General features: G+C 39.1%; 7 protein-coding genes, 4 non-coding genes and 2 pseudogenes across 25 annotated transcripts; 4 read left to right on the top strand and 9 right to left on the bottom strand.

Moving 5' to 3' along the window:
- Positions 1-17,772: 17,772 nt before the first annotated feature.
- On the bottom strand, positions 17,773-27,588 carry LOC103712948 (PITH domain protein (DUF1000)). Of its 6 annotated transcripts, none has more exons than XR_015972666.1 (11): positions 27,397-27,585; positions 26,220-26,300; positions 25,902-25,951; positions 22,632-22,709; positions 21,901-21,958; positions 21,776-21,825; positions 20,467-20,575; positions 20,319-20,380; positions 19,291-19,343; positions 18,071-19,186; positions 17,773-17,983 (listed from the first exon to the last, which is right to left on the bottom strand). XR_015972666.1 is itself a non-coding variant. In XM_008799666.6 (11 exons), the coding sequence occupies exons 1-9, from the start codon at positions 27,478-27,480 to the stop codon at positions 19,301-19,303; spliced, it is 618 nt and encodes a 205-aa protein (XP_008797888.1). In that variant the 5' UTR covers positions 27,481-27,587; the 3' UTR covers positions 17,773-17,983; positions 18,071-18,102; positions 19,291-19,300. The 6 variants fall into 6 exon arrangements, 5 of the variants coding, with proteins under 5 accessions (XP_008797888.1, XP_038981233.1, XP_026662686.1 ...); XM_008799666.6 differs by having other exon boundaries at positions 18,071-18,102; positions 25,902-25,954; positions 27,397-27,587; XM_039125305.2 differs by having other exon boundaries at positions 18,071-18,102.
- A 5,769-nt stretch (positions 27,589-33,357) lies between these two features.
- On the top strand, positions 33,358-34,526 carry LOC103712969 (T-complex protein 1 subunit delta pseudogene; annotated as a pseudogene).
- Positions 34,527-35,369: 843 nt separating this feature from the next.
- LOC103712947 (Insulinase (Peptidase family M16) protein) lies at positions 35,370-54,839 on the bottom strand. 4 transcript variants are annotated; one of them, XM_008799664.4, is made up of 21 exons: positions 54,367-54,839; positions 52,057-52,298; positions 51,840-51,965; positions 51,004-51,141; positions 50,716-50,853; positions 50,264-50,521; positions 50,014-50,151; positions 48,799-48,868; positions 48,020-48,233; positions 47,105-47,210; positions 44,275-44,508; positions 42,410-42,574; positions 42,173-42,322; positions 42,002-42,093; positions 41,486-41,567; positions 41,320-41,403; positions 41,101-41,217; positions 40,872-40,982; positions 40,703-40,783; positions 37,336-37,530; positions 35,370-35,807 (listed from the first exon to the last, which is right to left on the bottom strand). In XM_008799664.4, the coding sequence occupies exons 1-21, from the start codon at positions 54,455-54,457 to the stop codon at positions 35,730-35,732; spliced, it is 2,910 nt and encodes a 969-aa protein (XP_008797886.3). In that variant the 5' UTR covers positions 54,458-54,839; the 3' UTR covers positions 35,370-35,729. The 4 variants fall into 4 exon arrangements, with proteins under 4 accessions (XP_008797886.3, XP_008797884.1, XP_088565937.1 ...); XM_008799662.4 differs by having other exon boundaries at positions 52,057-52,303; positions 54,367-54,834; XM_088709811.1 differs by lacking the exon at positions 41,320-41,403.
- A 3,754-nt stretch (positions 54,840-58,593) lies between these two features.
- Positions 58,594-62,128, bottom strand: LOC103712946 (putative pentatricopeptide repeat-containing protein At5g40405 pseudogene; annotated as a pseudogene). The gene is made up of 3 exons (XR_015972646.1): positions 59,752-62,128; positions 59,438-59,599; positions 58,594-59,093 (listed from the first exon to the last, which is right to left on the bottom strand). The product of XR_015972646.1 is annotated as a putative pentatricopeptide repeat-containing protein At5g40405 pseudogene (transcript).
- An 823-nt stretch (positions 62,129-62,951) lies between these two features.
- LOC103712945 (oxidoreductase/transition metal ion-binding protein (DUF3531)) lies at positions 62,952-67,200 on the top strand. Of its 3 annotated transcripts, none has more exons than XR_003386774.4 (7): positions 62,952-63,473; positions 63,551-63,636; positions 64,705-64,783; positions 64,855-64,914; positions 66,209-66,333; positions 66,480-66,613; positions 66,694-67,200. XR_003386774.4 is itself a non-coding variant. In XM_008799660.6 (7 exons), exons 1-7 carry the CDS (start codon positions 63,012-63,014, stop codon positions 66,794-66,796), a joined length of 987 nt encoding a protein of 328 aa, XP_008797882.2. In that variant the 5' UTR covers positions 62,953-63,011; the 3' UTR covers positions 66,797-67,200. The 3 variants fall into 3 exon arrangements, 1 of the variants encoding a protein (XP_008797882.2); XM_008799660.6 differs by having other exon boundaries at positions 62,953-63,473; positions 66,480-66,551; XR_016398056.1 differs by lacking the exon at positions 66,480-66,613 and having other exon boundaries at positions 62,953-63,473; positions 66,209-66,421.
- A 2,253-nt stretch (positions 67,201-69,453) lies between these two features.
- LOC103712944 (anoctamin-like protein) lies at positions 69,454-80,774 on the top strand. 2 transcript variants are annotated; one of them, XM_008799659.5, is made up of 15 exons: positions 69,454-70,429; positions 74,021-74,090; positions 74,189-74,304; positions 74,837-74,963; positions 75,040-75,140; positions 75,248-75,339; positions 75,444-75,548; positions 75,644-75,907; positions 78,625-78,757; positions 78,892-79,005; positions 79,081-79,151; positions 79,271-79,401; positions 79,534-79,616; positions 79,736-79,843; positions 80,225-80,774. In XM_008799659.5, the coding sequence occupies exons 1-15, from the start codon at positions 70,256-70,258 to the stop codon at positions 80,492-80,494; spliced, it is 1,959 nt and encodes a 652-aa protein (XP_008797881.2). In that variant the 5' UTR covers positions 69,454-70,255; the 3' UTR covers positions 80,495-80,774. The 2 variants fall into 2 exon arrangements, with proteins under 2 accessions (XP_008797881.2, XP_026662684.2); XM_026806883.3 differs by having other exon boundaries at positions 69,774-70,429; positions 74,021-74,098.
- Positions 80,775-83,995: 3,221 nt separating this feature from the next.
- Positions 83,996-106,958, bottom strand: LOC103712943 (RNA cytidine acetyltransferase 1-like). The gene is made up of 26 exons (XM_008799657.5): positions 106,647-106,958; positions 106,139-106,230; positions 104,890-105,061; positions 104,657-104,779; positions 103,409-103,582; positions 103,039-103,149; positions 102,789-102,922; positions 102,602-102,695; positions 101,969-102,067; positions 100,971-101,107; positions 100,684-100,781; positions 98,562-98,685; positions 98,399-98,486; positions 98,136-98,235; positions 97,950-98,002; positions 96,207-96,383; positions 96,083-96,120; positions 94,937-95,027; positions 89,558-89,737; positions 89,353-89,461; positions 89,196-89,265; positions 88,973-89,120; positions 86,884-87,012; positions 86,591-86,716; positions 84,454-84,519; positions 83,996-84,376 (listed from the first exon to the last, which is right to left on the bottom strand). The coding sequence occupies exons 1-26, from the start codon at positions 106,749-106,751 to the stop codon at positions 84,122-84,124; spliced, it is 3,093 nt and encodes a 1,030-aa protein (XP_008797879.3). The 5' UTR covers positions 106,752-106,958; the 3' UTR covers positions 83,996-84,121.
- Positions 106,959-115,917: 8,959 nt separating this feature from the next.
- Positions 115,918-122,602, top strand: LOC103712942 (ras-related protein RIC1). Of its 2 annotated transcripts, none has more exons than XM_008799656.5 (8): positions 115,918-116,238; positions 119,607-119,679; positions 121,010-121,057; positions 121,143-121,190; positions 121,274-121,345; positions 121,432-121,587; positions 121,745-121,848; positions 122,074-122,602. In XM_008799656.5, exons 1-8 carry the CDS (start codon positions 116,225-116,227, stop codon positions 122,165-122,167), a joined length of 609 nt encoding a protein of 202 aa, XP_008797878.1. In that variant the 5' UTR covers positions 115,918-116,224; the 3' UTR covers positions 122,168-122,602. The 2 variants fall into 2 exon arrangements, with proteins under 2 accessions (XP_008797878.1, XP_088565898.1); XM_088709772.1 differs by having other exon boundaries at positions 116,080-116,238; positions 119,607-119,715.
- Positions 122,603-123,677: 1,075 nt separating this feature from the next.
- On the bottom strand, positions 123,678-128,283 carry LOC103712940 (Ribosomal L28e protein family). 2 transcript variants are annotated; one of them, XM_008799655.4, is made up of 4 exons: positions 128,145-128,283; positions 127,424-127,576; positions 127,108-127,271; positions 123,678-124,073 (listed from the first exon to the last, which is right to left on the bottom strand). In XM_008799655.4, the coding sequence occupies exons 2-4, from the start codon at positions 127,569-127,571 to the stop codon at positions 123,939-123,941; spliced, it is 447 nt and encodes a 148-aa protein (XP_008797877.1). In that variant the 5' UTR covers positions 127,572-127,576; positions 128,145-128,283; the 3' UTR covers positions 123,678-123,938. The 2 variants fall into 2 exon arrangements, with proteins under 2 accessions (XP_008797877.1, XP_008797876.1); XM_008799654.5 differs by having other exon boundaries at positions 128,108-128,240.
- LOC113463093 (small nucleolar RNA R24) lies at positions 124,612-124,707 on the bottom strand. The gene has a single exon (XR_003386783.1). It is a non-coding gene; the product is annotated as a small nucleolar RNA R24 (small nucleolar RNA).
- Positions 124,977-125,069, bottom strand: LOC120110733 (small nucleolar RNA R24). Its single transcript, XR_005511866.1, has one exon. It is a non-coding gene; the product is annotated as a small nucleolar RNA R24 (small nucleolar RNA).
- On the bottom strand, positions 125,564-125,656 carry LOC113463092 (small nucleolar RNA R24). The gene has a single exon (XR_003386782.1). It is a non-coding gene; the product is annotated as a small nucleolar RNA R24 (small nucleolar RNA).
- On the bottom strand, positions 126,061-126,153 carry LOC113463091 (small nucleolar RNA R24). Its single transcript, XR_003386781.1, has one exon. It is a non-coding gene; the product is annotated as a small nucleolar RNA R24 (small nucleolar RNA).
- Positions 128,284-128,782: the final 499 nt, after the last annotated feature.

The raw sequence follows: 128,782 nt of genomic DNA, 5'->3' as shown, positions 1-128,782 counted from the left end.
GGGGTTTATTGTGTGGTGTCTGGGTATCATGGGGATTGAGGAGTAGGAGGGTATTTTGAGATATCTCGGGGTCTCGATCACAAGTCGACGGCTCCGCAGGGGGGAGTGCTCTTCTATGGAGCTGGACATTAGGCGAAGACTCGAGGGTTGGCAGGTGGGCGCTCTGTCTATGATGGGTAAAGTCACTCTGGTATGATTAGTTTTAAACTCGATCCCTATTTATTTGCTATCAAATATTTTGGTGCCCTTTGTAGCGTTGCGGTGCTTGAAGCGACTGTTCAGAAGCTTCATTTGAGAGCGGCGTGGGAACAGTAATGGCCTTTACCTGTTAGCCTAGGAGTCTATTTGTTTGTCGTCTAGCAGAAGGCGGTTGGGAGTCCATTCGATGATTGAGCGTCGGGAGATCCTTACGACCAAGCCGGCAGCCAGGTTTCTTTTGGAGCTAGAGAGTCTCTAAGGTTCTCTATTGAGGGCGAAGTATGGGGATCCGGCCGAGACTACTCCATCTGGAGGAAGATCTGCGCCTGCACCTTAGTGGTGATCCCGACGATCAGATGGGAGATCAGGAACGGTCGGGCTATTGATGTCCTGGAGGATAGGAGGCTATTTGAGGTGCTACTGCGAGGTTGGCTCGCTTTGATCGACCTTGGCTAGTTGGAGGACCGCAGAGTCTGTTTGCTTTGGGGGAGCGGAGGTGGGACGAGAACTTTGTCAAGTAGATGTTTGGGGAGCAGTTAGCTAAGTGGGTTCTGTTACTGTCGAATCCTATAGAGGAGGTCTGGAGGATGATTGGGAGGTTTGTGGTGAGAGCCCGGGACCTATCTGGGGTGGTCAGGAGGACTTCGGCTCGGCAAATTGCGGGGGGCTGGATGTGAAGGATGCGCATCCATCCCTATATGACCCAGTTTATTTGGAAGGTGGCATGGGGTTGTCTGCCTACCGGAGGTGTGCTAGCTCGGCGAGGAGTGAGGATCTCCTCGGTCTGTGCGGCTTGCTCGGTGGTGGACGAATCTATCTTTCATGTCCTCATTGAGCATCCGCGGACTGATCAGATTTAGAGGTGCGCCTCAGCCTACCCCGATCCGCAGCAGGGTGGACGTCGATTGAGAATTTTCTAGGCTTCCTGGAGGCTTCTTCACGGAAGCCCGACCTTGCGGAGAGGAGGACTTGTGTTGCCTATTTGGCCTACCACTGCTGGTTCGATAGGAATGCCCGGATCTTCAAAGATAGAGCGCACATCCAAGGATGGTGGCGGACAAAGCTCTATTGCATGTAGCGGAGGTTCTCGATTGGGATTGCTAGGAGAATCTGAAGCTCCCACTCTAGAGTCCCCACTCTCTGGCTTTTTCAAAGTAAACATTGACGGTAATTTTGGCGAGAGAGGGTTGGGTAGGTGTAGGATTTGTCATCAGATACCACGACGCCAGACTAATAGTGGTTGGGGGTTGGCGGATCTTCAACTCGTCTGTCGTCAGCGCCGAGCTCAAGGCCGCATGGGAGGGTATCACCTATGCAAGGCTCATACTGGGTGCTAATCGCATCTTCCTCGTGGGGGACTCGGCTACGGTGATCGAGTAGATTCGAAGTTGGTACAACGGCGGCTCACACCTTACGGGTATAGATGCAGCCAACAAAATTTGAAAACAACAAAGCAGCGTAAAGAATCCAGCACACTGTCATGCTCCCTCCAAACAAAACCTCTCGAGTGATGAGCCGCATAGGAAGCAACCCAATCAACTACACAATTAGCTTTCCTATAGACGTATAGTCTGGTAGGCACTACATTCCCGCAATAGTCTGCAAATGTCAAGTAGCAGCGGCCGGCCCACGCCTGTATGCCCTCGACCCCTAATCCAGTCGATCATTGTGGCTGAGTCGCCCTCGAGGATAATACGGTCTGCACCTAGTGTCCGTCAGGCGTAGGAGATGCTCTTCCAGGCGGCTCGGAGCTCAGCACATACCATTGAAGAATCAAAAATCCGCTGACCCTCGGCCGCCACAAGTCTAGAAGCATGATCTCTGATGACGAACCCCATGCCTCTGCCTTTCCCATCACCGGCTATACTGCCATCGCAATTCACCTTCAGAAAACTAGGGGGTGGGGGTACCCAGAATACGAAAACATATCTGGATGCTACAAGAGCAAGGGGAGGGCCCAGATGTCCTTGGCTAACCCAGTGAGTGAAATCTCTGCAGTGCTCAAGAACTCCTCCGCGTGCAGTAATGCTCTGACCACCACTGCCCTCGGGGGCGAGCTACTCCTCTCAAAGGCTTGGGCATTTCTGTCCAACCATGAGTGGTAGGCAGGTAGGCAACACGAGTTCCTCTCTCCTCCGATCCAGACTCTGACACCATGGCCTCCAGAAAGTATAGAAACTCCTCAATAGACGACCACCTCAGCCTCTGATAAAAAAGAGCCCCGAACACCTCCAAATCTGGCATGCTCGTAGGCACTCGACAAGCACATGATAGACAATCTCCTCCACCCCTGGACAAACTCCACACTGCAACTATCCTCACTCTCTACTGCGCCAGGACGCTCCTAGTGGGTAAGCAGCCTCAGGCTAACTTCCACAAGAACAATGCAACGTGGGGATGGACACCAAGTCTCCATATCCAGGTGCCGTCAATCTGCCGAAGCACCACTCCCCCCCTCATCCTCAATATGTCCCGAGAGCTCACTATTGTCCGCCCAGACAGGCTCCATACCCTTCTGTCCGCTGCCACCCCTACAGAGATCGGCAACGATAGGATCCGCTCAGCAAGCTGCTCACCAAACATCTGAAGGAAAAAATTCCTGAGTTGTCCGATAAATTGGACGCTAGGCATGAAAATCAGTTTTAAAATTTTTATTTATAATAATTATAAATATTTTAAACATAACAATTATATAAAATATACCTCGATCCCGCAGCGGAAGGGATCTGGATCTGAATCTGGATCTTCGAAAGTTGGTCCACGAGGCCTGGATTTGCAAGCCCTCTACTTCGCGCGCACGTCGAGCTTCGTAGGAAGGTAGGATGACTTTGATATTCGTGCAAAACACCTTTTGCAAAAGGGACCTTAGAAGAAAAGTTTCTTTTTCCTTTTCCCTTAACAGCAAATCACTGTTTCTTTTCCTTTCTCTCCCTTTTTTTACGGCATGCCTGAGAGCAGTGATGCTTGAGTTTGATCCCGATCACAGAGGAAGAGGGAATGCAGGAGAGAGCACCAGATCTGGGCCTGACTCCATACCACCAAAGAAAGAGAACTTCTTTCTCTCTCTTCTTCTTCTTCACTGAATCTACCTCTCTCTGTTTGATGTTTTCTTTCCAAGAAAAATTATCTCTTCTTCTTTCGAGAGGAAACGGTGGCCTACAAATAGGCCAACGCCGAGAGGAGTTAATAGGCGTAAATGGCCGAGCGTTATTGAATTCATTCATTATCTAGTATAAATGAATTTGATAACGATTGTTTCAAAAACAACCGTGGAAAAAACAGCGATTAATGCCAATTACTATCGGATTTCAAAAATCAAACTGAACCGGAATGTTGACGGTTCAAAACCGCACATTCCGGTCTAGTCGGCCGTTTGGCCGGAGGCCGGTCGGCTGCGCAATCGTCGGTCCAAAGGGCCGCAGACGCGTGAAATAAAGCTTCTCTGTTTCATGCATCCCAGGTAAAGGTCGCGGCTCACAGGAAAAGCATTAATGGTCCATAAGGGGGGAGTGGTCCACGGGTCCATGGATAATAACAACGGTCAGTAGCCAATTTAAATGGGAAAAGTCAGCTTCTGATTCAAATGGGTCAGCCCATTTGATCATAAGCTAGCCTATTTGGTTCTAAACCAAATTGACAACCCATTTGAATGAATTTTTTTTGAACCGAAAAAATTCCACACCAGTCCGACTCATGGGAAATTCAATTGGGTCTAGTTTTGGCTCGATCCAAGTCCGACTTAGATCAGAACAAATACGAAATTAAATTTCAATTAAATCGTGATCGAGCCCAATTACACTAATTGAGACTCAATCAAACCCAATCTCAACAATTGAGTCCTGATCAAGTTCAATTACATTAATTGAAACTTGATTGACCCGGAATACAGACTTAATTAGTTGTTCATCCATGAAATTTAGCATGTACCTTATGCTCAGTGCTAGCTGAACATAGACAGAACCAAATTCCAAATGACCCATAATTTAATTCTTAATCAAATTGGGTCAAGACCTTCCTACATAGCTTGACTAATGTGCGTGACTCCGATAGATTCGATCACTAAGCCGGTAGAACATGGACTACTCCATGTACTAATCGAGGTGACCATCTAGCAATGATACCCGACGTCCGGATAGGTCGAATATGCAAAGCAACATTCAAGAACCTAGACATATGGTTATTGCATAATTCATTCCTATGACCATCGATGCTCAGTATGACCTCAAAGTGGACTGTCGAACTCTAAGTCCGGCCATCCATAGTGTATTTCAATCAATCAAATCAAGTGACCTAGCACTTGGTTTACCCTAGCCAAGGTTTTACTGAACTGAAATACAGCGAGACATCAACTCCTAAAATTTGGAGCAGTCAATCCCATCTTGACTCATACACAGACTTCGCGAGTACTTGACTGCACCCAGTATCCTTCCGATCCCTGAATTAGAAATTCAGGTCGTTTAGTGCTTAAGTACAGTGAGTTGCTTGCAAGTCACCATGACAGTCTCAAGTCTAAGGGGTACTTATGCCCATACGCTTTGCGAGCTACCTTCCGACAGTGGAGTGCTACGCAGGTGAGTCACTGTTCAGTGACGATGTATTCCTACATCTCACCTGTATGCCATATAGTGTCTCCACACTCCTTGATTTAAGAGGACAACCAACTAAATAGCACACAACGACCTATACTTGACATAGCTATCGTCCAATTGGCAGCTCATCATTTGGTCGCGAACTGGTTTAAGGACTAAATGATAAAACCTCTTTTATCCACTAAATTAGTCCTAAGGACTTCATCACAATACACAGGAGTTCAATTTGAAGATGTAACACTAGTGATAAATAGAAAAATGACAGAATAAATTTTTATTCATTTTAATAAAACATATACATACACCAATTTCTTACAATTAAAAAATAGGCTTTGGGACATAATTCCCAACAACTTCCACTTGGACTAAAGCCAATTTGTACAGTATCTTATACCCATCTTCGATTTGAGATAATCGAACTTCTTTACAGAAAGAGTTTTAGTGAATGGGTTAGCTAGGTTTTTCTTTCCATCGATCTTCTGAAGATCGACGTCACCTCGTTTCACGATCTTTCGTACAAAGTGGTAGCGACGCAGAATGTGCTTGGTCCTGTGTTGAGACTTTGGCTCCTTCGCTTGTATAATGGCTCCAATGTTGTCACAATACAAAAGAACTGGACCGTTGATTGAGGGAGTAACACTAAGTTGATTTACAAATTTCTTGATCCAAACAGCTTCCTTTGCCGCATCTGATGCAGCAACATACTCTGCTTCTCATATGGAATCGGCTACTGAATGCTGTTTGGAACTTTTCCAGCAGACTGCTCCTCCATTCAGGGTAAACACAAATCCTGACATACTCTTACTGTCATCATGGTCTAACTGAAAGCTAGAATCTGTAAACCCCTCAAGTTTTAAGTCAGATTCTCCATAGATTAACCATTGGTCCTTAGTATTTCTCAAATACTTAAGGATAGTTTTCACCACCTTCCAATGGTTCTCATACGGATCAGACTGATACGTACTCGCTACTGCTAGTGAGTAAGCAACATCCGGTCTAGTATATGTCATGGCATACATGATGGATTCCACCGCTGAAGCATATGGAATTCTACTCATACTCTCTCTCTCTTCGGAAGTTGTTGGACAATCTTTCTTAGAGAGAGAAATTTCTTGGCCTATCAAAAGATAGCCCTTCTTGGAATTCTCCATGTTGAACCGCTTCAACATAGTATCGATGTACGTGGATTGGGATAATCCAAGCAACCTCTTAGATCTATCTCTATAGATCTTCATCCCTAGGATATAGGATGTTTCTCCCAAACCCTTTATGGAGAACTGTGATGACAGCCAGAGTTTCACATTTTGTAATGCATGGATGTTATTCCCAATTAGGAGAATGTCATCCACATACAAGACAAGGAATGTAATCACAGAACCGTTAGCCCACTTGGAGACACAAGGTTCTTCTTCGTTCTTAACGAAGCCAAACGTTTTGATAGTTTTATCGAAACGTATGTTCCAACTTCGAGAAGCTTGCTTAAGTCTATAAATGGACTTTTGTAGCTTGCATACTTTGGACTCGTCTGTGGAGTGAAACCCTCAGGTTGTATCATATACACCTCTTCTTCCAGCTCTCCATTTAGAAAAGCTGTTTTCACATCCATTTGCCAGATTTCATAATCCATATATGCTGCTATAGTAAGCATGATCTGAATAAATTTTAGCATTGCCACAGGAAAAAAAGTCTCGTCATAGTCGATACCATAACGTTGACGATACCTCTTGGCAACCAGACGGACTTTATAGGTCTCCACTTTTCCGTCTGCGCCTCTCTTTCTTTTGAAGATCCATTTGCACCCTATGGGTTTTATCCCTTCGGATGGATCAACTAGTGTCCATACACTATTGATTTCCATGGACTCCATTTCGAATCTCATAGCTTTAAGCCAAAACTCAGAGTCTGACCTCTGCATAGCATCCATATAGGTGATCGGATCCTCATTGTTCTCATCGAGCTCAATGAGATCTGCGTCTTGGACTAAGAAACCGTAGTATCTGTCCACTTGACGTGGTACTCTACCAGATCGCCTTAATAGTGCCTGTACACTGGGCTCCTGGTTTGATCTAATCAAATCCGGTTTGGTGGGTTCATAGATTATGTTAAATTTCCTACCCGCTGAACTTCATTAAGTTCAACCTTAGAGGCAACAATTCCTTCACCAAGGAATTCCTTTTCCAAAAAGGTTGTCTTTAGTCCCATAAACACCTTTTGTTCGTTAGGAAGGTAGAAGTAATAACCCCTAGTCTCCTTAGGGTACCCTACAAAATAACACTTATCAGACCTAGGACCAAGTTTGTCAGTTTGAGAACGTTTAACATAAGCCGGACATCCCCAAACCCTAAGGTATGAAAGTGTCGGCTTACGCCCAGTCCGTATCTCATATAGAGTCTTCTCAACAGACTTACTTGAAATCTTATTTAGTATTATACACGCAGACTCTAAAGCATAACCCCAAAAAGATAGAGGCAGACTAGTAAACCCCATCATGGATCGAACCATGTCTAACAGAGTTCGATTCCTTCTTTCAGATACACCATTGTGCTGAGGTGTTCCTAGAGGGGTCCATTGTGAGAGAATCCCATTCTCCTCTAGATAAGTCAAGAAATCACCGGAAAGATATTCTCCTCCTCGGTCTGACCGAAGGATCTTAATACTCTTTTCAGTCTATTTTTTTACTTCATTACGAAATCATTTGAACATTTCAAATGATTCTGACTTATGCTTCATTAGATAGACATACCCATACCTGGATAGGTCATCTGTGAAGGTTATGAAGTAGGCATAACCATCTCTGGCACTTACGTTCATAGGTCCACATACATCAGTATATATGAGGCCGAGAACATCGCTGGCTCGTTCACCCTTTCCAAAAAAAGTTGACTTGGTCATCTTACCAAGAAGACAGGATTCACAGGTTGGCAATGATTCACAATCATTGATTTCTAAAATGCTCTGTTGGGCTAACCTGTTTATCCTGTTTTTGTTTATGTGACCTAGCCGGCAATACCACATATAGGTTTCATTGATATTATCTAACTTAGGGCGTTTATTAGAGGTGTACATTACATTCACAGGCAGTGATAGAGTATAAATGCTATGTTTCAATTGTCCACGAAAAATTTTAATACCATTCAAAATGATATCACAAAAATTTTCTTTTATTAATAAACAATAACCATTTTTGGCCAAAAGGCCTATAGAGATGACATTCATAAAAAATGTTGGACAATAATGACAATCATCTAATATGACTACTCTAGATTCAAAAACAAGCTCAATGACTCCTAAAGCTAGGATTGGAATTGATCTTTCATCTCCAACGTTCAGGAATCTTTCGTCATGCTTGAATCTTCTACTAACTTGAAGTTCCTGCAACGAATTGCAAATATTAATCGGACTTCCGGTATCCAATACCCAAGTGGTAGAATCATAAATTAAAAAATTACAAGGTGTTATCATATAATTACCTTGTGCAGCAACTGTTTGCTGCTTTTTCTTCTTAGGCCTGTTTGGATCAAGGGACGCTATGTAAGCCGAACAATTCCGCTTCCAATGATCATGCTTCTTACAAAAGAAGCACTCTGCCTTGCTCTTGTCGGCTTTCTGCTTCTTAGTCTGGCTAGGCTTAGAGACCCTAGCACGAGCTTTCTGCACCTTTTTCTTCCTTCCTTTCTTAAAGGAAGAAAGTCCTGCAGAAGTCTCACCTACCACATTCACCGACTCCTTTTTGAGTTGGTGATCCTTCTTATAGGTCTGCAGTAAACCTAGCAAACCATGATAGGATACTTCAGGTTTAGTCATTCTATAATGACTAAGGAAGGTCAGGTAGGACTTGGGAAGTGAGTTCAAAATGGCGTCCTTGCCCAATTGCTCGTGCAAAGGAAAGCCAAGTTTACTCAGGCGATCAATTTGTTCGACCATGTACAATACATGATCGGTAACCGATGCCCCTTCCCTCATGCGGGCATTGAATATAGCGCAAGAGCTCTTATGTCATTCAACATTATCAGGTGTGCCGAAAGACTCCTTCAACATTTAAAGGATTTCCACTAGCTGCTTCCTCGAATTTACGACTAAACTCGTCATTCATCGAGGCCCTCATGATGCAGCGCACTGTAGTGCGATCGTTAAGCCACTTCTGATAAGCGTCTCTGATTGCACATGGTGCATTGGCTGTAGGTTCCTCAGGTGCAGGATCCGATATCACATACAGGATCTGCTCATGCTTTAACACTATTTTCAACTTTCGATACTAGCTATCGAAGTTAGGTCCATTAAGCTTATCGTTGTCTAATAGTGTTCGGAGGGACAATAAGTTAGCCATATCTGAAAAATAAAGAAAAAATCCAACTAATCAGTATATGATTTATTTAATCCTAAAGACTTAGACTTTAGTCTACAGTTTTCTCCCACTATTTTAATCGAATTAATAGCCTCTACCTTTAATTCGAGGAATTATTTTAATTCCCTAGTGAGTACTAGAATCCGCATAGACTGCATACGGGCCCGAGGAAGGCTCGGCCAACCCATGTGCATCTAAGAGTAGGTACATTACTAATTGTTTCTCTAAACAATTTCTAGTAATCAATTTTGCCCCAGGTGGTAATCAGTAGGCGGAGGCCTCCACTAAAAATCCTGGTTAGGTCCAACCATTAATGAACTAACTCAATGACACTACTTAATGTATGATCAGGCCCAAGGAAGGCTCGGCCAACCTAATCACAATTAGATAACTCAAAAAGCTATCATATAATGAAGGATAATTCCAATATTCAGAGGAACACCAGACGGAAGCGTCCTGCATGTTCAACTGTAATATTGGACCCATTATCATTTACCTTAATGGGAGGCTATGATCTAGTTATCTATATAATTTTATCATTTTAAGGACTTAATAATTTAGAGGATTTTAATTGATATGTGACACTGACCGATAATTCTAAATCCTCCCACTGACTTCACCAAGTCATACAGAGGACTAGCTCTTATTGGTCTATTAGACACCTAAATCAGTCACACTGATTTTTCTTAATAGCATGGGTGAGTGCCAAGTCTCAAGGTACCTTAATCAAAACTTGATCGACCAAATTGACCAGGTAAGAGAGATCATGGGAGGGTTACGCCATTAAGCTCTTTCCTAGACACCAACTATGTTGGCCAGGTAAGAGGTAGCCCCAATTAAAAACCATGATCAAATGCCGACTTACCTTAGACACCAATTGCTTTATCAAGTTGATTTAAGTTATCCTTGGAAACTCGGGCTCGACCACTGAGCCACAATCAGATCCAATTGAAATGTTTGGATATGATAAACTACAACTATTAAATTTGATCATTTTAGAAACCTTGATTTAGTCTAGTTCAACTATTGATTAAATCATGTTTCTTAAGTTAGTCCATTTCAATTTGATTTCATGATTAGGTCTAACCTAGTCAACTAATCTGATTGTGCTAACCCATGCCCCAAATCTCATGATCAAATTTAAACTTTAATTCGAATTTCAAATTTTGAATTTTAAATCTTTATTTGAAATTCAAATTTTAAATTTTAAATTTAACTTTTAATTCTTAATTAAATGTATTATGATCATGGATTCAAGGTGTCAATTTATTCCAAATATAAACATTTTATATTTAAATTTTTGTGGTCTTAATAAATTTAAAACTGAAATTTCATAAACATCAATTATGTATAATTTCACAAAAAATAAACTATTTATTTTATGATACAAATTAATCTCAATCTTGTGTTAGGACAACCTTTTCACTATAAGGGGTTAACCTTATAGCAGGACAATCTTATAATTCAGCACAAGATTAATATTTTATGATTAAATCTAGATCTAATCTAAATTTAAAAAATTAAATCATGCATAATTCTAAATGTTATAGGCCAATCCCATCGGCCAACCTGGTAACTCGAAAATTTTTCCTTCAACTGGTATCAGAGCCAAGCATGAAAATCAGTTTTAAAATTTTTATTTATAACAATTATAAATATTTTAAACATAACAATTATATAAAATATACCTCGATCCCGCAGCGGAAGGGGTCTAGATCTGAATCTAGATCTTTGAAAGTTGCTCCACGAGGCCTGGATCTGCAGGCCCTCTACTTCGCGCGCACGTCGAGCTTCATAGGAAGGTAGGATGACTTTGATATTCGTGCAAAACACCTTTTGCAAAAGGGACCCTAGAAGAAAAGAAATTCTTTTTTCTTTAGGAAGGTAGGATGACTTTGATATTCGTGCAAAACACCTTTTGCAAAAGGGACCCTAGAAGAAAAGAAATTCTTTTTTCTTTTCTTCTCTTTCTTTTTCCTTTTTCCTTAACAGCAAATCACTGTTTCTTTTCCTTTCTCTCCCGTTTCTTCACGGCACGCCCGAGAGCAGTGACGCTTGAGTTTGATCCCGATCACAGAGGAAGAGGGAATGCAGGAGAGAGCACCGGATCTGGGCCTGGCTTCGTACCACCAAAGAAACAGAACTTCTTCCTCTCTCTTCTTCTTCTTCACTGAATCTACCTCTCTCTGTCTGATGTTTTCTTCCCAAGAAAAATTCTCTCTTCTTCTTTCGAGAGGAAACGGTGGCCTACAAATAGGCCAATGCTGAGAGGAGTTAAGAGGCGTAAATGACCGAGAGTTATTGAGTCCATTCATTATCTAATATGAATGAATTTGATAACGATTGTATCAAAAACAACCATGGAAAAAACAGCGATTAATGCCAATTACTGTCGGATTTCAAAAATCAAACTGAACCGGAATGTTGGCGGTTCAAAACCACACATTCCGGTCCAGTCGGCCGTGCAATAGCCGGTCCAAAGGGCCGCGGATGCGTGAAACAGAGCTTCTCTGTTTCATGCATCCAAGGTGAGAGTCGTGGCTCATTTGATCCATTAATGGTCCATAGGGGGGGAGTGGTCCACGGGTCCATGGGTAATAACAACGGTCAGTAGCCAATTTAAATGGGAAAAGTCAGCTTCTGATTCAAATGGGTCAGCCCATTTGATCATAAGCTAGCCTATTTGGTTCTAAACCAAATTGACAGCCCATTTGAATGAATTTTTTTGACCCGAAAAAATTCCACACGAGTCCGACTCATGGGAGATTCAATTGGGTCTAGTTTCGGCTCGATCCAAGTCCGACTTAGATCAAAACAAATATGAAATTAAATCCCAATTAAATCGTGATCGAGCCCAATTACACTAATTAAGACTCAATCAAACCCAATCTCAACAATTGAGTCCTGATCAAGTTCAATTATATTAATTGAAACTTGATTGCCCTGGAATACAGACTTAATTAGTTGTTCATCCATGAAATTTAGCATGTACCTCATGCTCAGTGCTAGCTGAACATAGACAGAACCAAATTCCAAATGACCCATAATTTAATTCTTAATCAAATTGGGTCAAGACCTTCCTACTTAGCTTGACTAATGTGCGTGACTCCGATAGATTCGATCACTAAGTCGGTAGGACATGGACTATTCCATGTACTAATCGAGGTGACCATCTAGCAATGATACCCGACGTCCGGATAGGTCGAATATGCAAAGCAACATTCAAGAACCTAGACATATGATTATTGCATAATTCATTCCTATGACCATCGATGCTCAGGATGACCTCAAAGTGGACTGTCGAACTCTGAGTCCGGCCATCCATAGTGTATTTCAATCAATCAAATCAAGTGACCTAGCACTTGGTTTACCCTAGCCAAGGTTTTACTGAACTGAAATACAGCGAGACATCAACTCCTAAAATTTGGAGCAGTCAATCCCATCTTGACTCATACACAGACTTCGCGAGTACTTGACTGCACCCAGTATCCTTCCGATCCCTGAATTAGAAATTCAGGTCGTCCAGTGCTTAAGTACAGTGAGTTATTTGCAAGTCACCGTAACAGTCTCAGGTCTAAGGGGTACTTATGCTCATACGCTTTGCGAGCTAACTCCCAACAGTGGAGTGCTACGCAGGTGAGTCACTGTTCATGACGATGTACTCCTACATCTCACTTGTATGCCATACTTGACACACTAAATGGCACACAACGGTCTATACTTGACATAGCTATCGTCCAATTGATAGCTCATCATTTGGTCACGAACTAGTTTAAGGACTAAATGATAAAACCTCCTTTATCCACTAAATTAGTTCTAAGGACTTCATCACAATACACAGGAGCTCAATTTGAAGATATAACACTTGTGATGAATAGAAAAATGACAGAATAAATTTTTATTCATTTTAATAAAATATATACATACACCAATTTCTTACAATTAAAAAATTGGTTTTGGGACACAATTTCCAACAACATCTGCCTGACAAGATTTGCATCCCATCTCCTCTCCCCTCGGGCAAACAAATCACTAATTGTTTAACCTTTCAACTATCTATGGTCGGTCAGTGTGGGCCAGTCCTGCAATGAGCCCTCCGGTAGCTACCTATCCTCCAGAATGCTAATGGTCCGACCATCCCCAATCTTCCATCTGATCGCCGGAAGCACCTCCAGGGCACGAGCACATATCTCTCTCCAAATAAAAGAAGACCCTCGACCAGCTCGAAAATCTGTCGAGGTGGTGGGGTCTCCATACTTCGCCCTCAGTAGAGAGATCTAGAGACTCTCCGACTCGAAAAGAAATCTGACTGCCAGCCTAGTAGCCAGTGTCTCCCTGCGCTCCAGTAGAGAGTGGACTCCCAACCCACCCCGATTGGTAGACTGACAAATAACCTCCCATGCCAGTAGGTAGACACCCCCTCTTTCCCCCCGCCGCCCCCAGATGAAACCCCTGAACATCCTCTCCAGGTCACGGAGCAAAGCAACAGGTACCAATGTATTAGATAGTAAGTAAACAGAGATGGAACTCAAGACTGACCTCATAAGAGTGACTCTACCCATCATCGACAGGGCACTCACCTGCCAACTCTCTAATCTGCGTCTGATGCTCGCCTCCATGGATATGCACTCCCCCTTCCATAGACGCCGGCTTGTAATCCGGACCCCAAGGTATCTAAGTGTCCCCTCCTGCTCGCCAATCCCCATACTGCTCATGATGGAGGCCTTCATCCTCGGGTCGGTCCTCGAACTAAACAGATAGCTGACTTAGACAAGTTGACCATTTGACCTGAGCTCCACAGTACCTCTCCAGTATCCTGCTGAAAGCCTGTGCTGATCTCCGTTTCGCATGGGCCAATAACAAACAATCATCCGCAAAAAGCAAGGGTGAAATGTGGGCCACATCTGTCACCGTCCTATAGGCCTCTACCTCTTGTACTGCTGTTACATGGCGAAGTGCCCGTGACAGATAATCTGATCAGATGATGAACAGAAGCGGTGAAGGGGGCAACCCTGCCTCAGGCCCCGATGACTCGAAGAATCGCAATGGGGATCCATTTATCAAAAGTGCAAAGGATGAGAAAATAATGCAGCCTTGAATCCACCTAATCCACTATGAGTGAAATCCAAACACCTCCAAGGACCTCCTCACAAAGTTCGATCGCATCTTATTATATGCCCGCTCCATGTCCAGTTTGACCCCCATCAAACTCCTACATCGAGGCACTCTCTGCAGGTCAGTCACAAACTCATGTGCAATGAGGACGTTATCAGAGATCGAATGTCCCCCAACAAATGCTCCCTGCTCAGGGCAAATGATCCTGGGCAGGATGCCTCTCAATCTCTAGACCAAAATCTTCGCCACCACTTTATGCAGGGTGGTACACAGACTGATAGGTCGGAAATGGCTCGGCTCCATAGGATTCTATCTCTTTGGGATCAAGGCAATGAAGGTCTGTCTCCACTCCTCGGGCATCGACGCCGATACAAAGAACTGCTGGATAACCGCTAACACCTCCTGTCTAACAATATGCCAGTACCTCCTAAAGAAGACTGGAGGAAACCCATCCGAGCTCGGGGCTTTGTCCTCACCCAGGGATCAGAGGGCTTCCTGAATCTCTATATCCGACACTGGTCTAATCAAGGCATCATTTTCTTCCTCGAAGACTTGCTCCTCTGGATCCGGCCCACATACACCACTGACGCTGCCCGCTGACTCGGTCCACCTGGCACGAAAAAACTGCTCTAGGGTCCTCCTCACAACCTCCATGTTCTCCAACACCTGTCCACTACTCTCCCAAATCCTATGAATTCGGTTTTGTTGCCTCCTGATGATGGTCGACTGGTGGAAGAATCTCGTGTTACGATCTCCCTCTCTGATCCACTAAACTCTCGACTTCTGCCTCCAGAACACCTCTTGCTTCCTAAGTAGAGAGTGGTGCACAGTCAGTAGCCCCCTAAGCTCCCCTGGTCATCCTCTGATAGTCCTCCACCACTGTCCTCTCAGGCCTGTAAGCTGGTGATGGATGCTTCGACTTCCTCCACCCTCCTGAACAAGTTCTCCACTTCCTCCTTATTCCATCCGACCAATCATCGTCTGGTCAACTCTAACTTCTGGGTCACCCTGTACATCACATTTTCACGAACTGGCGATAGCTAAGCCTCCCTCATTACGTCCCATGACCTCGAGTAGGACAGCCATACCTTCTCAAAACGAAATAGACTATGAGCTTGAACTGAGTGTGAGGTACTCACTAGTACGGAGCTATGATCCGAAATTATCCTGGGCAAGTGGCGCACCCAGTAGTTCAAAATCTTCGAATCCACCCGGTCGATGCGAAGACTCGATCTATTCGCTTCCAAACTCGTGCATGTCCCAGCCGGTTGTTACACCAAATGAACCTCGGACCAGTGAAACCAAGATCAGCTAGCCCATTGGATAAAATAAAATTCTGAAATTTTCTGATCTCGATTTTGTTGGAGAAGGCCTTGCCTCCCCTCTTCTCCTCTAGACCATCAATGTAATTGAAGTCCCTCACTATCAACACCGGATGCCCTAATTGGATGAGGTTAGTGGCCTCCTCCCACAACACTCTTCTCTCCCTGTACTCTATGCTAGTATAAACTGCCAATAAGACCTAGGTGGCCTACCATCCTCTGATATCACTAAAACCACCTACTGACTACACCCGTGAAACACATCAATATTACAAGACCCCCTCCTCCACAATACAATAATCCCACCAAACAACCCCTGTGACTCCACTGCATATGTCCCCCAAGAACGTAGGATAGCGCGCCTGGCCTGCTCTAGGCTAACCCCCGACAACCTCGTCTCAAACAAAACACAAATCTCAGGATCATGAAGGCTGATCAGCCTTCGGAAAGCCGGTTTGAAGGACGGTTTCCCTGCCCTCCGGCAGTTCCACAGTAGAACGTTCATTTAAGCAGCTGGATGGTGCTAGGCTGGGCCACATCCACCCTGTCCTGTGACTCCCCCCCCAACCTCCCTAGAGTTCCCTGCCTCCATCTGCCCCTGTCTCTCCATAACCTGTTTCATTTGCTTGACAACCTCCTCATGGGACGGCCCGCATGAGGGTTCTGCTGCATCAACTCCCAAAACAGTCCCAGTCTCCCGATGCAGGCACACCGGGTCCTCATGTGTCACATCCTTTCCATTTATCCCTCCGGTCACTTCCCACAGGTCGGCCGTTGAGATCCTCGTCGGGGCCACACCTCGACCAAGCGCCATGGAGGACGACAAGGCCCTCTCCGACAGTACCTCCACCCTCCCATGCATGAGCATGCCACTGTGACCACTTGTACCGCCTCGGGTCCGTCGCCGGTTGACTGGGAGCCACCCATGACCACCGGCGACAAGCTCCGACTTCGGAACCTCCGCCGGTCAGCCCCAGATTAGCTGCCACCATCCTCGGCACACTTGGCATAGAGGGAACCCGTGCCAAACAGGTCGTGCCACGCTCAGCCGACCCTCTATTCGACAGGCTATGCGCCCGTTTCAGTAAACCGGGCCCGCTCTCTGCGCCGATTGACAGGCCGGCCTCAGTGTTCGGTTGGGCCTTGGCCTAGCCCTGGTCCTTCGAGCCGGCAACCCTATTAGCCCCGTGGGTTCAAATTGGGCCTATAAGCACCGCCGCCCGATCGTTGCCGAAGCCGAACAGGATGGTGAGAAACCCCTCCAACATTGGCAGGACCACTTCGCTCTGTAGCTTGCCCCGGCTCCAGCTCCGGGGGAATCTGCCGACCCAGGCTTCTAGCAATCACTGCCGTGTACTCCCAAATACCTCTAGCTTGTGACACCCGCTCCGACGAGACCTACGCCACCCGAGGGTACCTCCATTGAAGCTCCTCCAGCTCCGCATCCGTGAACCGATGGAAGGAATCTTCCAACCGCCGCACAGTCCCTCCTGCCACATCCGACCACAACGGAGTGGTCTCGGCCTACCCTGGTGCAGGGTTAGAAGGCCGGCCACCACCGGAGCCCCCCGGCGCAGCCGTGCCAGGGGCCGCCATGGCCTCACACCAAGTGTTTGATGAAAGTATGGCTACCGCACAACTTTTGATGCAGTAAGGCGTTGCCAGTACGAAGGAGGTCGGCAATTGTCCGCTTTGCTTCTGGGGTACCAAACTTGTTTCCTCAACAATCTCCCCCCACCCCTCACTTGTTTCCTCACCTGTGGGCTTCATAGGTAGAGCAGGGATGGATGAAAAAAACCACAAAAAGAAAACCCCTCAACCTCACGCTAGCTGCTATTTCATGCTAGCATGAAAACAACCCTAGAGTCAAGAAAATTACTGCACTGGCCAAGCACGACTACCGATGGACAAATCTTGACCATCCATGTTGAAACGGATAGCAAGTAACTTTTTTCTTGGATAAAAAATAATTTTGCCCCTCGAAGCACCATAGAAAGTGCTGCGTTTCTATCACATATCCTTCATATTTACCTTCAACCTAGGCAATGATGTATTAACTACAGGAATTCTAATGATCATGTGATAACATAGACAAACTGTTGTGCTAGGATGGGAAGATCCAACTCTAAAATTCAACCAAATCAGCTCGTTAACCTCCAGGGCTACACAATGCGAAAAAGTGATCACAACCACCTGACATATCTGAGGGTCATGCACGGCATCATTTTGATCATGATTTAAATGGTCCAACACATACCTAACTCTCTTCAGAAAATGAAAAAGACGCGTTGAGAAACAGCAGCATGTCCAAAGCACGAAGTCTCTCCTACAGAAAAGCATGAAGTCTCTCCAGAGGTCTGATATAATACATAAATATCGCTTCACGCTAAAAACCTGCTTGAAAGCGGCAAAAGCTGATTTAAAAAAAAAACATTAGCAACGTCCTTCAACATTCCGCTCCAAATGGAGTTAATACATATTTTTGTATGGCAAGAAATAACCTCATGGAACTGATTGGTTTGTTTGTTTTGCCCTGCAAAGAAGGTCCAGTCCAGCAGCAACACCAATGTTAGATGCTTAGTGGCAAAATAAAAGTTCTTAAAAGCAGTATATTTATCATTCTACTAAATCTGAATTTGATGGTCCGATGAATGTATAACACCGCCTACAAGGATGATATGCTGTGGCAACATCAATAATTTTGTTCGATAACAATCTCCCCATAGAAATCAAGTTGTTCCTCAAAACACACCAATATTCTATTTAACAGCAACCCATTAGACGTGACACCAAAACCACAAACACTTGTTAACTCAAATTTACAGGTGAATTAATTTTGCTACATAAGCAGGTGAATTCTTGTGTTTCTGCCATTCCATGAAGAAATAACTATTAACCATAAGCTAGGGAAACAAGTGGATTCTGTAGAGATAGAACCCAGCCCAATAAAACCTAATTCAAGATCCTAATCTAGAGAATAGGTCAGTAAGGTCAGGGGTTCCCAAGGACCTGATCAAACCTTCACCCCTAATCATCATTGATGGCCTCCTGTATCTCTCTGTCAACTTTTCATCACCAGGTGATAAATTCTCTCCAAAGGAAAGTCGTTTTGAACCCACACTGTGATATAGATTGCAGACCTTGAATTAGGTGGAAGGAAGGGGCTTTTGCATAATGGCAAGCTAAACATGAAAGTAACATGAATTGAGATATATGACTCTGGAACTTGACAGTCATTTTAAGTTTCATCATAAAGAAGTAACGGGAAAGGGGGCTTCTTCGTAATGGCGAGCAAAACATGAAAGTACAACGAGTATATCCATGCATAACAATATCTGCATAACTCAAAACACCCAAAGAAAATATCTGGCAACAAGTCTATTATGCATAAAATGAATCATGAATGAATGAACCACACCAGAAATGCCATGTGACAAAATTGAATTCTGGGATAGCTTCCATATCTTTTTTGAGATTACGAGGGATTAGTGCCCATCTTCTAACCTATACCCACTGCACACCTTGAGGGCTGATGCCAACTGAAAGCAAACCCCCACCCCTTTGCCCAAGTGGCAAGGAGTCATACCACCCGAGCAAGCACCCGGTGGTTGGGACAGCTTCCATATCAACCATGAAACGAAAATATATGATAAAAAGTAAGAATACAGAATCAGACAGTATGTTTGTATGCCACATTAGAAAAAATATTCTACATGACTACCTGTTAATCTTCACTCCACATGTGAGAAACCACCACCACCATCAGCTTTAGTCCTGCACACATGAGAACGGACGCGCACAATAAATACTCACTTCTGCAATGAAATGAGCACGGTGAATTCTTAAAAAGTAATTTAAGAAATATCAAACACAAGCAAAAAAAATAATACTTCGATGAACTGCTACATCAAATGCCATTGTTTCATGGCAGCAAGACTGGCATTTTCCTGCAAAAGGTCTTTAATACCACACAAAAAAGGTAAACTAAATGAATGACTATGAATCATGCCCTCTCGCAAAAGGTAAACTAAATGAATGACTATGAATCCCCTACATAAAGGCTGTCTCCAATTGCCAGAAGAGCTTTCATTAACATTTACTTTGAACATGCACCAATGTATCTCACCTTTTGTTGCTTTACATTTGACCCTTATGCTTTCATTAAGGTGATATTTTATTCCTATAAACCTCATTTAAGCTAAACCTCAAAGAACTCTTCTGTGAAATGAACAAGTTACATGATTTTAATCCTCAAATTATGATTGCCACGATGCTCTTTCTTAAGTTCTCCATCCATGCTGCCCACACCACATTATTGGTCTAACTTTGCATATTCCAATCAATCAGAAGTTTCTTATTTCTCACATTAAAGGCATAGATAGACAATATATTAAGTTGCAGATGTCCAGTGTATTATGGCAACCTATGACCAGCAGTTGCTTGTACTTATGACCTCAAACTTGCAGAGTTCTAGATTGCTGTTGTCTCTGCAGTGCTCCTTGATATGATTGCAGAAGCAGAAACTCCATGCGTCACTATATGAACGGTAATTTTGACTTGTGAGGAGGCTTTGGTGGTACCTTGTTGCAACATTTCACTCCAAAGTGCATGTGCTATATACTAAACATATTGGTGTAATGAGCTGGCATAATCTTCCAAAAAATAGAGTAGGACTGTGAAATGCATATATATGGTGCAAGATGATTGAGCTTTTTAGTCATATGTTATGTGATGTGCAGCAAAACTTACTTATGGTCAGATGGGTTGGGCATAACTTCATAGACAATTGTTGCTACAACGTCCCTTTTCAACTGCAAATGAATTTCAAGAAACAGCATGAAATGTGACTCAGTTACAAGGCATTCAGCACTGAAAAGGCCTCAAGCTTTTCTGATACCTGAGTAGCTTCACCTCGTAAACCAATATAGTATATCTGAGTGGTATCCCCACCAAAATTTTCAGGAAAATGCAGAGTGAGACTGGCCACACTTTGAAATCTTGAATATCTAATTAAATTTATTGACATCAATTAGACAACAAAAAAAGACAAATACAAGCATGACAAAAAGATCTAAAATATAACCGTCAAGCCTTATGCCAACAAATTATATTCTAAAGTATGATACTCATAAAATTTATCATGAGAAGCACATGCATAGATATCTTGATACTTACAATAACACATATGGCTCTCAGGGCCTGCAACTACCCAACTTGATCAGTGGAGTCCCTCATATAACTAAACCCAACAGGACCCAGCTTGACAGAAACAAAGAATAATGTATATAAGGATAAAAATGTGTTAGAAGTGAGCTCTTTCTTTAGTTTAATGGGACCCATGTTAGCCCATGAAACTTGACCCAGACTACCAAGTTGCACCATAGCCATCTACTACATCTCTTTCATTTAAAGGACAATTAGTACATTTTATTCGCAACATCTCTCTAGACAAGTTAAAAAGGGCATCCTAGTGCATGAGGCTTCCGCTACTACTGGATCTAGGGAAGGTCAGATGTACTCAACCTTATCCCACGTGCGGGGAGATTGTTTTCATGTTTCAAACCATAAGATACCCTGATCATAATGAAGCAACCTTACTGCTATGCCAAGACCCATCTCTCTAGATGACTTATAAAACATAATTCAATTAACTGATCAAAGGTTAACCTATTGGTGCTCAAAGTGCAACATGATAAAACTGCAGTTTGATATAGCAAAAATGATTTGTTCATGTGATGTCAAATAAAGGACAAAAGATAATTTGATTTTTTCAGAACAGTGATAAAAAATGAAGCAATTTGATAGACAACCCACAAAAGCTTTAATGAAATTTTGAGCAGACAGTACCTTTCCTAGTATTACAATACACCTCCCAAAGTCTGTATACATTCCCATTCCTTGGAGATTTTTCCAACTCAACCTAACTTGCTCGAGTTGTAATTCTAGTTGTCTAATACATATTTCTCTTTTATTCAAAAGTACATCCTTAATTATTGAATACTTGTCATGATGAAAAGAAACTGAAGTTTATAATTAATAACTATGAGTAAAATAGCTGATCTTGAATTAGCAAGGTTACAAATAGACTAGGTTTAATTTTCTGGAGAATACTATTGATATGATGAAAAGGGAAAGAACAAATGGAACTTTTCTGTATATTTAACAGTGTGGTAGATATGAAAAAGAAATTATTCAGCATATGCCACCTTGTCTGGTATTCCAGGACTCCTTGCAAATTCTCTGCCAACTCCCATTCCTTGGAGAAACAAAGAAATATTTTAGATACTAAACATGGCAACGAATTCCACCGCAAAGTAAAATGATGTGTTACCTGAACAGGCTGCATATTTTGAGCATCAGAAAAGTCAATACCATCTCGATTAATAAACCTGTCGATAGGTTTGAGTATTTTCAGTAGGGTTATGAATTTTCCCAGTGATTGAGAGATGAAAAAAGGATGTACTGAACCTGGCATAAAAGATCTTCGGAGAATATTTATCTTGAAAAAGAAAGCAATAGAAAACATTATCATGTCATTCTTACATGACGTATTGAAGCCTAACATGCTACCGCACCTATTTACAATCGATTGAACTTACTAAAGATCAATCTTTGATGAAATGATCATAGCAAACTACTAGTGACCGAAGCGGGACGAGAGACCAGAGCAGAAGAGCTAATAGACCAGAGCGGACGAGAGGGGATAGCAGTAACCAGACCGGTGCTTTCCCGATTGCGATAGCTAATACGACGAGAAGGCTCTGACAACACAAGATTCTAACTGTTTGTGGAAAATTGTCATAATTTGACAGGGCATGGCAATAACAAACAGATCTAAATCCCAGCTATTTGCACACAAATTTGACAATATAAAAATGAATTTGACAAAATAAAACAAAGACATAGAAAGTTTGCAGCAACAAAGTCAATATCTGCGACAAATCAACCATCTAGAAGTCACATAACAATACATGTGCAAAGCAATGATAGTTTACTTGAAACGGATCAATTAGGAAGCAGCAAAAAAACAAGGAAAGCAACTATTGTACTGATGAATCTTACGCTCTCATCTTCGATGGGCTTGTTCCACCAGCACCACCAACAACAGATATGCTCTTTATCTTAACATCTGATGTAAACCTATAATTGCAACAGGAAATCAATTAATGAATAAAAATTATTCCAAGAGAACACTATTGAACTCAAAATTCAGAATTCACCATAATTATATAATGGGTCTCAATACACGTGCATGCATGTATTGCATATGAGAATAAGAATAGCAAATGGACCGTCAAAAAAAAATGTACATTGAAGTTAAAACATTTAAAACAAGAAATATGTCAAAAAAGCAGTGAAAGAAAACAGCTGAGAAGTTCATGAACATGAGGATCAAATTCAAAAGGAAATACATAGTTATATTGAGGGAATTAGATGTGAAACATTTATTTTCAACAGAAACGAGATCATCATTATCTGAGAAGCATGCTAACACATGCAATATGTTTTTGTGCATGTATTGAGTGCGTATGTGTGTGCATGTGAGAAGCTTTATTGACAGTTTGCAAGATACATTTCCAACCAAACATGAGCATGCAAACACGTGCTATATATTTTTGTGCAAGTATTCTGTTTGTTTGTGTATGCATGTATATGTAAGCTTATGTGTGTGTATGCAAGCGTGTAGGTTCATATATCATCCAAGCATTAGATTTGAGTTAACACAGAGGACTATAATCAACAAAATTCATTTGCTGGTTGTTATGGGCCTTTTGGACAACAAAATTATCAATTTTTCTCAAGATTCAAGTCTATCTTAACTTGGTTTTGTCCATCAGATTTGGACAATTTCTGGAGCATTCCCCCTTAGATGTCAAAGTTTCTTAACATGGCCTATTAATCTAGCTAACAGAATTACTCACACTTGGAGAGTAAAACACAATTCTAAAGTATGAGAACTATAGAATGAGAGCTAACGGTCTCAAAAGGTCTTTAAATCCAACATTCTAACCTCCAGAGAATGCCAGTCACCCACTTAGATAGCTGTAGATGAGATCAAAAATAGGAGACCGTGCTAGGAAAGAGAGAAGAAAGGTTGGAGAGCTTGCTGGAATTTTCTGCAGAGATTTCTCTGTTTTTGGTCTCTAATCTTGAATCTAATACAAATAAAAATTGCAAACAGGTTCATGCAGAGTTTAGGTTTGGCTATTAGCCGAACCTAAACTTTGACCTGTTTGTTTTAGGTGAGCTTATGAGGTTAAGTCTTTGGACCTTAATTAAGGCCTCGTGACTACTTGATTTGGACTTTGGGCTTATCTAGACTAAGGTGTTGGACCTGATACCTGTCACGCCTTGGACCCAGCATCTGAATCCAGGCACACGACATGGCCTAGCACATAATATTTTATTTGATTTAAGTAAATAATTAGCATATGTTCATTTATGTCACTTTGGATCTATTATAAGAATTATTTGAATAAGTTCTTGATCAAATAATTTTTTAAGAATTATTATTGCTTTGATATGATCTGTAGCCTTATATGCTTGTATGATCCGCCATACAAGTATGTGGTGTCTATTATGCTCCGGATTTAGGATGCGCTCTAGGTTCAGGGCATGATAGATTTAGTGGTATCAGAGCGGACTCGGCCCATAGCCTGTGGACTAGAGGACACTGCAGCACGGATTCATGGAGGCTGACCACAGGCCTATCGTGGTGCTTGTAATTAGATTTGAATGAATTTGAATCCTTAGTCTGACGAGGACGTTATAGCTTGAACATAGGAAGTATGTGAGAATCCGTGTGGACATATGTTTAGTTCCACATTGGTTATTCATCGAAAAGATTTTGGGTACTTATAGAGGACTAAGGAACCCAAAAAATACCTTCCGGGTAGCCTTTTTGGGTAAGATCCTGAGTTGTGACATACCTAAAAATACATCCTAGAACAGGTGATTATGCTCTCCAACCAGGTTAGGTGAGTATAGCTCCTTGAGCGAATCTTGAGGCAAAGCCTCTTAGTGCATATTTGACTCTAATTTGGCTTAATTCCTAAATTTTAGAACCTACTTGCATCAAAACCTTTCTGAAGATTTAGGCCCACCAATGGACTGCAGATTGAGAATGGTGCTTAAAGGGTGTCTGTTGTTTGCTCTCCAGGGATCCTGGATATGTGCACACCTGTGAATTGGGTTCAGCAGTATCCTGAAGACAGGTCTAACCTGTAAACCAATGCACGGTGAGGGCAGATTACCGTCTTAAAGAGAGAATGATTACCCATGCACTGCCAACCATATGTGCAGAATCTTTTAAGACTAACAAACTTTGTGCAGCCTGTTGGTGGTCCAGAGAAAGGTGGCATTGTGGGTTAATTACTAAAGCCTTCATGAGAAAACCACCTATTCTACTAAGATATACAACTATCAGAATGAACGCTAAACCCAGCAATGATAGAAGCAAGAGAAAAAGCCAGAAACAAGAAATGGTCATCACCCTAAGTCCACAATTTAAAAGTTTTTCGGCTGCAGTCCAAACAATGGTTGCAGACACCATGTTCAAGAATCTATCTAATTAGAAATCCATTTAATTTTTGCATGTGTCTGTTAATATATGCATTATGATTTCAATTCTGAGATATTAGATTGTAACCAGAGTTCAACAAAGATTGAAAGGTGTCAGCTTTTTTCCATGCAAGAACAAAGTAACGCATATGCCTAGACATGATAGGATGTCCGGGCCCTTTAGAGTAGTATATGGATTTTAAAATTATTCATATATTCTCACACATCAAAAGCCCTTGTAGCTGAGAATTGAACAAGGACTCTAAATCTTGTCATCTCCACGAGCTTATGCGGTCACTGCAATCATTATAAGAAGAGATTTATGTTGTGACAATCATGCTGAGCAACTCAAAACATATAGTAAATGTCACATCTTTAATGAGAACGAAGGCACTTTGGAATTGGCAAAAGCATCATACTTTCTTCTTTTTTGTGCCACTGCAAGCAGCCTGTGTTAAGACTAGTAAATAAATCAAATCGTTCAAAAATTGACTATTTTTCTTTTTTTTTTAATCTTAGTATCCCCTATAGCAAACACTTGATTAGGTTTCATCGATTCCCCAGAATAAAAGAATTAGACCGAAACCATAGATAATACTTTCGCAAATGACTGAATTTGGAAATGGTGGAAAAGACAGATAAACAGAGCATGAATCTATTGCAATTATGTCACAAAATTCACTGCAACAAAATTTGTTGCATTATAGACAAATAATGGACAGGAGGAGTTGAGATTCTCATCAGGATGTACAAGTGGCTTCAGCTACTTACGGGATAAAAACAAGTAACTCAGGGTCACCGTCATTGCTTTCCAAAAGGCCCTGCTACAGAAAAGAATAATTATAAGAGCTTAAAGGGAGAAAAAAAAAATCTGGATATCAGGAATGAATAGTTGCAAATATCATGATTGGAGAACTTTTCATTGCTGGACTAAAGTCATGATATGTCCTCGTTGGAACCATTCAAAAGGAATATTGCCACAAAGAAATCCTTTCTTCTAACAATTTGTAAGAAGGAATAATTGCAAAGTTTTTAACTATATTAGTTTGAACTACTTCAATAATGATAACAGCATATCCTAAGCAGTACCTCTGAAGTATCCACTCGATGTTCCCAAGGTTTAAAAACTGACTTTACACTTCCTGCAATTGATTCATTCAGAGCTGATACCTGGGAAGTAAGAAAAAGAAAGAAAACAATCAGCTCAAATTAGTATACTCAAAGGATACTCTATACATAGAAGAAAAAAGTAAAGGTAATGTCTTGGAAATCTATAGATAATGAATTCAAAAAAAGAAAAAGAAAGCTATCTTTGGATGATCAATCAAGTGGTCATCAAGTATATAACGACTCGTGCCTGCTATACATGATGTAGACTGCGTAGCAATGGAGTAAGCAGCTTGCCCATCAGGCACTCGCACATGTTCCCATGTATGTGAAAGGAGTTAGCACAGCTTATTTGTTCATAGATGTACACTACTTTAGTTTATTCTGAAAAATTCTCGAGAGGGAGAGAGAGAGAGGAGTAAGTTAGCGTCAACGGTGGAAATAGATTTGTGAATATTTTCTCTGGAAATGCACGGACACACACACACACACACACACACACACACACACACACACACACACAAGAATAGCAGCATCAAGATCCACCATTTGATGGTCATCTAATCAGTCTCGGGAGGCTCATCACCAATTTCATCACATTAACGCTTTATCAAGCTCGACTCCTTTCACAGGAAATCAAAGCCCTCCTTTAGACATCATAAGTCCTCACCAAAATCCCCCTTCTTTTATCTCATGTTCACAGCTCAATCACTAGAACGCCCACCACATGTACCGAATTGACCCGAGACAAACAACAATTTTCTTCGACCCTCTTGCGTTACAATATATCCCCAGTTGAAACTTGGACCAGAACCTATATATTAGATGAAAGAAACGAGAAGTCTAAATATGACAGCAGAAATCCTTAAGTTCTTGACTCTTTTAAAGCAGTATCTGCTGATCTTTCTTTCATTACGAGAAATCCAAACTAGAAAAATATTAGCCACCACTACGGATAAGCATCGAGAGATAGGTTAAGAAGGGGGAAAATATGGCCGGAAATAGAATCTGGATAATTCCGGTAAACCCAGAAGTAATTTGAAAGAGAACACTAAATGCAATGAAAGAACTCGGAGGTGATCTGGAAACACGGGAACTCAAATCTATTAAAGCCGATCAAGAAAAAGAGAAATCTAAAAGTTTGTAGATGTGAACATGCCTTAGAGAAATCTATGTGCTTATAGAGAGACCAATCCGCGGAGCAGTTGTGATCCTCGCAGCTGTGATCGTGCATGCACGCCATTCTCTCTTTGCTCGCTAAATGGCTATGATGATGAGAAGGGTGGAGAAGAAGACCCGAGAGAACGGTAAAGAAGGGAATGGGGTTCGCGATGATTCATCTACCGTTGTGGTGAGCCGCGGAGGAGAATAGGGAAAATGTTGCCAATAAATAAATAAATGATGCGGATCTTATATCTATTTTCTAATGATGCATTTGATTGACGATAATCAAAAATAAATTCTATATTAAATTACTATATTTGATTAAAAAATTAAATAAAAAAATAGTAAAATAAATAACGAATGCTATATATATATATATATATATATATATATATTAAAAATAAATATCACTACGGATGATATTTGTTTTCCCACATTAGGTTACCGAGTGAGTGAAGGTAATTTGAAGCTATCATTTAGTGATTAAAATATCCTCATTTATATTATATTAATAGTATATTAATTACATTATATAATTAATTATATTATTTTTCATATTAATATCTTGTTTAATCATATTTATAAATATTAATATATCAATATAATTATTAATAAATATTAATTATTAGTAAATATTTATAAATATTTATAAATTATCAATAAATCTAACATAGGATTTATCAATAATTAATATATTTATTTATATACTAAAATTTATTTATAATAAGAAATATATTTTCTAGTACATGCATAATTAATTTTAAAATATTTACTAACTTATTTAAATATATTTCAATATTCGAAATAGCGAATATCGACAACATTCATATAGGTGGGACATAAATGATGAATAAATAAACTAAAAAATATCATTATTTAAATTATTTATTTAAAGGTATTGTTGGAGATTTGGCAATATTTTTATATAAGATTACCTTCAACCAAGCATAGTAATTTTTTATCGATGTCATTTTTCTAAATAATTTTTCCACCAACCAAATATGATAAAATTTATTTTTTTATTTTTTTTTGATACAACGGTAGCTCCCACATGTCGAGCATGGGTGCAACCAATAGAATTAGTAAAAAGAAGATAACACAAATCGTAAGGTACTGCCACGTGATTGGCCTAAATAAAGCCTCCAGCATGGTGGGCTACGAATGATGCCATCCAGTCAGCCGTGCTTTCTGCCTCCCTATAAACATGTGTGACCCCCGAAAGTCCACACTCAGCTAAGAGCCTACGAATATCACATAGCAACATTCTGAAACCAGCATCGAGGCTGAGGATGATAATGTTATTTTGATGATTAACATAACCATTGAGGCCATATCAAATTAGAAATGCAAATTAACTCGATATATCATTAATAAATAACACACCTTCGATACATTCACGATACATTATGAATATACGGTCAAAACAACTCTCAAGAATTAATAACAAGATAAAATTTGTAATAGAGAATGGTAGAAAGATTAGAAATTCATTTTGACAAAGTTTCAAGTTAAGAATACCTAAAAGGGCAATTCTGTAATTTTACTATTAAGAATATGAAACATTATTGTGCCATGCATTCTATTTTACTTGAAATTATTTCTCTATGGATCCCTTATGCATGTCTAACTTTTATATGCAGAGAATTATAGCTAGGGTCGACCCCAAGAGGTTTGGAGCCGACCCTGATACGTTTAGCACGAAATGGCACGAAGTGGAACACTTGGCACGAAGCTTGAACTTGAGTCAAAAATACTTGGGATAGAGTTGAAGTCGACCCCAGGAGGAGTAGAGTCGATCCCCAAACATTTAGAGCATCTTGACACTCAAATGGTACATTTTGAGTCATTGGCACAGGTTTTGGGTCGGCCCCAAGAATGTTGGAGCCAACCCCAATGGAGCCGACCCCAGAAAAGTCAGAGCCGACCCCAAGCTTGCAATGCAGAAAATGTATTCCCTGAAAACACTGTAGCGGGGTCAACCCGAGAAAAGCTGGGGTCGACCCGAGACACTGTAGCTGCAATGCAAAAAAAACATACTCTCTGAATTTTCTGTCCGGGCCGACCCCAGAAGTATTGGGGTCGACCCCAACACTGTTGAGCCGACCCCAGAAGAGTAGGGGTCGACCCCAGTGAAGGTGGGGTCAACCCGAATAGAATTGTGGTCGACCCGAGCACGATTGACAGCATAATGTCTAGTTGTGCAGAAGTACTTTTTGGACTCCCAATGGCTATAAACGGATAGTTTCTTCAATCCAACGGTCAGGAAGGTCGATTTGGAGGTTGGAGAAGTATTTAAGAGGGAGTATTCATCAAAGGAAGCAACCTTTTGAAAATCATCAAGTCCATTCAAGAGAAAATCCTAGCAAGGCAAGCTTCATTCAATTGCTTCATTCAAGAGCCAAAAGAAAGTGGTTGAGCAGATTCCAAGAGATATTAAGAGCTCCACCAATCCTTGAAGAGTGAAGCAATCTTGACAAAAAAGAGAAGAGCCTTATTAAAGCGATAACTATATTCTAAACTCTTCTTTGTAGCTTATAATTGTTTTATTTGCTCATTTAGGAGCTTTAGATCCTTGTTCTTTATTCTTGTGGTAAGGTTTGTTGGTAAGTCCGTAAAACCAACATTGTAGGTTGTTGATAAGCCCGTAAAACCAACATTGTAGGTTGTTGGTAAGCCCGTAAAACCAACGTAGGTTGTTGGTAAGCCCGTAAAACCAATAGTTAGGTTTATTGGTGTCCCGGAAAACCAATTGTAAAGGTTTTAGATTGTGAGCCCGGAAAACAATCCTACTGTAATCCGAGGGGTTATAGTAAAATTTCCAAGGGAACGCTTGGGAAGTGGACGTAGGTGCCTTGGGGTGCACCGAACCACTATATATCGTTGTGTTTGTGTTGTGCTTGTTCTTATGCTTATTCTTGCATTATCTTTCATCTTTGCTCTAGTTTAATTCATTCAAATAATTTAAGAAAGCATCCACCGCACATAACTAAGAAAACTTTTAAAGCACCAAAAATTTAGAAAAACCCAATTCATCCCCTCTCTTGGGTTGTCACCTTGGGCAACAGGGGCCCTCACCTTGAATCTACTCGCCGCTGTGGCCGAATCACCCTTGAGGAGGATGCAGTCTGCCCCCAGCACCCGTCTCGCATAGGTGACTCTCTTTCATGCTTTTCTAAGCTCAGCACCGACAACAGAAGTATTGAATATCCTCCGGCTGCCAACCGCTATCAACCTGGCCTTGTGGCCTCTGATCTTGAAGTCCACGCCTCCAGTGCTCCCTTTTTCGCCCACACTACCATCGAAATTCATCTTTTGAAAACCAAGGGGTGGGAGCTCCCAGGAGACCATAACAGTCCTCGACGCTACAAGAGCAGAAGGGGAGCCCCGGTGTTTCCCGGCCATCTCAAAGGACGATTGTGTGACCGCGCAGGTGACCTCCGCCGCATAAAGAAGAGCCCGATTAGCTACCAACCTCGAGTGCATTATTCTATTCTCAAAGACCCGGGTATTCCTATCCAAGCAGTTGTGGTAAGCCAAGTAGGCAGCGCTGATCCCCGGACCCTCCAAACTCGACCTCTACAAAGAAGTCTCCAGAAAGAGGAGGAAATCATCTATCAACAACCACCCCTATCGGGGGGTTTGGGGGCCCGAGGCGCACCCCCAGATCTGGGTAGCCATCAGGCATCCAAGGATGACATGAAAGATGGACTCCTCCACCCTCGGGCAATCAGGGCACTCATGCGAAATATGCATCCCTCGTCGGGCTAGCATACCTCTGGTAGGCAAACAACCCCAAGCCACCTTTCAGATGACCAAGGTGACTTAGAGGTGAATGCGGAGCCTCTATATCTAACCCCCCACAATCTCTCACGCCGAAGGCCTCCTGACGACCCAGGCGAAATCTCGGGCCTTCACCTCTGGCCTCCTAGCCATGCTCCATACCCTCCTGTCCCGAACCACCTCAGCAAAATCAACAGAAATAAGACTTGCTCAGCAAGCCACTCCCTGAAGGCCTGTCGGACGAGATCCTCATCCCACGCTCACCCACTCGGGATAAACAAGTCGCAGACCCTATGCCCCTCCAGGCAACCAATATTGGCCAGGGTGGGCTAATCATGGAGTGGCACCTCAAGAGCCAACTATCCTCTAAGACATCAATAGCTCGGTCGTCCTCGATCTTCCATCTGATCTTCGGTAAGACCATCGAGGCACGGGCACAGATCTCCCTTCAGATAAAGGAACTGCGGTAGCTCGTGCGAAAGACAACCGGCGCGGTTGGATCCCCGTACTTGGCCCTCATCAAGGTGCCCCAGAGACATCCCGGCTCCAGAAGGAATCTAGCAACTAACCTGGTCACAAGGATCTCCCGTCGCTCGGTCAAAGAGTGGATGCCCAACCTTCCATTGCTAGTTGGCCGGCAGACCGTCTCCCAGACCAATAGGTGAACCCCACTCCTGCTCCATGTCACCCCCAAAGGAAACTCCTGAACTACCTCTCCATGCACCTCAGTGCAGCACTTAGCACCATCGTATGGGACTTCAGATAGATAGGGATTGAGCTCAGTACTGACCATACTAGAATGACTCGGCCTATCGTAGACAGAGCGCCCGCGTGCCAGCTCTCTATTCTACATCTAATACCCTGCTCCATGTGAATGCACTCCGCTCTGCAGAACCGTCTGCCAGTGATCGGAACCCCTAGACAACTCAGAATGCCCTCCTGCTCCCCAATCTCTAGAATACTAGTGATCGCCATCTTCACCTCTGGGTGGGTCAGGCTGAAACAGATAGCTAACTTCACCAGGTTGACCTGCTAGCCAAAAACCGCACAATACTCTCTCAAAATCCTTCGAATACCCTAAGACGACCGTCTAGTCGCTTGGATTAACAGTAGGCAATCATCGACAAAAAGTAGGTGCGAGACTTGAGTCAACTCCGGCGTCAATCTGTAGGCCTCCACTTTCTGGAGCGTTGTAGCACGGCGAAGCGTATGAGACAAGTAGTCAGTGCAGATGATAAACAAAAGCAGCGACAGGGGGCATTCCTGCCTCAGCCCAACCGAAGACCGAAAAAACTGAGGAGGATCCATTGACCAAGATGGCAAAGGACGGGGGGACTGGATGGCTGAATCTACCTAATCCACTGTGGGTGAAAACCAAAGGTGACTAGGGAGTGAATTACGAAATTCTACCTCATCCTGTCGTAGGCTCTCTCCATGCCAAACTTAACTCCCATCATACTCCGGCCCCTCGGAGCCCTTTGAAGGTCAAACATGAACTCCTGAGTAACTAGCACATTGTCGAAGTTAAATCGACCGCCCACAAAAGCCCCCTGCTTGGGCATATTAGTCTGAGAAGGATCCTTCTCATCCTCTGGACCAGAATTTTCGCCACTATCTTGTACAGGGTGGTGCACAAACTGAGCGGCCGAAAATGTCTAGGCTCTGTTAGATCTTGTCTCTTCGAAACCAGGGTGATGAAAGTCCTTTGCCATTCTTCAAGCATCATCCAAGACAAAAAGAGCTGCTGGATGGCTGACGTCACCTCCTGCCCAATGATCTGTCAGTATCTCCTGAAAAAAACTGGGGAAAACCAGTCCAGACTCGGAGCTCTGTCCTCCTCCAAAGACCATAGAGTGTCTCGAACCTCCGCCTCTGATATTGAGCTAGCCAAGGCTTATCTAGAGTACCCCCAACTAAAAGAACGTTTCATGTTTTGGCTTACATGAGCCGTCTAATGAATCGTTAAGATGCCCTCTCGAGGTCAGAATTATCATAAAAATGGAATCAAGAGTCCAGCATGCATGCGTTTTGGGTGGGGCAGGTGCAATTATAATTGAAACTCTGTAATCTCATAACCCCATTTGCCAGGGGGCGCATTTGGTAATAAGTCAAGAGGCAAGACCTAAATTTAGAGCCATATTTTTTTGCTGGCCAACGTAGCCAACCTGTGACTCTAATGGTGAAGGATGTGCAGGTCCAGCCTAAAGCAGTGTCACGATGTGTGCTCGAATACGAGGTATTAATTAAGCATTTGTATATCGCACAACTTTATCCGGCGGCCGGGAAGGAGAGAAGCGCCTTCCATCGACTTTTGCCAAACGGTCTCTCTCTCTCTTGGGCCAAGTAGCCATCGCCGGACTCCAGAGAAAAGAAATTATTAGTTGAACCAGGTCCTCCAGCTCAGCGGTGGTCCAGTCCAACTAGAAAGCAACATATATTGCTCTCCTTTTCTTCTGTGGTTTCTCTCGCCCGCTCATCGTGATCTCCTTCCTCCTCATGCTCTCCCATGGCGGCCGTCGTCACTGCATCCGCACCTCCTTGAAGATGGAGGGCTACGTCGACAACAAGCGGCACGACGACAACTGTTAGGCCAAAATCGTCGCCACCCACACAGTGGCGAACACCATGCGGACCAGGCTCGGCCCCGAGGGTATAGATAAGATGATCGCCTCCGCCTCCTGCAAGGTCATCACTAGCAGCAACGGCGCCACCATCCTCAACAAGATGGAGGTCCTCCAGCCTGCCGCCAAGATGCTCGTCGATGTCTCTCGCTCGCAGGATACCAACGCCGACGACGGCACCACCACTATCATCGTTCTCGCCGGGTTCCTCCGCCGCCGCTCCCTCTTCCTCCTCCCCGTCGACGTACACGCTACCATTGTCTCCACCGCCTCTCCGTCTGCGCCGTCAATGTCCTCCATGGCATGGCCCTCCCCATCGATCTCTCCGATCGTGACTCCCTCGTCATGTTCGCCGTCACCTCCCTATACTTCTCCCTCCTCGCCCTCCTCGTCGTCGACGCTGTCCTATCCATCATCAACCCCGCCCAGCCCGATCTCATTGACCACCGTGATGTCACCTACGGTGACACCGAGCTTGTCAAAGGGCTCATCTTTGATGAGAAGGTCAACCATGCTGCCGGAGGCCCGATTGGTGAGAAGAATGCCAGCTTCTTTCGATGGTTACCACGAGTCTAACTATGTGGGTTAAATAGAAATCTAACCTTTCAGCGTACGAGTTATGGACTCATAGGCCAAAGTTGCACAAAACATAGTTAATATATATGATCTCAGGCAGATGACACTCATCTTCCACATGGGCATCAGTCACCACCATTGCCGTAAGGATGCAGAGACTCAAGAAAAGCATTAAATCTAAAATTCAACGTCCAAACTATAACTTCCATTCAATGCAACGTTTGTGGGATGTTCAGATGCATGTTCTACGACCCTTCCTAGGCATGGGCTGAACAAATTGTTGCTTTCTTATGTGGATTCACGATACTATTTAAAAAGTTCATTTACCATGTATTGAAATTATTTAGGTTGTAGGACCTACAGCTTTGCGTCTCTCCCATTCCCTTTCTGAGGCTTCAAATAATGCTAGCCCCTTAACATCTCCAATGGCAGGGAACCTGTAGTTGCTCATCTTACTCCCAATTAATGCACAAGAAATACATTAAGGGCCCCCGTGGGGACAAATCCTGCCGGATCCGGCAGAACTCTATAAAAGGGGAGCCCAGAGAAGAAGAGACAGAACCGGACAGGGTCATCGTGAGGGTCACGGCCTCACGGGCCCAATCCCCCTGGGTCACCCCCTCAGGCGCAATGTCTTCTTCGCGCTCCCATTCCCACCAAACAAGCACCAATTATCTGAGAGGAAATACATGGAGTATACTCATCACAACCATTAGCATTTCTTGCAAAAATGAAAAATAAGGAAGAGCAATAATACAGAAATTTCACGTATTCACCTTAAAATGTGCAGATCGATCGCATTTAAGTTAGTAATCATGGAACAAGGGCATGCTATCATAAACAAGCCTTGGGGGTTCCATGCATCCTTTGGTTCAAGAGTACTTTCCATCTAACAAAATTATTAAGATAATGGAGCAAACCACCACACCTGATATCTGCAGGTAGAATTCATGGTTTATAGGAAAACAACATGTTCAGGCAGCCAAATCTCTTTTTCATAAATTTCTTTCATTAATCAGAGGTTAAAGTCTATAAAATGATGTATATCAGAGGTTAACTCCTTGGACTTGTCACCTGGCACCTATACCAGCCCTATAAAAAACACATTGCACAGTATGACTTGTGCATCTACAACAAATCATACAGACACAAAACCTTCGAACAAATGTGAATGGGAGACCAGCATATGAATCAGAGACCATTCCTCATTCCCTTGATAGGATCAGATCGCTGACCCAAACAGGACACCAGGGAAAATGGTCGAGTCAGTGGTCTTCCAGTTTCCAATCTTCGGTGAGATACAATTCATTTCAAAAATCCTCCTTATTGGATTTCTGTAAAGCAGAATCTCCTATGAGTTCAGGGTACTTCGCGAGTATCTCCACAAACTGACTGCTAAAACCACTGCACCTGCTGCACCGGCCAAAATCTGTGAAAAAAGCCAGATCAGATGCGTCCTTGCTTTCTGTAAAAGAAGATTCCAAGACATGAAAAGGTCCAAATAATTCCAGCAGTGACAAGATCCCATCAAAATTGAAGCCATGATAGCTAAGATGTTAAAATTTAAGCTCAAATTATGCGGTGTAATGCTTCAAGTTTTTCGAAACAATGACAAAATTTCTTTAAGATTCTTTCTTTCTATCACTAGTAGTTCACTTTGAGATGAGAAAGCAGCCCTCATTTTTTTTTATTTGTATTATCAGAATATCTTCAAAAACAAGACCAGATATGAGCACCTACCTATTGTGAGATTCATGGTTGAGGAACCAGTTGTGCTATAAGTACTAATATCTTCGGCCCCGTTTGTGGGAGCTTTTGAAAGGCCAAAAATTACTTTCTAGCCCTCCAAAAGCACTTTTGGATAAAAAAAGTGTTTGGTAAAAATTTCAGAAAGCTGTTTTAGCTTTTCCAGAAAGCTAAAAACAACTTTATGGAAGAAGTTCTATTTTGGAGCTTTCCGAAAAAGCTGTTTTGAGCTTTGTTAGAAAACTATTTTTTTAACCAAAATACACAATAAAATATAACAATTACATATTGTCCCTTTATAAACCTAAAAATCTGCTGGAGCCCTAACAAAAAATTCTAGCCGTGAATCAGACTCCCTTCTGTGCAAGAAAAGGTATTCTTATTTCCTATTATTATTTTATACCTTTATAATTGTATTATACTATAAATATAATATTATATTACATTATATCATAATACATTAATATATTATGTTAAATAATTTAATATTATGTTACATTATGAAAAATTAATTTATGCTAATAATTATAATATTTTATACATTTATTATTGTATTATACTATAAATATAATATTATATTATATTATATCATAATACATTAATATATGATGTTAAATAATTTAATATTATGTTATATTATGAAAAATTAATGTACGCTAATAATTATAATATTTTATACATTGATTATTGTATTATACTATAAATATAATATTATATTACATTATATCATAATACATTAATATGTGATGTTAAATAATTTAATATTATGTTAAATTATTATGCTATAGTATACAATATTATATTACTATATTATAATAATATTATATTACATTACAGTGATATTATATTATATCATATATTTATATATTAATATATGTTATATTTTATTATGCTTTGTTGTATAATACTATGCAATATCCTTTATAGTAATTTTGTCATACAAAAGTACTTTTTCAGTTTATTTACCAAATACATGTTAAAGTGCCACAGTACTTTAGAAATGTAGTTATCAAACAATAAACAGTTTTTTATAAAAGTTCTACTTCCAAAAGCTTTACTGCCAACAACTCCCCCAAACAGGGCCTTTATGAGCTAGAAGTGATAGTGTTAGAATAACAGAAGGGCAACTTCGATGATACTTACAATGAAAGACCATGTTATCAAAAAAAAGAACAAGAGAAAATCTGTCCACAAAACAATTAGTATCCAACCTTTGCATCTCTACTAAACCCATTGGATCTGAATTGAAGTAAGGACTTCAACAACTTTAAGCGAGATAGCTGGGGCATAAGAATGACTGCGGTATACTGCATTTTGCATGGAAAGGGCAATATTCTTTGTAATGCCAATTGAATAGTGGATGGTGTCAAAGCTTTCCTAACTTTAGTCCGTCCTTCATCTTGAATCTGTCAAACAGAAAAGAAAAACTCTCAGCAGAAAATGAATGTTGAAAAACTCCAAAAATACACACACAAACATGCATGCACAAACCCCACTTTCATCAAATGAAGTCTAAAAAGTGAAAAAAAAAATAAACATGGGATTGTTAGCACAGATTTTGATTGCAGATACCTAGCTAATAATCAACACTGCAGTAGTGTCGTCAACATTAGTGCATCAATGCAAGTGAGATTTTGATAGACAGGTCACAGGAGATAAAGTATTATTCCCGCATTGCATAGATAATTCTATGAACGCACTGAAATGACCAGTGCTTGTTTGCTAGGAAATTAGAAACGTCAGGGTTTGATGGGCTTGACAGGAGGCATGCATCATGTTAGACACATCATTCAGGTGCTCTCAAGTCCGAGACTTGTGGCAAGCAAAGCTAATATCACAAAGGCCAAAAATTGCAACAGATACCAGGAAAAGCAGATTGATCCAAATATCACTCAATTGGATGTCCCAACAAAATGCCAGATCTTGGAGTCTTGCATATATTGTGAACAGCATTATGACAGAGCTACCGGTTTCCCAATCAAAAAGTGAGTGCATACTTGATCATATGAGAACATTCTTGTGGAAGAGTGGAGGAATAACTTTCAAACAGCTTGCTCGGCCTTGGTGTCTTACAGATATTGTTAAAGAGTGTTTTGAACCTAAGAGTTTCTCCTTGCTCCGTCAAACATGTTGAGTACAAGCCAGCTCTAGCGAAAGAAGAGTAGGCAAATTTAGGGGATTGTAAGATGTCATTTCATTTGACAGTAGTCCTAGTTTTGGTGCTGGGCACTCGTGACTGTACGACCTTCGCTACCTTACAAATATGAATGGACCTACTCTTCCTTACAAGCAATCATTTTTCAGTTCAAGAAGTTTTCCTCTTATTTGTCTAAGAACCAATCTTTGTTCCAATATATCACTTTTCAAAGGCAAAGTCTGCAATCTCAGTACGAGTACTGTATAGGTACCTTATTAGTTCAGTACGATACAACACAGGTACACACCCAACACCAAAATAGCTATGTAACTATTTTTCTCAATTTTTATCTCGTTACGCCTCGATACAAGTCGGTACACTTTGGTATAGCCTAGTACGCACCTCGATACACCACGATACGTTTTAGTACAGGTCAGTACGCCTCGGTACGAGGTGGTATGAGGCTTGTATCGACTTGAAGTTGAGTTTCGTACCGGTTTCTCCTGGTACGATACACTCTATACCGGGTGGTACACGGTAGTACGACATACCATGGTCAAAGAAAAATAAAAATAATACTCGAGACAATTTTGCACAGTGATCAACGTGATGTGCTGATAATGGCTCCACATGAAATTACATATGACTAGGCAGCTAAACATTTTTTAGTACTCCCATTCCCTTTGCCACCCAACCCTCTGAACAACAATTATTCAGACCCATAAACCAAAATATTTCCCCATAAAAATGCTGCTATCTTCACTATTGCTGCATCCACTGCCACCACAAATTATTGGGTCAACTACCATCATCATTATTTTATCCTGCCTCCCCTCCATTCTTCCCGGTTTATTAAACATCTCCCAACTATCAACTTCATCACCCGTCTACAAACACTTTTTTATCTCATGCAGTGGTGGATGGGTGGTACAATTTGTGGAGGTATCATACAAATTATAGCACCAAAATTTTGACGAGAAGCAACAGCGGCATAGCAATAACGGGAGCAAATCTACTAACATATAATAGGAAAGGTTTTGAGGCCACCTTCAAGAAGTCAGCCTCGAAGGCTCAAGCCGTCTATATCTTAAAAAACACCGAGATGATTTGCATGTGTCCCAACTTAAGAAAAAAATACAATACTATTCTCCCTTTCTCATTCACACTACGCTCCCAGACCACCGCCCTGAGAAAAAATATATACTTTTATTATCTTGATATCTTTCCATGATCCCTTCCTCAAGTTCTAGAATTGTACAGTATTAAACTTTCCTTCTCCAATTAGAATTTTCATATGCAAGATTTGATAATCAATCTCTACAATTAGAGAGGCTGTCACCTATCTTACCTTAAAAAAACACAGCTATCCATGTACAACTAATTTGCACGTGCATTGGATATGCTGGATCTAATTGTCTGTTAAAGGGAGAAAAGAGCATTAAGCTGGAGAATGGAAATTTTATATGAATGAAAGGGAGATGGAAAGAGGATCATATAGAAATAATTACTTAAAAAATTTGAGCATTTTCTGCACCAATCTTCAGGATTGCAGATGGCTATGGAAAAAGTAGTGCTGCCCACATCATAATGTCATTCATTATGCATCAAACTCAAAAAAAATGACAAGAAAATGCACCAAGTTTCTATTAGTCATCTAAATTTATCTACTGAAAAATGCATGGTCTTTGTTGTTTAACGTCTAGAAAACTTGTAGTTTAGCACCACATGGTGGGTCAAATAAAAGTTGTAGTTTTTGTATTTCTAAATTCTATAAAATTCAAACTTCAAATTAGTCTTTTTGGAGGATCTTCTTGGTGCAGTCAATTAGTAGTTGAGATAGCTGCCTGACAAATGAAAGAAACACTATGGACCTGAAAGGCTAAAACTATGAAATAAACATTAAATTTGAAATTAGAACTTAATACTATAAAACTGAAGCCATAACAATATAATTACAGAGAAATTCAAGTTCTCAAAAGAAGATGACCACAGAAATTCAACATTTCTGAAGCTTTCACTAAACAGATGAATTAAAACAAGAATAACACAGAAACAGATGGCAGACTCAAAAACCCATTAAAAGAATGTGTTCTATTAACACAAGCTTAAATTAGATAACATTAATTGGTAGAATTGCACATATACTAAGCTATTTAAACTATATCACAGTAATCCACAAAATGAATACCGACTCTAAATATCTAAGATCTCCATGATTTTTCAACAGTAAATGAGTAATATATGTGTAAGACTTCTGGAATATCGGAGAAATTCTCTGTTCAGCCTGTCAAAAGAAATCTGAAGTAAAAACAGTTGTTCCAGATTCCTAATTAGATAAAGGCATCATTGACAGTGCGTCCTAAATCAATGTGAACACTTAATGGAACCTACAGCCTTTGCAATTAAATGCAAATTTGATCAATGAAGAACTCATGGTATACCTCAAATGAGGCACTGACATCTCCAAAATAAGCTCTTGACTGGTAGCTGCGTAAAATTCGATCTAACCAATAATAGTTTTCCTGCAAGACCTCCAAAAATTAATTGCCACAATGTTCCCATTATGATGATCCAAACCATTTATTGGAATAAGAAATTTATAAAACTGACTTGCAATCCATTTTCATGGGCTCGCTGTTCGATTTCAAGAATAGTTGAGACATCCTCATCAGATGGGCCATGATTTTGGAGATACATTATCTCCTCCAAGGCAATGTCAACCTGAAGAAAGCTTTCAGTAGATTATTATGAAGCGCACATGGAAATTTTGTGCAACAATATTTCCAGGAAAGAAATTTGCTACAAACAAACAGGCTCAAAATATAAATAAAGGACCTACAAGCTTGGAAGCGATATCTGGATCACATGAAAAATTTACACTTGTATCACCACGAACATCTCCAGATCTTGAAGGTTTATTGCCACCCAAAAAGACAGAAACATTCACGGAGTAGATCTGAAGTATTCATGCAGTCGAAAAGGTTAGGTATAAATAATAATAAAAATACAAGTTTATTATGTGCTCAACAGAAAGAGAGTGAAATGCAGGAGGAAACACCTGCCCATGTTTAAACCGAAGAACTTGCATAATTTTTGTCTCCAGAAGTTTACTCAGAAATCCAACATAATGAATCTCTTCCATCTTGCAGGTGTCCAGAACAGGAAAGATAAAACATCAAATTGATGAATGTATGCATAATTTATTTGATAAGTATGCATCTTACCATTGACATATTCTTCAGCACCACAGGAAAGGCTAGCTGGACAGAGCATTGAGCTTCCACCATAGGGCTGCGAACAACTTCTCTGCACACACAAGGACCCTTGCATAAGAACAACTTTTTAACTCATGCATGAAGAAGGAGAGGTACATCAAAAGAGAGAAAAAGCAACCACGTCCTTATGTCTGCATTCCCACATATGTGCACAACAAACGGAATATGCAAATGAACATACACGAGTGAAAGAAGACAAAAAACATGAAAAAGATTCCATGATTTGCTTCAAATGTAATTATGTTTTTCTCCTTTTCTTTTCTTTTTTTTTGTTTCTGTTAGATGAAGCAAATAAACAATTTTTGGCTACACAACAGAAGTAGCTCTCCCCTAAAAACCCTAAACTCTCACAACCCAGACCCAAAATATCCCCAGTGAAGACAGTTTTGAATCCAGTTTTCTAGTACAACCACCAAAAGACTTCATAAACAGGATAATGGAGCACAAAAATAACAGATCGTCAACCTGACAATGGTTGCTGGAAACTTGAATGGCAAGCCTTTTAGGTCATCACGGTTGAATTGTAAAACTAATTCAGCAGGCCTTGGTATTCCACCCTGATAGGGCAGAAAAAACCAGATCAGTGATAGTAAGGGCATTCAGAAAAAAAAAGGGCTCAAGTCAAACAAGACTTACCAAGTACTGCAGAATTAAAGGAAGTGATACAGATGGATCAAAATTCCCAACTATTACAACCGTAAAAGTAGACGGATCCTTGAAACAATCATTGAAATATTTGCATGCTCGTATAGGATCCACCTTTCTCAGGTCACTAATTCGAATTGGCTGCATCAGGAAAAGAAGCTGAAAATACTAAATATACTTAAGATGGACGACAAACTAGTTCAACAAGTAGCATGAAATCAAGCATACCCGAAAGAAATAGGAGTTCCCATAATTGACTTCTCGTACACGATTTGCAAATACAGTGTATGGGTCCCTTTCTTGAGCTCGAATTGCTTCTTCTGCCATTTGCATTACAATTTTTACTTCTTCATCTCTTGGTTCAACATTTGTAGTAAATAGTAGGTAGACAAGCTGCATGAACTCATACTGATTATAATCAGCATTTTCATAGGAGAGTTGCAATTTTATGTTTATACAGAAGTTTATGAAAATCACAATGACTACAGCTTTATATGATGGAGGAGGGGAACAGCAAAATCACATCACGGATCCAAAGGTCCACAAAGCCTAACTATATCACGTTTATCAGTCACATGTACAACTTTGAAAAAAAAAAAACAGTATCCAACAAACAGCATTATCAATAGACAAGAGAAAGCAACTTCAATTCTAGTTGAGCGGTCCACCTATCAAAATCATGTAGATACATAAAAATTATTAAAATATTTAAACACCACATAAAAACATAATGTTCCTCATGGAACCTAGACACCTATTAGGAAAGGGCGCTCAAGTGAGCATTAAATTGCCAAGCCAATATACGCCTTCCAAACTATGAAGGTATCAATCCCAATACATCAACAATTTATACAACTATCCAGTTTTGTTACCCATATTACCTAAAAAAACTGTTAGAATGTACTGATAATTACAGGTGCTATGCATATAATTCACAATCTGCAAGGCCTGGTATCGCTCCTGCCAATGTTCATACAGATGACTGCGCGCATAAAGAACTTCCAAACAGTACCCTATCTTTCTTCCAAAATGATTTATGGAAATCTTGGAGCCAACAATATTCTGTTAGTTATTTCTAGTTATTATTACATAATCCACAATTAGATAACTTGTTGGCCTGATCGTGACTAATGGCCTTTTTTTCACTACATGTAGCTTGCTTTAACAAGCAAACCAATTATATATTTGGTATATGGTAAGTTCTAACAACCATAACCAGAGAAACCATATCTTCTTATGCAACCCTTTTGGCAAATGATCAATTACTACTATATATTTCAACCAGCAACAGCCCTCTAGGATTCCCTTATGCATATGTAAACTAAGGGCTCGTTTGGTTCGCGGGAAGCATTTTCCCTCCTAAGAATATGATTTCTGGAAAGAAGATTCCTAGGAAGAGAATGTCCGGGAATGTACTTTTGGCATGTTTGGTTAAACATGAGAAAGTGATAAATTTCTAGAGTGCTCATGTTTGGTTGACCATCCACTTTCCTAAAAAAGTTGTGTAATTTCTATTATATCCTTAATAAAAATTAGGTCTTTAATGCCTCTTTAATGCTGAATGGCCTTTTTGGAAAAAAATAAAGATAGAGTGATTCCCACCTCATGGGAAAGTAACTTTCCCATGTTTCTCATGGAAAAGATTTTTTCATGAAATGTGAGAATCATATTCCCATGGAAATACAACTTTTCCATCTCTCTCTTTTGATAACTCCAACCAAACAAGAGGCATCTCATTACTTTCCCGTTGACCACACTTTTCACCCTTCTTTTTCCGCGAACCAAACGAGCCCTAAGGTTATAATGAGATGGTCAAAAAAAATCAAATAGAAAGCACAAATTGCATGACAAAGAAAACAGAACTTCTTTGGACACTATCAGGGTAATCATTGTAATGCAGAAATCAATCCACAAGAAATATGCTAACAAAACTTTTCAAATGCACAAGTTGTCCAAGTTTACAGCCCACTCAGTTGACTACTGAGGATTGGAGCTTAGGAGTTCTAGCTCAAGAAGTATGGTATGATTGTGTAGAAGTGCCCAGTGTTGTGTGCAAGATCATGTACATAAGAGAATGGCTCACAAATACAGACCTGCAAGGCAGTTTCCAGATCAGTAGGGGAGCAATCACCAGAAAAGGTTCTCATGTATGCCCCAACTTTTGTACCGACTTCAGCTCTCTTACCAGCAAGCATATCCATGAGCACAGATGGTTTATAGCCATATACACCAATTTCCCCTGAAATGGTTGAACCCATCGAGCAAGAAATATATTCATCTTCTGACAATTCAGACAAACCACCATATGCAAATCCAGTAAAAATGACCTGTTAAAATTGTTGATACCAAGGAAACATAATCATTGGTAAGATAACACAACACATAGACGATACAACCATTGAAATAAATATCATTATAAGTTTAATACGATCATATTTTTGTAATGACAAAAAAAATCCTGGAAGATTGACTGCCAACTGAAAATAAATATCAAACAATCTTAAGGGGCAGAACAATTTTTATGTTTTAATAAAAACTTTGAAACCAAAAGTTAACATGTCTAACTACAAGCTCGAGAATAGTTAAGACGAGTAATAAAAATTTAAACTTCTGTCAACTTTTGTTAAGCCTAGGGAGCAACTCGTTTCAGCCATTACTATTAAATCCCAGGCTGCCAGTCAAGTGGAAGGTTTCAGGTGATATAAACTGGTTTTAAACACTTGCAGTGAAACAAATTTGGTTTTGGAGCCAATGAGTTTCAGATCAATCAAAGGTAATTTTGGAGTCTATTGAGTTTCAGACCAAATAATAGAAATGAATAACTGGGTGAATCCTGTTTAGGTAGCCCAATCTAACAGTCTCATTGAAATGTGAAATATGTTGGCCAGACTTTTAAAACTTCAAACAAAGCAGTAAATATTCAAAGTTTCAGATAACGTGGTTCTTAATCAAAATGCAGAACATGTAATAATTAGAACATAAAAATCAAAAGCATTTTCTGTCTTACAATTTTTTTATAAATGCACAGGCATGTGGCAATGAGCACATGTCCAAGAATAAAATTATCCATGTCTTTGAATTATTTGATAAATGCATTTGTCCCAAGTTTATCTCAAATTTACAAAAATAGCAAGCTTTCAGGGATTTTTGGTGACTTTTCTAAATAATTATTTTTTTTGGATTCTCAGGAATTGCGCCATTCTTCTAATTTTGACAAATAATGCCTAGTCATTGAGATGCCTTCAATACTTTTAGAAAATTATGGTTATGTAGCTTTCTAATCTCCAGCAGTCATGAATTTCTCCTGGATTTTGCTGAAATATACTGAAACCAAATTCTCCGATGTGATAACAACATAGCCACTCCAAAGAGCCTACTTTAAAATCCATTAAAGAATGTGTTTGCATATCCTGAGTTATTTCAATAAGATATCCAGGTAACAAAAATAATTACATGCGAGAAATGGAGCACAAAAACAAGAGTTAGAATGTCCTTCCATCGAGAGGGAGAGAAAGAGAACATACTACCGAAAGGCAAAAAATAGTCACCACCAAGCTAACTCATGAAAGCAACTCATCTAAATGCCCACAGTGTGTTGATTACCAAATAATGTATTTGTCAGAAGTTACAAATTTCATGTTACAAAAAACGTTTGTAGGGATTGGATGATCCTGATGCATTCAAGACAGATCTTTTCACATTTTCTTTGGCGTCCAAAGCAGAATTGCTTTTTCAGTAAGAATCAGAATTATAAAAAGCATTGTCTCAATGCTCCATGTAGACATTCCTTATGAATTAACTGGTGCTTTATAGTCTCCAAAATATTTCTTGCAATTATATATTTAGTTGGTCTTTTATTTTTTTTCAATTTCAATTTCAATTCTCTATGATTTGCTGATTTTCTTCTAGAATAAATGTTATATTAATCCCATTACTAATCATTAAGACATCCCAGGTGCACAAGCAAGGCTGGGAGCTTTGAAGGAAAAGGGTATGAGCAAGGTCTGCTGTGCCGGAATTGGAACCTATATCGGTAAGCCAGCGGCAAGGTTCAGTACGGCCCCGTGCTATTCTATGTCGGGCCCGTACCAACATAGTAGAAAGAGCGAGGGAGTGGGAGAGCAAGAACGGAAGAGAGGAAAAGAGAGAGAAGGGGAAGAAAGGGAAAGGGAGGGCCTCCAAAGGCCTTTGGAGAGCGATAGAGAGCCGTAGAGGGCCGGAGCAAGGGCTCTGCCTCCATACCCCTATTTCATTCGAAACAGGGGTCCATTGAGGCCCCTTTTTTATTTTAAAAATTTTAAGTAAAGTCGGCACTGTCGAGGGGCCCAAATTTTAAATGTAGTCGGCAAATCTTTTGCTAACATCACTTAAAATTTTTTAAATAAAAAAAGTGACCTCGACGGACCCCTGTCTCGAACGAAATAGGGTTGGAGGGTGGAGCCCCTGCTCTGGCCCTCCGGAGGCCGCCGACAGCCCTCTCTCTCTCTCTCTCTCTCTCTCTCTCTCTCTCTCTCTCTCTCTCTCGTTTCCTCTCTTTCCTTCTCCCTCTCCCCCCACCTGCCGGTTTACCAATTTGAATATCGGAACCATCCCAGTCTGCTACCGCCGCAGCTCGGCGTGCCACAAACCAAGCGGTTCAGGACGGTTCCACATTCCTTGGGTAGGTGGGAATGGGGTTGCTGATCATCAACTTCTGATATCGAAGTTTCAAAATAAACAAAGATTGAGATAGAAAAGTTCATTATCAAGTTCCCATCTGCATGCCATACAAATCATGGTCATCACTAGTTTCACAGCGTGCATCGTGTGGCATGAACTCCTGCACTTCCTAGTTTATGATCCAAAAGTGATTCTAATAGGGTAAAGAAGCATGAAAAGTACAAAGAGATATGTTCCCATACAAATTGGCCTAACAAGCACTACCTGATCATCAAGAAAATCGGTGCACTTATAGCAGATCCGCATGCCATTTGATAGGAGTAACTCAGTGACACCAATGCTTGGAAAATCTGAGTGTTGTACAATGCTCCTGCAATAAACAATTTTGAATGTGTAGATAATGTTATGGGAGTTTAATTAACAGTACTGTTGTAGAATTCGACTTAAAAGAGATGGTCAGAGAGAAGCAGATGGTAAAGACCACAGAAAAAATGTCAAAAAATCAAATGTGGAACGAAATAAAATGTAGAAAAGAGAAAGTTGATGTCTTGCAAATTTCCATGTAAGCCTTGGCTAGCATGTCATCATATAGATATAACATTAGACATCCAAGCCAAGAGGTAAAACTTGAATGTTAGAAAACATCGAACCCAACAAGAACACGATTGTTAAGAACATGCAAAATTGGATCCAAGCGTCAGTATGGTGACAGATAAGAGTAGAAGGTATGATGGCCAGATGATTCTCAGTGGAATGTTAGTTAACCTGTATTATACCAAGATCATACGTTCAAAGTTATATTTATAGCAGAGGCAGCAACAACAAGAAACCAAAACAATCTTATTCATCCTGTCTCATAAGCAAGACAGAATCAAATTGACTATACTCAACTTCTGAAATTTAATACAACTTCACCACTCATTAAAAATAGCATAAAGCCAAAACACTAGAAACCAAAGCTAAAACCAACAGCTCTGGACCAAATTTTTAAACCACGCTCCATAGATTTGTTCCTCAGTCAGGACAAACTTGTTATCAGAATGAATGGGTTGAGTTGTGGCATGCCTCTAAGAAAGGACATTCAAGCATAATTAATAACATGTTCAGATGACGCACGGAAGCAATTTGAAACTTCAAAGAATTACGCATGAAAATTAAAGAGCAACAAGCAAAGCTGACCCTGGATTTGGTTTGTCAATGACAATTTCTTCAGGGACATGCTCATCATCCCAAGGAGAAATTTTATTTTCTTCCTCAAGGGCATTGACTTTCAATACAGAAGCTTTCAGGTCTTCTATAGTAGCACAAGCTCGAGGTTCAACAATCTTTATTACACAGCTGCATGTTGTACAGAAGTTCACAGCAAACTTTGATACCTCTGCTGGAGAAATATCTGTTATATATTGATATAAAGTTAGCGATAATAACAAAAAAAGGTCAAGAAAAGGATAGCTGTTTTGACATGCATAAATTAATTGTCAGAACATATCGCCAAGATACGGATGGAATTGTAATGGCATCAAATCCACAGAATGGAGTCAGGTTGATGATGCTTTAAGCTTAAGCATTGACAGGAAAGGAAAACACATTTTCATGCAGCAAAAACTGGGATGTTTTTCATTTACAAAATAACAGTAGCAAATATATCATTATCCTAAATCTTGTGGTCATCAGCTTCCATACAAGGATTTAATTGCCTGTTCCTTATCGCATGATTTAGAATGATAGTACTATGCCACATAATAAATTGGGTACCCAACGAGTCACCATTATTGGTTTGTATAAGATGAACTAGCCTATATACAGTGTAGGTAATGCTCATCCTTGCATCAATGTGATCACATTTCAAACCAAAGCCTATCACAACAGCGAGGCAGGTGACCAAGGCCCCAGAGCATTTGCAAGTTTCACAGACATAATACTGCATAGTTTCAGTTAAAATGCACATAATAACTTACGAGGAAGGAGAGTTTTCTGGAGCTGTGCTTCATACTCAATCCCTACAACAGGTTCCTTGCGAAAAAAATGCTGCAATTTTCACACAAATAAAGTAAAGACAGATGCTTCCTGACAGCATAAGAAACTCAACAGCCCACAATTGGCAACCAAAAATACAAGGTTATGCTTAATACAAAATGAATGTAAATTATATCAAATGGAAGATGAAATCTTTCAAACCCATAGTCAGGTTCTATTCAATGTGTTGCAGTGCTGTATGACACTACTGGCAATAGAACAATCGACGCCTCACACATGGAACATTGCATTGCTGCTTCGAAAAAAAACTGCTTTAAAAAAGAGTAACAGAATCCATACAAGAATCAAGTTTGATTCACGGCCAGAATACTCCTCAAGTAACCAAAGAATCCATCAATAGAATCAAGGATTCTAGCCTAGTTCAAGCTATTTGCTGGTTGGGTTCGTCAAAATCAGAGGATTTCAGCTCAGTTAAGTCCAGAAGAAAGTAATGAGAACTATAACTTGAGGTATACATGTCAGAGCAAATAATTTGTAGAATCAGGATCATGCATTATTTGGCATCTGAGGGATTAAGATTTGGATACAAATGCAACTCAGTCAGTCAAAATTGGTTAAAACTTAGTTAAATGTGATCCATGTACAGCCCTATATAGATCGAACTCTGTCCTTCTAAGATTTAAACCTATCTTGATTTACAATTTCATTTGCACTGGTGAAACAGATAAAGAAATAATTAAATAGCCAGAACTCAACAAAAGAACACTAGGAGAACTCTAGGGTAAAAATATCATTAGTTTATATTCCCATCAAACCTGGCAAAATCATTACATGTCTCCACAAAGTTTAACGGCCATCAGCAAAGAAAAGAAAACAACAACAACAAAGAATAGCTCTTATCTATAGAACTTCCATGGAAAATGAATAGTAAAAGATGCTCAAGATGCACATGAATGTTGTTCAATATCTTAAACAACAAAAATGATAATCTTTGACAAGATATAGGACAAGTTTATTAGCAAGATGATTTTGGAGTGGAAAAACTTCTTCAAAATGCGCTTCAAAAGACATGAGTAACATAAAAAGCAACCTTTTCCAAGATAATGCAATTAAATATGGAAAGTACAGGTGTACAGTTCAAGGCAGTGAAAACTGAAAAGAAAGGTGAATAATATGGAGAAAATGATCTGGATTACCTGCAAATACTCATCTCGCAGACTAGTTGACTGCATTTGATCCCGCTCTAAATATGCAGATTCAATTTCGGACATCATCAAAGCACGTACAATGGATATTTCACGCTCCGAAAAACCATGTAGCCGAACCCTAGCAACCTGAAAAGCCATTTAGCCAGAAAACTGATTAAGAAAAAACTCATCTCCAGATCGCAACTGGATTATCAATAAAAAGTGTAAATATTTTTCAAGATGTCAAAGCTTGAAATACCTCCATTAGCATTGACTCAAGGGCCTCAATGGTTCCTTTTTCTCTGCAACTTGAGGTCATAATATAAGCCTTGACAGGACGAACAAGAGCATCCGCAGCTGAAGAGCAAGCAAAGTATGGTGGATCTTTTCTGCGGGATATCTTAAAAAACCTCTGGTTCAAAGCACAATGGAACATTGCTTCTGCTAGTGAATCCCTGTAATCTTTCACAGTTCTCATCTCATCCACAGGAATCTTGCAGCTGATCATTACTGCAGACTGTTTTTAGCCACCCAAAGAGAACAAAGCATAAATAACATTTATACATGATTTTACTTTAATATATTACTTGCACATGTGGACATATATATGGCTGTGAGTGCAAATGCATCTTCTTATTTATATATGCGCAAGTGTCCAAACTTTGAAAGCTCACGTGCATTAAACAATGTAATGTACAACAAAGTGCTCACCCCAGCAGCCTCGGATTCAACAAAGCAGGAGAAGCGGGGTTCTTCATGGGATGGAACAGGGAAATCTGGTATAACTGGAGGAAGGCCAGAGAGAGAAACTTTTTGCCCAAAATGAGACCTTATTAATTCAACTACACTCTGCAAAAATAATTATATTACATGAACAAGATTCTTTGAACAGAATCAATTGTTTTACATGGACTGTTGGTTCAGAAAGTAGATTTAAATATATATATATATATATACATATATATTAAAAGAGTCAGAATTTAGAAAAAAAATCCAAACCTGTGTATCAGAAAAATCGCCCACAGCAACAACAGCCATATTTTGTAAATGATACCACTTTCGGTAAAATCGCCTGACAGTTTCGGGAGTAACTGTTCGAATTACCTTTTCCAGCCCAATTGGTAGACGTTCTGCATACTGAAATAAAGTAACTGGTCATATAATAGTACAACATGATGCTACTTATTTAAACATGAACCCAAAATCTAAGATAACTTCAGTAATGACAATAATGTCAAAATTAACTATAGAGAGAGAGAGAGAGAGAGGTGGACTACTCTCAAAAGAACAGGGTATCTACTCCTCTCAGGTCAAAATCATTAATCTGGCACCCAAAACAAAAATCCACATTATTGATCAAAATGCCTAAATATCAGAAGTCACATGCACTAGTTAACCTATGCATCAAGTAGACACAAACATGAACAGTTAAAATGATACAAGATCATATTTTGCTATCATCTAAACATTAAAATTTATTGATTTTCAATCTACACATATTTTAAATGTATAAATCATGATCAATAAGGTGGATACTTAATTTCAATACTTTATCATGTAATTTAGCATACTAGAGCAATGAAAAGTGTCTAGTTTTTTTTGTCTACTTGATGCATAAGTTAGAGAGCACCAAAATATGCAAATTTTGATTTCTAGATACTTTTAATGGCATAGATTATGATCGAGCGTACGGATCTTCGATTTAAGTGCCTGGTTATTGAGCTTAGACCTAAAAAGAATAGATACCCTCTCCTCTCAAGAGGAGCGTAATCCATTATATATATATATATATATATATATATATATATATATATATATATACCAAAAAAAAGTACCTTTGAACCTTCAAACATTAGAACCCAGTGTGCATCCTGCATGCGACCTGCAGCATTACGCCCCCCTCTGTACTCTTCCAGGACAGCACCACGTTCTTTTTCTAAATCCTCAGCTGAAACCCGAACCTACATCATGTTTAGGATCTAAATATTATGTAAAACAATTAAATGTTGAAACAGTGTATTAAACAGATCATAACAAAGAGGCTGCTCCAACCTCGGAGCTGAATTCTGCCAAAACTGATATAGCCTGCGATAAGAGGTCAGGCTTGTCCACAGGAACAAGCAATTCATATATAGTCTCATCAGAAGAAGTCAGTGCATTTTGGCAGGCACCAAACTCAGCCCCAATGCTTTCTAGGAATTTAATGATATCATGGTTTGTATATTTCTTTGTTGCACTAAAAGCAAGGTGTTCAACAATGTGAGCAACCCCACGTTCCTCCTCCTCTTCCAAAACTGAGCTGCCATAAAGTCCAATAAAATAATGTTTTCACATACCCAGCAAGAAGAAAATTAAGTCTTAAAAAGATAAACAACTTCCAATATGAAGTGATCAGCTCTTCTATCCACTTTTCAAGTAAATTCCAAAAAAAATACTACATTAGACAGAGTAGTAGAAAGGCAAGATATGAAAAAACAAAAATAAGATCAAGCCACCAGAGAATGATAGTATTATGAATTTATGATCCTGATGAACAAGTAGTTGTTTCAAAACCACTGTACATCACTCCATCCTCAAAAACACAATCTTCCACCACAGTCCTAGAAAACACTCCCACTTAAAGTCCATTTAAAGTCTATTTAAACAGTTCTTTTTTTTTAACAGAATACATATACATAGAAGTACGCGTACATAAATACATACGTAAGTACGTACATACATAAATACAAACGTACATACGTACGTATGTGTTTTTTTTTTTTTTTGAAACAGAATGTGTGAGTGTATGTATGTGTGTGTGTGTATGTATGTATGTCAAGAACAAATGGATTAGGATCTGCAAGGTTATAAGCTTAGCTTTAGTTCTCACTTTAGTCCAGATCAGTAAATCAGCTTCTCTAGACCTATTAAAGTGGGAGACTAAAACAAATAAAACACAGGGGAACAAAGATCTTCAATTCCAAACAGAAAGTCGAAACAAGTTGCCGGAAAGTTCAAAATTTCTGATGTGCTAGATTAATGTAACCCTCGAGCTTAGGATCCTTTCTACTTAATGATAACTTTTAATATTTATACTTTGTAATTTAGTTCAATAAACTATGAATACATTTTTTAAGGTTAAAAGCTATGTTCAAGAAAGAGTATAGGAGAGGAGACAAGATGTGATAGGTTAAACATTTCACTTGATTCTTCTGGAGGGCCAGCAAACTATCCGGGGAGCAAGAGAAGGTCCAGTCATGTCGGACCAGAGCCAAGAACCAGAATAGCACTCACTTGTTGAAGTCCAACCAGAAACAGAGGTTGTTCTATCTCTTGCTAAAATATAAAAAATAAAACTCACAGTCTAAAGAGCCCTGAATTACGGCAGCAACAACTGAACTTGTTGGAATACCTGCTCGAGTCAGCCAACCTTTCTGGGGCACGGCAATTTACTGAATGTCCGGTATATGCATGTAATTACCATCCAAGGAAAACTGGTGGACTGCCAATTTGTATTCTTTTATCAAATTATATCGTTTAAAGCCCAACAAAGCCTGATGGTAAATGTTTAGCATACAGTTTCATATATAATGGCTTAGAACCATTTTTATCCATGATTGGGTTAGACCTTAGTTTGAAACCAAGGCTATGAATGAAGCATTTACATCTAAGATCCAATGACATCACAAATTCTTTGAAACTGAAATAATTATGTGGATTATGAAAAGTGTGAAGGAGGCATTCCTTCCCAAGCTGAGCAAATGTCCGTTTATGTATTGCTGTATGTTCTCTACTTCATTAAAAAGCCATATCAATCTAAGTAGGCTCGTGTCAGACTAAGGCTTATGGAAATCTATATGGTGTAAAATGCATTTATATTCTAATGTTTAAACAAGCCGAAGATTTAAAAAGAAAAGCATCAATATCGCAGGATCACTACTCATCCAGAACCCATCTCTCGATATCAACAGCAAATATATGTAGAGCCAATCCAAAACGGTAATATCCTACTCTAAGTTAAGAACTTCGTGTACGACTGTCGAATTCCAAGAACAGGAATCCAAAATCTTCCCTCGATGGTCGATTTCTTGAGACCCAGTTATCAAGAATCAGAAAATCACTAGCATAACCACCGAATGACACTAGAAAGAGAATATAAATCCTAAATTCCTCCCACATTCAACAAAAACATAAAAAGTAAACATATTCCCCAAGAAACCCTACCAGACCCACTCGATGTATTCATTGCCCCAGGAGAGGGGGAAAAAAAGGCAACTAAAAACATTAATCAAAGTCCAAACACTAAAAACTTATAAGCAAGCAGAAAAGAGTCAAAGAAAGGGAGAAGGGCAGGAGGAAAGATGTAGGATGGAATCAACTCACCCGACCTTCGCGGCGAGGGCGAGGGCGGCGCGCATCCGGGGCTTGGGGTTGGAGCGGACGTAGTAGGTGAGGCCGTTATCAAGGACGCCATAGGCGACGCCAACGGGCTCCTCCGCGAGGGGCTCGTCCATGGCGACGCTCGCCAGCTTCAGCGAGCGGAATCGCTGCCTCCGCCCCCCGATCGACGGCGCCTCCGTCGGGAGCAAATCCATAGACTCGGCCCCTATAAATCGAAGCAAGAAAAAGGGGAAAGAGAGACACCGAGATTTTGGGAAGGGGGCGAAGAGGGGAGGGAGGACCTGGGGGTGGGCCGGTGGAGGATCTTTGGACAGAACTACGTGGGATTTGCTGCTGCCTCGCCTCTTCGGTCTTCGTTTTAGTACTGGGATCGTGGGTTGGGGGTCTCCGCTTTCTTATCCGTCCCTCGATCTTGGCTCGGGGTCCAGCCGGGTCCAAACTCCGGACTGTGGGATGTTTTGCGGATCTCTGAGCCTTGTTGGTTTTCGCCCACCCTTTCTGACGTGAGGGCCCCACTGACGTGAAGGGAACCAATGAGCGGATTGGGGGCGGTGAAAGCTATATATGTCATAGCTCTTTCCCTCCCCCCGGGTTCGGAACCATGGGCCGCTTGTAGTCTTTTTTAACTTGTCGGCTTCAAGCAAACGCGAGTGCATAGAAATTTATATGCGGACTATGGAGATGGAATGGGGGATTGCGGATAGATTATTAGATGGATCAGGTTTGCCAAATCCACCAAATAATTTCGTCCTACCTCATCAAAATGAATTTATTTTAGATTTTTTTCATAAATATCAAATTTTGTATAAATATTTTTTCAAAAATAATATTTGCATGTATACCATTATAAAATACTTATTTTACTATTAGGTCTCTTTTTTTGTTTTTGCATATGTACCTGTAACGCCGTTAAAAAATTAACGATTTCAAATTAAAATGACTAAACTATACTTATAGATGTGCAAAAAAAAATTATAAAATAATTCTGATAAAAGACAAAAAAATAATTTCAAAATTTTATTTTATTTTTAATTAAAATAAATATAGTTTTTATTAGTGGTATTAGAAGAATCGTTGTATTAGAAAGGTATTTGTACAAAAACAGTGTTTTATATGGTTGTTTGAGTGCAATACCACTAAATGACATGGACATTGAACGTTTCTTGATGAATTGTCCCATTGTATTTGCTTATGCTGGGTTTAGAGAAATGATACGGCACACAAAATGACATGCATGGTTTCCCGTGGCGAACCGGACGGCGGGTTGTAGTTGGGAGGAGATTAAACTCGGGCGAGACCTTTTTGTGAGACCTTTACACGTGCTTTTGACATGGAGTGTTGCGATTAATGTTTTTAATTTACCTTCATGAGGTCAAAAAAAAGAGAAAGATCGTATAGGTGCAGCTATTAATGAAGGGCTTCCAATTAAGAAGTTGAGTTAATAATCCTTTTCAAAAATTAAATAATCCACTCATCCACAAATTTCTCATGTGCTCCCTTTGCGCTGGCATGGTAACATGCAAATGAAAGCGAAGCATGTCTATGGCTCTTTCCAGTATAATCATATGATGCATGCTTGCACTTTGGAAAAATAGTAAACTGACCAAAAGAAAGTGCCTGGTAGACAGTTTTATGGGACAAATCCCGTAGAGAAGTTAATGTCATATGCTGGTCTCAGGCACCACGGCGAATGGCATAATGATGCTAGAGAGCTCGGTGGTCGACTACTTTGGTCAAGATTGAAAAAACTAAGTAGCGTTCGGTCACTACAACTAAGATTCTCGTCGGATAGATGTGCTCCAACCTTAAACATTACAAAGCAAAGAAGTTTTTTGACTAGAGCATATTCGGCAGGAGACCCTCAGATGCCTAAGACTCCTTTTGGGGGAGCTATTAGCAGTAAAACTTTTGAAAGTAGAGCTTTTGGAAGTAGAACTTTCCGAAGTAGAACTTCTATAAAAAGTTGTTTACTATTTGGTAATTATATTTATAAAGTATTGTGGCATTTTAACATGTGTTTGGTAAACAAACTGAGAAAGTACTTTTTGTATGACAAAATGACCAAAATATACAACAGAGCATAATAAAATATAATATATATTAATACATAAATATATAATATAGTATAATATTATTATAATGCAATATAATATTATTATAATATAGCAATACAATATTGTATACTATAGTATAATAATTTAGTATAATATTAAATTATTTAATATAACATATCAATGTATTATGATATAATATTATATATATTATATTTATAGTATAATACAATAACAAAGGTATAAAATATTATAATTATTAGAATAAATTAATTTCTTATAATATAACATAATATTAAATTATTTAACATAACATATCAATGTATTATGCTACAATATAATATAATATTATATTTATAGTATAATACAATAATAAAGATATAAAATATAATAATTATTAGTATAAATTAATTTTTCACTCTCCTGTAGATTTTCAGAATTATAAAGAGATATTTTATGTAATTGTTATATTTTATCACGGATATTTTGGTAAAGAAACAGCTTCCTGATATGGCCTAAAAGTGCTTTTTGGGAAAGCTCCAAAATGGAGCTTCTTCTTAAAAGCTATTTTTAGCATTATGAGAAAGTTAAAACAGCTTTTCAAAATTTTTACCAAACACCCCTATTTCTTCTAAAAGTGCTTTTTGGCCCACCAAAAGCTACCCCAAATGAGGCCTAAGTCAATATAATTATCAGAGAACAGAAAGAGATTGTCTATCAGTTTGTTAAGGTATTTTTCTTACTTACTTATCTCCTCTGCCCCCATCTATTTTGTGTATAGCCGGTTGAACAGATTACCTACCACTAGAGAATTAGGGCGCATGGGTTGACCAAAAGTGACTGGCCAAAGTATGGCCTGGATATCAGATATGAATGCTTTGTAGTGGATGACATCCTGTCTGTCACATTGGTAGAATCTCGATGATCGCTTGATCAAGTTAGTATGCATGGGCCCACCCAATGACTGCTCCACGTGTTGGGATCCATGTGGTTGCTTAAAGTGTTCCATGCAACATTGCTCCGTCTCCAATCGTAAAGAGCGGTGGCGGCATCCAAATCACATCAAAAGAAGGGAAGCTTCAGCACCTTCACGTGCTGCTGGTGAGGATGCGAACGGGGTTCGGTTACGGGGATGCCATCGTTCTTAAAGCAGGGTCCCCGGGCATTTAATTCAAATCTCGATAAGATGGCATCACATACCGGTTATGTTCCCAATCCCTGGAGGGCCTATGGTGGAGGTGACCTCATTAAATAGAATCCCTCTGATTCCTCCAAAGGCAATCTGAGCTGTTAACCGTTGGTTTTGGCTTCCAGGCGATCCGAGAAGTGCTGCTAGTTTGCAAGATCTCTCTTTTATGGTGTTGTTTTCAGCTTCACAACAAGCTCAGGAGTTAATTACCTTCGACTAGTGACCGTAGGTACCAAATGGCTACGAAGCCTGATAATCTTTTCAGTAAAGCTCGATGATTTTTGTTTTATTTTCTTCCTGATTTCAAAGAGATATTTCAAGTAGAGGGGGGACCCAAAGATGGTGATCAGCTGGTTGCTGGTGGGTGCTGCTATTTAGGATGATTTAGTATCCAACTTTGGCGGATCTAAGGAGATTGGTATCCACATTATGGTTTTTTAGGACAGTTCATATTTATATGGAGATCAATAGTGTTGCAGATTGGATTGTTGTATATGTAGCCAACTGCATGGAATTAGTTCTATAGAACTCTACTGTTGCCGCTAGGAATCAGCTGGACTAAGGCACTAAGCTGGTTGAGCTACTGGAGTGCTCGGATGGTCGGTTGTTCAGATCATGAAATCGGCCAAATATCAAGACCCATCTTTGAGATGATGGCTCGGTGGCTGCTGCACTCGAATGGTGATGGTTTCGATGCTAGTCGCTTCCAAGGTGATGTGGAACAGTGGAGACTATGCTCAAACTTCTACTCCAACACCAGATCTAATCTGAAATAGTAAAGATAGAAAAGTTTTTTTGCCGAAGAGTATCTAGTGAGAGCCTCTGATACCTAAGTCAAACATATTCTTAGAAAACATTAGAGGTGTTTTGAAAGCAGTAGAGTGGCAGCGTAAGGAAATAAAAGAACTTAAGAGAACTTACCTAGAGAGTCCCCCAGAAGTTGTTTATATAAACAAGGGTCAACACCCATTGCCAAGGAAATTGGGCGTGCGAATCAGCCATTTTTGCTAATCAATCATATATTCTGAAGATCACATGCAGACATTTTACCCATGCATCTTGCTCTGTACAAATCACTCGTTCGTTATACATTTATGGAAGTCACTCACAATCATTGTCGAGTTGTCACTGGTTGGAAGGAGAGTTTGAAAGTTGCGGAATTCTCTACATATCTCCGAGGTTGGCCACGTGGTGAGTTTTGATTGATCTAGCTTTGTGGCGAGCTCTTATCAGTCTGTTTGCCACGACGGCAATGGTCGGCTTCGATGTATATCATCTACCACATCGATCTCAATACCGCCATGGGATTTATTGTACCTTGATGCATCTATAAAAGAGCACCGTAGCTCAGTCATCTCACCAAGAGAGAGAGATTTCAAGCGGCTGTGACATCTTCCCGGGTCATCCATGTCCTTCAATGAATCCACTTTGGCCACTTACAGGACTCAGTAGTCAGTAGTTAGTCCTAGCTGAAAATATTATGGAAAGCTTCAGCGGAAAAGCATGAAAAGCACAAGAAACCAAAAAGAATTGCATAAAGTAACTGGGTAATGGTTGAGAGGTTAGATGACTAGCTACATTCAATTTAATAAATATTTGCATGGTTACAGGGAACAATCAATCATTTTACAGTTATCAAGATAAACACTCACATTTACTAATCCATTAAGCACTACTAATGCATCAACTGAAGTTTCACTGCATTATAAGATGCATATGGCCAGAAGCTTCCCGATATCAATCAAGGCTACAAACTAAACAACCTTTACTACTCGAGCATATTATATTTCCATTATCTGAAAAAGAATTTTACCTTATTCGCTCCTCATTCTCTTTGCTGGCTTCAGTTTTGCCTCCCCACTTCCGTTCTGAATCCAGAGGCCAGATAATATTCGGCACCACCACTAGGAAGTCTCAATGCATGTCAAATGACTCAAGGATAGATGCTGCAGCAACGAGTGGTTATGTACTGGACCTGAAAACCATGCCATAGAACAACAGTGAGCAACAATGAGAACAATATAGCAGATCATAGCACAATTAAATAAAAAGAAAGATGCCTGTGGCAGAAAGCACGAGCATCTTTTGCAACTTTCTAATTGAGGTGTTGCACTAAGTTTACTGCACCTTTTGAAACCTATTGCACCAGTTATGGATATGTTGCATCTACAGTTGCACTGCCGAGATAGCATGTGGCTTAGTTTGCAGTTGAATTATCCAACAGCTACCCTTTAAAACCTTCTTAGTAGCAAAACAAGCTGTTCTGACATAAAGGCAAAGGGAGCAGTGCCACTTCTATTACGATGTTGTAGAACAATGACAATGATCTATTAGCACCGCCACCTCAATGCATGAAACCAACTAATTACTGCTCATTTTTCCCACCAAGAGCAAAATGCTTCCGAACCATCAGTTTCAGTCCATCATTGACTAAATGATCATATCAATTCCTTACCAATAATCAAGACATGAACAGTTCCCCTCCTTGAAATGGTGAAACCTACTTCCATCTCTCACAACAATCTCCCTGCCAAATACCTTTGTCACCATCTTGCTGAACTCATGACAATCACCACAGACCCTCAAGTTCTTCACAATACGAATTGGAAGATCTGCATCAACCACCATCATACCAAAAGCAATAGCCAACCTTTCACTATGCTCCGTGATCGCATGCACCTTTTCCTCATCCCCAATATCATGCAAGACAGACGAAACATCCGGCATAAAACCAGCCTCACCCAACCTCCTTCCAATCATTTCAAGTGTCAGGTAAACCTCCGAAGAATCCTTGTGCTCCCTGTCCCCTGCCACAAACTTATGAACACTTCCGCGGGCCTCGATCAGGCTCCAACCAGCAACCTTATTAGTTCCTCGGTTAGACATTAATCTCCTAACCCTAATGACGTCCTCCCATTTCCTTGTTTTGGCATATATGCCAGCCAGAAGAACATAATGCCCATCATGGGAAGGGTCTAGCTCGACCAATTTATTCCCTATTGTAATGCCCAAATCTAGCAATCCATGTATCTTGCATGCCCCTAGCAATGTTCCCCACAGAACTGGGTCTGGTGAGACACTCATCCCTTCGATCAATTTGAGTGCTTCAGACACGAGACCAGCACGTCCTAACAAATCAACAATGCAGCCATAGTGTTCCATCTCCGGTTCAATACCATAATCTTCTATCATTGACTTGAAGTATTGACGTCCTTCAGCGACCAAACCAGCACGGCTGCATGCATTTAAGACCCCTACAAAGGTCACACTTGTGGGACGAAGCCCTTCGTTGAGAAACCTCTGGAAGAGCTCGAGCGCTTCCTTTCCCATTCCATGCGTGGCCAGCCCACAAACCATAGCATTCCAAGCAAAGACATCTCTCTGCGGCATTCCATCAAAAACTTGTTTCGAGAGTTTGATGCTTCCACATTTCGCATACATGTCTACCAGTGCTGTGCCAACGGCAAGAGTGATCGGGAAATTACGTGCTTTAATGGTGGAGTGAATAAATTGGCCATTTTCAAGCAAGCCCAACTGGGCAGATGCGGACAGAACCATAACCAGAGCAGCCTCATTCACCATCTCTCCCTTGTCTACCATTTCCCTAAACAACTTCAATCCCTTTTCCAAAATCCCACCTTGAACGTAACCCATTATCATAGTACTCCAGGAGATCGCATCCCTCTCCGGCATTCCTTCGAACAACTCCTCGGCGACATCGATCCGCCCCGTCCTCGCATACCCTGCTAACATCGCATTCCACGACACCACATCCCGCCGCTCCGGAAACTCGTTAAAAACTCTTTCCGATTCATCCGTCTCGCAGCAGGAGCTATAGAAGTGAATCAAAGCGTTCCTAACGTACAAATCTCCATCAAAACCAAGCTTGACGACGTGGGCGTGGACCTGGGCGCCTTCGGCGACCACCGGAGTTCTGCTGCATGCTTGGAGAAGGAAAGGAAACGTGTAGTTATTGGTCAGAACGCCGGCTCGGCGGCTCCGGGAGTAAAAGAGGAGGCTGTCGCTAGGGGCGGCGGACCTGGCGAGGCAGCGAAGGAGGTTGTTGGCAGCGAAGACGTTGGGGCGGTCGATGCGAGCGTAGATGGCGTGGAAGTAGTGGGGCGGGGCGGAGGTACAGAGGGCGCAATGGGCGAGGAGGTGGGCCATGGCGGCGCGGCTGGCGGTGAGGCCGCGAACGACGAGTTGGGCATGGGCTTGGAGGAGTTGGGGAAACGAAGGGGAGGTAGGGACGAGGGAGAGTATAGGGTGGTGGGGGGCTGTGGAAGAACGGCGAAGGGATAAGCGGGCATTGGATGAGAACGGACTACATCGACATGAAAGCCCAGACCGCATCAAAGAAGCCAAGCTCCGAAAGCCTCAGGACATCGGAGAGAGCGTAGCAAAGGCGGGGGAGGGAGATTTATTTTCTGCTATTTGTCGCAAAGGATTCGAGAGGATGAACGCGGTTAACATGAGGGACTCATACAATATCTAAGTTTTTATTAGGGCGTTAGATGTAAAATGGGTGGTATAAAATTGAAAAAGTGTCGGCAACCGAGGTGCCGACATCAGTTTAAACTCGACAACTATTTTCAAAGATTAATATTTCTTATATATTACTTGCACTATATTTTGAGATTAAAAATAAATAATAAAAGTTCAAAAACAAGAGATAAGACAGATAAAATATATAGATTAGATATATAGATATTTTTTTTATTATTTAAACCTAAAGAGGACTTTAAGAGATGTGGGTGTGGATAAGGCATGAATATTTTCTTTTTTTTTTGAGATAGAGCCTAACTAATTTGCGTTCAAGGATGACTCGACTATTATGATCGGCCGGATCTCAGAAGACAACGATAGTGTGGTAGTTGCCATCCTTTATTTCGAAATATTCGAGCCATGGTAAATAAAGATGTCACCTTTTAGACTAAGAATGTCTATAGAGAGAGATTAATAAAGTTGCAGATTGGGTGGCTTCGTATGTGGCTGAACATTTTAGATGAGCCCTTTGAATTTGTGAGGGGGAGTTGTCTATATCACTCTGAAATTTACTATTTTTTAACTATTTTTTTGATGTATTCATATTAAAAATTGTAGTAAAAAAAATGCGCATGTGATTTATTTCTAACTTTCTAGACTTTTTTTAAGATATTTATAAAGAGAGAAATTAAGAATGCTCTCGTCAAAAAAAATTGATATAATTATTAAAGATCTATATATTAAAATTGTTTTTATAAAATTTGCACTAATATTGACATTTTATTTTGCCGAACAATTACATGTAAAACTCTTCCCCTACAAAACCCCCTTACAAAACCCGATTTGTTGATAATAAAATTTGCCATCCATCGGCACGTATCTGGAATAGAAGCGAAGGGAAGATGCTTATCCGCCATCTTCACTCCAACGCGCCCTCGCATCTCCTTGCTATTCCGGGCTCTAATCTCGACTGGAATACTCGTATAGTCTTGTCTCCTCCCCATCCTTCGCACCGCCTCTCTCTTCCTCGCCTTTCCATTCAACCCCAAAACCCCGCTTTCGTCGCCAGAGCCAGTGCTGACAGGCAGGATAAGACCATCGAAGAAGAACTCGAGGAAGTCAAAGCTAAACTATTAGAAGAAGACGACGGACAGGGGGATGGAGGTGAAGTAGGAGACAAGGAGGTGTTCCCATTTTCTGATGGATTTCGGGGAGATGAGGGAGGTGGCGAAGGGGAAGGCAAAGGGTTCTCGGATTCGGATGTACATAGTGGGAGAAGAGACGAGAAGGATTACGACAGAGACCCCGACATCGCGGAGATACTTGGTAGCTGTTTCGATGACCCCCAGAAGGCCCAGGCTCGAGTAATCCTCTTGCCCTCATTTCTCTTTCCTAAGTTTTCATCAAGATTGCTTTTTGATTAACGTAAAAACTTTTTAAGGTGGAAGAGAGGATAAGAAGGAAGAGGAACAAAATAGTGCAAGCCAAAACTGGGTCCGCCGCACCGATGATAGTAACATTCAACAAGTAAAATCGTCACTCATCTGTTCTTTGTTTTCTTTTTTCTCTCTTCTTTTATGATGAACTTGGATAAATAAATTTCTTTGCTTTCTCAATCATTTTTTTTCAAAAAGAAAAGAAAAGCCGTTGCTTTTTACATAGTACGCATGGGCAATGATTCGATGCTTTTGCACTCATACAAATTGTAGCATAATTGGTTCTAGTGGCGATCAGAATCATTTATCTAAAATTTCGATTCTTGCAATATAATCGAGCCTGACTGGATACTTGCGGCCATTTTGCTAAAATGGTATATGCTCTAGCTATTAGACAGTTGAGTAAAGCAATGTTGTGTCTTTTATTTGTTCTTGTGGGGTGTGATTTATATGCCTAAGACAAATGTTGTTGCCTGGATCAAATCTTACCTTTCACATTTTGTTTGAACTCTTTAAAGGTTTTGGGGAAAGTTGCGGTGTTGCGTTCCTGGATTAAATTGCATAACCAAGGAACTCTGGCAATGTAACAAGGGGTTTTGGATGATGATATGTTTGCAAATAGGGAAAATAATTCCCACCTCTCTTGGGATATTCTGATTCATAAATCAATAATTTGAAAAATTGACATGGTTTTTTCATGCATTTTGCGGAACATGTCATTGACAAACTATAAACAAGCATGACCGATAAAAAGAAATTCTGGAGTGCTGCTAAGAGATCACTTTTAGAAGATCAAAGAGTAGTAAAATCTGTTAACTGCAAGTAAAGGACACAACCAGGATATTCTATTTTCTTAGAAAAATATTATCGCTTTGAAGTTGCTAGCAAAGATGTAAGATTCTGAAAATTTGGGGCTGATTTTTGTTGATTTTCTAGATTGGGAAGGGGACTTTAAAAATTTCGTTTTTTTATCAGATTCATTTTCTCGACGCTTTTCAATTAGAGTCGACTGTCTTGCTTTAGTATTGAATTTTCTTTTTCTTGATGGCAGATGCACTGATATTTCACATTTCCATTCACATATTCCTACTAATCAATAATGAATTTAATATTCTAAACTCTTTTTGATAACATGTTTGTTCTGGTTGGTTTGTGCCAGGTTTGGTTTTTCAAACTCCTATATATGGTTCGAATTTTATAATGCTCCATTACCAAAAGATGTGTCACTAATCTGTGATGTAAGTGCAATTTTTCCAACTTTCTTTAGATTCATTAATCTTCCCAATTTAGCTGATTTATTTGTGTGCAGACTATTCGAGCTTGGCATATTGTTGGGCGCCTTGGTGGGTGCAATTCTATGAACATGCAAGTAAGAACAATGATCATGGTTGTATGATATTGCTTGTGTGTGTTTAGACAGGAATTATTGAACAACTTGAAAGTTCATATAAGCCAAGTCTTGAAAATTGATTTTTACCATCTTGCTGAAGTAAATAATAAAAATGACAAGTCAAATGTTCAAATGTGTTTCCTTGGTGGTTGGTCTTTTAACCATGGAATAAGTGTATGCATATCTGTAGGTATTTCTCTAGCATGCAAGTATGATTAAAAGAAATAGAAAGTTCATATCTTTCAAAGACTAGGTAAATTTGCTACACTCTTTGCTTTCCACGCTTGCTAATAGTTTGATTCCCAAAATGTGTGGTACAAAGTTTAATACTAACTAGGACAATACTGTCAGCACTGTCAGTTACCACATCCAGTTTTAGGGAAATAATCTATATCTCTTATTCTGGGTCTCTTATTTCCCCAAGGGTTCTAGCATGCATTTTAATAATTTGCAGATGAATGACAAACAGTAGTCTAAAGAGCAATAAGTTGTACTTAAATTTTATCACACCGATTACAGATGTACTGCACATTTTGATTTCAGTATAAACCATTGCTGTGATAGTTGGTTATTAGAATGAGATCCTCCTCTTCTTCATATAACCAATGGGTATGGTAGCTTATTAGTGACAAGACTCATTCTGCTGTTGAAGAGATCAGGTAATAACCCAAAATTTATTGTAGACCTGTAGGGTTTACAAGTTCTCATGAACAGCACTGTGACAATGTGTAAGGCATGTGAAGTCAGTTAAAGTGTCATTTCAGTAGTTGTGTTTTTTTACCTTAAGCTGATGATCTTGGATCTCATCGATGGAGTTCCCTCAATAGTCTGAGGCATCATGGCAAAATAATTGTTACTTCTTGTAGCAATTTATTACCTATAAGCTTCAGTGGATCCTCCATTTTTTTTGGGTGCCTGCATTTTTAGTTTCGGGGGTGGGGGATATGGAGTTGTAAGATTCAGCAGATTGGTTCAGTTTCAGGTAATCAACCATGGAAAACTTTGTAGAAGTATGTGTCATTGGTTGTTAAGACTAGTATAATAGGCAATCACTAAACTGTAATTAGATCAAAGATGAAGAGTATGTATTATTTGAGATGAAAATGAAGTCAATAGGTCATTCTAGAGGGATGTTAATTATGTGGAATGAGATGGGAGGAAGATTTTCAAGAATGGTGTGCCAAACTTCTATCTATGTTTTTAGCTTATACTTGGCTTCATTCTATTTATTCAAAAATTATTTTGGCTAGACCTATATATTTGATTTATGCAGTTATCACAAGCGCCTTTGGATAATAAAAGACCAAGTTATGATGCAATTCAAGGAGCAAATGTAACGCCAACTACCTTTTACAACATTGGTGATCTCGAGATTCAAGACAACTTAGCACGCATATGGTAGCATATTTTGTTACACTAGCTGTTGTTCTCAATGTGTGTGCAATTCGCTTTTAGAATGCCCAGTCTGCAATTGTTTCAAGGCTTGGTAATGGTTCTTTGAACTGCTATTGTAGTTTGATATATATTTTCTATGATTTTAACAGGGTAGACATTGGTACTAGTGAACCATTGCTTCTGGATGTGCTGATTAATGCCTTGACCTGCATAAGCTCGGAGTAACTTCTCATCTAGCTGTTCTCTGCCGCATTAACATTTGTTTGAGCATACTTTAAAAAAAGTTAATTATAAATTTTCCTGAATGCTATTCGATTAGTGGGATTTACCATAAACTGGCATTCATGATCTTTCTTTTGACAGCTATGTAGGGATCAAACAAGTGGTCTTTGGGGGATCGGAATTTGAGAATTGGAAGGAGAACTTCGCATCAGAGGATGCTGGCTGTAGCATCCACAAGATATAACTTTTTCTCTGATTTATAAAAGTAAATGGCTGTCGAGTAACTCTGTTCCACCTGCAGCTACATTGTTCATCGGTATTCTCCTCAGAAGTGACATTTAGGATGAAACTGATGAGTATTTTGATCTAGAATCCCCTGTTTGCTAGTTTGAACAAGGAATTGCTTGTATTGTCATCAGCTATATCTATTGCTCGCGGTATTATGCTTTCCATTTGCTCAATTGTCATGTTAGCTATATTTAGCATGAGGGTGTAGGTATTTGCAAGTATAGTTTGAATCTCCCATGGTCGGAGATGTAAAAGGAGGACATGAAAAATCCTTCTTATGATGACTACCAAATATTGTTGATCTGCTGTATATCTTGCTGTCAAACTTATTTTTTGAATTTATGCATGTTAGTGATCTCAGTGTTTCATTGTATGTGAAAAAGCAGTGCCCTGGTCATAAGCTTCGCAATGCTCGAGTTTCTGGAGAACTTTGTTCCACTGTTTGGCATAGCCCAGCATCCTGTGTCTCTACCGGAAAACTGTCTTTGATGCTCACGACCCCTCCCCTTCCAAAAAAATAAAAAAAAAAAGAAAAAAAAAAGAAAAAAAAAATCTCTCGTCATCTTCGCACCATGCCTGCATGGACATGCTGGATTTTTGTATATAATTGTATTGCAGCCTTCTGATAAGAGGATTTCATTTTTGACTCTACTAGTATTTCAGGCATCACTTAACAACTTAACCAGAATATCAGATTGTCATGGATCCTCCAAAAGTTTTCCCAAAAATGTTGATGGGCATACCTGCACTGTTGATTAATACGCTTATTTTATTTCTCTTGTGAAACATTATGATTTTTAAGTGCCTCGTGAAGGACTTCTTTTCTTTATCAGAGTGGAGGCTTATGGCCTCGTCCACAAACTTCAATTTATAGCAAATGAGGCAATCAACATGGAAAATTTTTGTTATCCTTTTTTTTTTTGGTAAAAAATAGGAGGGGAAAGAAAGGACCTCACCTGCATAGCAGCCCCCACTGGACCTTCCTTTCATCAGAGAATGTTCGATGCAGGCTGCAAGTTTTCGCCTATCCTTTCCGACCTATAGGCTTCTTTCATTGGGATCAACACCCACGTGTGAATACGTTATTCCAGTACCATATGTTTCCAACTTGGACCACTTTAGTGGAAATAAAGCTCCGTTTCATCCGTGCTACCATCTTGGTGGCTTAATTAGGTTTCCGGTCTGCTCGTCTGAGACTTACACGAGTGATGATATGGTCGGAAAAGTTAGCTGAACAGTTGATTTAGGACGTGTATACAAGTACTAGTTGGTTCTGCATTAAAAGTGGGACAAATTATAGTATGAGACATGGTGTACCACACCATTCACACTCTGCTGTACACGTACACAGCACCTCTTTCTTTGCACACGCTGCGCATGCCCTGCGCTCGGTACTAAACGTCGGAGGAATGAGAGGGAGCTTCACGGGATCTGTCCGAGAGAAAGCAAACAGTGAACCCTCGTTTCCTACACAGAACAGGGTAATAAGTCCTGAACTTATTAGAGAATGTCGTGTGAACTCACTAGGCCATTACTGCCAAAAATATATAAAAAAAAGGCAATTTATCCATCTACACTAACATTAGTCCTTTTATCATGGCAAGTAACCTTTTTGGGCAAATTCAGGACGTGAATACTTTTGCAGTAGCTTTTAGGTGTATCGATTTGATTTCTGTCTTTCATCTATGATCATTTTTCTCCTGCCACAAAAGTTTTTTTGCTAGAGAATCATAATTATTTGAATATTCTCTTGTATGCATTGAACATATGCATACAAAAGCTTCGTAGTCCAGCACAAAGACTTTGGTCTTTTACGGTCTTTCCTAATGCATTTTCTTATTATTTTTAGATTTTTTTTTTGTTACCGAAGGAGGAAACCTTCTAGCAAATTACGGTCTGAGAGAACTGACATTCCACAGGACTAAAATGCTTCTTTTGATAAAATCCTCTCCATGTTCATGATCATGTTCATGGGATGTGCTCTTTGCTTTCTATCTTTCATATTTAATTATCTATAATATTTTTATAGACCCGTCCTTTTGAAGATATTTCTTCACACACATACTTGGCTACATCCACATAGAGTTCTATCCAAAATTAATCAAGTCTAAATTAGATAATAGAGATCTCACATCAATAATTCGATTCATTGAATGTGATATATTATTTTTAAACTACTCACATACCAAGATTCATATGATTTAGAGACTTCTTATCGATGCATTGCATGATTACAAAAATTAAATATTTTCAATAATATAATATAATATATATATTTTATCATTTGATGTATAATTAAGGACATCCAAATTCATATAATTTTTTGATATAGGCAATTTTGATATTTTAAATAACATCCAACGTTTTAGATCATCAACGTGAAACACTATCGTCTGATATAAATTTAACTAATTTAAGTGAAGATTTACTCTAGTACAGCTACTTGTATCTATTTATATATACTAGTTATCTTAAATGGTCAATTTTTTAAAACCCTTTTTTATATATATTTAGTTAAATTCTCACGTTTCTATATTCCTCTCTTTGTTTCGAACAAATCACATGCACCCCATCCAAGCTATTTAGGTCCCATCGCGTGCGGACATTTCAGTCAGTATACAACGGACCAGAGAGCAACGTGTTATCCTCCTGCCGGCCTGCTATCCCCTTCCGGTGATATCCAATGCGAACCTCGGTCGACACCGTTTAACGTTGTCCCAAGATCGATATCATTATAACTATCCTCCGAAACGGCTGCCGGCACCGGGATGCGGGGATTCCCCGTCCGCGCGCGCTAATTCCGGATATACTAATCCGCCCCACTTGCTCGCACAGCAAATTCCGAGACGAGAGAGGGAAAAGAACAGCGGAATTCGATACTCCTCGATAAATCCCCGACATTTTATTTATTCCATCCCGAATTGGCCTCCACTGTTCCGCCCACCGCGATCTCTCTGGAAGGCGGAGAGGGCAACGAGACAAGCGGCGACCCCTCCCATTTGTCCAAACCCCCGACAACGGCTCTCCCTTCTCTCCCAATCGTCGCCTTTCTCTCTCTCATTGTCTTCCGTTTCCTTCCTCCTCTCCTCGACAACGGCTCTCTCTAATTTCACTCTCCCCCCTCGAAAAATTCCCATTTCACGATTACTCCCGCTCCTTTGTTCTCTTCTTCGCTTCCATTCCGCCTTTTCCAGTGCTCTCTTTTCTTCTTTTTGGGCTTATTCTCTGTTTTTCGTCTTTTTTTCCCATAAAGATTGATGCCGGATTCGCCACTGGGGGAATGCGAGGCGAAACGGTCCTTTTTTTCGCTGGAAACGATGCCTTTTTTGCCATTAAGGATTTGGGGTTTGGTTTCGGAGGTTCTTTTGGTGTTGTGATATTGATTTGAGGCTGAACCGGTTCCGATATTGGGATCATGATGAATGGGCGAGGAGAGGAGCCCGTGTTCGAGGTGGCGATCGTGGTGCCCAAGAGGAGGGAGAAAGAAGGCGACAAGAATCGGGACTGCGTTGAGTTTCTTGTGCAGGAGTTGAAGAAGGCGGGCTTGATAGTTGAAAGAGTATGCGGGATTTCGGATGAATTTATAGAGGTTGGTTTTTTGTTGATTGTTAATACCGTTCTTTTCCTTTTTAATTTTTTTATTTTTTTGTGGAAATAATGTTCGCGTTTATAAAGAGTAGTTCTTTTTTGATTGTTTATCTCTTTCCCTTTATAAGGGATTCATGATGAACTCATGAAGATTGGTCCTTTTTGATTGTTGTTACTGTTCTTTCTTAATGTGGCATTTGGGATTAATTCATAAAAGATGTGCCTTTTTTATTTTTTTTATTGCTGTTCTTTCTTAATGTGGGATTTTGGATGAATCCGTAAACATTTCTTACATCTGCTTGAAGCATCCATCAAGAACGAAAGATATCAGTTGAAGGTACATTGTTGCTCAAGAGATCTGATTCTATTATAATAAAAACACTTCTTTCCATGATATTCTTCTGTGTGCATTTGATTTTCGCTTCTCCAGATCTGCTGTCTCTTGAAGTGAGTATGCTTGTAACATTTGGTACCTTAAATTTTAAAAAGCATTATATTTTGGATCCATTTATTCTTGTCTACTTAACCAGAAAGTATGGGAATTCAATCTTATCGCTCTTTTTTATTTTACTACTTTAAAAGAGGCTTATAAAACTTATTTTGTGAAAGTACTAAAATTTTCTCTAGTACCTAAGGTTTTATTGGTTTCTTTGTCAGGAAAAGCTTAGTTTGTTTACAATTCATAGATCCTAACTTTGTGGGCTAGGTCTGAAAATAGGCTGGGTAATATCCGACTGTATCCGATTCCATAACCGATTTGGATCGGATTTAGATAGAAACTAGCATATAACCTGCACGATGCATGAGATGCAATTTTTTCTCCATTTCTACTTATTCTTAAATTTAATATAGAATATATAATAGAATAGATATCAGAAATAGAATAGAATATAACAAATATAAGAGCCTAATTATTTTCTAAAATAATTTTTTGATATTGATATATAATGTGCTATCAGTATATAAAATTATAATAGTATCTATCAATAATAAATAATAAGATCATGATCCATTCTGCATATAATAAGAAAGAGAAAATTATTGCATCAAGGAGATATTTAAATGCAATATAGCAGGGCCATTAGTGGTTGTACTTGCACTTTTAAGTAAGATCATGATTATAAAAATGCAATAGAAATTAATACAATATTAGTATAATCTAATGACTCGCATAGGATACGGGCAGGGTATATTACTATTGAAAAATATTTTTATTAATATCAACATACATAAAGCAAATATAGTTATTAATAATATCACTAATTTCTTTATTAATTTATTAGTACTCATAAAAAATTTATTAATACAATTTAATAAGCTAATAGGCTTCTTATTAATGATATTGTATTATTATGAATCATATTAAATAAGAGCCCTACTTATTATCCAAAATAAAGTGTTTTATTAATAACGTTATTAATATGTACATTCACATGGCAGATAGAGAGCTTTACACAAGCAGAGCCTCTATTTTAGTATATATTAGTGTATAACCCATATAATACTCAAATATGATTTTTTTATTTTTGATTTATTCTTTAAATATAATATAGCAGTATAATAAATTATATTTAAAATATTATGTAGTTTATTTGAAACCATCATGACGCCATTGCGACATTGTAACAGCTGTTACTTTAAATCATGGAGTAAATTACATTTGTGTAGGCCAGAATATAGATTATAGTAAATTTCAAGGCTATAAATGTGTCGATTGGCTTGAGTTTGAGTTAAAATTAAATTATGAACATGTAATTATTATATATGATATTAAAATATATTTTTATGAAAAATTAAAAATATATTTATTCATATATTTTCGTTATATATAATTATTATATTATATTAACTAATTAATGAATGTTAGATATATTTAGTTTAATTGTTATATATTTTTGTAATTTATTAACTATTATTCTGTAGCTTGCAATTGTTTGTTTACATATTTAGTATCAACTCTCTTGTCTCGGTAATTTAATTAAGACTACATGGCTTTTACCTTATTAATGATAATATGAAATGTGAGAATGATTCAGATTCATCAATAATATTAGTTACCACATGGCGAGTGGTTAAAAACCATAATTCTACAGCATGCAATTAATTTATACATGACTTTAAATTAATACTGGACTTCCACCTTATTAATGATAATGTGGAATGAGAGAAGAATTTAAATTCCGCCATTAATATTAGTGTCCACGTAGTGAGCGAAGAGCTCAGCACAAGCAGAGCCTCTATTTTAGTATATATATAATAGATTCTAGTACATAGTCAGGTCCGTATTGGAATTTGGATTTTAAAAATTTTTGGAATCCTGATTCAGATATTCGGTAAAAAATTACTTCCAAATAATTTTGCTCCCATAACCAGAATCAAACCTCTGAACTATTAAGTACTCGACCACCAGGCTCCAGCATTCAATTTTGCTTTACAATAATTATTTATTTTACTTATTTAAACCTTAGTCAATTAGTCATGTCATTAAATACAATTACTTGATATATGTTATGATATTTTATATTTTAATAATTAATTTTTTCCATAAAAATCAATCCTTTTCCCTGATAAAAAGGAAAAGTGAATATACACCATTACGCTTTATGATATTTTTAAAATATTGTTGCTAAAAATATTTTAAAATATCAATTTTCTATATATTTCTACATTTACATTTTTTACATGCTCTCGTAAAAATAGAAATTTTTATATATGTTTCAGTTATTTCACATTAGAAATTTTATTAAATTTATTAATATTATTTATATAGTTTATTTTAAATATTTTTGGTCTTTAGTATTTTAATAAAATCCAGTTAGATAGTGATTTGAATCCTAGATGAGGTTGGTCTTCTTGCAAGTTTAGTAACCATGCGTTAGACCTATCCCTAGTTACTTGTGCATTACCTGCAATATAGATAGGGGGGTTCCATTCCCTTCTTTATGATTGTCATTATGTTAATTTTTATTATTGAATTCCACCCAAGATTTGACTTATGTCCTAATAATTACCAATTTATATTTGTAATTTTGTATTCAGATAGAAAACATGTAAATATAACTAATATCCAACTAGTATCCTTGTCCATTTTAGAATAAATGTGGATATGCTTAATAGCCGATCATATCCATATCTGTTTAAAACAAATATGGATACTAATTTGATATTCGTTTAATATCTGTATCTGTATTCATATTCGCTGAAAAGTTATAGATATAAATATGGATATACCAGTATCAGATCCATATTCAATCTGTTTTCAGCCCTCTTATGGGATAAACAGCTTTGCTCTGTCATATGGGCAATTTTTTTCTTGTGGACTGGACTGTGGGTCATTAATTGATAACCAGTTTGCTAAACAATTATTGGATTTATTGGTGATTATTTTCACTGATTATTACCTATCTGTCAAATGATGAGTTGCATCTGATTGGTTAGTTTAAATTTATGGTTGAAAGCAGTGGCTGTAGGTTGGAACATATAACTTGAAAGCGATAATTATTAACTGCAAATTTAGGAGTTGTTTTCATCGTAGATACCCCCTTCTCTCTCTCATGAGGCATCTTTGCTTATTAATGTTTTGTCCTTTCAGTTGGCAGCACCACAGGAAACTTTGGGAAGAGCTGCAACTGAATTGCAAATAAAAAAGTTGACTTACATTGGTAATTGTGTAAGAATTTCATTTTCTAATTTTATTTGGCTTCCTGGACTTCTGCGAATTTACTCATTTATGGCCTTATAACCTTGGATTCTGTTTTAGGAATGGAGCTACAGTTTGAGTGGGATCAAGTTACAGCATTTGTGAGGCAGCCAGATGGATCATTGTTCAGCTGGTTTGAGCGGTTTCGCTGTTTCCATCATTTGCTGTATAGGATTGTATGCCTCATCTCTCCTCCCCTCTCGCTCCTTTCCCCCCTTTGCGTGTACTACTTCATGAAGCATGCATCTGTTTGATATCTGCCCTTCAAACAAGATTAGTTTAGTCAAAGACTAAGGGCCTGTTTGGGAATTCCTGCAGGAATATCCTGCAGGAGTTAGGCCTGTTGACCTGCTCAGCCTGTATTCTTTTAAAAACCCATTCTAGTCTTAGCTTAGAACTCGTGTGTTGGCCTGTCGGTCTGCAGGAAGAAAAAAACAACCCATGGAGGTTCTTTTTTTTCCTCCCATAGGGTTTGGTCTGGAGGAGTATTGGGTTGATCTGGGCCCTACCTATATAGATTGCCCAATCTGGAATCCAATACGAAATCCAGCCCAATCCTTCTGGATTTCTTAAACAGGCCCTAAATATCTCCCATTCATTCTGCAGGAAAGTCAGAGCCCTTCAGAGGTTTGAAAAGTTAGATTTCCGGGACATTTTTGTGTGATGGTTTGTCACAATGTCTTGATCTTATAATTGAAATGTCATCAGGTGAACAGGGCGGAGGCAGATCTAACATTAAAGTTTGATGGTAAAGAGATACAACTTCAGATAAATGAATCATTACTAAAAAGATTTGAAGATGAAGGAATTGTTAAACAAGTCTTCCCCTTGCATGGTATGCTAATTGATATCTTTCTAGTGCCTATTTAATCATTAGTGGCAGCTGACTGATAGCATACTCCTGCATGCAGATGAAAAAAAGAGGAAACAGCTTTTGAAAAATTGGGCTCTTAACTGGTTCGATTTCACATCGCAGCCAGTTGATGAAATTTATTTATACTATGGGACCAAGGTTAGTTCTTTTAGTCTAGAATTCAGTTAGCCTTTTCTATTGTCTTTGCCTTTTCTTCTAGTTTTTCTATCTGTCCAAAATTTCTTTTCTGGCACTCTATATTGCAGATTGCCACATATTTTTCTTTTCTTGGAATGTACACTCGGTGGCTGTTTTTTCCAGCTGCACTTGGACTTGCCCTGCAGCTGATTGATTTTGGGTATGATACTTCCCATTTAAGAATGTTTGCATACTGCCTATATATGTTGAATATCATGCAACAAATATAGAATTGATTAATTTCATGGCTTAAAAAACAAACAGATCAATGCAGTTAGTTGTGCTTCCTGCTTTCTTCATTTTCATCATTTCATGGGCTGTTTTTTTCATCCAATTTTGGAAGCGCAAGAATTCAACACTTCTAGCCAGGTGAACATTATACTCTGTTTCTCAGAATATTGACAGAAAGATTCACTAGCTGCTTATGAAGGAAGGACTAATGCCTTTTCCCCCACTTCTGGCAGATGGGGTATAAACTGCTCACTTTCCGAGTACAAGGCCCTAGACACTGAAAGGAGTTCCTCGAACCGTGTCCATGCAGATCATGAAAAGAATTTTGATGCCAATAAGCCAATAGAGAAAAAAATATTACAAAGAGATGAGTGGCTTGGACTTCTACTAAGAATAAGAAATAATACAATTGTTGCATTGGCTATCATTTGTCTTCAGTTGCCATTTGAATTGGCTTATGCTCATCTATATGAGATCACTGAATCTTATATTTTAAAGTAAGAATCTTAGCTGCACTTTCCTTTTTTTAAATTTACAAAAGACCTAAGGTTTTGTTATGAGAAACGTGGAGAACATGTAACTTGAGCGATACTTATACGATAATTATACTCCCTCTGTGTTTGATTCATGTTGATTCTGTAATAATTTGATGCATGTTGTCTGCTTTACACAACCACTTGCTTTAATGAACATTGAATGACATCCCCCCCCCCTCTCTTTTTTCTGAATCATTCATGTTGATTACATACTGAACACTTGAACATTTTTCTGACACCATAGGTTGCATTTACTTTGCATCATTAGAGAATTGAGACTTTTCAATTAAAGTGCATGTCTAGCTAACTAAGATGATCTAAGTGTTATCTAGTTCACTTAAGAATAAAACTTGAATCATGAGAGTGAAAGAAGGGAAGATTTTAGTATGGATATAGCTACGTGATAAAACAATATTTAATTTGCCATATGGTAAAAAAAATGGTAAACAATGGAACAAACTACATTGGTCTAATTATCAGATATGTATTGATGAAATTTAGGTGACTAGGAAGAACACCAAAGAATGGACAAAAGCGTATAAATGCCAATCAAGAACAAGTGAATGAGATATATAAAATCACTTTTTTATGGAATTGGACTTCTGAGATATACAAAACCATTAGAGTTGTTGGTAGAAAGTAGTCTAAAACAAGTTCCAAGGATTTTAGAAATCTGATTTACCTATGTCTTAAGAAGATTGTGTATTCAGGTGATTTTCTTAAGCAGGCATTTAACTTGCAAGTTTATAGCGTGAAGAAGAAGAGTTTGATTCTTTTTTTTTAATCTTGAAAAGCACATGCAAGAGTACCGGGTTAGTGTGTTTTGTGGGCAAGGAAGAGGGATGCACTGAATAAGTATATTGACAGCGATAAAGGTTTATGTGAAGGAGCAATGGCGAGTATAAAGAGGCAAGGTGCAGTATGTGGCAATTGGCCTTCATTAAGATCAGCCTTAAGATCCTCCTTTTACAATTATTATAGATTTACAGTTTCATCCGTGGATCAACGTGCCATTTAACATGATCAATACAACATGGTAATAACATGCCGATGCCTTACTACCAAGTGGCACCGGCTGCATGTCAGTGCTTTGGCGCCAATTGATATTGTTAGCTTCATTCTTGTAAAAGAATAAAAATAATGGACAAGGATGGTCTAGTATGATCAAACTAGGGTGGATCGAGTAGGGATACCTTGGAGGTTATGCAATCATTAAATAGCATTGGGAACAAACTAAAATTTGTGTCCATTACATCATCATCACATGAGCATGATATAACACTGCAAAGATGAGATGCTGAAGTAAATGGTGGTGAAACTTTGAATGAAGGGGTTATCTTAATATACTTTGAAAAGCCTCAGAGAAATTCTCTGAAGCAGTCTCAGAGTTTAGGTTTTCTGCGGTAAAAAAAAAAAAGATAAGGTCACGGTGGACTGGATGTAAGTGGTGAAAGAGAATCTGGACTTTTTATTCGAATTATGGAAAGTATTGATTATAAAGATAGTGAATATTGTGTTGAAACACAGTAAAAGGTTGCAACTTTAAATGTGGGTATGTGGAATGGAGGACACAATAAGGATTAAAAGGCATCACTTAGGTTCCATCTTTCAGAAAGGTTTGCAAGTAATGAACAAGGATGTCTTGAATAGGACTAAACCAGGGTGGATTAAGTGGTAGTATGCAGCAATTCTATATGATTGTTAATTATGATTCAAGATGTGAATTCTGAATGGTAAAATTGGCTGCAGTGAATAGAAATAAAAGCCACTGTGGTTGTTCCACCAAAAAAGATGGGAGTAGACCTTGAGGCATTTTGAGCTGCAAGCCTTAGAAATTAAATTCAAATAGTTCTAGATATATTAATGATACAAACTGCAAGCCTCATGTGCTTCTCCACACCATCAATTGCCCTTGCTAAAGGCCAAAGAGCTGACGGCTTTGACCGAAGCATTAGTTTTATTTTAACTAAAAATTTTAGAGTAGGTAAAACAAGAAAACAATCAAATGATGATGAACTGTCTCTAGGTGAAAATATTACCAAAGTTTTACCAAGCTAATGGTTTTCATTTTATCTCATAACTATTTCTTTTATTGGAGTCAGAAAAAGTCATCTGCTTAAGGAGTCTTACGGTGCTCATCTATGTAAGAAACACAGTAAGCTAGGTTCTTGTATGTGAAGACTAATAAGACATAAGATGAGGCAAAGTTGATGGAGCAGGAATGTCAAAATAGTGCTGTGGAGATACAAAACAATGACATGCAGGGCATATGAGTGATGCATGTGTTGTTTTGCCATGGACGGTCAAGTTGAAAGAGCTGTCAATATATGTCTGCTTTACTTGGGCACACTGTACGAACAACTGCAGTAACCATGATGCCAGTATTGGAGCGTCGAATCAATATAATCTCATTCTAAAATGGATTTCATTCTCACTGCATGTAGCTATTAGCAGAAGCATGGCAGATGAAGCTAACGCCTCTAAATGCCATGAGAGTGGATATCTGCTCTACGTCACAAAGAATCATGATAAAGTTGAAGCGAAGATTGCTTGTGCAATTGTTCTATGTATTAGTATTCATGGATTTATGAAAGCATTAATTGACTCAAGTTTATATAGAAGTTTATTGGGAAGTCTTGAGATAAACTTTCCTGCATGCTAATGGTTCTGTGCTGCAGGTTATTGCTGACGGCCGTCTATCTTTTGGCTATTCAATACTATACACAGATTGGTGGCAAAATGTCTGTCATTCTTATTAAATATGAAAACAATCAAGGCGAGGAGTCTAGTGCTGCCAGTTTGGTTTACAAGGTGAACCTAGTTTGTAGTGGATACCTTTGTTTTTGTTGGCACATATATTTCATGTGTAACTTTTCTTTGGACAAGCTCTCTCTTTCTTTGTGTTGGCAGTTTATCAGGTTTATGTGTAACTTTTCTTTGTGCAGGTTTTTGGCCTTTATTTTATGCAGTCATATATTGGATTGTTTTACCATGCCCTGTTGCATCGCAACCTTACAACTCTTCGTGAAGTCCTGATACAGCGCCTTATTGTTTCTCAGGCATGGCCTCAGTAGTTATGCTTTTCTGATATTACCTTGCTTTCTGCTAAACCCATTATTTTAGGTGATCATTAGGTGCTGGAAAATCTGATAGAGAATGCTTACCCCTACCTCAAGTACAGCTATAAGAAATACAAAGCTGTTCAGTAAGCTTCCTGATATTCTTTTACTACACATTTGGGTATTTTTGTTCCCTATTTGTTGTATTTTCTTTTTTTTTTCAAAAGAAAGAAGAAAAAATGATGAATCTTTATGTTTTACAAAGCAAGAAAAAGCACGAGAAAGGTTCATCAGTAGGAAAGACGATACGCTTGGCTACCAGAGTGGAAAAAGAGTATCTGAAGCCTTCTTACACAGCATGCATTGGGAAGGAGCTTGAAGATGGCTTATTTGATGGTAATGATCATATACAGATAATTTTTGTGGACACTTTTATAATCTTATTGTTGAGTCGTCCCAACAAAACTTTCACAATCTGAGTACATATGGGCTTGTCCAAACATTAAAAAAATATGGCACCTACTGCAGATTATCTGGAGTTGGCTTTGCAATTTGGAATGATCATGATGTTTGCATGTGCATTCCCTCTTGTGTTCTGCTTCGCTATAGTGGTATATATCCTTTTGATTGCCTCAGATCATATCTTCCTTGTTTGGGTATATATAGACATCCTTGTTTGGATGGTTATGTTTGTTTCCATGTAAACACTATTTTGCTTGAACTTACGCAGAATAATATCACTGAAATCAGAACAGATGCTTTGAAGCTACTTGTTATGTTACAGAGACCTGTGCCCCGTACTTCTGCAACAATTGGAGCTTGGCTGAACATATTCCAGGTTTGGTGTTAAATTATAGAACCTGTTATCACATGAACCTTTTTTGTGCAATATTAGCGATCAGAGAGATATGCAAGGAAATATTACAGGGGGTGGAGATGAAATAAATTCTCAGACTTCCTTGACTAGAACCTTGTTTGTCATGTTATGTGGTTCTGGTACCACACAATAGAGAATTGCGAGGTTCAAAGTGTTACTTAACATGAATGTTTAGGTGTGCATGATGGTTTTTGGTTTTCATGATCCATCATGGTTCAGAGCATTGGCAACTAGGAAAAATTATGTGAAATGCAATTCTGTTATGATAGTCAATATCCTTGACTGCAACTCTTTGTGCTCATATTTTCTGTTTAACTAATTGATTGTTTCATCATGTTTCAGTTTCTAATTGTGACAGCAATCTGCACCAACTGTGTACTGCTTGTTTGCTTGTACGATCAGGAGGGGAAGTGGAGAATTGAGCCTGGGCTTGCAGCAATCCTTATAATGGAGCATGTTCTCCTCCTTATCAAATTTGGCTTCTCTCATTTTGTGCCGGAGGAGCCGGCATGGGTGAAAGCAAATCGTGTAAGAAATGTGGTACAGGCACGGGACATGTATTCTAAGCAACTTCTAAGGAGTATCTCCAACTTAGAGATGAAGAGAAACTGAAGAAAGCAAAGAGATTGGGAAAGGTTTCATGTTGATTGGTCTGATTGATATGTTCTATCTCGCCAGTCACCACCCTTTGTGGTTGTTCGGCGTTGCAACTTTGTGATTATCCGAGTAAGGTTTTCTAACCGCGATTTTTGTTCCAAAGGTGAATGTAAGAAGAATCACCTTTTGTTATATCATGTAAAATTTTTATTAGACCAGCTTGAGACATTTAGTTGCAGACCAAAAACCAAAAAGAAATGGAAAAACCAACATTCGATACCAGGTTTTCCCTTCAGGATTTTTGCATATTACTTCCTGACATCTTTCATTTTTGCATATTACTCTGTCCTTTTAGTTTTTATATTTTAACCCCTGAAATGTTGTAACTTATTACTTATGCATCCATCGAGTTAACTAGACGATACCGGATGTTCTGTTTATATTCTCCTACTGGTGTTAGTCTCACATCTTTTGGATTTTTTTTTTTGCCTTCAGTCTCAGGCTAAACTAACCTTTAACCCGTGCCCCTCTATTGTTGGTACCATGGCGGCCAAGTCCAGAGTGAGAAGAGGCTAATCCCAAGCCTCACTCATTGGTAAGCTGAGGGCATTTGTTTTCTTCTATTATCTTGGTTAACCTTAGCCAAACTTTAAGTAAAAACTAGTGGATAGACCGATTTGTAGAAAGAGAGAATTTTACAAGAATTTTTATGTAATTATAAAAAAGATAAATATGCAATCACAGAAGATTTTAGAGATTAATCACCCTTTTTCAATCTTTCAAAGAACCTAAATGACATAAAAAAATAGCAGAATAATATGAAAATCTTGAATATATTAATTGTTCAAAACTATAGTGAATCATACATGAAAGTCTAAACCAAGAGAAGCAAACAAGGATGAAAGAAAACCTATTTATCTATGAAAAACAGTAAGCTTTTATTGCCGCACTCCATGTACAAAGCATGCAATCCTTCCCTCCACCTTCTTGGCGTCAGCTTCATTGTCCGTTAATCCGAGCCCAAGACTCCAACCCAACCAAACGCGTTCAACCGCGATCATTAGCTCTCCAATCATCCAAGGAAGCTACCTTCTGTGATCAAAAGGCTGCCTTCTCTTAGTTTTCTCTATGTACATCAAACGAATAAACGAATCATCCCTTCATCGATCGATCTCAACTCGGTCCTTCTCCTCTCTGAGAATCGGATCTCGAGCCGCGCGAGCTTCCAAAGCTGCCGCTCAATTGGCGGGCGTAGGCGACGACGGCCTTGGCCCAGCGCTTGATCTCGTTCTTAAGCTTATCCGGGTCCAGCTCCTTGAGCGGGCCCGACTCCATCTTGAACTCGATCCCCGAGAAGTACCGGTCCAAACGGGCACGCTTCGAGCGCGAGCCGCTGCCGCCGGCGATGGCGTCCTCCGGTGGCCGAGTCAGAGCCTTCTCTCCTGACATGACTCGTCTTTCTTCTATATGACACAGGTGATTGGCGAATTTATAATGGCATCGTGGGGTTTTGGTAGGATTTGGCTTCAGGTATTCCGTGGGATGGACTTGGATGTTGGATTGTTTGTTGGGACTCCGGGAGGTTTGAAGTTGGGACCGATGGAAGTTTTCCGCACGTATGGATTAGTTAAGCAGCGTATGGATTAGCGTGCTGCTTCTTGGAACTCGGAGACATCTTCTTGGAACTCTTCTGTGGGAAGGACTTGGATGTTGGATTGTTTGTTGGGACTCTGGGAGGTTTGAAGTTTGGATCGATGGAGGTTTTCCGCACGTATGGATTAGCGTGCTGCTACATATAGCTTCCAATTTAGTAGTCGTTACTAGTTAAGCAACGTATGGATTAGCGAACTGCTTCTTAGAACTCGGAGACATATAGCTTCCAATTCAGCAGTCGTTCCTCGTTAAGCTAAGCAGCGTTGATTTGGTCCACGTGGGAATATTAGCCGACATATACCTTTCCAGTCATCTCGATCATTTGATTATTTGTGGAATGAATGTCAGCTTCCAATTCGGTAGTCGTTACTCGTTAAGCAGCGTTGATTTAGTCCGCGTGGGAATATTAGCGGACATATACCTTTCTAGCCATCTCGATGATTTGATTATTTTTGGAATGAACTTTTCTACCATGAAATCTCATCAGCGACTTGTAAATAAAATTAAAAAGAAAATAATCTAACATTTTTCCTCCTTTTATTATTTATTTTTTATTCAAAATGCAGTATAATTCGTTTTATTGGCTGAGCAAATCGCTTGAGTTTTTCTCCAACCGCAGTGTCTCGTTCTTAGGTCGTTTAAAATTCTGCTGGTTAAAAACTTGTTTACGCCAAGGTGGTAGCCCAGTTGGAACGGAGCTCTGCTCCTAACCAAGCGGTTCCAGGTTCGAAACGCGCGGGCGTCGATTAATTGTGGGGACCGGATGCCCCTAGCCTGGACGCGGGGTCTAGAAGTACTACTGGTCAGCTGGTAGCCTTGGTGGTGCCAGGTGTGACGTACTCACACGTGGTGTTCGTGCCGGAGCCCTGTGGGGTAACTGAGCCGGAGCCACGGGTGGGAAGGGTATGAGTAATATATGGCTGGGGCCTGGTGAGCTGGGCCTATACCAAACGGTCATTCTGCCCGAATCGAACATAGTCCTGGCGGGGGCGGAGCCAGTTTGGGGCTGCTATGCGGGGGTGGGCTTGTCCCTCCTCCCCCTACCTCCTCTTCACTAGCAAAAAAAAAAAAAAAAACTTGTTCACAACTTTTCTCCCCGAAAGAAAAAGGTTATTTATGGCTTAAATTTAGCGAACTATCGAAAACATTTACATTTACCAACTTATTAGCATAGATAAATGTAATGCATTTAGGAGTTGCATGCTTCGAGACAATTCCTCCTGGCTTAAAACCGGCAGCTTAAAGCAATTGGCTTACGAATAGTTTAAATATCTTTTGCTGCAAGGAAAAAAGATGAGGACCGATAATGGCAATACAACGTAGATGAAGGCTCCGCAGACTTTTCCGAGCATTACGTTTATTTGGAAATGAACAGTGAGCTGCACAGGGGATAAAAACAAAACCATTTGGGAAATGCACAAATCTTAGAATTTTGTAGAATCGAGTCAAGGGCGCCATCAGTTCAACATGGCAACGCGGCAGCAAAACCAGTCTATGAATGACAGCAGCAATGATAGCATCATCAAGCTAAATCAATCCATGATATTATTACCTCAACAGTCTAGTTAATATAAAGCCAGCTCACACAGATAACCAAGGCATACATTTCCAATGAATAAATACTCACAAACGTCAAATTTCTTATTAACAGGTACATAGAATGGGTCATCGATAGCACAGCAGATCCAACATTTAACTGTTGCGCATGTTTACGTTACCAAGAGCATATTTCCGCTGCTCGGATCATATATTCTCGTACATGGAATGGACCAAATTATGTAAAAACACTGCAATCTTTGTTTTATCCTGCATCTGCCGCTCTGATCATATCTTCTCATACTCTACTACAAAAAAAAAAGTGTATAGAATTCAAAATAAAAATGGGAATATCATATAAAATTAGTTGCTGCCACTTCGTATACATGCTATTCTGGTCAGGGTATATCTTTTACAATATAAGTAATGCCTGACTGTATCCTAACCAGATTACTAGGATTTCTTCCTTTTGTTTGATTTCGACTTGTTGCCATCCTTTCCTTTCCTTTTGCCTTTACTTACTTCATTGTACTTTCCTTGCTTCTCCATCTTAAGTTTATTGGATTTCACGCTTAGTAGTCCACTTGCTGACAACTTCCCCCCTCCATTTTGGAGAGCTTTCTCAAAATCACCTTCTTTATCTACGATGGCATATTGCTGCAGGTGCTGTGTGTCCAAGACACCTTCATTCTCAGCTTCCATTTTTCCCTGAAAATGCTTGAAAAATTCTTAGTACTGAACTGAAAAGCAATAAAAAATCAATCTAGGAAATTTAAGGTGCGTACCATAACTTCTCTGGCTGCCTCATTGAGATCTTCATCCACCGAAATGCTGTGAGGGGCCATTTCAACCTGATGGCAGAATAATGAATTGAGCCGATGTAAATGAAACATGGATGGAAAAGAAAAAAACCAGCAAATGAGGAAAAAAAGAGTTGGGGGAGGGAATGTAAAGAATGGAAGAAAAAAAACACTAATATTTTAGTTGGCAGTCGAACCAAAAGTTAATAACAAAAAATTTAATAACATTTTTTTGTGAAACAAATTTATTCTGTGTGATAGAATAAATGGCATGCTTTCAAATTTTACCCCAAGAACTTGTGCACTAATCTTGCATTCTTGCTTCCCCAGAACATATAATATGATGGCATTCCAGAGAATAAGAACTCAATTAGTACAGGAAAACTTCAGGGACCTGAGTGATGCGGTAACACTTCTGAAACTTTTCAAGTTTAGAAGGATACCTCTGCTCTGCTTACAGGCACAATAAAAAGATTTACTGGATATATTACCAAATCTTATAACACTAACTTTCAAGCAAACTTGTGAGCAGAATTCTACAATCCTTGGTTGGTTATGTTCATCCAGTTAAGGGAGTGGAAGGTCTCAGTAGAAGGTCAGATGCTGAACAGTGCAGCTTATGCTCCATAGAAACAAGGCAATTTCAAATCTGAAAACATACCAATCCCTCGAATAATAAGCTTGCAGATTGAAGACAAAGTAAGAGATAAAACCTCATTAAATTGCAGTTATTGGCTTGATAATTAATGCAAACATATGGCAATTCCTAGTGTCCCCTCCTAGCATCCAAAAAGTAGTTGTGAGCATTAAAATGTACTACTTATTATTAGCCCTTCTTGAAATATAAATGTTCTCTTGATTTAAGCTCTCCAATAGCACACATCATTTTGTCTGTAGGAAGCCATAGCAGATGTAAAACTTCGCAAGTTTTCCTTCACAAACTTGCAAGAATCTGTCAGGATGTGTGTGTGAGAGAGATAGAGAAGAGGGGAGTGCACGATAGATCTGCAGAACATCTTATCTTTGATAATTTTTACATGAGTTGGACCATGAAAAGCCTGGACTAGATCTCCTTATCTGTTACTATGGAGATTTTGGCTGCTTGGGACAACATTTGAAATTCATAATTTCTGCTTAGCAAAGAGGGACAAGGAGAGAGAACCATACACAAGGCTTATCCAGTCAGGAGGGAAACCAATGCCTCTTGGGGAGAAAGGATTTTTTTTTTGTGTTTTGGGGGGGGTGAGAGAGATCAGATATAGCAGCCTTGTAGTTTTTTTTTCACGTCCTATTAGAGCCAATATGGAAATCTAAAATTGTAGTAAACATAGGAGCACATGCAAAGGCATATGACCAAGTTGACTGGTTTTTCCCCCAGTTCATTGATTCAAATTGCCGTCCACACATATCAAAACCGTCATCAAAACATATACAGTAAGGAGCATGAGTGTATATCAGAAAGACAATAAGTTGATTGTATTTGATGTTTCATGTAGCCATTCCTTATTTCCAATGCTCAATTTGTAAGTAAGACAAAAGGAACAGGGGAAGCTGAGAAGATTTACAACATTCCAACCATCAGGAAAACAAATCAACCAAGCGTCCAAATCTGGAGACCCCATTTTTCTCTTCAATATAGAATAACATAAGCAAGGGTCCTTCAAACTCCATAAAGAAAAGGACAAAAGTTCTTTCTGTCATACTTGAAAAGTATAATTTTAGAATATACAGCAAAATTTTGTTTCTCTGGCATCTCTTATGGAAATCTGAAGAAACATCTGTTTTTGCCAGTTCAATATAAAACAACAAAACCAAAAAGACATCCAGGCTTTAATTATATTTCAGTGACAATTAGCTGGACGTACTTCTGCTAAGTTAAACTGTAAATCAGATAAATTTTTATGGGATAACCCCTGGCTTTGACAACTAAGTACTAGCAGATTTCAATCTCACAAATCCCAAAGTTACAATACTTTAGATTCTTGCACATAATTCCCATTCTTAAAGTAAACCCTTGATAAAGTAACAGTATCGCGTGGACTGTAATGTGTTTGCTAAATGACCAGTAAACTACAGTAAAGGAATGACAAAAAAAAAGAAGAAGTGAATCCTCTTTACTTACTTCCTTCAGCCGAGGTAGAGTTGCATCAATCTCCTTAGCTGCAATGCCATATAGATGGCTGCATAACTTTTTCATCACCTTAATGAACAATGACAGTATCTGTTCTCGTTCTAACTTCATTTCTTCCTGTGTCATTCAAGAGCCAAAAGAATAATTGGTCCATCATCAATGACATGTCAGTGGAAGTTATGGTAATTAATATTGCTCAGTAAAACTTAAAGATGCATCCATGCACATCATAAATTCTTGAAATCCAAAGTACATCTTCAGTTTGTAAGTCTGGGTGAACTAACCTTGATATATGTAATGTCATGACACTGCAAACCCATGCAGAATAATACAGAAGCTTGAACGGGAGATAACGTAACTGGAAGCTTTTCTTGGAAATACTGATGTGCAAGGATAGGCACAAGGTCTAAAATCTACAAAATGTAGCATATTTAGTTGTAAGTGGAATGCATATATATATTAGGCAACATTATTGTAACTTACATTTTATCGCTAAAGAATATTGATATGCTCAAGCGTCCTATAGAATGTTGAGCATGGAAATTAAATAATAAAACAAATGCTTTTAGTCAGAGACTACTATACAAAGTTTATTGTATGCAGCAGGGGTTCCATTATTCAATAAGTTGAATAATATTAGCTGTCCGCCTTCCAGATGGAAGCAAGGGGTTGGAGAAAGGCAATCGCTTGTTCTTAAAACTAGGATCAGACCAGCCTGGCAGAAAAAAAGAAGGAAAAAAGGAGGACAGCTCTCCATTCTTGGTTCTAGCTGGATTCTCCAGAACTAGAAGAATCCTTAGAACGAGATTCCAATACCGCACCTTTTGGGATTTTGAGAAAAGTTGCTCTTTCGAGAGCACAGTACGATGAAAATTGGATGGTATTCCATAACCATCATTTAGCCAATTCACTTCATGGCACATACATCTAGACTTAAGTTGCATTGGTGAACAACTTGGCACCAATTAAGAGGGTTGATTTTAGGTTGAGAGTCATACATACAACATTCTCAAACTTTCTCTATCATACTTTGATCCATGAAACTGAGCCCATAAAAAGTAGACAAGGTTTGTTGGTCTAGATATTAAATCTTGCATGGTCAAAAATGATAGTGCTTTCTTATACAGATACATTAGTTGCATGAATAAGATTAGCATTACCAGCATGACTAATAAATATGCTTATATTTAGTGATACATCTTCATTATCTCATGTTTAACCTATTTTGTGCTTTCAATGTAAATAACATCTAGTTCATACCTAGGATTTAAAATCTACGTATGGAACCAAACTAGTCACCAGCCACAACAGTTTGTACCACGTTATGGGGGGTGAGGGGACAAGGTCAGCATGGCCTAGAATGAGGCTGGTTCAAGTGCAGAAAAGAGAAAAGGGTGTCAAGCAGGACAGCATGGTATGAGGTTGGCACCAGTGGTATGGGTCAATATGCAATCCAGAGGCATAAAGGGGCTGCCCTCATTGGCTGATATGGGCAATACTCTGATCCTTGTTTCATGCTAGAAATATTTTCAAGGAACTCCCCACTACCAAAAAGATGTACATAGGAAGGGAATAGTGGGACCAATAAACTTAGACACAACTAATCTGGGGTAAGGCTCATTGTCTATGCCTAATTATAAGATAAGCTAAATACAAGGGTTTCTAGAAGGGAAAGGGGCATGACATTCCATAGTCAAATCCAAAACAAATGGCCTATTCAGAGCCCTATCCAAATTGGAAGGGAGTTTAAAAAATATCAACAGCCCTTAAAAGTTTAGGGAAGTTTACTTTATGAACTTTCCATCATGCGCAATTTTTGGGAAGTGATGATGCATGGTATAGATGTGGTCTTAAGAGTTGCCTACATCTGTGGCAAGTCAATGTGAAATGAAACAAAAAATTTGTAAGATAGGTATAGAGACTGGTGATTCCACGGAAAGAGGCATTTTGGCCAACAGATTTGATGAGCATGAAATAGGTTAAACAAAGAGATTAGTGGTAAGGTAGTTTTAGGTATATGAAACTGAATATGAAGTTAGAATTCAGGGCTTAGGAGATGGATGATCATGCGTAAAGACTGACATAGAGGTCTATAGTTTGTCTTAGGATGTCAATAGAGGATACTACTATAAAATTATTGAATATTGCTTGGAATTTGTAGGGAAGTAATTGATAAAGCATGCGCTAAGGCTTGACTTTTTCACTTTGGAGGAGGTGGATCAATAGAACAGTAGGAGAATACTTATTTGTTATGGTTGAAAACTAGAAGGTAAAAAGCATGCAAAGTAATTCACTATATCTACTTAAGATAACAAAACATAATGGAATAATTATTAACAGAATATAAATTTTTGTTGTCACAAAATATCTTACCATATGGTAATCAACACGATTGTTTGTATATGCTTCTAGTCGCTTCATATCATATGGGGACAGTAGGTCACCCACTCGCTTCAAAGTACCATCGGTGGCAGCCAATGCAGGTTCCTGCTCCCTAAAATTTATCTTTGATGCCAAAATGCTAGCACAAGATTATACGATCACAAATAAGCATGTGCACAGAAGTTCATAGTGGATGATAAGTTGAATTACTAACCTCATTGCAAGCTTATAATCAAGCGCATGGAAGGTGGAACCTAGAAGTCGCATAAACCTCTGTCTGAAATCTGGACAGAGTCATGAAACTTATTTCACCTGATCGTCAACAATTAGAAGCAAGCAAAGACTTAAGGTACAACAAAGCAGTATCTCACCTTGATAAAATGGTGCAAGAAAACCACATTGACCTGATTCACCAACTTCAATCTCATCATTGTTTAACGGCTTCAAGACCATGCAAGTATGTTCACCAGTCACAGCACTCTAATCACCAAGGTACATAAAAGACATTTAAAGCATGATATAAAAGACATTAGATACTAATAGCAACAGAAAAAAAATAGGTATAGAGAATAATACCGGAATATGGCCAATATAAAATGGATAAAAGTTGTGTTTCCTCCAAAAGCGAAAAAGATCCCGGGTTAGCCCAAAAGAAACACCAAGGAAGTGGAGCTTTTCAGGGCGTCGCTCACGAAGATGCACAAGAAGAGGAGGTAGGTTTGCTCTAGGCTTTATATTTTCTTCTAACAAGGAAGCCTGCAACACACAACCACCAAATAAAAAGACTTGACAATTGAAAAAAAAAAAAAAAATCAGAACTCATGAACTGCGTGGTTAAATAGTTATCAGCAAAGCTATGGCATCAAGCTTGATAGAAAAAACCTCATACATTGTCTTGCTACAACAAACTGATCAAATTCGAGATCATGATAGCCACGCTTGTGCTATAGCTAGTCAAGCCTCATAAGCCCAACAATTCTTTTATTAAAATCCATTCCACTTTAATCATATAGATATCCATAACTGAAGACATATATATATAAATAGAGAGAGTAATGCTAATGTACCCCTAAAAGGATGGTTAATAAGGTCCTCTCTCCTTAAAAATCAATGCTAGGGCATCGAACTGCTGAACATGATGTGCAATATAAACAAATGCCAAGAAACCAAAATTCATGTGGTTTAGTGGTCTCGAACACATGCATCAAGAAAGTGTGAAAATGGATGATTGTAAGAGCATGATACTATATTTTACCATGATTAATCATTAAAACTTACTGAGCTTAAATCTAACCATGTATTAAGATGTGTAAATCATGATCCACCAAGTAGATTTACATTTCATGTGTACTGTTTGGTATTTTACCATAATATCAATTGATACCGTTAATGTTCATAATGACTTGATGCATAGGCTAGTGCAATTGATATCGTTCACAAATTTTGGTTTCTATATATTTTCTATAGCATAGATCATGTTCAATGATTTGGATTTTGAAATTAGATGGCCTATCATTAATATGTATGTATGTATGAAAACATACACACACACACACATATGTATATATGTATGTTTGCATGTATACACATATAATGTGTGTGTGTGTGTGTGTATATATAATATATATATATATATATATATATATATATATATATATATATATATATATGCATGTATGTATATATATTTATGTATGTATACTTATAGGTATGAATATATGCATATATATGTAATTATGTGTGTGAGTCTCTATGTGTAGAATTATGCTCCTCTTGAAAGGAAAGAGTATCCACACTTCTCAGATCCAAAAAAACAAATAAGCCACTTTAATCGAAGATCCACACCATCGATAATGTTTTATACCATTAAAATTTTCTAGAAACCAAATCACATGTTTGGTGATCTCTAACCTATCCAAGTAGACAAAAAAATAAACAGTTTCCATTGTGCTAGTATGCTAAAAATATATGATAAAGTAATTATATTAAGAAACCACTTTATTGATCGCGATCTACACATGTTAAAACATGTATATATTGCAAACCAATAGATTCTAATACTTAGATGATAGCGAAACATGATTTCATAACATTTTAAATGATTATTTTTTATCTACTTGATGTATAGGTTAGAGACCATCTTAGTTTTTAGACATTTTTAGTGGTATAGATCATAATCAATGATATGAATCTTCAATTTAAGCCCCATTTGGCAAAGCTTTTGGTGGGCTAGAAAGCACTCTCTAACCCTCCAAAAGTACTTTTGGATAGAATAGGGGTGTTTAGTAAAAAAATCAAAAAGTTATTTTAGCTTTGCCAAAAAGTTAAAACACCTTCTTGGGAGAAGCTCCAAAATGGAGCTTCTTCAGAAAAGCACTTTTAGTATGCATCGAAAAACTATTTTGATTTATAATTTTTTTCTTTTTAGACCAAAATCCCTATGATAAAATATTATAATTACAGAAAATGTCCATTTATATTACAGAAATCTGCAGGAGTCTCAACAAAAAAAAAAACAAAAAACCCTAATCGGCCTTGGCTTTTCCGTGATCAAGGTGTTCCTTTTTCTCCATTTATTTATCCATCGTTTTGATTTTTGTTTGAGGAAATAAATTTTTAGCTTTGTTCTCAATTTTTTTTCAAAAATTAGTTCCTAAAAATATTATATCAATAAAATATTAATTAATAATAATTATTATAATATTTTATATTTTTATTATTTATTATACTATAAATATAATATTATATTACATTATATCATAATACAGTCATACCAAAAGTACTTTCTCAGTTTGTTTACCAAACGCATATTAAAATTCCACAACACTTTAGAAATGTAGTTACCAAACGGCAAAAAGCCTTTCACCCGAGGGTCCGGACTTCACCCGAGGGTCGCTCTCTTTCTATGGAAGGTGTTCTGGAACCGACTTCCTACGAGAGCAGAGCTGAGCAGGCGAGGTTGGGGGGTCCCAGCTGAGTGCGGGACGTGCGGAGCTGAGGAGTCAGCGGACCATGTGCTCTTCCAGTGTACATGGGCGCGGTCGACATGGCAGTAGGCTGGGATCCCGCGGGGGGCCCGGAGTGAGCGGCTACAGTTTCTCAGGGTGACACGGCAGTGGTTAGCCAGTTTACGGACCCGCGAGGAGGGCATTAGAGCTACTTGCACAGCACTTCAGATCTGGCTGGCAAGGAATGCCCGCACTCTCGGTGAGCGCAGGGTGTCACCGAGGTTTGTGGCAGAGCTCGCTCGAGCACAGGCCTCGGAGATCAGACCCGCCCTTCATACAGATAGACCTTTGACAGCTCGGGACACCTGGGGTTCCCCCCTGCTTCGGCAGCTTCTCAGTTGGTGTTTTTCACCTGGGAGCCCCCACCCCTGAGCTTCCTCAAGGTCAACTTCGATGGGTCGGTTCTTGATGGCGGCACGCGAGGCGGTGCAGGCTGTCATACGAGGCCCGCACTCCAGGGTAGTGACCGCAGGTGGCTGTCAGTTGTTTGATATATCGGTGCCTGGAGCAGAGCTGCATGCAGCCTGGGCAGACCTTCGACATGCGCGGGTAGTACTGCGGGCCAGCTCGATTATCTTGGAGGGGGACTCGGCCACTGTTGTCCGATGGATTCAGAGGGGATTGGGGGGTGGGAGCACAGACCATCCCTTGATTCGCGATATTGTGATGATGAGTGAGGGAGGGGCCACTTTGGCCAAACATGTATTCAGGGAGGCCAATGGGGCAGCCGATTGGGTGGCTGGCCATGTGGCCCACCACTCGGGGTATGCCCTCTGGTCGGGGGAGGCGAAGCTGCCATTGGCACTCCGTGAGGTCTTGTATTTTGATTTTATTGGGTGTATTCGTACCCGTTCTGTATGAAGTACCCGTTTTCAGCAAAAAAAAAAAGCCTTTCATAAAAACTCTACCTCAAAAGGCTTTACTTTCGAATGTTCTACTGCCAACAGGTCTACAAAACAGGCCTTAGTTACCTGATTATTGATTTTAGATTTGAGAGAAGTAGTACCTCTCTTCTCAAGAGGAGCAAAGTGCGTGTACGTACGTATGTATGCATATCTATGTATGTACGTCCGTACGTATGTACATGTATACATATATGCATGTGCATATGTATATATGTAAATATATAAGGATAGGGTACATTCCTTTCAAGTGAAGAGGGTATCTACTCCTCTCAGGTCCAAAATTAATAATTGGATTCTTAAATCATCCATACCGCTGATCTTGATCTATAGCACTAAAGATGCATAAAAACCAAAGATCACACATTTTAGTAGTTTCTAACCTATCCATCAAATACAAAAATGGCTGGTTTCTGTTGTGCTAGTATGCTAAACTACAAAATAAAATATTTAAATTAAGAATCCACCTTATTGACCATGAGCTGCACATGTTAAAATATGTATAGATTGAAAATCAACAAATTTTGATGCTTAAATCATAATAAAACAGTCTCATAGCATTTTAACCATCTATTTCTGTATCTACTTGATGCATAAGTTACAGACTACCAAGACACGTGACTTTTGTTTTTCTTTTTAGGCATTTTTTGTGGTATAAATCATAATCAATAGTGTGGATCTTTGATTTAGATGTCCGATTATCAATTTTGGACCTAAGAAAATATATATGTATATATGTGTGTGTTTGTACATGTATATGTATACCCACATGTATATACACATTTATACATGTATATTTGTATATGTATATATAAACTACTCTCTTGAGAGAGGATGGTATCTACTCCTTTCAAGCCAAATCGATAACTAGGCACTCAAATCAAAGATCCATAGCATTTGATCATGATCTATACCACTAAAAATGCCTAGAAACCAAGAATCGCATGTTATGATACCCTGTTTTGCTATGATCTATACAAAAAAATTTAATATTTTTCAGTCTATACATGTTTTAACATGTGTAGATCATAAGCAATAATGAGGTGGATTCTCAATATAAATGATTTATCGTGTATTTTAACACATTAGCATAATAACATCATCCACTTCAGTGTCTACTTGATGCACAAAGTTAGAGACCGCCCCAAACATGATCTTTTATTTCTAGGTATTTTTAGTGATAGAGGGCGCAAAGTTACTCCTTGTGACCTCGGTATCATGAGTTTAGAATGCGGAACACCCTCTCTACATGCAAGGTTAAGGTCGCTTTTTTTAGGTATTTTTAGTGGTATAGATCATAATCAATGGTGTGGATTTTCAATTTGAGTTCCCAATTTTTATTTTGGACTTAAAGAGTATATACCCTCTTCTCTCAAGAGCCAAGTACATCTCTATGCATAAATATAGATATACACACACACACACATATTTATATACACATAGATATGTACATATATGTCTGCATATGTACATGTATATGTATATAGAGTAGAGTTAAAATGTGGACACCTACACAATAGCCATCCTGACCAAATAATTGGGAGCATGGCACCGACAATCCAAGCCATTGAATATGATATACTATCTCTAAACTACTTATTATCAAAATACCATGTGATTTGGACATCCCTGGGATAATGAACATGGATAGTGCATATTTTTTGACTACTAGATGCATATATCAGGGATCTCCAAATCACATAAGTTATGAGAGTAATTTAGAGATAGTAGATTGCATCCAATAGCTTAAATCATTAATACTAGACCCTAGGTCGTCCACTTTGGACTGACCTTATTTGGACTGTTATGAGGGTGCCCGCATATTAGCTCTACTCATGCCAATATATGTATAGAAAGGTATGTATGACATATGTATATGTATATATATGTATGTGTGAATACGTATATATGTATCTATCTATATGTGTGTATGTATATGTATGTACGTACACATAAGATATAAATGAATTAAACTTATAAGAAAATTTCTTTTTGCATGAATTGTGTAGAGAATCACATGATTCTTTTCTAGTTTAAAATAAAACCTTTTCTGCAGCTTCAGTAACTTTGACTTTAGGCTCCTCAATTTCCTCAGCATCTATCTCTGCAAAAGCTGTCAGTTGACCTTCATAATACCTGTCGATGTGTCTCACACAAAAGAAAAACTTGAATATCCAAAGCCATATCTGTTATCCCAAAAAAACACACACACACACATACACCCAAAAAAAGGGTGACAAAATTTAGTTGCATTGGGCTAGGGTTTTTTTTTTTGTGTGTGTGTGTGTGTTGTGGGTGGGTGGGGGTGGGGGTGGGGGTTGGGGGGTGGGGGGGTTCATTTGAGTAAAGTTTCCATAAATCCATATACTCTCTGAAATTATAAATGAGCCACTATTTTTAAGATAACAAAGAAATTGCTTCCTGCATCTCCGAACAAACATTGCAGTGGCATTACTCATCTGACAAAAGCTATATTTCTCTTGATCAAATTATAAGATATCGGAAACATAAGTCACCAGATAAAAAAGATCAAAGCTACAACAAAAACCTATCTAATGAAATCATAAGAAATGCAGCATATTTGTTTCTTCGTTCCATATACGATGATTGTTAAACTTTGATAGGTCATTAATAAATTCACAAAAATCATTTATAAAGAACAATGAAGGCACCCAAGCCACAATATATTGCAACCACAATGAAAATCCGCATCATATCTGCTGGGTTCAAATTTATGCGTTCTACTTTCCCATATCTCCAATCTAGGCAGTTGAATTTAAGAACATAGCCATAACCAGGTTCATCAGGGCCGTCAATTCTAGGTTGCCTTTGAATTGTTTCTTCTCAAGATTTTTATTCCCATTAAGGACAACAATTTATGTTATACAACCTATTTTGAATCATTTCTTGATTTACATCTAGTTTCCTACTTGCATCATTTCAACCCTTCAACACAGATCTAAGCCACCTCTTGCTAAGGGCTCCCCTTGTCTTTGTTGCACATTCATATACCAACTTAGGCAACATAAACACTGATTCTAGTCATTTTTTTAGGTTTCCCTTATGTGAAAATCAGCATTCCAGCCAATATCCATGAGTGCTATGCCTTATTGATGTTCGATATGCATAAATGGAAGCCAATGAACAAATAGTATAAAAAACATAAGAAAAGGAGGAAAAGAATGTCAGACCTTGTTAGAAGCTCCACTGCAGTTGAGCCATATCCAAGCTGCAAAGAACAAAAATGATAATCTCTGCCAGCATAAAGTGGGAATTTATAAACATGAAACAGACTCGCAAAGTATGACAAATTACCCTCAAGGCACTTGGGTGGACAGCAATGCGCACTATTCGAGCTCCTGAAAGAGTTGGAAATACATTGTCTTGGAATTGCTCACAAAATTTCCAAGGGATCTGATCACCAAATGGTTGATGGCCCTCACTTAAACTCTTAACCGCAGATTTCCGTGATATTTGTCCTTCAAGACAAACCTGAACAGAAGATGAAATAACATGTAATTCCAATATAATGTGTATTTCCCATAGAAACAAGCATGACAAATTTACCTACACACAAAATTGTTAAACCTGTATACGGACCACATTGTCTAAATTTGCAGTGGAAAACTGTATCTGATGATCATATTACAGTCAATAACTAGCAAAGTAACTATTACTTGTAAGAGATAAAAGTGTAGCTTATATTCAAAAATCGTCTTCTTGTCACCCTCTCAAACCAATGGAAACGCCTGCAATACCTTTTCTACATAAAATAAACCACAGTATATGCTCAAGCAAACTGACAATAACCCTAACCAGCAAGTTCTGCTGTAATTTCTTGGCAGCCTTATCAACTTTATTATCTTCCTTGTTCCCATTAAGTGCCAAATCCTCCACTGTAAGCTTAGATGAATTATGTTCTGAAGCTCAGTCAAAGACTTCCTAGTCATTCAATGAATCACATGATTATTAGAATAAATGACTATTACCCACTGTTTGTGATGAGGAACATCAAGAATCAAACTGATGCAGATGGGCCAGCATGGGTTGCTCTAGAATGCAAATACGATTATGTGATGTGCAACTATTTTACATTAAGCACTCAATCAACATAGTAGAACAGGGGAATTGAAGTCAAAGAAACATCTATTACTATTATTTAGAAATGAGCCTATATTTAACCATAGACCCCACAAAAAAAATGATACAAGCTTCTAAAATTATAGAGCCTGTAATTTTCTTCAAAAAAAAAAGTTATGAAGACTTGAAATTTTCTATTCTGTGAGAAATTATCATCTAAGCAAGTTGAATTTGTATAGATTAAGGCCAGCAAAACCGGTACCAGACCTGTACCGGTTGCCCGGCGATATGGTATTGTATCATGCCTTGCCAACTCGTGGCATATTGACAAAGGGGAGCCAACGAGGGAGGAGAGAGGGAGAAGGAAAGAGAGGAAGAGAGAGAGAGAGAGAGGGAGATGGAGAGGGAGGGAGGGGGAGAGAGAGGCCGAGGGGGGAGAGAGAACTTTCGAACCCTTGAAAAGAGAGAGAGAGAGAGAGAGAGAGAGGGAGGAAGGGAGGAAGAGAGAGGTAGAGGATGGGGAGAAAAGTGGAGAGAGGGAGAGAGAGGGCTTTCAAGCCCCCTCTCCGTTGGCTGATGCGTAACAGGAGTGAAGCCCCTGTTTTGAAATCAAACAGGGGCACCTACGAACTTTACTTTGAAAAAAAAATTAAAAAAAAGGGCCAAAGACCTTGTTTCATTTCAAAACAGGGGTTCTGCTCCTGTTACGCATCAGCTAGTGGAGAGGGGGCTTGAAAGCCCTCTCTCTGCCTCTCTCCCTCCCTTTCCCTCTCTCTCTCTCTTTAAGGGGTGGAACCATGCTGGTCTGCCCCCAGCATGGCTTGATACGCCGTGAATCGCGCACTTCAGTATGGTACCGCCTTCCAAGCACTATAGATGATCATGCCTTGAACAACATTTTACTTTTCTTGTTAGTTAGAGATGCATAGATTATAAAATACATTTTATGATGAAGTGGACATAACAAAAGTTGTCTACCTGAATGACACACAAAATATCTGGAAGCTGATTTTTTGACTCATCAACAGGACCTGCAAAGAGCAAAAAATACAAGTATAGATCAACAAACATATAATAAAAATTTTCTTTATTCTTGTGTGTGATGAGGGGGCTGTTTGGGCTTCAGTCATACAAACAATAAGTAAAATCATATGAAAAGCATACCAAGCAACACAAACAGGTGGTGTGATGGTGCATCAGACATCAGTTGTAAGTCATTCGGTGAATTTTTGTAGTGGGAGGCAACATAAAGGGCCATCATCCGCTGAAATACCAAAACAGAGCAAAACTAGGTTAAATTTTAACAAGATAATGATAAATTTACAAGTTTGTTAAGTACAATGTTCCAAAGTTACTAACCAATAAACAATATGACATTAAAACATAAGCTGATGAATACCTAAGAAATATAACAGTTGATATGTTACCTGTAAAAAAATCTCACTCTCTTTGTGATATGAGAAAAGTGTGTCACGATTAACATAATAAAGATCACATTCGCTAGGGTGGGGTAGTCTACAAATAAAATGATTTCGATGAGTAGAATGAAGATGGCAGAATGCAAGCCGCTTTCAAGAATGCAATGCTCACCTAGTAATATTTGGAATATAACTTGCAACATCCAAGCAAAGTAAACCATTAAGCCAAGACTCAATTGGATCACCAGATGTATATCTAATAGACTCGTTCAATTCGATCTTCTTGAAAAACCTACCTACAATCCAAGCCAAGAACATTAACTCCCATACCGAGAATTAAGACTAGAGATTCATATTAAAAATATGCAAAATGTTATGGTATTCTTCTCATCCCAACATTCTCAAAGTAATTGCATTTCATGTCACCCAATGGTGCAATGGAACGAAGATGCAAAAAAGAATGCTTTTGACATAGAATTATAGCAAAGTCAATCAAGAAGAAAAGAACAAATAAGATGAAGATGAATATGTGACATAACAGTAACAACAGCCAGGATGGTTGTCATAGCATTTAAGAAATGATTAAGAACTTGTTTATAATTAGATTTAAAAAAACCTAAGACATTTCAAAGGAGAGTCAAAGCAATCTAGCCATAAAAGAAAAACTATATGGAATATGGTATCAACGTGATGCATGATTTTATTTTGTCAACAAACATATACACTGTCTGGTCAAAAATTAAATCCAACTGTATTACCAGCATCAATATATAAGAACTAATTAAAATGAAATTTAAAAGATTAAAATAAAAAGGATAAGGGGGAAAGAAATATTGATCAAGCTAACAGAATGATCTCATTTGTAGATGCGCATTGTAACCAAAGCACTTGATGATATGATAAGAATAAGAAAAAAAAATAATGTGATTCATAATCTTATCAAGGTTAAAAAGCACTCGAGATCACTAAGGTTGAGTCAACTAATCCATATGACAAGATGATTTAGGCATGGGCAGCACCAGCAAGAAAGGCTTATATAAACTTGATAACTGTACAAATAACAAGAAATATTTTGATCCATCATGATCTCAGATCCAAAACATCTAGGTTTCCTGTCACTGAGTTTTGCATAGCCCAACTCAATCCGCGACCGAGTCAGGTCAAAATTGTAAGCATAACATAGAGGCCTGGCAAAATCTACTTGTAGCTAGTATAATCAATCATACCATCAATAATTCCTATCAAGGGAATGCACAATTAATTAACAAAATCTGATAAAATCTTTCTTAAAAGTTACAAAGCTTTTTAAGGTCACTTGAGGGTTCAAAGAACTAGGAAATCCCCTGCATTTTTTGGAGTTCAGAGGCTTGACATCCTGCAATTTTATCAAGTAAATAATAAAGGAGGCAGCTGGACCTTATCCGAAGTCAATTCAAATTTAAACCCCTTGTAGATTACGAACAGAAAGACTGATTGGTCTTATTTTCAGCTGGATCAAGAGAAAATTGTAGCTTGATTCTTGGATAACTATAAAAGGTTGATTACTGACGCTTTATGTTCGCAGTAAGGGCTCCTTGTTTTCACAAAATTTGCAGAATGCCAAAAATTCAGAACATTTCTTAGCATATGCTTCATTAACATTACAAGATATTACATAAACTTGTCTCTATAGACTCGTTTGTTTTGTGGAAAGTATTTTTTTTTAGTAAAATGTTTTCCCTGAGAAGTTGATGCCTAAGTATATGATGCCTTGGAAAATGGTTTTTACATATATGGTTGACCATACGAAAGTGACACATTCCATAGTGGCTTATGTTTGGTTGAGCATTTACGTTTCTGAAAAGATAATGTAAAATGCATGTTATGCCCATAATAAAAGAAAAAATCTTACCCTATTTTATCTAAAAGCTTAAGGGCACTTTTGGAGAAAAAAAAATTGCCCCAATTTTTAGCCCGTGGGAAAGTAACTTTCCTATATCCCACATAAGTTTTTCTTTTCTATGAAATGCGGAAATCTTATTCCCATAGGAAAGCTACTTTCCCATCTCTCTCCTTTACAACTCTAACCAAACATGAGGTATTTCTCCATTTTCTCGTTGACCATACTTTCCTCCCTCCTCTTCCCGCGAACCAACGAATCCTATTGTTATGCCATGTATTGCTAGTCATTTAGGACATGCTTTCTTTTGAATTTAGGAACAGACCGAAACAATGACATATCTCTTACCAGAATGAGAACCTTCTAGGACACTTTTGAAGTTAGGAACAGACTGAAACAATGACGTAACTCTTACCAGAATGAGAACCTTCAACATTCTGAGTAGGCATCTGGCTTTGTGATTCTAATTGCTGGAGAAGCTTCAAGGATAACGACCGTCCAGTGCCTTCATAGCTTCAAAAGAAATGCTTGAATTCATTATTACATCAATGAATATGCATATCGATAAAATTGCGCAAACAGTCAGTCCTCCTAGCAATGCTGAGTATGCCAACTATTTTCAAAAGCACTGTTAGTTTTTGGAAGTTTGGGACTCCATATATGGGCATGTATGACAAAAGAAATACCATAAACATATCATACCCATTGACGGTGGATGACAGGAAGACCAAATAAGGTCCAAGCAATGATTTCACAATGGGTAATGGAATAGCTGCAGCTTCATCAATAACTAGGAGCTCGACTTGAGAAAGCTTTCCATGGTCGTGTGGCTTTAGATACTGCCAATAAGAAAAAGTTTTTAGACAAGAATGATACTACCAGGCTTGTAAAATTGACCATTCTAATTAATGAATATTTATCCAAAAGTGAAAATAGGCTTATCAAAGAGAAACTAAGTCGCTGGCTTTATTATAGGATAGATTCTTGATTTAGAAGTACTAAAGTAAACAATAAAATTTGGGAAAAGTTATTAAGTATAAAGCCAAATTATCTAAGTAATTATACAAGCAATGCTACTTTAACAGATATAGGGATTTACATGCATTTGAACACTTATGACACATTGTAGAACATTTAAAAAATAAAAAAAGGTAATAATGATATTGTAAGCAAAATGAATTAAATATGATTTTATAAAACAAGTACAAAAACAATTCGTGAACATTATAAAGTAATATACTACTTATGGTACTTGAGGTGCTCACAACTCCACATATTACTTGTCCATGGTTCCAAGAATAGTATATTTCTCCAGTCTAGTGAGAGACAACTAAAAAACAATTTCCACAGTCCCATCTCCACCTTCATTTTCCCACTTAGAATACAGATAACTTCTGTGTCTATGAAATAGAAACAAATCAAGCTCATGTGCACCAGAGTAATTTTTATCTGTATTCTGTATAGTTCACCATGAACTAATGAGGTATTTACAAAATTATAGGACTCAAGTTTCCTCCCTCACAATTAGAAAAGAACAAGCAAAACCCATGGTTATATGGAAATTTTTAGAAGGTCCATCTTAAAAAAAATTCTCCCACCATGGCCATCAATCCACTTAAATTACTGCATAAACCATTTTTATTTATTTAACCAATTAATACAAAATCAATGAAGCGAGTCAAAAGCCAAAGTTCACTTACCTGAATCGTCTGGCGATGCTGCTTGTAGACATTTATCTGAACTGTTGCTTTCTTCAAATCTGGGTCAGCACTCTTCAACACATCATAATGTAAATGCTCCTACAAATTACAAAATTTTCAATATAAATATTAAAATTACTGGTATGCTACATAGCAATATCAACATTTACTTGGAAAATGTTCTGAAAGTAATGATGGCATGATCTAGAAAACTAAAAAGATTCCTTTTTTCCTGCTTGTCTGTGTGGTTTTGTGTAGGGGTAAGAGCAATAGTTCTACAACTTTGATCAAAACAAATTATCATGTCAAATAAATATGGCCGGAATTATCCTCTAGCTGCACAGTTCACAATACTAATGAGGAAGGCTTCTAATATTTACCACTAATCATCATTCAAACCATGATGAAGAGACCTTTTTATAACCACAAAACACTAACATATTATTTATATGTAAAGGGACATATCATTTAACTGGAACAAGAGATAAGGTAAGATCGCATGACTTATCGATGTGTTGCTGAATATCTTTGCAGGCGTGATTGATGATTTAGATCATCTGAATGCAACATGATGACCAAGGAATCAAGGGTAATATACTCATAAACTGCTTGGAAAAGAGTGGTAGTACAAACCTTATATTCCAATGCATTTATTCCTTTGCAAACAAACTCAAATAAAGTCTTAAGGTTCTCAGGACTCGGTGCAGTGACAAAAATATTTGAATACCTAAAGAAAAAAAAAAGCAAAGTTTAGAATCTAATAAACTGAGGGAAGAGGTGAAAATAGAACCACGGAAGGGTGTAGTATTGATTAGATAACCCTGCAGCAACAGCCCCAGCAACAGCAAGACCTAGAGCAGCCGATTTCCCTCGCCCACGAGCAGCAATTAAGGCTACGGTGCTTCGAAGTGCCTTGTCCAGAATTGCATCAAGAAATGTAATGACAGCTTTTCCCTAGGTTGTAATAGAATGATTTATCATCTGAGTTAGGAAATAGTTGTGGTTGTTCCATTGCAGAGTGAGAGCACAAAAATTTAAGAGAGAAATTTAGATAGATTTGCAACATGTACCTGGTCCATCGTACAACATTTGCCAATCAAAGGACCAACAGGAAAATCATCATGAAACTGTTCTTTCAGAGTCTTTAACTCCCGCTCCTTTTCTGATAGCCCCTCTGTGTCCTTTAGAATACAGGGAAAGTATAAGAACGCATGCACTTGATAAAGAAAACTTCAAGAAGTAAACATTTTCACATGATCAAAAAATATCGATTAATTGTCATATATAATTCTTTATCAAAGAATTCACATATAAGAAAAATGCAACATATTCTGCTTGAAAGTTTGAAGTATCATCCAAAATGTTCAAGATGTTTTACAAATTTCACTGCATAACAAAATATCATAACATAATATAAATAGAGATTCAGGGGAACTATACCTCCATGACTGATACAGGTTCGATTGATCTTATATGTGATGATATTGGTAAAATGTTAAGCTCATCATCCATTACAACACATGCTTTACATGACCCAATAGATAACAAGAACCTTTCGTTGAACCGTGAAGCAGCATGAGAATGAGACTCTGTTCGAAACCTTTCATGCACATCCTGAAACCAGCAAACATGCACAGACTTAACATTTAAGTGACTGAGGGCTAATGCCATCTTAAATGATATACGCAATTGCAACCCACAATTTTTTATTATGGTTACAACAACTCAAAGTAAAATAAAAAATACAAGATGCCAATCACGGTATTGGGTTTCTCTTTTCCTCCCTAAAGCTAAACTCCACTGAGATCCACACTTGTGAAAGTGTATTTTTTCATTTAAGACAAAACGCAGCCAACAAAAAAACTGAAAGAAAAGAGTTCAATGCTTCAACTAGGTCAAAATTTTAGACACTAAAATTGGAACTTGGTGGGACCAAATAAACTTGCAAGCACTTGGTGCACACAGAAATGGCAACAATTAATTTTGGTGATTGGCAAATGGGTAGCAAGAAGTTACTTTCAGAAAGTATAAGAAAGTCTAGGGTTTGGATTGAATCTGAGCTAGTGGATCTATGTTCGTATTGATAGTAAATATACTAGGATGGATGGCACAGGTGATCAGAGGTTGTCATGTATGGTTAAATGTCTTGGAATAATAGAGTGATAAGAAAATGAATTTATAGTTCATCAAGAAGCTATGCCTAGTCCCATCTCATATCATGGGCCATCCTGCTTTGCAATTCAAAATTACTAGAATCTTTTCACTTTATGTATTGGTAAAGGTCTCGCTGCAGTGACAAACAACGGATGCAATAATGATTTCAACATTCAGATGTATTTTAAGTGTGCAATGGACAGCTTTCTTACACCAATTAAATATTGGCTAATATGCACTCCATGAAGAATCTTTAGAGACTAAATTCAAGTTGGGATAATCGAGCAAGATGGAAGATTAGTCCCAAGTGCACATAGGATTGGTACTAATAGAGGCTACAAAACATAAGGCAATATAAATAAAATGAAGACATTTGTTGATCTCTAGGCATCAATTAGAGATGCAATGTTATGACAAACTAGCTGAGAGATTGATATAGCTCCATCTGAGCATCAGATATAAAACAAGAATCATGCCATATGTCATTTAGCTGGTAAAAATTGAAAGTTAGCATGGTAGGGGGGACAAACTTACCATAACCATGGTGTGGAGACTGGTAAGAGAGGAAAGGGAACGTAGCAACAGGATTATGAGTCCACCACCCTCTACTGTCTCAATAGTTCTTGCTAGGAGATTAGGTGTCAATGCCTCAAAATCCTAGAAATTAGCATCAGAGTCTTTGCTATCAACAAATACATGCAAAAGGTGGAGGAATTATACTGACTATGGCATCAACCAAGTAAAATTGATGGTGTAGGACAGCATACCTGCAATATGCACATGCCAAATGTATTTCCAAGAATTCTTTCTGAATCTTTATACAAGCAATATGTTATATTTCCGCTTTCAACAAAAAGTGTAAAAGGATCCACTTTCTCAGGATCCAGCAAACCCCTCTGCATCAACTTCTTTATTTGTTTTGCACGTTTTTTCCTGTGACTGAGATAACAAGATCCATTTGTAATATTAGCAAAAGATATTCTATGATAGTAACAGTTGGATCCAGAAAGGCGATCTCAAGAAATGAGAAGAGATGAGAACTTACAAATAAGTGCAATATGTTCTAGAGTATTTCATGGAGGCTATTACAAGGAAAAACGTAAAGCTCATATGTCAAATTGCCTTTGGAATGCAACTACAGTTCCTACCACCTCAAGCACCAACTAATGCTTGCTCGGTGCTTACCACAAGGAGGATGGTGCACTTGCATAGTGGCCTCCCTTTCTTTACGGGTATGCTCTTGATCAAAAAGATGCATTAATGATGCTTTTAATTGGTTCACATCCACCTCACTATGCTAGGAATGAGAAGTTAAAGAGTGCTGTCAAAAAGATCCAGATACTACTTTCCCTTCTATGAATCCATATTTTCTGCTTATGATAAGCTAGTCCATAATTATGTTTTTCCCTAATTTTTGAAGAGTTTTGGATAAAGTAAGAAAACGCAACTTTAGGCTGAAATATTAACTGAAGGAACCAACATAATGAAATATTGGGAATAGTATTTGCAAAGCATTGAACAACAATAAGACAGGTCAAAAGTTCATAGAGAAACCAAATTAGAGAGCCCAAAATGAAGTTAATAATAGAAGACTTATGGTTGATTGTGAATTGTTAATTGTTCACCCAATTTGCTCTGGGGCCTGGCCTGAGAGAATCCAGTCTCAATCCGAGAAGCCCTAGCTATCAGATACCTTGTATTGCTTTGTCAAGTCCCAAAAAAAACTGGGATGGGCAAAAAAAAAAAAAGATTTTCTAGCCTGTGTTATTCTTTAGTAACCCTCCCATCTATGTAGGGAGGAGTGCATGTGACTATAAATAGGATGATGGAACATACCCTTCTCCATTATGCAAAATATTTTAAAAAAAATCAATGTCATGGTGCCATAATTTACATTTAAAATATTAAACAAAGGGCCACAAATGAATTCGAGCACAGCCACATACAAAAAGAAGAAGAAGAATGAAAAAATTAAAAAAGATAAAAAAAAAAAAGATTGAGAGGTAAGGCACGCACCTGCTGAGCTCAAGCTTCTCCTTATAGCACCACAATACAGTTGGTCGAGATTTCACAACCGCCTTGCTCAGCATGTAATGGAGATTCACAATCTATAAGCAACAACAAACATCATCATGGTGCATTATAGAGATAGGGACGCAAATACACCAGAATAAAAGCTACACGTTGTCTCAAAAATAATGTCATTCAAGAATCCAGTTTCCTTTTCTTCATTCTTTCATATAATACTCCTCCTTTCTCATCCCCGAACGAATCAAAATTAAAAACTTTCTTGATCACTTAAAAACGATTCTCTAATTGTGTCCGAAAAAAGAACAAGCACCTACGCAGCTCAAATTAAACCCGCCCCCCTTCAGTCAACGATCCAAGAATCCAGCTTCAAGAAAATCTTGAAAAGATCGAGTCATTTGCTATAGAGAAAGATTGGTAGAAAAAATCTCGAGAAAAAAAGACAAAAGAATGCCCTGAGTTGGACAAATCATGCGGAGGAAGAGGAAGAGGAGACCTGGTCTCGAGACTTGTCGCCGACGATAACGAACATGGAGCGATGCCTGAGCTTGACGCCATTCTCGATTAGCGTTCGGATGCGGTCGTCCACCTTCTTCCTCATCGTCAAACGAAGGAACAGGAACGGGAGGAGGAGATCAAGAAAGGGTTTGTTTTTATATTTATTCCTCTCCGCTCTCAGGTGTTAGGGTTTTGGCTCCAGGGCGTTAGGGTTTTAGACGGTCCTTATAAACCGAGGGATTCGCGTGGATTGCAGAGGACGGGGACAGGTCGGAATAAAATAATAAGGGCGTTTGGTATGAGGTGATTTGATGATGTGGGCAGAGGCGACGAGATCACCATATTTGATTGCACCACGGTAATTCTATATAACGGTAATTTTAAATCATCTTCACTCTTTAAATTACCGATCAACCTAGTGATGGGATATCCGTTCTTGAGGTCGGAAATCTAAAACCATCTCAGAACAGTGATCCTGGATTGAAAGTTAAAGACAAAAATACCTCTCAATTTAGCACAAAAATTGATATATCAATATACCATCAATATATTATATCAATATTATATATATATATATATATATTATTATATTGATATTATATATTATATTAATGATATATATTATATTATAATATATTACTAATCATATTATTATTATTGGAGGATAATTTTAAATTATAATAGAAATATATTATTATATTTTATATTTATATAATAAAAATATTTAATATATTACTCTTATTTACCTTATTTTTCTAATCAAATTAGTTATTAGTATTAAAAATCTATTATAAGTATAAATAAAAATATTAATTCTATAATGAAAAATAACATATTTTTATAAGATTAATAATTTCTAGGAGTAATAAATATATTTTTATAGAATATATTAATAATTAATATATTGATAAATATATTAATATTTTATTATAATATATTTTATATGATTAATAAATATATCATAAGGGTTACTAAAAGTAGAATATGTGACAAAATTATGGAGCTGTTATAGAAATTAGCATATTGATTTACATTTTTGATTCATGAGAATTAAAAACATATAAAAAAACAATCTAAGATATATCAGGAGTATTTGTGGTATTATGTGGTCGGTGATTTTGGATCTCTGTACCATATCAAACAAGTCACTCATGGATACCTGGGGATTTTTAATCACTGGACCATAGCCTGCCAAATACATTGATCTTAGATCACTGGATATCAAATCACCTCAGCATTCAGATCACCGAGGATCTTAAATCACCGTGGTGATCCTATTAGGGTTACCAAACGCCCCCGTAAAGTTCTCCAAGTTGTTATTTGTCTCAACATCACCTTTAGTAAATACTTTTGCATATAAATTCCCACATGACATGAATAATATGCACCGGTTTCTTTGTGAGTTATCTTCTTAGTAAATTAAAATTAGAATTGTTATAGGAATTATCTGCAAGAATGCTTCGAGTCAGAAGCAATATCTTATTTTACTAACTTAATGTTGAAATGCTATAGGAAAAATTATTTGTAATAATACTTATGTTAGAAACAATTGCCAAAAAAAATTGCAAATAAATTGCTCGAATCATTTTGTACCTGGCATCATCAATTTTTATGAACCTCTAAAAGATTGTACTAAATATAAAACCATAAGACCGTGATTCCTTGCTAATCACATTGCTATTTCTCTTCTCCTCTTTCTTTCATGAGGCTATCGATAAGATACATCCATTTTTTTCTAGAGAGTTGCCATTGCCAATACAATTCTTTCTCTTTTAAAATAAGTCATATGTATCTCTAACAAGTATGAGTAAATAACAATAAACAAAATAAATTATAATAGTCGTTGGATGGAGCTTGCTGCAATATTTTGTTTGTTTTATGTTTATTGCAAGAAAATTTATAAAAAAAATAAAAATGTTTTTAATTATCCAAAACATAACCTCTCTAGCTTCGTCAAATTTCTGTTGAAATAAGCAAACAAAGAAACTAGATTTCCCTAAAAAATAAAATAATTTCATGATAATTTTTCTCTACAACTAAATGTACAACAAGCATCTTTATGTGTGCAATATTTTTGTAATTGTTACACAAATGAATTGCTTAGATGATATCTTTAGACTCAATCCAACTTAAACTTCTATAGCAGCTTATATCATATATATTGAACTGGGATTAAAGAATGCATTGTGTGATTCCTTGCCATTTTAAAGTCATGATGGATAGAAAAATAGTTAAATCATCCTATAACTTCATAATAAAGTCCTTCCACGTAGCTTATGTTTTTTTTTTTTATTTTAGAGTAATATGTTTAGCTTATATCTTCCATTAAAAGCTAATCTTGTCGATTATTCTATCAGCTTGATCTAATATATATGCCTAAAATTAAAATACTATGGCCATAATTTTAGCATTTACCCATCTTGAACAACCGCTGTGCACTCAAAAAAGCATTGGTCATTACCCATTGTTGTGGTTCAAATTTGGCCCGAGGGTGACCACGCTGGAGGAGCCGAGAGAGCTACCAGAATGTCGAAGAAGAAGACGAACCACCTCCCACGCGACGGCGTACCTGCACAAAGCTTCACTGGTGGTTCCGGTGAGGGTCCTCCGACGCTCAAGTTAGAGTGGATTCTTTTAGATAGATTCCAAAAGTTCCTTAGGTGTTACTTGATGGGGCTATTTATAGTCCCTGTAGAGGTACCCAGGTGGTGGAGGTATGGCCCATTCTCATCATGAGAAGAGATGGCTTCAAGCCAGATGGCGCACGGCTAGAGCTTACTTGAAGCGCACGGTGCAGTCCGTTCTTGTGAACGGTAGGGCGTTGACAGTCGTAGTAGGGTATGGCTGGAGCGGTATGACGTTGTTCTTGATTATTGTTGGTCGGCAAGTAAAGCTTAGCGCGGAGGCGTTGTAATTTACGACCATATAGGCGGAAGTAGGTAGAAAGAAATGGAAATCAGAGGTTGAGGAAAAGGCAGAGAGAGGAGAACCTTCGTCATGACTGATTGTGGTCATGGCTGTGGCCGATCGTGATGGTGCCAAGACATCGGCCATAACCAAGTTAGTTTTTCCCCCTTCCCCACTCTTCCTCCTCTTCTTCTTCTTCTTCTTCTTCTGATATATTTCTTTCTTTTTTGTTTTGATTCCCGGTTAGGCTAGATCCAATCGAATAGGGCATGAATAATAGAAGGGTGAAAGAGATCAAAGACTTACCTAGCTCTGGAACGGAGCTATGATGTTTCCTCCGATGATTCGGCGGTGGTGTCGAGCTGGGGATACCTTCTTCTTCGGTGCCGCAGCTTCACGTGCCGGCCTCGGAAATCAGTCCGGCATATCAACCTGAATCGCCGCCTTAAAAGCGGAATAGTGGCAGCCGTCTCTTCGAGCACTGGAGCCCCATTATGAAGCCGCAGCTCAAAACCGTCTCGAAAAAACTGCCGCCTGGTGCCTTCATTAAAAACACCCAAAAGTGCCTCTTCCTCTTCTTTCGAAACGACAAAATAATTTGAAACCGCCTAATCTCGTCAATGTGACAGAACTAGCTACTTCCTTCGCCCGAGCTCGAAAACGGCTCGAACTTGCAAGTTAGGGGGTAGTGATGGGGGGAAAAGTGGATCACCCAATGCATAGGGTTAAAACACCCAAATCCGATAGTAAGCCTAGCCTCGGCGAACGTGATCTTAATAAGCATGGTCTCGACGAACGTGATCTCCGTAAGCATGGTCTCGGCGAATGTGATCTCGGTAAGCATGATCTTGGCGAGCGTGATCTCGGTCTAGACTAAGCAAAGCTTGATTGACCTCGAGGCCAAGAAAGACCTAGTCAGAAGCTGAGACCAACCCCAACTCCACCGAAAGTCAAATCGATCTCTAAATCGGAGTGTCTGCATAAAGAAGGGGTCACCAAATCCTTCATATTCAGGATCAAATTCCGCAGTCTTCGCCACAATAGCTGTCAAATTTGAATACTTGCAATCTCAACCGATTGCCAGCTAGCTTGAAATTCCGTGCCATCTAAGGTAATTTATTTAATCCTAGATTTGTGCAATCACATCCGATTGCGAATAACCGCCACACCCCCTCCTATAAAGAGGGGGGAACTTCGGGGAGAGAGGGATTTCTACCACTGGACAAAAAAATTTCTCAATTAAAATATCTACAAACCCTCTCCGACTTAAGCATGAGAGGGCTTTCGCCGGATCCCCTGGCCTGGGCTTCTTGCAGGTTTGCCGAAAACAACCATCCGCCACCGCCTGCGGCAGAAGGTCCTCCTCATAGTTCGCGATCACCTCCGGATCCGATTTCCAGCAATAACAGTTCCAAACAAGTTTTATTATTAATATCAAGGTGTCTATTTTGACTAGGGTATCAATTTGTATCACTAGAAAAGACTCATTAGTATTATATGCAAGTATTGTATCTTTTGTTATTTGTTGTGGTTCAAATCTGGCCTGAGGGTGACCACGCCGGAGGAGTCGGATGAGCCGCTGGAGTGTGGAACGAGAGGACGGGGGCCACCTCCTGGGTGGCAGCGAACCTGCACAAAGCCTAACCGATGGAATTCCGGTGAGTGCCCTCCGACGCTCAAGTTAGAGTGGATATAGTTGGTCCAGCCAAAAAAAAGTTCCTTAGGCGTTACCTGACGGAGCTATTTATAGTCCCTGTAGGGGCGTCCAGGTGGCGGAGGTATGGTCCGTTCCAATCATGAGTGGGGATGGCGCACAGCCAGAGCTTGCTTGTGGCGCACGATGCAGTCCGTCATTGTGAGTGGTAAGGCGTTGACAGTCATAGCAGGGTATGGTTGGGAAAGCAGGGCATGGGCCCTGGTTGATATGTCGTGGCTTGGCCAGCAAGCAAAGCATGGTGCGGTGAGGTTGCTGCAGGGCATGGCCGCAGCATGTGGACGACGAGGTCGACGTTTTGAGGTCGGCCTTTTAGGCTCGGCCTCCTGAGCTCGATCTTCTGAGGTTGGCCTTCTGAGCTCGGCCTTCTGGGGTGGGCCTTCTGAGATCGGCCTTCTGAACTCGGCTTGGCCAAAATTAGGTGACTTATGCCGAAAAATAAGACAATCCATTTTGCCCCCCATTGTTTGCCCCTTGACTTCCGAATTTGAGGTGTCTTTTGGCTCGGACGAAGGAAGTAGTCCAGTCGTTGATTGTCCTGTAATATAGCCAAGTATCTATGGAGATGTATGTGCCGAGTAGGATATATCTCGTACAGTTGGAGCTAAGGGCTTTAGACCAAGCTGTCCAGGCCAAGCTAAGCGGCTCTGCTCCGAGGTCGACTTCAGCGGCCTTCTTTGGCTTGCGGTCGACTCCACTCAAATCAGGGCGCGTCGTCGCAGAAAGCATCGAATGGCGTCGAAATGGCGTCGAATGTCATCGAAATGGCATGGAATGTCGTTGAATTGGCATCGAATGTCGTCGAATTGGCGTCAAATATCGTCGAATTGGCGTTGAATGTCGTTGAATTGGCATAGAATGTCATCGAATTAGCATCGAAATGGCATGGAAATGACGTCGAATATCATCGAATTGGCATCGAATGTCGTTGAGTTGACGTCGAATGTCATCGAATTAGCGTCAAAATGGTGTCGAATTGGCGTTGATCACTTAGATGAGCTCGAGAGTAGAAGAGCTTGAGCATTTAGATGAGCTCGAGTACTTAGATGAGCTCGAGAGTAGAATCCAGCTCGGGGGTAAGCATCAGCTCGAGAACATAAACGAGGGGAGGGGGGGCAATGTTGGAGATGGAGATACCCGTAGGTCGGCTTTTGCATTCTCTGACCTTGGAATATGTGAAATATTGAAATTATTTAAAGTCGAAGTAGCGTTCCGTACCTTTTGGAGACATATTGACAGCTCCCGAGCTTCGAGGTTCCTTAGGACTTGGCTCAGCATCGGCTGAGAGTCGTTGGAGGCTGTGAGGCGGCAGGCGTTGAGCTCTGGGCCGCGCCACTGTCCCCCGAGGTTGAGGAGCAATGATCATGCAGGATCCATAGCTACCCAAAAATATTTTCTTTTGCCAGACCAGACCCAATCTTGTTGTTGCCTTGGTTGGCCAAGAATGGCGTTGTAGGCCGAGCTGACTTAGGCCACGAGAAGATTTAACTTCATAGTACTTTCTTGGGGTGGAATCTTCTATGAATCTGGCTAGAGAAGCGCTCATCCATTGGAAGGCATTACAAAATAAGGCGTTAGCCGAGTTTCCATTATGTACTAAAATCCTTTTTAAAGTCTTGTAATGATAAAGAAAATAGCTACAACGTTATCATAAAGAGGGCTTAACGCCCTTTTGGTCTTCATCAAAAAAGGAGATGACTTTCACAGTGCACGGATGCTTTGAGGAAGCTCCTTCTTTCGAGCTCGATGTTTCAGGTGCCTCTACTTGCTTGCCCTCTGATGGTATTGATGATGCCTGCGAGAGGTCGGTTGTCATTCCGCTCCTCACACGGCACTGGGTTTTGTTCCTCGGGTTCTCTTCTGTAGGCCCGATCACGGACAAAACAACTCAACCGACCTCGGCGGATATGTGCCTCGATCTCATCACGGAGCTCGTGGCAATCCTCGGTATCATGGTCGCCATCTCGGTGGAAGTGGCAGTACTTTTTCGAGCGCTTCCACGACTCTGTCAGTCGCATCCTCAATAGAGGTCGGAGGTAGCCCTGACCCTCAATCTCCATGAGGATCTTTGCTCACGTGGATGTGAAAGGAGTGTATGTCTGAAACTTTTGGAGGGGAGACCTCGGGCGAGCTAGGCTTTTGGGCCAAGGAGGCTCTTTCTTATGCCAGAAGAATCTGCTGCTTGGTTGGGAGCGCTCCTTATGGCGCTTCTTCTGCATCATGGCATGTCGTTCGGCTGCCTCCCGCCGAGAGGCCATAGCTTCCTCAACCTTGGCGTACTTGCAAGCTCGGGCCAACATTTCAACAAAGTCGGTGGAAAAACTCTTCTCGATGGAGAATAGAAATTTATAGGATCGAGCTCTAGTCTTTAATGCCGACATGGCGATTGACTGGTCGAGATCGTGAACATCCCATATGGTCGAGGTAAAGCGATTGATGTAGTCTTTTAAGGATTCTCCTTTCTTCTGCTTGATGGCGAAGAGAGAGTCTGAGGTCCAGCGCTGACGACGGCTAGCGGCGAAATGGGTGGTGAGCCGCCTGCTCAGCTGCTCAAAGGAGAGAATCGAGCTGGGCTTTAGCCCAGAAAACCAAAGACGAGCTGCCTTGCGGAGAGTTGCTGGGAAGGCTCTGCAGAGTAGAGCGTCTGTGGCCCCTTGGAGTATCATAAAGATCTTGTAGCTCTCCAAATGATCCAGAGGATCGGATGAGCCATCATATGGCTCAATCTGTAACATCTTGAACCTCTAGGGGATTGACTTATCCACAATCCATAGAGGGAATAGAGACTCTGTTTTAAAATCGAGGTCGGCGTCTCGCTTCGGGACTCGGTCTCGAAGCGTCTGTATCTGCCGCTCCAAGTCCTCAACTTTTCTGCCGAACTCGGGCGGGGCTCCTGTTGTAGCTCGGCATAGGGCAGACCCCACCTCAGATGGGTACTCCTGTGCTCGAGGCGTCAGGCTTTCGGTGCAAGCTCTCAGGATAATGGATGCGCAACAAGCCCTCCCGTCTTGAGGGTCGAGCTCGGTGGGATCTTCGGTGGTGGCGACGCTCTATAGAAAAATGACGTCGCGAGCGGCATCCTAAGGACTCATGCTCGTGAGGAAGGAGTACAGGCTGGTTTTCTACTTGCTGTAGGCCTTGAATAGCCGCAATGAGTGCTTAGACTTGTTGGACAAGCAGGTAAAACTGCTCCGGTTGGACTTGAAAAATTTGGTCCGCCGGTTCTGCAAGGGATGGACTTTGAAGCGAGTTGCCGAGAGCTGGTGCCTGACTCCTCGATGCATTTGAAGCTCCGTGACCCCTTAACCTCATGATCACGACTTAACCCCTTCCTCTAGTGCCAAATATGTTGTGGTTCAAATCTGGCTCGAGGGTGACCACGCCGGAGGAGTCGGAGGAGCTGCCGAAGTGTGGAAGGAGAGGACGGGGGCCACCTTCTGGGCGGCGGCGGACCTGCACAAAGCCTCACCGGTGGGGTTCCGATGAGGGCCCTCCGACGCTCAAGTTAGAGTGAATATAGTTGGTCCAGCGAAAAAAAAGTTCCTTAGGTGTTATCTGACAGGGCTATTTATAGTCCCTTTAGGGGTGTCTAGGTGGCGGAGGTATGACCTGTTTCCATCATGAGTGGGGATGGCGCGCAGCCAGAGCTTGCTTGTGGCGCACAGTGCAGCCCGTTCTTATGAGTGGTAAGGCGTTGACAGTCGTAGCAGAGTATGGCTGGAAATGCAGGGCATGATTCTTAGTTGATATGTCGTGGCGTGGCCAGCAAGCAAAGCATGGTGCGGTGAGGCTACTGCAGGGCATGGCCGCAGCATGTGGACGACGAGGTCGGCCGTCTGGGCTCGGCTTTCTGGAGTTGGCCTCCTGAGCTCGGCCTTCTGGGGTTAGCTTCCTGAGGTCGGCCTTCTGAGCTCAGCTTGGCCAAAATTGGGTGACTTATGCCGAAAAATAGGACGATCCATTTTGCCCTCCATCAATTGGAACATTATCTGAAACAAAATCAACACACCATCAAAGATATTTCAATCTTAAGCATTATTTTAAATACCAAATTTTAGAGCTAATGACTTAAAATGATAGTTAAGAAAGGCTTTGGTGCATGGGCTCATACATTGATCTATATACATCAAGCACAATTGGATAATTTGCCCTATCTTTTTTGCTTTTTCAAAAATTTCCATCAGCAATAAATTGCTATTCTACATAACTCCAGCGCAACAACAAATTCTTTCTATCAAAATAAAAATTTTCTATAACTTAGATATTTAGTGATTAAATGAAATTTCAGATAGGACTTTTCTTAACTAATAAGACCGGTGTATTATATGCGGACCCAACTTCACCACTAATAAAACTATAAAAGTATGCAATATAATATTGACCATCAAAATTAACAATGCCTCAAATTGTGGAGAATATGCACTTTCAATGTTTACATTGCTCATCAAGAATGTTGAAAAAAAATTCTTTAGACATGACATACCAAAAATAAATTGAAATGTAGGAGAAGATTCGCATGACCATGGATAAGAAACGGTCCTAACAAATGTTCTTTTTTTTTTTTTAATCTTATAGCAAAATAAAAAGAAATTTCGTGACCTCAGACAAGTGTGCCTTGGAAACCCTGTGCAAGCGTCCGGAAGAAAATAAGATCTTCCGTCGGCGTAAAGTTGGGGTGTGAGCTGGACTCGCACAGTCTCCTCTCCAAATCGGACCCGCTGACTCCACCACGACTCCTTCGTGAGCGTGCTCGGTGACAAAGCATCGATCCGATCGACCGAAGCCGTGCCTCCTTTTCCGCTATAAATACCCCTCAAACCCCGGTGTTGCCCTTCTCTCCATTCTATTCCTGAATAGGGGAAGAAAAGCTCCGTGCCTACTTTGGGGTTCCATTTCTTTCCCCTCGGTCCCCAAAAGAGGCTTTCTAGGGTTCGTCAGGTTCCAGCTCCTCCGCCATGAATCCCGAATAGTAAGTTCTTATATTCTTGCAAAAGTTCCGGAGATTATGTTTATCTAGGGTTAGCTTTAGCTTGCTGATCTTGACCTGTTTCCTTCTAGGCTTAATCGTTCTTGATTGCTTTTTTGATTCCATTTTCTTGTTATTTTTCCCTGTTTCGTTTCGTTTACTGGATAAAATTGTTCGTGCTTTTTGATTAAGGAGTGGATTTGATGCGATTGCAGTAGCTTTACTTGCGAGTCCTTGGTATAGTGGTTTTCTCGAGGGTGCTGAGTGATGTTATTCCTAAAAGTTATTGTTGGTATTTAAACGAGCAAAAGTTTGCAACAGGAAAAGAAATTGAGAGGCGTGTTGACGTAAAGGACGCCACAAGTGGCATGTAGTTGAATCACGGGTTCATCTGGTGTTTCTTTAGTGGAACCCCTGAATACTTGAAAAGAAGAGTTGAACAAGCACCGATGTAAATGAGCATGGAGGATGACTTCAACTATAAATGCATGAAAATACGTTATAGTTATAGTGTCTGCGTGTTTGTGTTCATTTTCATCAAGATTTTATTAGTACACAGAATTCTTCATATTCCTTCAGTAAGATTGTTATCACCTTTGTTGCCCTGGTGATATTGCAAGACAAATTAAGGACTTCTTTATGCCCCCCCCCCTCTCCACTATCGAAAGAAAGCAAAGAAACTATATCAAACGCTCATAACTGTAGTAATCACTGAAATGTTTATTTAGTCGAAGCAAGACAGTCAACTATCTGAACAGGACATTGTCCTTGATGAGAGGCTTCATTGAATGAGTGTTATCTTTTAGGTTTTCCTCCATACAGATTTTATAATCAGAACCAGTTATCCATCTTAGATTCACATCGTGCCTAGAAAGTCCCTACAAAGTTCACATATATGCAGAGATGCAACTGGATCCAGTTAATGATAATGAAGACAAGGCCGCCAGCCGGTAGGGTTACATGAGGTTGTCAAATTTACTAAGCCATATCTGAACCATCACTTCAGTTGTGTCCAATTAGGCAAGACATGATGTACTCCTGATTCCTGAATGATGAATATTTGTTTCGAGCTGTTTGAATCTGTATTGGGTCATGAGAAGAAGGTGACATGTGTGGTATTTTTGTAATTCACCAACATCACCTCTTTCCAGAATCTGTTGCCTCGAGGTTTATGCAAGTTGAACCTTGCTGTATCACATCAATGCGCTCGAAGATCCTTGATGTCAGCAAGGCCCACCACTGCTGCCTCCTCTTATTCACAATTGCTAACTACCTTATGGGGTTCTGGTGAATTTGCACCTAACCACACGACAAAAGTATTTTGCTTATTAGGATTAGAAGGTGCTCAAAGATGTGAAAACTGGTTTCATTAGGTACTGCAATGAATGATGTTGTGATGCCACCCTTTGACCTTTGGAATAAAGGGACTCATCAAGCAATGAAAAGAATAAGGTTCAAGTTGTCTGATCATATGTTCCAGCATGAAACAATTCAGATACTCATTGTTCTTGCTATCAGCTTGAAGGAATTGATCATAGCTAAGTAGTTAACCTTGTTTTTTCATATTTCTAATGGCAATATCTTTTTGGATGGATGCTTTAGGATGGCCTAGTAATCCAAAACAAGACAGCGAGGAGGGAAATGAGGCAATCTAGTAATCAGTGGACTACATCAGTGGTGTTTTTAGATCTCCAGAAGTTGCAAATGTTTTGCCGAAACTCCTGCTTGCTCTTTCTTTCCTTTTCAAAAAGAAGAATGTTATCAAGAATGCTATAGGTGGTTAGGCATTATGGTGCTCCCTGATGCTCTTAAGGGGACTGACAACTATGCTTCTTAAATAGAGAATGCAGAAAAAGAAGCGCTTGTTCAGTCAGGCAAACCATCTGCAGTTGGAGACCCATAAGTTAAAAAAAAACAGCCTTACTGAAAAGGCTGGTGGGTTTCCTTCGCTTCCCCTCACCCCAAAAAGATCACAGAATAGCTAATTACAAGATCATTGCAACGCATATGCATGATGGATGTTTCTCTAAATCAAGGCAAGAGCTCTAAAGTATATAATGTTTCACTATAATATCGTTCCGTGCTCATAATTCCTTTTTTTAACATTTTAAATATCAATGGTGATATTATCAAATTCATAATTAATATCTTAGGACCTCCATCAGGACGTGGGAGGAATCAGATACTTGATTTCAAACACACATACACCGTGAAACTATGAGAGAAAATAGAAAATCCAATTGGATATTTATATTTATGTTCACTTTTAGCGCCATCCTAATGGTGGATCCCTTATTGAAAACCACTTCCACTTCTAGGCCAGTCTAATTGTTTAATGAACTATGTACCTATTACTATATGCTGTGCTCCTATCTGGCCGCATTATGAATACACTAACAGTAGGTTCCTATTTTAAACATGTGAATCATGTATTTGATGTTTCTCAACCATATGTGCTCAAAAACACAAAACATAGAGCACTTTCACAACCGTTGGTTCATTTTATGCGAAACACATCGACGTTTTATTTTTTTTCTATTAACAGACACCATCTACCATGACAGCCTTCTGAGTCCTGACTGTTTCCCAACCTTCAATAGCTAAGCAACACATATATTGCAAGAGTATAGGAATCATTCTATGTTATAACCTTACCCATCACAAAATATGCAATGTAAAAACTCTCTCAATGCATAACAAACCTGCCAAAAACTGTATGAATGCAGTACCTGAAAGTGTTCGAAGCATAATTTCTAATATTTTGTTATAATAGTTATGTGGCTTTTAAGGCATACAACTTCAATAGGCAAGGGACTACACCTATAGCGATGCTCTTATCTCGCAAAAGGAGCACGCTTAACCTGTTTCATGAGAGGAGTGGTTACTGGAAATTGACAAAGTGAGATGCTTCCCAAGAGAAACGGGCATGGTTGACACAGTGTGACTTGCAACAAGAAATAATTGTCTTGCAAATTTTTCTTGCAACTGGGTCTTAGGATAAAAATTAGTTCAAGATTATTGCCTTTTTTCTGTTTCTTGGGCATCTTGTGATTGATGAATCGTACCTAGCTGGTCTTAGTCAAGGATTATCAATGCCCCCCTTCCTCATGTTCATGTTACTTTTATTTTTTTTCTTTTATATTATTGACGACAGACACTTTATAAATATATTGGCATTTTTTAATCTTAATAAAACTAGAACTTTCTTAAATGTCGGTAGTCTTGGAAAATCAGATAGAAACAACTAAAGTGTTCCTACATCTTTTGCCAGGCATTCAAAATAAACATACATTACGTCCTCTCTTTTTTTTTGTTTAAGAACTAAGTATATGAAGAGAAGAGCAATTCTAACCAACTTATGCATTTTGCAGTGATTATCTTTTCAAGCTTCTGCTTATTGGAGATTCAGGGGTTGGAAAGTCATGCCTTTTATTAAGATTTGCGGTGAAAATCCTTGCTTATTTACCTGAATTATTGCATGTGCCACTTATTAAAATTCGCAGTGTACATCTTTTCTTATTTTTATCCATCTTCATTATTCTAGTATCTTACTGTTTTTATTGCTCTGGTTTTTGTGCTTTTCTGTTATCCTTTAGTTTAATACCCTTCATCTGCCTAAGAACTTTCAGAATGGTTTAGGAATATCTACCAGCATGTTAATCAGGTAAGCAACCTAAGTGAAAGGTCGGCACCCACTATTAAGTGTCCTCAGTGATTCAGCTGTGGAGGGCAATTTTGAGTATCTCAATTATTTTGATGTACAATTATCGAAAATTTTGGAGAATTAGAAAGTTACACGTACCAGTTATTACTTTGGCAATACTTTTTATGGTGTAATAGTAACTTCAAAAAGATAGCATGGTTAGCAAGATTCTCAAGCACTGGCCCATTACTACCTCAATCTAACACTTTTTGCTTCTTTTTGTAATGTTCATGTTTTAAAGGGAATCTTTATCCATGTTTTGGATAGTCGAAACTGTGTGCAGCATTTGTATTGGTTTCTCTATCATTCTTGGCAAGAGCTTGGATTATTTACAATCTGCAAGGCTGTAAACTGTGTTTTTAATCTTTTCAGCCTAGAGCAGTCCCATATGGATCCCTACAAATCAAGTGCATTAAATGGCTACAAGGCATGATTTATGTGAACTACTGCTGAATTTATGTTATTTACTTTAATCCTCTGTTTTATCGGATAGTTTGTCTTTGCCCCCCCCCTTCCCCTCCCTCTTTCTCTTGGCGGGGAAAGGGTGTGTGTGGTTGCTGTGCATACTTATGGTCCTGAATCTGGTTGTGCCTCGCCACTGATCTTCAACTCTGAGTTGTGAATTTTAGTTCTTCTAATGTCTCGTTCTGATGCTTTTGAGTCGGTATGCCCAAACCCACTTGAAATTAAAAAAGAATTGGGAATGTTCTTTGTTTTCCTTCACTAGTCATAATCCATCATGTGTTGAGATGGGTGTGGCAGTACTTGTTTTTCTATTTATACAATTGAACAAAATTGTAGCCTCATGTATATTCTCAAGATAAAGATATTGCTTCAATAAAAGTTATAGGTAAAATTTTGCATCTAATATATTTCTAATTGCATGATATGTAGTAATTCCTGTGCTAAAGGATTTTTATGACATGAGTTTGTGCTGTTATCAAATGTATGGCAGGGTGATTTCATCTGTTGATGTCTGATCGGTATGCATGTCCATGTGAATTTATGAAGCCATTATCATGCATGAAGGTCTGTGGTGAGGAGGTTTACTTTTTTCTTCTTTTTGTGCAGGATGATTCATACTTAGAGAGTTACATCAGTACTATTGGTGTTGATTTTGTAAGTATGATTTTATGCTCTAATGTTTCACTCTTTACTTTCCGTCTGTTCTCAACGTAGTTACCATTATCTTCTGTCTCATTAGAAAATTCGCACAGTGGAGCAGGATGGGAAAACCATAAAACTTCAAATCGTAAGTAAGACCTCTGTTAATGTCTGCCGCGAAATGTTTAGTGTGTTTTGATCTTTGACTTCTTTTTCTTCTTCGGGATTTAGTGGGATACAGCTGGACAGGAGCGCTTCAGGACAATCACAAGCAGCTATTACCGTGGTGCGCATGGCATCATTGTGAGCTCAGTTATCATATCTCAATTGTCATATATTCCAATTTAGTGTGCCAAAGTGCTTTTGGATTGATGATCTGTTTTTGGCAGGTTGTTTATGATGTAACTGACCAAGAAAGTTTTAATAATGTAAAGCAATGGCTGAATGAGATAGACAGGTATGCAAGTGACAATGTGAACAAGCTTTTGGTTGGAAACAAATGTGATCTGGCTGCTAATAGAGTGGTTTCCTATGAAACTGGGAAGGTATATGTTGTATATGTTGCTAAGGTTCTTTTGGCTAGTTTCTATTATTATGCAATGTGTTCTCAAGGATCAGGCAAAAGCTACTTATATTTTCTCATATGAGGTCGTCACTTGATCTCTTTGGCAACTAATAGTATCTAGTCTTGCTGCTTCTAAGGCATTTGCTGATGAGATTGGGATACCATTCTTGGAGACCAGTGCCAAGGATGCTACCAATGTTGAGAAGGCATTTATGACCATGGCAGCAGAGATAAAGAATCGGTGAGCTTCTACTACTTTTTTATTTATGTCAGCAAGCTCTCCATTTTCTTCTTAGGGTTCTAGATGATCCTCGGATACCATAGTATCTTGATGCACTTGAATTGAATGTTGACCATACAAGCATATCATCCATAACAATACATAACCTAGTGATGCCTATGTTATTGTAATTCCAATTATAAATACTGAGCAGACTTGATAACCCTGCTGAATTTTTGGATGCAGCATGGCAAGCCAACCAGCTATGAATGCCAACAGACCTGCTACTGTACAAATGCGAGGTCAGCCTGTTGCCCAGAAGAGCAGCTGTTGCTCTTAGATTTAACTTCTTCCTTCTCAAAGGCAAATGTTTGCCTTATTGATCGTCCCTGAAGTTGCAAGTTTGGAGCGGCAAACATTGTGGGTTATTGGTTGCTTATTTTATGTGTAAATGATGATGAAAACTTTTAGAAACCATGCATGGTTTGAACGTGTGAGAACAGACACATTTACTATGTCCGTTTAAAACAAAAGCTGTCGGTCTGCAAAGTGGCAAAGTTCTCCTAGATTCGTGAAAATTATCATATGCTTATTATATGGTGTAAATGGCCATGTGCTGACATGGTCTTAAGTATGCAAAAATTTTGCTTCTTAGTTCGTATGTTCTACCAGCTGTCCTTTGGTGTTCATGTAGTGTTCTTATCCGTTGTGACAAAGCCTGCTCTTGGATATTAAGTCAGACTGCATATTTCAAATATACTTGACATGTTAGTAACTTGCTGATGGATTTGCCTTCTGCATCTTCGTTACTGCCTGTGGTCAAAGATTTTATCTTTCAGTTCATATGTTCTACTTGCTTCGTCTACCTGGCGTTGTCAAATGCTTTGGATACATGGAGTGCTCTGTTGTGACAAAGCCTGCTCTTCGATATAGAGGGCAAAACACCCACGCTCTTTGTATGGATGAAAAAAAACTTTTTAAGACTGTTACACAAAGCATTCTTCAAGTTCCTCTTCAAGGTATTACACATGATAAATCCGTTTATTCTGAGGCACGGTAGGGAAACAGAGGTGGATGCTGGGTCATCATATAAGATGCTACCTTATCGTAATACGGGATGCGGCTGCGCTGTTAGCCAGAGCTTCAAGTAGCCTGGAAGGGCCTCCAGATTGCATCAGCTCAAAATCATTAATCCTCTGCTCTATGAGATTCAGCTGTTGTCTCATGCATCAGTCATGGATTGGAGATTATTCTCCAACCCTTAAGGATAAATCATAGACAGGGCATGGCTTGTCAATTGGCTGTGTATTTTCTGGATCCTAACCCTCAGTTCGCTCCATTCCGATGGAAAATAAAAAGATTTTTTTATTAAAAAATCCCTTGGTTTGCTCCATCCTATCACAAAAATGCACCGAATACCAATTTGTTTTTTATCCAATTCTTGCTCCTGGTTTAGACATATTCGCTAGGGACATTGGCAAAATACTTCCGAGCTCCGTGTTCGGGTGGGTAGCAACTCTAGGACATGAGAATTCTCTGTATTCCAACGAAGCAGATTATCATTAGCTCATTTCTTTCTACCATTTCTTCTAAAGGAAAAAAAGAAATAAGCCTCAATATAGATTACTAGTTCAGGAAAAAGCTACCTAGGTTGCATAATGGGAATAAGAAAAGGCTTATCAAGCATATCCTAAAAAGCGTTGCATGACAAAATCCAGATGTGCTACATTCAATTTAATAGTGTTGCTCATAACCCTTCACAGAGAATAGGGCACAGACACTTTTGATGATATGATATAGTGAATGCAGAGGCAGAATATTCCACTCCATATCTTCATGTTAAATAGACGTACCAAATAATAAGGTGGATGTCTATAAAAATATGAAGGGCTTAAAATCATCTAACCATTACACTGTTTCAAACTCATAATCAACCAAGCAGATAAAGCATCTCAAGTTAAACTAACTTCCCAGAAAACTTAAAGGTAAAACAGAAGAAAAAGACGAAAACAGTTTCATGATTCTACTTGAGAAGTCTTCAACTAAAACTCTTCCAAAGACAAACAGTTGAAGAACAGCCAATAAGGGCAGCCGGAACACCATCCAGAGACCTAGTATTTTACTTTAACAGCCTGCCTGTTCCTCTTCTTCACACCAGACTTGGCAACCTTGAGGCTGCGATGTACAGCACTGAGCCTTGCAAGAGCTGCTTTGGTCAAATCAGGTCTGTAGTAGTTGTCGGTCACCTAAACACAAGAATAAAGCACAAACATCAATAAACCTGAAGTGCGAACAATCAGAACAAGAATCCAATGAAAAGAATAGATCTTTGTAATGGGAATAAATGATCGGTGATCAAATGCTCCATGAAAAGAAAATTAAGGGGAAAACAATAGTGATCACAGTCTAGAGGATGCAGGTGGGTACAAGCATTTGAGGTGAAAAACACCTAGAGAAAGAGACTAGAAACCAAGAGTTACAAACATATGTAACTATCCTTATTTTGATTTTAAAAATCTTTGCCACAATGATTGTAACACAAAAGTCAATAAACATCAGACGACTGTTTATAAATATGTTGTATGCATTAGTATGTTCAAAAATAGAAACTAAATATTAAAATAACAAATCTTGTTTTAAGTCAATTCATTGAAATGCAATAACTAAAAGGAAATGGATGACCACCGCTCTAGAAACAGAGCTGATTGCATACTAGGGACAGAGAACCATAAACTTATTTTCCACCATGACCCATGATAGCAACAGGATTAGATGATGCAAGACAAAGCTTCAAAGCCAAGCATAACAACAAGTATATTTTATTGAGGGCCCAAACAGTTGAAAGGATCTTCTTACACATTAGAAGATCATCATTGCAATGTTTTGTCAGCACTGGATCTTTTATTTTAAAAAAGAAAATCAGTAATTATATATCTTCACTTGAAATATACTAATATTGACTCCAGAAAACCCAACCGGTCCACGAAGTAAATAGGAAGGAGCCATTGAAAAAACATAAGAAAACAAAAAGGAAATTGATGACAACCCCTCTAGAAGAAGACCTCATTGCGTAGTAGGGATGAAGAACCATGAACTCGTTTTCCACTATCACTCATAAAAATGGAATTAGAAGACTGAAAAAGAGAGAAGAAGCTCAGAAGCCAAGCGTAACAAGTATATTTCATTGAAGACCCAATCAGTAGAATGGATCCTCTCACATGTTAGCAGCTCATCATTGCAGTGTTTGCGGAATATCAAACTAAAAGCATTAAGATAATTTGTGATTATATATTTGCATTACAACATACTAATATTGATTCCAGAAAACTCAATAGGTCCATACAGCCAATCGAAAAGAGCAATAACAATAAAGCAAGAAAACAACTAGTCCAAGTTCCACTGCTATAAAGATAAGTTAATTCAAACAAAGCAGCTGGATAGAATTAAAACAAGTACAATGGAAATGTGACATTACACCTATTTTGATTTTGTGATCATCAGATTTACACAGGGACATATGGTTTATGCAGATAAAACCTTGACATTGCCCTCTAGAAAACAACCGGTCCACAAAGTAAATAGGAAGGAACCATTGAAAAAACATAAGAAACAAAAAGGAAATTGATGACAACCCCTCTAGAAGAAGACCTCATTGCGTAGTAGGGATGAAGAACCATGAACTCGTTTTCCACTATCACTCATAAAAATGGAATTTAGAAGACTGAAAAAGAGAGAAGAAGCTCAGAAGCCAAGCGTAACAAGTATATTTCATTGAAGACCCAATCAGTAGAATGGATTCTCTCACATGTTAGCAGCTCATCATAGCAGTGTTTGCGGAATATCAAACTAAAAGCATTAAGATAATTTGTGATTATATATTTGCATTAGAACATACTAATATTGATTCCAGAAAACCCAATAGGTCCATACAGCCAATCGAAAAGAGCAATAACAATAAAGCAAGAAAACAACTAGTCCAAGTTCTACTGCTATAAAGATAAGTTAATTCAAACAAAGCAGCTGGATAGAATTAAAACAAGTACAATGGGAATGTGACATTACACCTATTTTGACTTTGTAATCATCAGATTTACACAGGGACATATGGTTTATGCAGATAAAACCTTGATATTGCCAAATGAACACTGGCAAGAGCCATGTCGCAGTTCAAATTACAAGAAACCAAGAAGTCCAAACCCTACCATCTAAAAGAAAATGGATGACGAAGAAGAAGCAGCTCAGAAGCCAAGCGTAACAAGGATATTTCATTGAAGACCCAATCAATCGAATGGATCTTCTTACACGTTAGCAGCTCGTCATAGCAGTGTTTGCTGAATATCAAACTAAAAGCATTAAGATAATTTGTAACTATATATTTGCATTTGGACATACTAATATTGATTCTGGAAAACTGAATAGGTCCACACAAGATTTGTGCAGATAAAACCTTGACATTGCCATCGGAGAAACTAACACTGACAATAGTCATGTCACATTCAAATTACATGAATATCATCAAATACGAAACATTGTTTTCATTAAAAAAAATTTACCACTGCAAACTGAAGTGTTCACCAAAAACCAGCAACGTAAACTGTATATCATTAACCAATTATAAGAAAATCTGTTTGCAATGTTCCTTCGGAGCCCTGAGATCCAAGTTATGGGGTAAGAAATAAACGTTGCAATAAGTGCTGAAAATGCTCTAGTGACAGGCAGGCCTTTAAGTTGTGTAATTACAGAATATCCCAAAGCTCAAAAGTTATTAAACAATTCAAATTTGATCAAAACATCAACATAAAGAAGCTTCATATAGATTTTGTTCCAAGATCCCCATTTACGTTGGCTGCTAAGTTTGGGGTTTGCCCATCTTCTTGTGTAAGCCAACACTTAAGAATTTAAGTTGGACACTTCCAACTTATTTACCGAGCACAAAAAAATGCTTCACTTGCAAGTTTAGCAGACCTGAGTAACAACAAAGGTATCATCTAGAGCTAAACTATCTTCACTGTAAAAAGTGCTAAAGAAGCTGAACTTTTTGAAAAGCTACGAATTAAAATTTATCTTAACTCATATAAGCATTCAATCCTTCTAGATAGTGACATTTGAAAAACAACAAAATATGGACAAAAATAACTGCAAGAAATAGATATAAGCAGAAGGCTGCATAAAAGCATTTCATGCCAAAAAAAAGCAAAAAAACATGACACTAAATGGCAAGACAATGAGGCTGCATAAAACAATGCTATTTTTTTTTTTAAAAAAAAGCACAAATAGTACCTGGTTCTTGACTGCCTTTGCCATCTTACGGAACTCTTTCTTCATGACCGACCTGTTGTATAGACTACCAGGTTTGTTCTGCTTCTTCGTCTTACTGGTTGCAAGAACCACGGAGACGTCCTTCCCTCCTGGCTGAATGGACACTGTTTTCTTGTTCGCCAACCCTATAATTTTTCAGGTTGCATAACAATTATAAACATTACAAATGTAAACATAACACCCTCCCCACACCACACCCTCCCCCTTCCGGGGGACCAAAGACTATTAAAAAGAATGCATAACTTAGAGAACCAGATAAAAAATCTGAACTTCTCACCAGAGTGCTTGTAGGAATTCACATTGTAGAGATTGTTCGGCTCTTTGCTGAACTGCACCTTGGCATTGCCATTACCAAACTGCTTAACAAGAAAAGCATTGTTTCTCTTAACAATCTCCCAGATAAGTGGCTCGGGAACGGTAGCCATTTCGACTGCAAGAATTAAAAGCAACGATCAAATTAAACAAAGAAAAAAAAATATAGGAGGATGAAGAGGTGTAGCTCGCGCTACTTTAGACCATAAAAACAAAAAAACTTCGAATAAGTAATCATGCAAATCTCTCCTTCAAGAATGATCTTAAATATACAGTTAAGAAAATGCTAAATAAAAAGATCAGATGGGGAAATTTTTTGGTGGGGCACGACCAATCCAAACGATCAAAACCTACTGCGGGAACTAACTAAGAACTCACGTTAGAAGAAATAAAAATGCGACCAAGATCAAATCCAAAATTTTAAGCGATCTTGATCTACTAAAGAGATCTACGGTCCCACACAAACGGATCAAAATCAACCAAATAAATACTTCTGAAAGGACCTGCAGATCTTACAATCATTGGAAATAACTAATGAAAGATCTGATCCTTATCAGAACCCTAAACTTTGGATCACTCGGAAGAGAAGACCTTAGTGGCAAATTAAAGAAACCAAAAAAGATTTACAAAAATGGAGAGAGATCGAAACCTTGGCAACGTGAAGGACGAAGTGGGGTTCCTCTTACCGACGAGGCGGCGGCAGCGGCGATCCTCTCGCTCTTCGGCCTCAAAAGGATAAGCCCCGGGAGAGAGGGGTCGCTAGCTAGAAATACCTTTATAGCAATCACAAAACCCTAAGGGAATAGATTGCTTCGAGTGAAATGACCGAAATGCCCTCGAGAGGGCTTCAACGGGTGCAAGCGAGCGGAGCGAGAGATTTTTTTTTTCTCGTAGATTCGTACATTTCTAGTATGACCCCACCCAATCCGTGGCCCGATTTGCCTCTCCGAAAATATGCTTGGCCTGAAGGCCACACCACCCCTCACCATAGCCCATATGTCTCGAAGCAAGGGGTTGTCCCTTCCACCGTCGCTGAATCAATCCAATCACAGTGGCAGAGTCTCCCTCAAGTATGATAAAGGAAGCCCCCAACCCTCGTCGGGCATGGCTCAGGCCATCTCATGCTGCCCTCAACTCTGCTTTAGAGACTGAGACATCGAAGATTTGGCAGTCTCCAACAGCCACCACTCTGGAGTCCGGGCCCCTGATGACAAATCCATGACCACCCTACCTGCTATCGTCGCACACACATCTATCAAAATTGACCTTGAGAAAACTCGGGGGTGGTTGCTTTCAGGTGAAGAACACTGTCTGAGGCACTACA

The sequence above is a fragment of the Phoenix dactylifera genome, chromosome 1 (assembly GCF_051530095.1).
Source record: "Phoenix dactylifera cultivar Ajwa chromosome 1, Ajwa_hap1_PhDact_Kaust_v1.1, whole genome shotgun sequence".
Taxonomy (NCBI): Eukaryota; Viridiplantae; Streptophyta; class Magnoliopsida; order Arecales; family Arecaceae; genus Phoenix; species Phoenix dactylifera.
The sequence above is the reverse complement of the archived record's forward strand: the minus strand, read 5'-3'. Positions and strand labels throughout refer to the sequence as shown.

Coding starts and splice junctions, on each gene's coding strand:
- LOC103712948 (XM_026806885.4), bottom strand. CDS start 27,480: ATGGCGTGCATGCACGATCACAGCTGCGAGGATCACAACTGCTCCGCG. Junction 26,301..27,396: donor AGCACATAGATTTCTCTAAG/GCATGTTCACAT, acceptor CTTACTTCCCAG/GTATCAGCTCTGAATGAATC. Junction 21,959..22,631: donor AGCCCATCGAAGATGAGAGC/GTAAGATTCATC, acceptor ACCTATCGACAG/GTTTATTAATCGAGATGGTA.
- LOC103712947 (XM_008799662.4), bottom strand. CDS start 54,578: ATGGATTTGCTCCCGACGGAGGCGCCGTCGATCGGGGGGCGGAGGCAG. Junction 50,152..50,263: donor TTGAGTCAATGCTAATGGAG/GTATTTCAAGCT, acceptor ATGGCTTTTCAG/GTTGCTAGGGTTCGGCTACA. Junction 37,531..40,702: donor ATGTCAGTGCCTCATTTGAG/GTATACCATGAG, acceptor TCTGTTTGACAG/ATTCAAGATGAAGGACGGAC.
- LOC103712945 (XM_008799660.6), top strand. CDS start 63,012: ATGCTTATCCGCCATCTTCACTCCAACGCGCCCTCGCATCTCCTTGCT. Junction 64,915..66,208: donor GCAATTCTATGAACATGCAA/GTAAGAACAATG, acceptor TGATTTATGCAG/TTATCACAAGCGCCTTTGGA. Junction 66,334..66,479: donor GACAACTTAGCACGCATATG/GTAGCATATTTT, acceptor TGATTTTAACAG/GGTAGACATTGGTACTAGTG.
- LOC103712944 (XM_008799659.5), top strand. CDS start 70,256: ATGATGAATGGGCGAGGAGAGGAGCCCGTGTTCGAGGTGGCGATCGTG. Junction 74,964..75,039: donor ACAAGTCTTCCCCTTGCATG/GTATGCTAATTG, acceptor TCCTGCATGCAG/ATGAAAAAAAGAGGAAACAG. Junction 79,152..79,270: donor AAGAAATACAAAGCTGTTCA/GTAAGCTTCCTG, acceptor TGTTTTACAAAG/CAAGAAAAAGCACGAGAAAG.
- LOC103712943 (XM_008799657.5), bottom strand. CDS start 106,751: ATGAGGAAGAAGGTGGACGACCGCATCCGAACGCTAATCGAGAATGGC. Junction 106,231..106,646: donor GCGACAAGTCTCGAGACCAG/GTCTCCTCTTCC, acceptor TGTTGCTTATAG/ATTGTGAATCTCCATTACAT. Junction 89,462..89,557: donor TTTATATTGGCCATATTCCG/GTATTATTCTCT, acceptor CTTGGTGATTAG/AGTGCTGTGACTGGTGAACA.
- LOC103712942 (XM_088709772.1), top strand. Junction 121,346..121,431: donor GTGGTGCGCATGGCATCATT/GTGAGCTCAGTT, acceptor TGTTTTTGGCAG/GTTGTTTATGATGTAACTGA. Junction 121,849..122,073: donor GCAGCAGAGATAAAGAATCG/GTGAGCTTCTAC, acceptor TTTTGGATGCAG/CATGGCAAGCCAACCAGCTA.
- LOC103712940 (XM_008799655.4), bottom strand. CDS start 127,571: ATGGCTACCGTTCCCGAGCCACTTATCTGGGAGATTGTTAAGAGAAAC. Junction 127,272..127,423: donor GAATTCCTACAAGCACTCTG/GTGAGAAGTTCA, acceptor GAAAAATTATAG/GGTTGGCGAACAAGAAAACA. Junction 124,074..127,107: donor CAAAGGCAGTCAAGAACCAG/GTACTATTTGTG, acceptor TCTTGTGTTTAG/GTGACCGACAACTACTACAG.